The 144179-nt window shown below is 41.0% G+C and overlaps 2 protein-coding genes and 2 non-coding genes across 5 annotated transcripts; 1 reads left to right on the top strand and 3 right to left on the bottom strand.

Annotated features, from left to right (window-relative positions):
• Positions 1 to 50188: 50188 nt before the first annotated feature.
• Positions 50189 to 80936, bottom strand: LOC126284408 (40S ribosomal protein S4). The gene is made up of 6 exons (XM_049983320.1): positions 80841 to 80936; positions 80177 to 80435; positions 62623 to 62720; positions 61163 to 61334; positions 57635 to 57764; positions 50189 to 50372 (listed from the first exon to the last, which is right to left on the bottom strand). Exons 1-6 carry the CDS (start codon positions 80841 to 80843, stop codon positions 50243 to 50245), a joined length of 792 nt encoding a protein of 263 aa, XP_049839277.1. The 5' UTR covers positions 80844 to 80936; the 3' UTR covers positions 50189 to 50242.
• LOC126285662 (small nucleolar RNA SNORA16B/SNORA16A family) lies at positions 65798 to 65933 on the bottom strand. Its single transcript, XR_007551672.1, has one exon. It is a non-coding gene; the product is annotated as a small nucleolar RNA SNORA16B/SNORA16A family (small nucleolar RNA).
• LOC126285663 (small nucleolar RNA SNORA16B/SNORA16A family) lies at positions 74468 to 74602 on the bottom strand. The gene has a single exon (XR_007551673.1). It is a non-coding gene; the product is annotated as a small nucleolar RNA SNORA16B/SNORA16A family (small nucleolar RNA).
• An 83-nt stretch (positions 80937 to 81019) lies between the features above and the next one.
• Positions 81020 to 139995, top strand: LOC126284321 (uncharacterized). Of its 2 annotated transcripts, XM_049983161.1 has the most exons (10): positions 81020 to 81372; positions 81685 to 81908; positions 81991 to 82141; positions 82222 to 82353; positions 87082 to 87307; positions 88455 to 88557; positions 100376 to 101803; positions 105756 to 105899; positions 124140 to 124309; positions 139539 to 139995. In XM_049983161.1, the coding sequence occupies exons 1-10, from the start codon at positions 81134 to 81136 to the stop codon at positions 139680 to 139682; spliced, it is 2961 nt and encodes a 986-aa protein (XP_049839118.1). In that variant the 5' UTR covers positions 81020 to 81133; the 3' UTR covers positions 139683 to 139995. The 2 variants fall into 2 exon arrangements, with proteins under 2 accessions (XP_049839118.1, XP_049839119.1); XM_049983162.1 differs by lacking the exons at positions 124140 to 124309; positions 139539 to 139995 and adding an exon at positions 122927 to 122990 and having other exon boundaries at positions 81105 to 81372.
• The last annotated feature ends 4184 nt before the right edge of the window (positions 139996 to 144179 follow it).

Raw genomic sequence — 144179 nt, 5'->3', positions numbered from 1 at the left:
GGAGCTGTAGAGGGCAAAAACTGTAGAGGAAGACAAAGACTGGAATACGTCAAGCAAATAATTGAGGACGTAGGTTGCAAGTGCTACTCTGAGATTAAGAGGTCGGCACAGGAAAGGAATTCGTGGCGGGCCGCATATCAAACCAGTCAGTAGACTGATGACCCAAAAAAAGGATGCATAATCTCACAGGATGGCAACATAGTGAAAGAACTGGAAGCGAGGTGTAGCAAAGCTAATGAAGTGAGCGCTCAGCTACGATCTACTCTCTTCTGCAAGAAGGAAGTCAGTACCAAGACTAAGTTATCTATGCACCGTTCAGTCTTTCGACCAACTTTGTTGTATGGGAGCGAAAGCTGGGTGGACTCAGGTTACCTTATCAACAAGGTTGAAGTTACGGATATGGAAGTAGCTAGGATGATTGCAGGTACTAGTAGATGGGAACAATGGCAGGAGGGTGTCCACAATGACGAAATCAAAGAAAAACTGGGAATGAACTCTACAGATGTAGCAGTCAGGGCGAACAGGCTTAGATGGTAGGGTCATGTTACACGCATGGGAGAAGCAAGGTTACCCAAGAGACTCATGGGTTCAGCAGTAGAGGGTAGGGGGAGTCGAGGCAGACCAAGGAGAAGGTACCTGGATTCGGTTAAAAATGATTTTGAAGTAATAGGCTTAACATCAGAAGAGGCACCAATGTTAGCACTAAATAGGGGATCATGGAGGAGTTTTATAAGGGGGGCTATGCTCCAGACTGAACGCTGAAAGGCATAATCAGTCTTAAATGATGATGATGATGATAATGATACTTTTCTTATTATTGACAGGGTACACCGGATGGTCCATTGATAGTGACCGGGCCAAATATCTCACGAAATAAGCATCAAACGAAAAACTACAACGAACGAAACTCGTCAAGCTTAAAGGGGGAAACCAGATGGCACTATGGTTGGCCCGCTAGATGGCGCTGCCATAGGTCAAACGGATATCAACTGCGTTTTTTTAAAAATAGGAACCCCATTTTTTATTACATAGTTGTGTAGTACGTAAAGGAATTTCAATATTTTAGTTGGACGACTTTTCTGGCTTTGTGATAGATGGCGCAGTAATAGTCACAAACGTATAAGTACGTTGTATCATGTAACACCCCCCCCTCCCCCCCATGAACCGTGGACCTTGCCGTTGGTAGGGAGGCTTGCGTGCCTCAGCGATACACATGGCCGTACCGTAGGTGCAACCACAACGGAGGGGTAGCTGTTGAAGAGGCCAGACAAACGTGTGGTTCCTGAAGAGGGGCAGCAGCGTTTTCAGTAGTTGCAGGGGCAACAGTCTGGATGATTGACTGATCTCGCCTTTTAACACTAACCAAACCAAGAGATGAATACACTAAGCAAATTCAGAAGGATGTAGGCTGCAGTATGTACTGGGAGATGAAGAAGCTTGCACAGAATAGAGTAGCATCAAACCACTCTCAGGACTGAAGACCACAACAACAACAATCACGTAACATTCTGCCAGTGATACATTACCCGTCTTAAATGGATCGTTCACCAATTGCGGGCCGGCCGCGGTGGTCTCGCGGTTCTAGGCGCGCAGTCCGGAACCGTGCGACTGTTACGGTCGCAGGTTCGAATCCTGCCTCGGGCATGGATGTGTGTGATGTCCTTAGGTTAGTTAGGTTTAAGTAGTTCTAAGTTCTAGGGGACTAATGACCACAGCAGTTGAGTCCCATAGTGCTCAGAGCCATAGTCGTTGGATAAGTGCTATTCTAAGGCGATGCGGTTGGTACAGGAAAAAGCAGTTATGGCGGTCGCAACACTAATGACAAAAGTTAAAGTTAAGGGAAAAAATACTGATAAGTGCGAGTAGGACCGAAGGTTCCGTCCGAACTGAAATATTTATGTAGACAGCTTGTCCAACCCGAGAATCTTGAATTTGCCTGTCATCGATATCGATGCTGCCAAAGAACAAATCTACCCGTTTCTGACAAAAAGCGATCCTAACAGACGGATAGACAGACAGTCGGATAACAGACGAGAAAAAAAATATGTCATGTAATTACAAATTAATAACGTTTGGATTTTTTCCTTTACTTGTACTGTGAACTCTTGCTTCTTGCCAAATCGATGACTCTGCGTCAATGGGAAGTACCCTACAGAAACTTTGCGAGTGTGACATACGCTACGGTCGCAGGTTCGAATCGTGCCTCGGGCATGGATGTGTGTGATGTCCTTAGGTTAGTTAGGTTTAAGTAGTTCAAAGTTCTAGGGGACTGATGACCTCAGAAGTTAAGTCCCATAGTGCTCAGAGCCATTTGAACCATTTTTTTCTGACATAAATGGCCGTATCTCTTGATTCCGTTGACTTAGAAGCTTAAGGTTTTCACACCGTTAAGGAGCCGTAGACCTTAGTATGTGACATAAATTTCAACTAGATATGTCAACCCGCTTCTAAGAAAATGGGTCTTAAACAGTCGCACAGACAGACAGACGGAAATCAAAGACATCCTATAAAGGTTCAGTTTTTACCAATTGAGGTGCAGACCCCAGAAAGTGCTTAAACCTTGGCTACATGTTTTCCTATCATGTTTCTTGTTTTTTTTTTCGATGTTGAATTTATCCCGTTTATCTCTAACCTCATGAAATTTAAAATTGAAGTTGTTACCAATTCTCGGTTCCCACTAATTGTTATTGTCAGTATGGAATGTACAACAGGGCGTTTCATACCTATTTCGTGTGTGACATACGACTAGAGACTTTATAACTCTAATTAACTAGTGCGTAAACCATAAATTATGAAATCCTTTGAATAAAATATGGAGTAGTAAAATTTACAATCGTTTAATAACTGTGTAACATTTTCGCCCCTTAAATATTCTAGTGTTATAGCGATAGAGAAAATTTTATGTCATTTTCAAATTGTCATCTCACCCCTCAGTGTTTACTTCCTAGCGAAAATTTTATGTCATTTTCAAATTGTCATCTCACCTCTCAGTGTTTATTTCCTAAGTGTCGCCTTTCCGTGCAGCCAATAAAGTCGCAGTAAGTCATGTGCTCAGTGCATTGTAAAGTTCTGCCTAGTTATTGTCGACTGTGTATGAGAACGGTAGGTGTCAAGCCGGTAATGTCTTCTTGAATCTTCAATGAATATTTTGGATTGTGTAAAATGTGGCCACCTTTACAACAGAAATAAAGAAAATATCAATTCGATATGCGAAAAGAAGGACCCTTTAATCCATCAGAGTGGCCGAAGAATAAAATGCGATAAGGTGCTATTGATGGCCATCAGCCTGTGCTCGCTTATGAAAACAATCATGGACGTTGTCATGCCAGGAAACTGCAGAGAGAATGTTGTCAAAGTATTCCAGCACTGCCATTCTAGTATAAAAATCTGAGAGAAAGATAGGAGTCGATAATTAGCAGCGATAGTTTTCTGTGGCGTGCTTTGTGCAAATACACTGTGGAGATCGTACAAAAGATGGTTGTGCTACATTTGGCAGCATACTTAGGACCTTTGAGAGGTTGGAATCAGCTTTTAAGTTATCAAGGATAACTGGAGGAAGTTGTTCAAACCCTCTTCAGGACAAGGTGTTTTCTTTTCACGCGAAGTGGATGCTCTTCCCAGTAAACAATGATTAATTGTTTGTAGGAAATTTACCCGTTTTTTCAGGACTTCAGCCCAATACTAATATTTTTTCTTAGATCCACTGAATCCAGCTTCTTTGCATAAAACAGATAAACATTATGATGACAATACAAAGACAAAATCCTCTACGTTTAATTCCAAGACATTCTTTACAAGATGTAAGGAACCATGACTTTCCTCTCCATTGTGTCCGAATTCAGAACATAAAAGAAGAACCATCTGCCAAAAATTACGCTTCAGGAACGAAAATTAATCAGATTATTTAAATTTCGTGTTTCTTGGAAATTTTAGTTTCTTCGTTATACAGAGTGCGTTCACAAAGTTTCAAGACTGATTTTTTTTTTTTCAGAGTAGGGGAGGGCGGGCAGACAGGTTCCACCGACAGGGTGAAGTAGTGGGGAGTGGGAGGGGGGGGGGGGGGGTCAGCTGACGGGCCGCTACGCTGCCAGTTGCCCCGAGACGCTGGAGTGAGCGGATCGCTAGCGGCGTGAGTGGGCGTCAGTGAGCAGCGTCGAAAAATCGGAGAGTCGAAAATGCATCGTCATTTGGAGCAGCGTTATTCGAGAAAGTTCTATGCGAATCAGAGCAAAATCAGTACAGATACTTTTGGTAAGATTAACGAGACCTACAAATAATAAACCGTGTCACATGTAGTGGTTTTCAAGTGACACAAGAGGTTCAAAGACGGCCCCAAGGGCACTTGAAGACTTGACCGCGCTGGGAGATCTTCAACAAGCCGAACTGATGAAAATTTGGTAAAATTGCGTTTGTTCCTGCGAGACAGACCGTCACAGGTCAGTTTTACGACAGAATGCTCCGCCGTTGGAAGGATAGAGTCCGCCCAGAGATCAAAGACGATTGGGTTCTCCACCACGACAATTCTCACACATCACTCGCCGCCCACGAAATTTTGGCCCATTTCGTCGTGGCAACACTGCCGCAGCCACCCTGCAGCTACGACCTAGCTCTCAGAGACTTCCTTTTGTTCCCCCAGATTGAGACACACCTGAAAGGGAAGTGATTCGACACGATTCCAGCAGTCCAGGCAGCTTCAACGAGGTCTCTTGGAAGCCTTCGGTGCGAAGAGTTCCAGGGAGTATATGAACAACGGGAAAGAACGCTGACACCGGTGTGTTGATAAACAAGAGTCATATTTCGCTGTTTAGAAATGTTTAGTAAATTTTGTATTCTGAGACCGGTCTTGTAACTCTGTGAACGCACCCTGTACATCCCTTTCGAAACACGTGCTTCATCATTGATCCAAATATTCAGCTCATTACAGTTCTCTAGTCCTTTTCATCAGACGTCTTAGCTGTCCATGTTCTAGAACTGCAAAAAAGTAGTTGAAAATTGTGACTGTCACCCTGAATCTAGCGCTCTGGAACACAGAATTATTTCTCAGGCTTGACGAGTGTAGGCTTGTATCTACTTCTGCTTGTGTCTACTTTAAATCAAGGTCTACTTAACTATGTGTGATATTTCATATTGCCATGTATCTGAATGCCACTATTTGATCCTTGACTGCTGTTGCTGCTGCAGTCTTTGCCTGCCAAGAATGATTTCCCACTCTCTCACACCTCTCATTGTTTAGTACTTCCGAACACCTTTGCCACTCAACAAACACAATGGATCCAGTTGTTTGTAATCCGATCTTCACCCATCATGTAATCTATTTCTTAGTTTAATCATCTCTGCCTACCTCATTCTGCAACAGATCCAGTGATTCATCTCTTGTTTTTGAGAGTCTACTTCTCTTGTATCGTTACATCGATGTGTACTACACTGTGTGTAGTAAACCATACTCTCATATACCTGAATTCTTCTGTTATTATTGATATCAATACGTATCCTACCCTACTGCTTATGGCGCTATCTGTTCAGCCTTTCATACAGTGCCTTAAGTCACAATTTTCAGTTGGATTTTGTTATGACTCATCACCACTGTGTTGAAGGAACGAAGAAAGGAAGGTTGGGTTTAACTTCCCATCGGTTGGACGCCAGTTTCAACTGTCGTCCTCCCGAATGCGAGCCCAGTGTGCTAACCACTGCACCACATCGTTCGGTGCCACAAACTTATGTTAATAAACTCACCATTTATGAAGTCTATGCAGTTCTACACTATACTGCCGTCATTTCCAAGTAACTCACTGAAGAATACTTGTAAAACCCAATTGCTACTATGAGGATGAGTCAAATAAAACCTTAAATTTTTAATAACAAATTGAAATTTCGCGCCGTTATCCTGTAAGTTGGTAAGCGTGCTACAAACAGCGTGCAGAATGGCCTGTAGGTGGCAGCATAGTGCAGATGCACACATATCGTCGCAGTATCAGTATAAAGATGGCCGCCCCACTAGCGACTTGCACCAAGGAAGAAAAGCGTTCTGTTATTTGGTTTTTGCATGGTGAAGGTGTGAAACCTATTGAAATTCATCAACGAATGAATGTTCAGTGCGGTGATGCATGTTTGTCACAGCAGCAAGTCTACTAATGGAGTAGGAAGTTCGCAAATGGTGTGACTTCAGTGGAAGATGCTCCTCGTCCAGGTCAGGCACAAAGAGTTGTGACTCCACAGAACATTGCAGCAGTTGAAGCAATAGTGAAGGAAAACCGCCGAATGACACTGAATGACACTGCAGCATGTTTACAGATTAGTCACGGGTCAGCACACCACATTGTGCATGATGTACCCCAATTTCACAAAGTGTCTGCAAGATGGGTGTCACGGCAGCTGACTCCTGAAATGAGAGACGACGTGTTGATGCTTGTGAAGAACGTCTTCGGCGCTTTGGAGGAGAAGGTTATGGCTTCCTTGCAAGAATCGTTACTGGGGATAAAACCTGGGTTCACTTCCACCAACCGGAAACGAAGAGAGCGAGCAAGGAATGGTTCAGATGGTTCAAATGGTTCTGAGCACTATGGGACTTAACATCTATGGTCATCAGTCCCCTAGAACTTAGAACTACTTAAACCTAACTAACCTAAGGACATCACACACATCCATGCCCGAGGCAGGATTCGAACCTGCGACCGTAGCAGTCGCGCGGTGAGCAAGGAATGGCGCCAGTCCTCATCACCAAAACCAAAGAAGTTTCGAACAGAACCATCAGCAGGGAAGGCTATGCTGACTTTGATTTGGGACCATTACATGCCTAGAGGGACCACTGTCACCAGTGCATCAGACACAGATCTCCAAAAAAATCATCTGAGGCCTGAAATCAAATCAAAGTGACGTGGATTGCTGTCAGCAGGTGTCCTTTTGCAACACGACAATGCAAGGCCCCACACTGTCCGTACAACAGTTGCAACAATCACAGACCTGCATTTTGAGTGTCTTCCTCATCCACCATACTCACCAGACCCTGCTCCAAGTGATGTCCATATGTCTGGACCACTCAAAGATGCAATGGGAGGAAAGAAGTCCCGTTCTGATGAAGAGGTACGCCACGCCGTGCACGAGTAGTTGCGCGGACTACCAGAAGAATTTTTTGCTAAAGGAATTCATGCACTTTGTAAGCGCTAGAGGTCTTGCATTGAGCGTGGGGGAAATTATGTTGAAAAGTGATACAGCTGTGTACCACTTCTGCACAATAAATAATATTTAACAAAATATTTAAGGTTTCCATTTGACTCAATCTGAACACTAACGACTAAATTTTGGAGGTTGTTCAGGGATACTTCCAATGGTTTAGTATAATCGACCCATGATATCCTGTGGCTCATTACAGAGTAATTGCGTTTGATTTCTTATTGCTGCTCAGAAAGTTATGAACCTCTTCTTTCACCTCGTCGTCGCAGCAGAATCGCTCTCCGGCCAAATGTTCTTTTAACCTAGGAACAGGTGATAGTTCGGCTTCAAGGTGGTGAAGAAATGCGCGGGAAGCATCAAGTCGTTGCCGCATGTGGTCCTCAGTCAGCTTGCGTGGCACCCATCTTGCGCACACCTTTCGGTAGTTCAATGTTTCCCTTAAAATTCTGTAAGAGATTCTTCGATAAACCTCAGGAACCAACGTGCAGAGATCATCCAGGGTGATCCGCTGATCTTCACACATGCTTAGCTCAACCTTCAACACTGTCTCCACAGAAATTGACAGTCTCCCGCTCCTTTGCTCGTCGTGAATTTCTGTCCGACCAGCTGCAAATTCTCCACACCACTTACGAACATTTTTGACATCCACGCACGACCCACCATACACTTCTGTCAATTGGCGATGGACTTCAATCGGTGCAATACCCTTTGCGTTCAAAAACCGAATAACTGTGCGCAATTCGCACTTGGCGGTAACATCCAACGGAAACTCCATTCTTAACGGCTGCCAAGCCAAGACTGAGCGTCTCAGCGCGGCGTGCGCATATTTACACACAGCGCGTGAAGCACTCTCCATAACAGTGTGACCAACTCGCACACAAACATAATTCGGTACTTATAAAAAATAGGAGGTCTTACTTTTGGGATTACCCTCGTATACAGAAAGTTAAAATATTAACGTCGTACATGCTGGAATAGGAAAAATGGCTCTCAGCACTTTGGGACTTAACATGTGTGGTCATCAGTCCCATAGAACTTAGAACTACTTAAATCTAACTAACCTACGGACATCACACACATCCATGCCCGAGGCAGGATCGAACCTGCGACCGTAGCAGTCGCGCGGTTCCGGACTGAGCGCCTAGAACCGCTAGGCCACCGCGGCCAGATGGAATAGGATCAGCACTGTCCGACTACTTGCATAATGAACCTGACAGGTGAAAATCATTTCTTATTAATCTTAGCAATACTGTTGTTATTCTGAAACAGCAGTTAACTGAAGTATCATAACACACCTTGATGATGTTCATGAAATAATAACATCCGTGCATGAATACTGTGTATTATTATCTGTATATATTGTCTCCAGACCTACTGGTCAACTGTGAGACAAAAATCTCCACATCTCACCGCCCTAAAGTTGAAAATACATACCGTGTAATCTGGAACACAGCATTCAATAGCACTGTGTCCAAGAAACGTTTGCTTGAACGACACACCTACAGCCGAGGTTACCATATGACTGCCATATGCATAACGACGTTTAATTCAACATAATAAACTCAAAGTATTGTTTCCCACGACAAAGGTATTGTGGTTAGATGTTCCTTATATTTCAGGTTCTCATAATTAATAGCACTCTAATTTCATACCTATTACATTTGATAATGGTGACTGAGCACCAGAACCAGTCATGTAAACTTTCTGTTATTTACTGGCGACTATTGCTTGACTGCTGTACTGAAGTCAAATAAATTTGAAAATAGAATGATTTATAATTACATTATTACTCTGTAATCAGCCACCAGAGACCATGAGTTCCTTATACCAGAATACTCAGAATGTATACTCGAACAAAGCAAAGCAATTGATGGCATTTCCAGCAGTATAATAAAAGCTTGTTCCCAAGAAATAAGTAGGATTCTCAGCCACATATGTACGTAATAGCTCTCTGAAGCAGGGTATTTTCCCAGATAGACTGAAGTATGCCATTGTTAAACTACTGCATAAAAAAGCGGATACGACTGATGTCAACAACTACCTCCCAATCTCTCTTCTGACTGCCTCACCCAAAATCCTTGAAAAAGTAATGTATTGTGGAGTAGCTTCACACCTTCGTAAAAATAAAGTTTTAACAAAATGTCTGTTTGGTTTCCAGAAGGGTTTCTCAACGGAAAATGCTATATATACTTTCACTAATGAAATATTAAATGCTCTGAGTAACCTGAAGTCACGCATTGGGATTTTTTGTGATCTATCAAAGGCTTTTGATTGTGTAAATCATGGAATACTTCTAGATAAGCTGAAGTACTGGAAGAGTGCAGAAAGTTGAAATAAACAGTTTACATAATATGCAAAAAACTGGTGATTTCTCAAACTGGAGAACAATCAAGAATGCGGTGCCGCAAGGTTCGGTCTTGGGTCCTCTGCTGTTCTTAATTTATATTAATGACTTGCCATTCTATATTCACGAAGATGCAAAGCTGGTACTTTTTGCCGATGATACAAGTATAGCTATCACACCGGACAGACAACAATTAACTGGTGAAATTATAAACGATGTTTTTCAGCAAATCATTAAGTGGTTCCCTGCAAATGGGCTCTCATTAAACTTTGACAAAACACAGTATATACAGTTCCACACAGTAAATGGTATGACCCCATTAATAAGTATAGACTTCGATCAGAAATCGGTAGCTAAGGTAGAATATTCAAAATTTCTAGGTGTTGCATTGATGAAGGGTTGGATTGGAAAAAACACACTGAGGATCTGCTGAAACATTTGAGTTCAGCTACTTATGCTATTAGGGTCATTGCAAATTTTGGCGATGTACATGTGAGTAAATTAGCTTACCACGCCTATTTTCATTCTCTGCTTTCGTATGGCATCATATTCTGGGGTAACTCATCATTGAGTAAAAGAGTGTTCATTGCTCAAAAGCGTGTAATCAGAATAATTGCTGGAACTCATCCAAGATCATCTTGCAGACACTTATTTAAAGAGCTAGAAATCTTCACTGTAGCCTCACAATATATATATTCAATTACAAAATTTGTTATTAACAATCCGAACGAATTCAAAAGTAATAGCAGTGTACATGGCTACAACATTAGGAGACAGGATGATCTTCACTACTCAAGGTTAAATCTAACTTTGGCTCAGAAGGGGGTAAATTATGCTGCCACAAAAGTCTTTGGTCACTTACCTAATAGCATCAAAAGTCTGACAGATAGCCACATAGCATTTAAAAGGAAATTAAAAGAATTTCTTAATGGCAACTCCTTCTACTCATTACATGAATTTGTGGATATAGTAAGTGGGTAATTTCCTCAACCCCCACAAAAAAATTAAAAATATTAACTGTCATGTAACATTTTGTTTGATGTAATATCTTGTATAGACACCTTTTATTAACCTGACACGTTCGACATCATTGCGGAGTGTCGTATTCATGATCTATGCAACAAGCACTAATCTAATCTAACGTTTTTAACATCGTATTCCAGCAACGTTGTTCCAAAACGGCTCTATCCGTCTCACACTCTAGCACGCCACTCCTCTCGCTTCACTTGCCTGCTCGCCACATCAGGTACATAACTTGATTTTCCACAGCGAACGCGCGGTACCAGTGCGTGGAATGCGGTCTCCACTTCGAGAGCCCCAACCCGCTCAAGCTGCACCTGGCGCTGTCTTGCGGCAGCCTGCCCGCGCATGCGCTCTGGGACAGGCTGGTGGCATCTCCGGAGAAGCACATCAGTGGGGGTAAGTCGTCACCAAGTCTTACATTAAGGCACAGTCCAGTGTAGGACACGACGCACGAACTAATGAAGGAAAGTGGGTTGGTTCATGATATTGTTACGTTTTCATGAAATAGTGGAATAATCCTGTTAAGCAGCGTCGATTGTTGGCAAGAGTGATTCCAACTATCAAAGAAGATGCAACTTGTAGTTGTTTCTCGTCAGGAATTGTAATATACTGATGTCACACGTTTGCTAAAGAAATGTACTGCACAATGATAAACCATTTTTATCATAAAAAAGATACAGTCTGAGTTAAAGGAAGATCAAACTGTACTATTCAGCTCTGTTCAACACCGAACTTTTCCGCTGCTATTGCCAGTTAGAGAACACGTTGCAGCTTCAATTCCATCTCACCTGTTTTCATCTTTTCTCTTTTGTCCATCTTTTCTCTTACTGCTCCTACCTTGGAATCACCCTCATTTCAATACTTTCCTTCAGAAAACAGTTCTTTCTGATCTTATTCTCGTGTATGTTGTGTATTCCAAATTCTTTTTCAACTCCTGAGGTCCCGTTGGATGTTAATTTCTTGTTCCAGAGAAACCTGAAGATAAGTACTCTTAATTATTTACACTATTTTTCTGTCAATGCCCAAAAAATATAATTATTTTCCTTATCGTTTCTGTACGAATATCAAGGGCTCAGATGGAAAACCAATCCTAAACAAAGAAGGGAAAGGAGAAAGGTAGAAGGAGTATATAGAGGATCTATACAAAGGAGATGTACTTTTGGGAAATTTTAGGGAAATGGAAGAGGACGTAGATGAAGATTAGATGAGAGATATGACACTGCATGATGAATCTGACAGAGACTGAAAGATGTAAGTAGAAACAAGGCCCCGGGACTAGACAACATTTCGTTGGAGCTACTGATAGCCTTTGGAGAGCCAGCCATGACAAAACTCTTCTATCAGGTGAGCAAGATGTATGAGACAGGCGAAATACCCCTCAGACATCAAGAATAATTCCAGTTCCAAAGAAAGCAGACGCTGACAGGTGCGAAAATTACCGAACTATCAATTTAATAAGTAATGGTTGCAAAATACTAATTCTTTACAGAAGAATGGAAAAAGTGGAAGAAGATGGCCTCGGGGAAGATCAGTTTGGATTCCGGACAAATGTAGGAACACGCGAGGCAGTACTAAAGCTACGACTTCTCATAGAAGGTAGGTTAAGGAAAGGTAAACCTACGTTTATAGGATTTGTACACTTACAGAAATCTTTTGACAACTTTGGCTGGAATACTGTATTTGAAATTCTGAGGGTAGCAGGGGTAAAATATAGGGAGCGAAACGCTATTTACGTCTTGTACAGAAACCAGATGCCAGTTATAAAGTTCAGGGGCATGAAAGACAAGCAATGTCTGAGGAGGGAGTGATGCAGGCTATTTTTCAGATGTCATTCAGTCTGTACATTGAGCAATCAATAAATGAAACGAAAGAAAACTTTGGAGTAGGATTTAAGGTCCATGAACAAGAAATAAAAACTTCGAGCTTCGCCAATGACATCGTAATTCTATCAGAGTCAGTAAGGAACTTGGAACAGCAGTTGAACGAAATGGACAGTGTCTTGAAAGGAGCATATAAGATGAAAATCAACAAAAGCAAAACGAGAATAATGGAATGTAGTCGAATTAAATGAGTTGATGCTGAGGGAATTAGATTAGAAAATAAGAGAAAGTAGTAGATGCGTTTTGCTACTTGGGCAGCAAAATAACTGATGATGGCCGAAGTAGAGAGGGTGTGAAATGTAGTCTGGCAATGGCAAAAACAGCATTTATGAAGAAAAGAAATTTGTTAACATCGAGTATAGATGTAAGTGTCAGGAAGTTTTTTCTGAAAGTATTTGTACGGAGTGTAGCCATGTATAGAAGTGAAACATGGACGATAAATAGTTTAGACAAGAAGAGAACTGAAGCTTTTGAAATGTGTTGCTACAGAAGAATGCTGAAGATAACACGGATAGATCATATAATTAATGAGGAGGTATGAATGTGGCACAACTTGACTAGAAGAAGAGATCAGTTGGTGGGACACATTCCGAGACGTGTCCGCCTCGATAGCTGATTGGCCAGGGCGGCAGGATGCAATGCAAAGAGGCCCATGTTCGATTCTCGGCTGGGTTGGAGATTTTCTCCGCTCAAGGACTGGATGTTGTGTTGCATCAGACCAGTCTTCGGACTGAAGACCACAACGTGAACAACTCGTTTCTCTTAGTGGTTCTTTGGATGCATTTCATGGCTTCTTCTTGATTTCTTGGCTTCTGTGCATTTTATTAAATCGTAGAAGAATCCCAAGAAATGATTACAGCAAGCGCATTTTATTTGATTTCAGACTCTTCTCACAGTTCTCCTCTGTAACACTTTCAGTTTGTCTTATTCGGCGTTTCTTCATCTTTTCGATAAGTGAAAGTTGTCCACATTTATTGTGGAATACAGTTGTTTCTGTCTGAATGCAATGTTCTGTAACTGCTTCATTTGCTACAAAGATGATAGTTATTTCAAATAATATTTACATGCATTAAAAAGTTACTTTAAAATTGACCAAAATTTCTTAAAGTATCCTAAATTTAAAATAACATTATCAAGCATGACATTTAAATTAATATTTTAATAAGATGAGTGGTACTTTTAACACTCGCGGACATCGCAATATTAGGTTTTATGGAGAACATTCTCATGATGGGTTTGGCATCAAGTCTTTCGCGGTATTTATTTTTGCTCGACGTATAAGCTGAGAATCCTGTTTCAAACACATATACCGGGTGATTAAAAAGTCAGAATAAGTTTGAAAACTTAATAAACCACGGAATAAAGCAGATAGGTAAAAATTGACACACATGCTTGGAATGACATGGGGTTTTATTAGAACCAAAAAAAGTTCACAAAATGTTCGACAGATGGTGCTCGACAGAAAAACAGTGACGGGTGAGAGGTACGCTGATATGTTACAGAATCGCATCATCCCCAGCCTGGCTGATAAACTCCTGCTGAAAGATACCATCCGACGCCAATGCCCTACCATAACTCCGGACATGCTTTACAGTGCTGTTCACAACGTTATTCCTCGACTACAGCTATTGTTGAGGAATGATGGTGGACATACTGAGCATGTCCTGTAAAGAACATCGTCTTTGTTTTGTCTTACTTTGTTATGCTAATCATTGCTATTCTGATTAGATTCGGACATTTTTTGAACTTTTGTATTTTTTTGGTTCTAATAAAACCCCATGTCATTCCAAGCATGTGTGTCAATTTGTACCTCTCTATCTACATTATTCCGTGATTTATTCGGTTTTCAAATTTATACTGACTTTTTGATCACCCGGTATATAAGGGGAGTTTAATAAGGAATGTAACACATTTTTTTTCTGAAAGCATGTTTGTTTTATTCCGGATTCCAGTACACCAAGTTATTCCACAATCTTCTGGCTACAAAAGCCTGTTTTTTTACCACAATCTCCGTTCAGTGCGACGGCCTTACGCCGCCTTATTGGGAGGACGTGTATGCCCGCATGGTACCACTCTACCGGTCGATTTCAGAGCCAACGTCTTCCCGCATCAATGATCTCCCCATTATCCACTGCTTCCCGCAGAGTGCATCCTTCGTTGGACCAAATAGATGGAGGTCAGGAGGTGCGAGATCCAGGCTGTAGGGTGAATGAGGAAGAACAGCCCAATGAAGTTTCGTGAGCGCCTGTCGGATACGCAGACCTGTGTGAGTCCTTGCGTTGTCATGGTGAACGAGACGTTCGTTTGCATTTTTGTGGCGACGAACACGCTTAAGTCCAACAATGCAGGAGTGACAGTTGTGTGCGGCAGGTCGGCACGCGGGTGATCGGAGAGGTTTGCGCGACCTTGTAGCGGTGATGGCAGACGCCTCGTCCAACGACTCACCGTGCTTTTGTTTTCTACCAGGTCTCCGTAGACATTCTGCAAGCGCCTATGAATATCTGCAATGCTTTGGTTTACATCCAAAAGAAACTTAATGTCACCTCTCTGCTTGAAATTCACCACCGCAACAGACACCATTTTGAAGGCTACGCATCAGTCGGAAGTTCATGAAACTGAAACGGGAACATACCAGTATGTCCCACAATAAATTCAGCATTTTTTCAATCGAAATTGGTAGAGGAAAAAATGTGCTGCGCTACGTATTGAACGCCTCTCGTCTGTAGCAGCAAATGGTAAAAGTACATCCACAGCATTTTGCAGAAATTGTGGATCCTGTAGTCGGTGTCAGGATGGCTTGGTGTGGGCGAGTGATTCTCTACCGGAGATCGACGAGAGTGCAGCAAAATAAGGCAGCTCGTGGACACAAAAGGCCTTTATTGCTCACTATTATCATTCATTTGTTTTTGTAAAGGCTCCAGCCAGTCTGGAAAAAATTAAGAATTTTGTTTCAACCTTCGTTTGTATTGAGTCCTTCAAGTATTCTCTCATTATAACTCCACCACTGTTTGTGTGCACCGCAGCGTGCGTTTCAGTACAGGAGCAGTTCTGTTCAGTAAAGCTGCTTAATCCAAGATCACGCCACTCTCGGGCGTCTCTGCGGAGGAGTCCTCTCTCTGAGTCTAGGGACACTGAAGACGGCTGGTTTCCGGCAAGTAGAGCTGTGGTATCATGAGATAGCCTAACTGTCCAGTGGTGACTCGACAGCACAGGTGAGTGTGAATGCGGTTGTCTGGAGCTGATTACGCAGAAGAAGAAGAAGGAGAAGTTCTGTCGCATTCCTCTGTCACGCGGAAGCGCCACGATGGGCGTGTGGTGTCCGAAGGCACGGTCGTTGATTCGTACAGAAACAAGTTGAAGCACGGAACTGCCACGCAGTAGAGAGTGCTTCTGTCAGTATAAATTGTTGACTCGCGACAGCCAGCACGAAAAATACGACGTGACTGCAAGCAATAAAAAGAGTGGGGTCCATCACAAGAGTACTAAAACAATTCCATTAAATTGTGGTTACACGATCAATAACTCATGTTTAAAGGGTGTAGATTCAACTAAATACCGATGAACTACTACTAGAAGCGAATTAATGGCTCTGAGCACTATGGGACTTAACATCGGATGTCATCAGTAACCTAAAACTTGTTGTTGTTGTGGTCTTCAGTCCTGAGACTGGTTTGATGCAGCTCTCCATGCTACTCCCCTAGAACTTAGAACTACTTAAACCTAACTAACCTAAGGACATCACACACATCCATGCCCGAGGCAGGATTCGAACCTGCGACCGTAGCGATCACGCAGTTCCAGGCTGAAGCGCCTAGAAACAAATTAAATTGGAAGCATTACATAGGAAATGTTGCAGGCAAGGGGAAAATTAGAAATTTAGAAATTTGTGGTAAGTTCTTATGGGACCAAACTGCTGAGGTCATCGGTCCCTAGCCTTACACACTACATAATAGGGGGGGGGGGGGGGGGGGGGGTTCACTGACCCCACAATTTTTTTTATGTCCCTTGCTTTTGCCTAAGTAACTTTCATACTACATATTCCCTTCGAGTTATTGTTTGTTGGCTATTTTATGAAATGTTCGTGTCAATATATTTTATAGAAAATTCCTGCTTTGAAAGAAAAAAAATAAATAAATTTATTATGGGTCCAACAACCGCCCCCCCCCCCCCTCTTTAGGTTTCCATGCTACAGAAAATTTCGTTTAGTAGGATTTCGTAGTTCTCATCTCTACAACAACGCAAGTTAGTTCCTTGTTGGTTGGTATTCTTGATATTCACAACAGCTGTTATTTATCTTGTAAACTTGCAGTGAGTTAGTGCAGTTCCCTACTGTTCACACTCAGAGTTAGAAATGACTAAAAGAATACGTGACTCGTCTTTAGAAAGAGTTCTGAATGAAATTTTAGATGAAGATTCTGACTCGGGGAGTGAAATTAAATATGAGGATGGTGTTATGGAGTATGATTCAGATCGGGAAAGTGATGTGGATGTTAGAGAAGATGAAGATAGTGCTCAGGCAGTGACCATCAGGATGTTGTGGCCAAGTCTGGAAGAAGGTACGTAACCACACAGCCTAGAATTCCTCGGAGGAACTCTCCAGTCAAACAGGAAGCATATTCCAGACATAATGAAGAACACGTCAAATTGAGAGCTATATTCGTCAATGTTCTTGTTCACAGACCCATCAACAGGTAGGCCTCTAGTAACTTTGGTGTCCTTCATAGCAAAAACGAAACCAAGTAAAAACTTACTGATGTTGTCAACAATGCATCAAGATAGAGGCACTTCTGGAGGAGAGAAGAATAAATCTGAGATAAATGCATATTATAATTCATACCATTGATCAAATGGCGCGTATGTACACAGGGAAACAAAGAGATGGCCTCTATCTGTATTTTACACTCTCATCGACATTTGTGCTATCAATGCAACCACCATACTCATCCAGCAACATCCAAGATGGAATTAAAAGAAACACAACAAACGGAAACTTTATCTTCTGCAAGCTGGGATGAAACTAGTGAAATTGCAGGTAGAAGAAAGAAGTTCCAATGCAAGAGGGTTATCTAACCAAATTGTTCAATCAGTGAAGACTATTCTACAAAAGAAAATCAAAGAAGTGATAACAGAAGCACGTCAGCCTCCTGCAGGGAAAGGCCGGTGCCATATTTGTGTAAGATAAGCTAAAACAAAGAAGCAGAAGTACAACAATCTAAGTAAACCAAAACAGTATTGTGGACAGTGGCATAAACATGTGAGTAACACACATTCAGAAAAAATTGTGAAGTGTGTCTCTTGCCTTGAAGTTGAGGACTCAGAGTAGTCTATTACATATGAACACATCTGTATTTTGTATTGTAATATGTCAATTTTTTATTCACTCAATCCAATATTTATAACAATTAACAACATTTATAAACCGATGCCTTAGTTAAAATACATAAACCATTTTGAAAGTTTGTAATTTTTCGTCAGTAAACTTATTTAATATCTGTGGGCTGGCCGAACGCCCCCTCCCCCTCCCTTAGGCATCCAAGTTAGAAAAAAAGGCTTGGGTGTCCTAGGGTTAAACTAACGTACGCTAAGGACGACACACACAACCACTCCCGAGGCACGACTCGAGCCTCCGACGGGGGGAGCCGCACCGACCGTGGCAAGGCGCCATGGAGCGCGCGGCTCAGGCTAGGGGACACACAGATTGTGTTTTATTGGCAGAACACTTAGAATCTACTAAAGAGACTGCCTAGACTATGCTTCTCCACCTTCTTCTGGAGTACTGTTGTACGATTCCACATTGTAACGAAGGAGTTCGAAATGCTCGAAGAGCAGCTCGTTTTGTATTTTCGCGGAACAGCGGAGAGACCGTCAAGCTTAAAGGAGCTAGGGTGGCAGTCATTGAAACAAAAGCCTTTTTCGCTGCGGCGAGGTCTTTTCACAAAATCTCAATCCCAAACTTTCTTCTTCGAACGTGAAAATATGTTGTTAACTTCCACCTACGTACGGAGAAATGTTCGTCGCAATGAGAAAAAGAGAAATCGGAGCTCGTAGCGAAAGATTTAGGTGTTCATCCTTCTCGCTTGCTATTTGAGTGTGGAAAGGTGGAGAAATATTCTGAAATTGCTTCTATGAACCCTCTGCAAAACACTCAAGTATGAACTGCAGAGTCATGACGTAGATGTCATGTTGATGAAATACGATGGGGTAATCATCACCCTTAAAAATAAATTCTCCTCTACGTGGTTACCATCTAGATTTATACAACCCAGCGTTTCTCGGGTTTCACAATGCCTTGACTATAGAAGTCTGCGGATTTTGCCTTAAGCCACTTTTCCACTTCACTAATGGCGTCCTCTGTTTCGTTAAATTCTTCATTTCTGGAAAGAAGCAAAAGTCACTTGGTGGGAATAAGGCGCACTCTGCAATATCCCAAAGCGACATGCCCTCTTTTTGTCCACTGCGACTTGTAATGAATGGGGTAGTGTATTGCAGACCAGAAGACGAACGATAGTGGAGAACATACCCTGACGTTTCTTAATCAGAGCTTCTGTTAACTTGTCCAGAAATTTGCTGTAGTGTGATCGTTTGGCCCTTGGCAAGGTCATCTGCGGGTATGACTTCACAATAGTTCCAAATACTGAAAGCATGACCATCCCAGCTGACATATGCCTTTTTGGAAGGAGAGGGTGGGAGTCGGCATGCTTACATTGCATGAGCATGGTTTCCGTCTCTGGATCTCAGTGAGAGATTTACTATTTACCCAAGGTTACCAGACTATGAAAAAATTCACCTTCATCCTGTTCCAACAGCATCAACATCTGTCTTTAAAATGTCATGCCGTGTTTGCCTTTGGAAAGGGGTTAGCAAACGTGAAACCCACTGTGTGAACAGCGCATTTCGTAATGAATAACTTTCCAAGCACTACTACAACTAAAATGAGTTTCATTTATGATCATTTAGATGACTGCTGGTCTATCTTCCAGGCTAAATACTCAACTTTCTTCACTCTGATCACATGGTCTTTCATTGGCAGGGTACCATATCTTGGCTCGTCCACATTACAATGGTGTCGTAAGATTAGCAATCATTTCCGTAAACAGCCGATACCCCAGGCTCTTTTACCCTTCAAATGTCTTTATCACACTCCACCTTACACCTCAGTCCACGTAAAAAAAATTTAAAAAAATAAACCCCCAATTAACGGAAAGTTTCGAGGTGCGCTGAGGGGCCAATGATAAAACAGAAAATTTCATGAATGTAGTATAATACAGCTATTATAATCAATATAGCATAATGCAAATATAACCTTTAACTGTGAAAAGTGAAAATAACTTACAGAAATGTTTGATAAATCACTGAACGCAGTAACAGTCATCTTCGAAACGTATAACGGTGCGGAGCGAGCACAGTGTTGTTCATGGTCTCAAGAATCGAAATCCGATACTACAGTTCACAGACAATTCAGGACTAAATATCGCAAGCCACCACATCAAAGACAAACTGTTTTTAATTGGTACTACCATCTCACCGAATCTGGCTGTGTATCACATAGGACGATAGGTCAGAGCCAGCCAGCAGTTTCTGATGCAGCAATTGAACCAGCTCGTCAGTCTTACATTCGCAGTCCAGGTTAATCGACGAGACGTGCCAGCTTAGAATTGAATGTGCCTAGTGTTAAAAGTGCGGGTGGTATTATGGAAATACCTGTCACTTAAAACCTACAAATTGGAGCGGTTGTAAACTTTGAGAAAAAGTGACAAAGAAAACGAGCTGATTATTGTGTAGAAGTGTTTAACAAAATGCAGATCTAAGACGACTTTCTTAATAAAACGTGTCAAGTGACGAAGTCACCATCCGCACATGTGGTCATGTGAATCGGCATAACGTTCTGATATGGCGCGAGCAGAAACCGCGTCACTTAATCGAACATGTTCGAGGCTTGCTTAAAGTAAATGTGTTTTGCATTGCAAACTGTAACAAGATTTGCGGAACTTTCTTTCTTTTCCGAGGCAACTGTTAGTAGCATATCGTACCTGGACATGCTTGCATATTATCTAATGTCTCAGTTACAACAGGATATGAGCACGGAATTTATTTTGCAGCTAGATGACTAGCCACCTCATTATCGTCGTGAAGTTGCCGCTTGCCTCTGTAGGAATGTTCCGCCTTGGATTGGGCGTGGTGGAACAGTATCCTGGCGACCACGTGTGTGTGTGTGTGTGTGTGTGTGTGTGTGTGTGTGTGTGTGTGTGTGTGTGTGAAATGTTATGGGACTGAACTCCTAAGGTCATCAGTCCCTAAGCTTACACACTACTTAACCTAAATTATCCTAAGGACAAACACACACACCCATGAACGAGGATTCGAACCTCCGCCGGGATCAGATGCACAGTCCATGACTGCAGCGCTTGAGACCGCTCGGCTAATCCCACGCGGCTGGCGACCACGATCAGCTGAGTCTCCAATGGACTTCCTTGTAAGGGGTTACATTAAAAACAGGTTTGTTCCACCACTTCCGGGAAATGTCAACGATCTGTGACAATGAATAACACAAGCAGTTGCCACCATACATCAAGACTTGCCACATAGGATTTGGCACGAAACTGATTACAAATGGGACATCTGTAGTGTTAAAAAATGGTAGTCGCAGTGAACATTTGTAGCTAAAACTTGAAGATATACTGCATTAGTGCTTGATCAAACATTTCTGTAACATATGTATCCTTCCATAATTAAGGGTTACTTTTGTATAACTAATTTATAAACATCCTGTAATTTCCAGGTGATAATTACAACTTTACGATACCCCCTCATACGTTCCGGGCGATCAAAAAGTCAGTATAAATTTGAAAACTTAATAAACCACGGAATAATGTAGATAGAGAGGTAAAAATTGACACATATGCTTGGAATGACATGGGGTTTTATTAGAACAAAGAAAAGTTCACAAAATGTCAGACAGATGGCGCTGGACAGCAAAACGCCAGTTACTGAGCATGAAAATCGCGTATAAAAGGAACTGTAATGAGAGAGAGACTCAGATGCGCCAGCAGTCGCAGCATGTTGACGTTACCTGAAAAGGCGCTTTTAGTGAAGCTGTATTATCAGAATGGGGAATGTGCTAGTTCAGCGTTACGATCCTATCGCCGTAGGAAGGGGATTCGAACGGGTAAATGTCCGTAGACAAATGCAGCTGTGGCAACAATGATTTCGAAGTTCGAAGCCAAGGGCCGACCGAGCACAACGCGTAATGCTGCTGAGACAGTTCAGGAAGAAATGGAGACTGTGGCGGGTTCGTCTATGCACGGGAAGTCAGCGCTCGTGCAGTCGCTCGTCGCACCGGCATTCCATACACTACTGTTTGGTTGGCACTTAGGCGTATCCTCTGATGCTATCCGAAGAAAATCCATCGGCATCATGAACTGTTACCTGGCGGTTTAGTGAAGCGGGGGCATTTGCGGTGTGGGCGTTTCAAAAGATGGCGGAAGATGACGATTAGTTGAGTAACGTGTTGTGGACCGACGAAACTAATTTCACACTCCGAGGGTCTGTCAACGCCCACAACTGCAGAATTCGGGCTATCAAAATCCTAGAACTGACGTGGAATCTCCATTGCATGACGAGAAAGTCACGGTATGGGTTGGATTTACCACATCTACCGTTATCGGGCCTTTTTTCTTCGAGGAAATGCGTGATTCTGGTTTTGTAACTGCTACCGTGACGGGTGAGAGGTACACCGATGTGTTACAGAATCGCATCATCCCCAGCCTGGCTGATAAACACCTGCTGGAACGTACGATGTTTATGCAGGATGGCGTTCCACCCCACATTGCTAGACGCGTGAAAGATGTTTCGCGCGCGTCGTTTGGTGATGATCGTGTGCTCAGCCCCCACTTTCGTCATGCTTGGCGTCCCAGGTCCCAGACCTCAGTCCGTGCGATTATTGGCTTTGGGGTTACCTGAAGTCGCGAGTGTATCATGATCGACCGACATCTCTAGGGATGCTGAAAGACAACATTCGACGCCAATGCCTCACCATAACTCCGGACATACTTTACAGTGCTGTTCACAACACTATTCCTCGACTACAGCTATTGTTGAGGAATGATGGTGGACATATTGAGCATTTCCTGTAAAAAAAACATGATCTTTGCTTTGTCTTACTTTGTTGTGCTAATTATTGCTATTCTGATCAGATGAAGCGCCATCTGTCGGATATTTTTTGAACTTTTGTATTTTTTGGTTCTAATAAAACTCTGTCATTACAAGCATGTGTGTCAATTTGTACCTCTCTATCTACGTTATTCCGCTATTTATTCAGTTTCCAAATTTATACTGACTTTTTGATCACCCGGTATTATGCCTCTTTATCACACATCTAGGCCTATTGTGACGAAACAAATATTCGTACCACGCAAAGACTGTCTTGTAAAACTGAATGAATGTTCGCGAAACACCTTATACTAAAGCCAATGAATGCTACCAAAGAACTTGGCCCCGTAAATACGGTACGCTTGCAGGAGGTCTATTGGTAGTTCCAGAGGCAGCAGCCTCTGCTGGCGGCCGGACCTCGGCGTTCCGGCCGTACGAAAGGAGACCGTCGGCGTCTGAGTGCGGAGGCAGTGGCTCGTCGCCCGGCGGCGGCGGCGGTGGCGAAGTGGCGGAGCTGCCGGTACTCAGCGGGTTGCTGTCCTCGCAGGGGCGCCCGTCCCTGGCGGACGCAGCAGAGGAGCGGCTGCAGCAACACGTGGAGGCGGTCGCCACCAGCCTGGGACGCGCGACGGCAGCGTCGGGACACCTCTGCGTCTACTGCGGGAAGCTCTACTCGCGCAAGTACGGCCTCAAGATACACATCAGGTGAGGCGGGCGCCCCAAATGGTACCTGTAGCTTCCTGAAGCCGTCGACACACGGGAAAAGTTAGCTAGCGTTGACGTGGCGCTATACGAGTTTTCTGACGTCACTTCCTGCTACTTCTAGGAGCCATTTCATCACGTGAAACAGAACATAAGTTCTGCGATATTTCCGCGACTTCTCACGTAAGATGGAACCTGTAGGAAGCAAGAGTGCTCTATGTTGTAACTGCGAGCAGAATGGTCGCGGGGTGGCCGAGGAAGCGAGGTGGAACCAAACGGAGAGCGGCTCGCGAACAAACAAACGAACGGAGAAGACGGACACGAAACAATAAAGGACGATCGAGAAAGACCTTACGACGACAACACGCGAGAAGCAACGGGGTGACAGAGACAACCAAACGAATCCAAGACGTCCACTAGTAATGAAAACAAAGAACGGTAAAGAAGCTGTCTGTTGTTGAGGCGACATGTAAAGACACACGCAGCAACGATTAGACGCACTGGCTGAGCTTTTTTTTTTTTACTGAATTTCGGTTCCCCTCCTAAGGGGGCGGGCTAGCAGCAGCTTAGTACGCTGCTCTTCAGCCTCTGGCTGAGCTTTATTTTCTTTTTTTTTTTTTTTTTCTTTAGTGAATTTCGATTCCCCCTGAAGGGAGTGGGCTGGCAGCAGCTTAGTATGCCGCTCTTTAGCCTACAGACTTTGTTTTAAAAAAGGAGAAGATAATATATAATAAAAAACAGGCGACAAAATCGGAGACAAAGGGAAACATGGCGAAAAAAAAACCGTGGAACTTAAAACAGAGAGCAAAGGAATGATGATGCTAATAAAATACATATGAAGCAGACAAGTAAAACAATAGACAGACAATTAGAAAACACGGCGACAGTCTGGTTTCTGTTCGCAAAAGACATAAAATTCACACCCAGCGACAGCATGGTTTCTGTTCGCAGCATGGGAAAAGATGAAACAACACTGAACATTCACAGGACATGCCACAGCCGAGAGCACGTGGGGCGAAACTGGACAGATGAGGGTAAGATAAAAAAGGGGGGAATGTGAAGAAAAGCGAAAGATGGAGTGGGGAAAGGAGCCAATGGAGGATGAGGACCCATAAGAGGGGTGGGGGGTGCTGGGCAGAGGCGACAGGGAGTGGGGAAGGCAGAGGACGGGAATACAAAGGGACTCGGGGGGGGGGGGGGGAGAAAGGGAGAGGTTAGGCGGGGAGAAACACAGGATGGAAGGGGGGAAGAGGGAGCCCAGGAAAAGGATGGAGGAAAGGAGGGGGGTGAGGATTAGAGTTGAGAGGGGGGATAAATGGAGGGAGAGAGGGCATCATCTGGGAGGTGGAGTTGATGGAAGCCACCTTGGGAAAGGAGATGAAGGGTGTAGAGATGGAGGGCAGGGGGGACACAACAGTGAAGACGTGGCAGGGGGCGGGGATAGGAGAGGAGAGGAGCAACCAGGCGGTGAGGGGGATCAAGGCGGCGGGAGGTGTAGAGGATGCGGATATGTTCAAGGAACAGGTGGGGGAAACGAATGAGGTCATAGAGGATTCACGTGTGGGACGGGAGGCGTATACGGAAGGCGAGGCAGAGTGCATGATGCTCAAGGATCTGGGGGGACTTATAGAATTTGGGGGTGGGGGGGGGGGTGCAAATATCCAGGCGGGAGTGGCATAACAGAGGTTGGGACGGAGTAAGGATTTGTAGGTGTGGAGCATGGTATAGGGGTGCAACCTTCACTGGCTGAGCGAGAGGCAGGGGCTTAAATACATGATCGGGGGCGCCGCTATTGGTCGCTGGGACCACATGGTCCACTGTAGCACCCTCACATAACTTGGGCCAGGAGGCACGCGCCGCCACGGCTTACGGCGCGATGGTGCGGAGACCTCTTGGGGTCTTCCGACGTCCATGCCGCCTGGCGCGTATTCCAAATCCGCGTTGCGCGGTACCAGATATGTCACAAACAGAAACTGAAGGCCAGCAGAAAGCAAAACCCATTTCGGATTTTTCGTGCAGTAATAGACGATATGTGGTAGTTTTAATGTCATACCTTATACCCCACGGATATGTGCTCTTTCTAAGCACCATTAAATTGAATGTCTCGAGAAAGAAACGTTAATGGTAGGATTTTCTACAATAAAACGATGGGAAACGTCATATTTTGTGGTTAAAGAATTTTCTTATTAGTTATTATAGTGTTATAAGTTCTTGTTGTGAGATTCACGAAAAACGCGTCGTTTTTGTTAGGATTTGTTATAATTAAACACACTGAAGAGCCAAAGAAACTGGTACATCTGCCTAATATTGCGTAGGGCTCCCGCGAGCACGCAGCAGTGCCGCAACACGACGTGGCATGGACTCGACTAGTGACTGAAGTAGTGCTGGAGGGAACTAACGCCATGAATTCTGCAGTTCTGTCCATAAATCCGTAAGATTACGAGGGAGTGGAGATCTCTTCTGAACAGCTCGTTGCAAGGCATCCCAGATATGCTCAATAATGTTCATGTCTGGGGAGTTTGTTGGCCAGCAGAAGTGTTTAACCTCAGAAGACTGTTTAAACGCAAAGGAGTGTTCCTGGAGCCACTCTGTAGAAATTCTGGGTGTCACATTCCCAAGTCCATCGCAATGCACAATGGACATGAATGAATGCAGGTGATCAGAAAGGATGCTTACGTACGTGTCACCTGTCACAGTCGTATCTAGACGTATCAGGAGTCCCATATCACTCCAACTGTACACGCCCCACACCATTATAGATACCCCGCCAGCTTGAACAGTACCCTGCTGACATGCAGTCATTGGAATCATGAAGTTGTCTCCATACCCGTACACGTCCATCCGTTCGATGGAATTTGAAAGTAGACTCGTTCAACCAGGCAACATGTTTCCAGTCATCAACCGCCCAATGTCGTTGTTAACGGGCCCAGGCGAGGAGTAAAGCTTTGTGTCGTACAGTCATCAAGGGTAAACGAGTGGACCTTCCACTCTGAAAGCCCATATCGATTATGTTTCGTTGAATGGTTCACACGCTGTTACTTGTTGATGGCCCAGCATTGAACTCAGCAGCAGTTGCGGAAGGGATGCACTTCTGTCATCTTGAACGTTTATCTGCAGTCGTCGTTGCTCCCGTTCTTGCAGGAGCTTTTCCCGGTCGCAGCGATGCCGGAGATTTGATGTTTTACCGGATTTTTTATATTCACGGTACACTTGTGAAATGGTCGTACGGGAAAATCCCCACTTCATCGCCATGTCGGAGATGCTGTGTCCCATCGCTCGCGCGCCGGTTGTAACACCAGGTTCGAACTCACTTAAATCTTGATAACCTGCCATTATAGCAGCAGTAACCGATCTAATAACTGCGCCGGACACTTTTTGTCTTAATTAGACCTTGCGGACCGCAGCGCCTTATTCTGCCTGTTTACATATCTCTGTATTTGAATACGCATGCCTATACCATTTTCTTTCGCGCTTCAGTGTATAAATTTATAACATTTCGTGGATTAAGCCTTTTAGAAGACTATAGCATAAAACATATAGTCGCTTATGGGGAATGTTTTGTAAACTCTCGTCGCCAGTTGTGTAAAGGCCTCGTAGCTACTGCTGTGGAGGCCGAGTTGCCACTGTTGTTGCGGTAGGCCGAGTCTGAGCTTGAAACGGCTTCTGGTGCAGTACACCGCTAAGACAATTTCTCCCAGCCACTATTACACAGCTATGCTGAAGGGTCAGGTAACAGGACAGGAGAACGCAGGTTCTACAACACTCCAACAAATTAGTAACAAAGTCACATACGTGAGTTAAGAGGTTTACTCATCTTTGTGACTTGTTGAATAATGAAGTGTGCGACACTGCTTGTAATATAACACAAAAAAGGCCCTCAATGGCTAAGTGCTAATAGTCGTAGGTAAACTTCACAGTACACAGCAAATGCAATTTACAACAACTGTCTTTTCACTTGTAAGAGTTTATGAAACGAGGTTCTCTGTCTAAGTCAGCCCTGGACGATTATCTATAACCAAGTGGGCTGGAGCTGCTGTTGAAACTTCCGAGTAGGCGTCTATCCGTTTTCGTCCGGTTATTGACGCTTTGTACTCGGCCGTCAATTGGCCGAGGCGAAGTCGATATCTTCATTCTCAGCGTCGCCCGTGGGGATGGTGGAACTCGCGCAATTGGCGATTCTCTATGGCACTAGCACCTGCTCGCATTTTTACGCCTTGGTGCTTTTCCACTGGCTGTGTCTTGTTCGGACGACAAAGCAGAAGTTACGGCGAAAAATAAATAAATGAATAAGACGAAGTGAGTAGAGGCACCATGTTACAGAATAGAGCGTAAGACCGTAGTAGGTTTGAGCCCTGCTGCGGATGATGTTTTTTTTCACCTTCACATTTTATAAACGTTTTTGTTACTTTCTTACGAAATTAATAGAAATAATTTAGGTAATTATTGATGCTATGTAAATAAAATGGTATTCTGTGTCCGAAATGAGTCTATTCGATTTGGTGAATTTGTTTAAGGTCATCTCCTTCCTGACTGGAGATGTATGTTTCCTGTTTGTCTTATTACATGCTCACAGATATTGAAGTTTTTATGTATGCATCGCACAGACACAACATTATAAGTAGCGCATGAACAAGGAAGGAAATGTGCGTCTTAACGTAGCTAACACAGGAATTTTACGTGTGCCCATTTTCCATGAACAATCTGTATTGTCTGCAATCCATATACAGCCGACAACTCCCGCTGATGAGCGCGAAATCACTTTAACCCTCTGCTGAAAGCGCTCTCTCCTGTAAGGTCAGACGACCTATTCGGGTGTACCTCAACTATAGCTGCCTCGTCCCGTGTGACGATTCCTTTGCGCCCTGTACTCGTAACTCACAACCCAAAGAAATTCAGATCGTCTGTTACAGCTGCCAACGGCACCCAAGGAATTTTTAACCTGAAATTCAACTTAACTGCAACAGGTATGGATGTACTACTTAAAGCGACATACGAAAATTTGTGCCTGACTGGGACTCGAACCCGCATTTCCCGCTAAATCGTGAGCGGTCGGCTTGCCACTTAGGCTATCCGAACACGCTCCTTGGACCGACCCAACTTCCGTATGTCACACACTTATCTGTTTTTTTCCCCTCCTATATTATTAATTCATTTACCTACACTCGCACATCTCATTATTCCTGTGCAGGTTTTAGAAACAGTACAACGAGAAGACATAGACTATCGTTATTACTTTCGTCACAGGCCTGTTTTCGCCTTATACAGGGTGGTCCATTGATAGTGACCGGGCCAAATGTCTCACGAAATAAGCATCAAACTAAAAAACTACAAACAACGAAACTCGTCTAGTTTGAAGGGGGAAACCAGATGGCGCTATGGCTGGCCCGCTAGTTGGAGCTGCCAAAGATCAAACGGATATCAACTGCGTTTTTTAAAATAGGAACCCCCATTTTTATTACATATTGGTGTAGTACGTAAAGAAATATGAATGTTTTAGTTGGACCACTTTTTTCGCTTTGTCATACATTGCGCTATAATAGTCACAAACATACGGCTCACAATTTTAGACGAACAGTTGGTAACAGGTAGCTTTTTTAAATTAAAATACAGAACGTATGTACGTTTGAACATTTTATTTCGGTTGTTCGAATGTGATACATGTACCTTTGTGAACTTACCATTTCTGAGAATGCATGCTGTTACAGCGTGATTACTTGTAAAAACCACATTAATGCAATAACTGCTCAAAATGATGTCCGTCAACCTCAATGCATTTGGCAATACGTGTAACGACATTCCTCTCAACAGCGACGAGCTCGCCTTCCGCAATGTTCGCACATGCATTAACAATGCACTGACGCATGTTGTCAGGTATTGTCGGTGGATCACGATAGCAAATATCCTTCAACTTTCCCCACAGAAAGAAATCTGGGGACGTCAGATCCGGTGAACGTGCGGGCCACGGTATAGTGCTTCGACGAGCAATCCACCTGTCATGAAACGTGCTATTCAATACCGCTTCAACCGCACGCGAGCTATGTGCCGGACATCCATCATGTTGGAAGTACATAGCCATTCTGTCGTGCAGTCAAACACCTTGTAGTAACATCGGTAGAACATTACGTAGGAAATCAGCATACATTGCACCATTTAGATTAACATCGATAAAATGGGGGCCAATTATCATTCCTCCCATAATGCCGCACTATACATTAACCCGCCAAGGTCGCTCATGTTGCACTTGTCGCAGCCATTGTGGACTTTCCGTTGCCCAATTGTGCATATTATACCAGTTTACGTTCCGCTATTGGTGAACGACGCTTCGTCGCTAAATAGAACGCGCGCAAAAATCTGTCATCGTCCAGTAATTTCTCTTGTGCCCAGTGACAGGACTGTACACGACGTTCAAAGGCGTCGCCATGCAATTCTTGGGGCATAGAAATATGGTACTGGTGCAATCGAAGTTGATGTAACATTCTCAACACCGACGTTTTTGAGATTCCCGATTCTCAGGCAGTTTGTCTGCTACTGATGTGCGGATTAGCCACCACAACAGCTAAAACTCCTACCTGATCATCCTCATTTGTTGCAGGTCGTGGTTGACGTTTCACACGTGGCTGAACACTCCCTGTTTTCTTAAATACCGTAACTATCCGGGGAACGGTCCGGACACTTGGATGATGTCGTCCAGGATACCGAGCAGCATACATAGCACACGCCCGTTGGGCATTTTGATCACAATAACCATACATCAACTCGATATCGACCTTTTCCGCAATTGCTAAACGGACCATTTTAACACGGGTAATGTATCACGAAGCAAATACCGTCCGCACTGGCCACGTTTGTGACTATTACAGCGCCATCTATCACAAAGCGAAAAAAGTAGCAGCATGCACACGACAAATTTCATTACTGACACGTCATACTCACTCATCTGAAATGATGCGAATCATAAGGTGCACGCCAGTGAACGCATGTCTCAAAACGGCAGAGGTGGAGACGCATACAGTCTGCCTCGGGCATGGATGTGTGTGGTGTCCTTAGGTTAATTAGGTTTAATTAGTTCTAAGTCTAGGGGACTCATGACCTCAGATGTTACGTCTCATAGTGCTTAGAGCCATTTGCACCATTTTGAACGCATACAGTAAACAGACAAGTAACCTCAGTGAGTTCGTCAGCGTGGTTTCTATAAGAACACGAAGTATTTCCTTCCCAATCCCCATCGTCTCCTAATCTACAGTCTTTCTATTGTTCCAGGACTCACACAGGGTACAAGCCACTCAAATGCAAGGTATGCCTGCGAGCATTCGGTGATCCGAGTAACCTCAATAAGCATGTCAGACTCCACGCCGAAGGCCAGACACCATACAGGTGAGTTGTATTTGTAACTACTTTACTACACTTATTTCGCTTAATCACTCAGGCAATCTCTTAATTCCACATGAAAGCGATTTCATCAACATAATCATCGTTCCTTTTCCGGTGACTATTAGGCAAAAGACATATGCATGCGCCGAAGTGTCTTTTGTTAATGGAGCATAAAAATTGTGTTTTGTGTTTCGATTGGTTGGTTGGCGGGAACGGACCAAACAGCGACTTCATTGATCCCATCTTATTAGGGAAGGATGGCGAAGGAAGTCGGCCGTCCCCTTTCAAAGGAACCATCTCGGCAATTGCCTGAAGTGATTTAGGGAAACCGCAGAAAACCTAAATCAGGATGGCAGGACGCGGGTTTGAACCGTTGACCTCCCGAATGCGAGTCCAGTGTGCTAACCACTGCGCCACCTCGCTCGGTGTTTGATTGTTTTTATAGTTTGTCACCCAAAGTTCGAGAAGAGACTGCCTAAACAGTAATAGAAAAAAACAATGATTTACTACTATTTACTTTTTTAAAAAAAAACTAAGGGCTGATGACCTCGACCAATTTACAAAAGTCACTGTATTTAAGTTCCTTGTAGCCGCGCAGTCTAAGGCGTCTTGTTACGGTCCGCGCGGCTGCCCCCGTCGAAAGTTCGAGTCCTCCCTCAGGCTTGGAAGAGTGTGCCGTCCTTGGCGTAAGTTAGTTTAAGTTAGGTTAAATAGTGTGTAAGCTTAGGGACCGATGACCTCATCAGTTTGATCTCATAAGACCTTACCACAAATTTCCAAAAAGTGCCTTGTACGAGCGGCGTCGAGTAAGTAATGCAACACATTTTTGCCTTAGCCAATTACGATTGAAAAATGTGGAATTTTTTGCGGGACATCGTGCAATATTCCCACTCAGCCCCTACAATTTCATTAAGTTCCAAAAGGGGTGGCGCTATATGTAGCGTGCAAAATGCCGTTTGCAACGGAGGTGCGTTCCAAGCAGAGACATGCAATTAAGTTTCTTTTGGCGGAAAACCAGAGCATCGCAAATATTCATAGGCGCTTGCAGAATGTCTACGAAGACATGGCAGTAAACAAAAGCACGGTGAGGCGAGGCGTCTGTCATCCTCTCAACAAGGTCGCGCAAACCCTTCCGACCTCACGCCTACCGGCTGGCCGCACACAGCTGTCACTCCTGCAGTGTTGGAGTGGGCGGACACACTCATTCGAGGTTTACTTTATTTTAATCATACGGCGATTTATACAATATATATACGATATAAGACAAGATTAAACCTTAAAGCCCGTGTTTTTCAACCAATTACTTAAGCTGGGTGTGAGAGTCAACAAGTCGTCGGGAGTTCCAGGGTATGAATGAAGTGGACAGCGTTGGACTAGATGTTCAATTGTCAGCTGTTCTTGATTATATTCACACATAGGTGAACTGATCGCTCCCCATTTGTACCTGAAGTAGCTACAACAACCAGGTGCAGAGGTTCCCCCGTACGTTAAAAACCTTTTGGCTTCTTTGTGGGTCAAGGTGATGGGCTCTTATTCTCAATGTTTTTGTTGACCATTCATGCTTCCAGCTTTCATTTAGGTCAAAACCATCCGCGATGAGTTGCCCTGCAGTAACATCTGCTGGTCTTCTTCCTCGCAGTCGTTGCTGTTGCGGATAACAGAATTCCTGGTGCGATGGTAGAGAGGGTGATGCAGAGATTTTCTTGGCCTCCCTCAGTGGAACTTATTTCCACCTTAAGTGAGATGGAGGGATGTGACTCAACACAGGTAGACAGTGGCATGGGGTTGATTTGATACAACCAATAATGCAGCGCATTGTGTCGTTCAGTTTTGTGTCTACCTTCCTCACATGTACACTTTCCAACCAGACAGGTGCACAGTACTCAGCAGCAGAGTACACAAGACTGATGCCAGTTAAACGCAGACAGTCAACAGAGGTTCCCCAGGTGGTACCACTGACCTTATGTAGTATGTACTTCCTTGCAGCAACTTCATGAGAAAGCTTGGTGATGTGCTCTTTGTAGCTCAGGGTTCTATCTAGAGTGATTCCGAGATATTTTGGGAAAGGATTGTACCCCAACATTTGTCCATTGAGCAGAACTCTTGGTTTGTAGTTCGTAGCACGATTCGCTAGATGTAAACAAGATACTTCAATTTTTGATGTGCTTGGGATCAATCTCCAGGTCTTAAAGAAAGTTGACATCTTCTCCAGATTCTCCGGAAAAATTCGTTCACCACCTTCGAAATTACTGCTCTGTGCTACCAGTGTGCATACATGAATTTAGTTGATGTTGTGGTTGGTAAATCATTAATGTATAAATAGAATAGTGATGGGGCTAAAACAGATCCCTGTGGTAGTCCATAATTATTTCCGTTTGTGGCTTTTAGAGCTGCCTAGAAACACTTCAAATTGTCTAGCATGCTGGATATTAGATCCACAATTTCTCGACCTGGTACAACTTGCAGTAGCTTGTAGATCAGTCCCTGTCGCCAGACAGTCATACGTAGCTGTCAGGTCAATGAAGACAGCTGTTGATTTCAGATGGCCCTGAAAACCTGCTTCAATATCGGTAGTTAGAGCAAGAACTTGATTGGTGCAGCTGCGTCCTTCTCTGAAGCCAGCTTGTTCAGGAGGGGTAGCAGCCTCGACGAACGGTATTTTCTGGTTGGGATGATTCGTTCCAGAAGTTTGAATGTACAACTGAGCAGTGCTATAGGACGGTAAACTTCAGGGCTTTCTTCAGGCTTGCCAGGTTTGAGAGTGGCTATAACTTTCTATAGTTTGAATTGTCTGGAAAGTTTATTCTCTTTGAGTATGTAAGTGAAGAGCGAAGTGAGCCAGCTTATGCAGTGTGGGCCCATTTTCTTAATAAATTCATTATAGATGTTGTTATGGCCAGCAGCCGTACCGACTTTCAGTTGCTTGACAGCACTTTCCACTTCCGCTATGGAGAAGGGCCTGGAAAGGTGATCACAGATGACAATCAAACAACTCGCTGCTCAACTGGACATTCTGTTGGTAGTGCTGACACACGCGTCCACCAGTTGTGGTACTCAAGAGTGTGAGCCCACTGGGTTTCTCGTCGCCTACCAGAAGACCATAAAGAGCAACAAAGGAGCTCTATGCGGGACTGCTTTTGTGTGACGAGACTGATCTTGAGAATTTTTGGTCAAACTTCGTAACAGGTGATGAAACGTGGATTCATCACTTCAAACTGGAAACAAAACGGCAGTCCATGGAGTGGCGCCAAGTTCAAAGCTGCACCCTCAGCCAGCAAAGTCATGGGGACAATCTTCTGGGACTCTTCCTCCCTCATGTTGCAACGATCAACTCAAGTGTATTGCGCTACCCTTAGAAAATTGATTAAATGGCTTCAGTGTGTTTGTCACCAGAAAAATGCAAACAAACTTCCCCTTCTCCATGGCCATGGCCATGAAAGGCTTCAAGCATGTCTTTGCACCCAAAAGGAGCTCACAATGCTTCGTTGGACTGTTCTTGCTCATCCACCATACAGCCCGGATCTCACACCTTTCAACTTCCATTTGCTTGTCCCAAAGAAGGATGCATTCCACAGGCAGCAGTACATGGAGGTTATTTATGCTGCCAGATGTTGGCCCTGATGTCGACCAGTAAAGTAGTACCATGTTAGCATACAGGCCCTCCCAGTATGGCAGCGCAAGGCTGTGGCATTGAACAGGGATTGTGTTGAAAAATAGGGCTTTGTAGCCAAAAGTATGGGGAATAATATGGTAAATTGCAATCCTGAACAAAACCAACTTGCTTTCAGACAAAAGTGTGTTGCATTACTTACTGAACACATCTTGTAATAGTTCTGTACATCATTGGAATAGAGGGAAAATTTCCTTGTAGTATGTGTCTCCTATGGCAAGGAAGAAAAAGAAACTGTTGCAAATTAGCTCTGAATCGATCCTCTGACCCGTTACATAGAAAGCATGCAGACTGAATATTTAAGTAGAATGACAACCAAGAAAATTTCTAATAACATAAATTTTATTTTCTGAAAGGACTCATCTCCTCTTTGAATAGATCCAAAATACGGACAGAACTATTTTTGCGTAATAACAATTTCTCTTTCCCTTGTACTCAACATAATTTGGAAAAATGGCATGTTGGATTTCAGCCACATCAGTGCTGTACTTCCACTTTTTTGATCCGACAAGTGTACATGGCATCCAACATTCAATGATGTTATTGATGGTATTGGTATCACTCCCTCCCACTTGTGGCTGCTTTCATTCCTAGACATTATGCTGTGAGCTATTGCTATGTCTTGCAAACTCTACATGTACCTATGCACAGCTAGGCAAAACTAAGTATGTCCATTGTATTTTCAGATACTATCTGTCACATCCCACAGAGATTACTGTTTAAAGATTATGATACTGAAGCTCTTGCAGAGTTAATTTATTTCATTAGTAACACATCTTCTAGCATTCACACCATTTGTATTATTGTTATTAATGTAATAACCATAGTGAAATTTTATTTCAGATGCGACTTGTGTGGGAAAGTCCTAGTTAGACGCAGAGACTTGGAAAGGCATCTTAAATCTAGGCACTGTACCTGGGGCAGACATGACACCTCATGTGATGATGTAACACAAAGAACACAGTTCAGAGTAGCGGAATTATGCTGACACCACTGCAGCCTATAAATATAGTTAATTATTAGCATTGAACAGAAAGTGATGAAAAAGTAACATCACCTATAGAGTGACTGTACAATCTCCTGTGTGTATTTCTGAAGCACAGTTAAAAACATTTATTGCAATGAGTTGAGAAAAACATCCTTCAAAATAAACCTTTGTATATATTGTAAAAGAACATTAAATTGTTTCATATTTATTTATTGTAATTTTTGTGTTGCACCCTAAAAATAAAACTGACAATCAGCTATCAATAATATAAATTAATGATCTCTGTCCCATATTTAGCCATAGTTACTAAATTTAGTTTCATTTCCCAGAATGGAAACATGAAACTTATCCTTGACATACAGCAGTAGTTTCTTTATTCAGCACATATGAAACTTAAACCACTTAAAAGATCAAGTAAAACGTGTTTACTAAAAGTTGATTTGTTAAAATTCCAGTTTAAATTTTCAGAAATAGATGTAAAATTACAGGAGCTTGCATACTTTCAATACACAATGTCACATGCAGGGACCTGAAAAAACACATATTTGCAATAAATACAAATATAGATGGTAATTCCAATTCAGAAGACTTTGTAGCAAATTGTTCCCAAATGAAATATTTCACCATTAAATGTTTCAATTGCCTTTTCTCCTGCACATAAATATCAAAGAAGTAACCGACTTTTGGTTGGATGTTTGCATGAGAGACAGATACTGGCACAACCTCAATGAGCTCCAGGTTATGCTCCAGTGTAAAGTCAACTGTTGGATGGGGTTAAAAGTCTCGTACAAGATATACAACATAGAACTTGGCAGTGGCATCTGGCATTGTACAACAGAGAAATGTGCACAATTCACTTTGGTTCTTATCTTACAATTCCCTGATGTGTCTAAATACGTCCTATCAACCCAAACAATCTTTTACCCAAGTTGCACCACAAACTTGTTTTCTCACCAATTCCATTCAGTTCCTTGTCATTGGCTACCCATCTAATTTTCAGCATTCTTCTGCAGCACCACATTTCAATTGTTTTTATTCTTTTATTGTCAGAACTGCTCATCAACAATATTTCACTTCTGTACAGACCCACTCTCCAGAGAAATGCCTTCAGAAAAGATTTCCCAACTTTTAAATTTATATTCAATGTCACTAAATTTCTCTTCTTCAGAAACTCTTTCCTTACTATTTATATATTTACTCTTTATTACCAGTCTATACTTTATATCCCCCCCCCCTATGGCCATCATGTTATATTGCTATCCAAATAGCAAAACTCATATACTATATTTGTGTCTCATTCTCTAATCTAATTCCTCCAGCATCACCTTATTTAATTCGATTGCATTCCACTGCCCTTGTTCTGATTTTGTTAATGTACACATCACATTCTTTTAAGACAATGTTCATTCTGTTCAACCGCACTCCCAATTACTTTGCTGTCTCTAGCAGAATTACAATATCATTGGCAAACCTTACACTTCTTTTCTTCTCCCCAAACTTAAAATCCCTTTCCAAATTTTTCCTTGGCTTTCTTCACTGCTTGCTCGATGAACAGACTGGATAACACCGGCGACAGGATACAACCCTGTGTCGCTCCCTTCTCAACCACAGTTTCCCTTTAATGACCTTCAATTCATAATTGCAGTCTGGTTTTTGCACAAGTTGTATATCACATTTTGCTCCCTATATTTTAGCCCCAATATCTCCAGAATTTCAAATAGAGTATTCCCATTCAATGCTGTCAAAAGCTTTCTGTAAGTACACAGAAGCTATACATGTAGGTTTAACCTTTCAACCTTCCAATTTAAACCACAGGGTCAATATTGCCTCAAATGATCCAACATTTCTCCAAAACCCAAACCATCTTTCCTGAGATTGGTGTCTATTAGTTTTTCTATCCTTCTGAAAATAATTTGTCTCAGTGTTTTGCAACCACAACTTATTAAATTGACAGTTCCATACTATTCACACTTGTCAGGACAGCTTCCTTCCTTTGAAATTTTTATGTACTTTGAGTCTGAGGGTATATCCCCATTTCATATCTTGCACACTACATGGAACAGTTCTGTCATTGGCCACTCTCCAAAAGATATCAATAGTTCTGGGGAAATATCACCTACTCCAGGAACCTTGTTTCAGCTTAGGTCATTCAGTATCTAGCAAATTCTTCCCATAGTATCTTATCTCCCATCTCATCTTCCTCTTCCACTTCCACTTCTTTCTTGCCTTCATTTCCCTTGTCCAGCTCCTCTGTATATTCCTCCTAGCTTTTCCTTCTTCGCTAGATAGTGGTTTTCCATCTAACACTATTCACTGATGAGAAAATGGTGCTGGTTCTCAACAGAAACAATCATCTTCCATGGTTAAATAGTATTAAAAGAAAGCAAGACCAAGATGGATTTCAGAAAGTGTTAGCTTTTCCAAGAACTTCAAAACCTGAGAAACAACATTATGACTGTTGATTCCTGAATTATTGAACACAGATATCCATGTGTGAGAACTCAGCATTGGAAATATTTGCAAGCTTGGAAATTTGGGTTTGTCAGCAATAAGAAAAATAGGCCTCAGGTCCAGTTTGGTTAATTGTAGAACCCGAGTTTATTGGAAACCAACAATATCATGTTTACAGGCCTTCAGTAGTGAATGAAATTGCTGACTTACTTTGCAGTGATTCTTTAATTCCACAAAAGGAATTCTCCAAATAAATACACCAAACTTGCAGGTTTCTACACTCGTGAATACATTAATTTTAGGACAGGTATATCACAGTGATTCTTCTAGTGCCCCATTTTTGAAATTAGTTTCCATAAAAATGAGGACACTCATCAGTACAACACAATTTTTGTATATCCTGCCCTGCTAGTATACTAACTTTCAAATTATTTGATGGAAACTTTTCCAGGTGCACCACATTTCACCATGCATTATTTATAAAGTAACACTCACATTGTGCAAAAAAAGGCATTTTCCAGAAATACAATTGGTGCCCCAACTTGTCTATTAGAAGGGCTTCTTCTTTTTTAACAGTTTCAGTCTTGAAACATCCCCAAGGCTGTGCCTAACCCATGTCTCCAAAATATCCTTTCTTCCAGGAGGGCTAGTTCTGGAAGGTCTGCAGGAGAGCTTCTGTGGAGTTTGGAAGGTAGTTGACAAGGTACTGGCAGAATTATAGCTGTGAGAACAGGTTGTGAGCTGTGCTTGGGTAGCTCAGATGGTAGAGCACTTGCCTGCGAAAAGCAAAGGTCCAGGGTTAGAGTCTTGGTCCAGCACAAAGTTTTAATCTGCCAGGAAGTTTCATATCAGTGCACACGCCACTGCAGAGTGAAAATTTCATTCTAGGTAACAATACATTATCCCAGCCAATGCACTATGACCATCATACATATGATGCTGTGTGAGACACTGGATAGTTGTGACTAATCAAAATATACAAAATTTTACCATTACTGTTTCACCTTGCTTTACAGATTCTTGCAAATATAAAGGCTATTATACTTATAGAATTTTTAGATGTCTTGTGCAGAACTCATTCTCGCACCACTAGCTCTGAAATTCTGTAAGTAGAATTATTTGACATATTTGTCATAATCTATGGACACCGGGCATGGTAGTGTAGCAGTTAAGCTCACATCTGGAAACCAACAGATAACTAGATTGATTTTCATTCTAGAAACTGAAATTTTTCAATCTGCATTTAACCTTGCCTTCAACCCTCTAAATCTGAAGACTTAGCACCAGTGATGTGTTTGGATAACACAAACTGCAGGCTTTCGTTCTCTGGTAGGATTATTGGAGTGGATGCAGGACATTTATGCCACCGTAGTGGTAGCCAATTGACAGAGTTGCACCAAGACACTGAGCCACACACAATCACTACAGGACAATGACAGTCAGGAAAATTTTGCATTTTTACTTTATAGTGAAATTACCGGACTTAATATCTCATACACTGCAAGCAGCAAACTTAAGATCTAAAAATACAATACACTTGAAAGTACCAAAAGCTAACCAAAATACCCAAGAATTTCATTCTAAAAACCAGAAAATTATACATAGTTCAAATGTCCTCCGACGCCTTCAAAGTAGTCACCTTGGCCATGTATGCAACGTTCCTCTAATCTTTGGAAGCACTCAAGCCAGGGTGAAGGGTGTTCAGCACCTGGTGTGATTCCCCTTGCATGTCTTTGATCAAGTCAAAACATCGCCCTTTCAACACGATTTTCATCTTCCGGAACAGGTAACAAGTAACACAGGGCGAGATCTGGCGAGTAGGGAGGGTAGAGGACCTTTGCCATGGATCTGGTCAGGAATTCTTTCATAATGAGCAAGGTGTCCACAGGCGCATTGTCATGGTGCACCAACCAGTCTTTTTTCCACAACTCTGACCATTTACGCTGAACATTTTCCCCGAATTGCCTCAGAATGATGCATTACAACTGCTCATCAACAGTCTGACCAGGTGTAACAAACTCTTTATGCACTATTCCACAAAAGTTAAAAAATAAAATCAACACTGACTTCACATTGTTGTGAACCTGTAATGCATTTTTCGGCCTCTGAGAAGATGGCGTTTTCCATCATGATCACTTCTGCTTTGTTTCAAGTTCATAGCTGTAGACCCACGATTCATCACCTGTTATGACTCTGGACAAGAATTTTTGACATACTCTTTGTTGCACCTCAGTGCATATCTGAAACTCGAGGTTTCGTTGATCGATGCTGAGAAAGCGAAAGACAAACTTCGCTGCATTTCATATCGTGTTCAGTACATTAGCTACAATTTGTTGACATGTTCTGTACGAGAGCCCAAGTCTGTTACAAAAATCGTGAGTTACATGCCTTCAGTCTTCATTAATAATGCCAAGCATTTTAATGATACTTCTGGTGTTGTGTATACTGACAGTGAAAAAGAATATAATGTTCAAAACAAAGATTCCAATACTTACCAAGCGGGAAAGTGCCGGCAGACAGGCACAATGAACAAAACACACAAACACACACAGAGAATTACTAGCTTTCGCAACCGATGGTTGCTTCTTCAGGAAGGAGAGGGAAAGACGAAAGGATGTGGGTTTTAAGGGAGAGGGTAAGGAGTCATTCCAATCCCGGGAGTGGAAAGACTTCCCTTAGGGGAAAAAAAGGACAGGTGTAAACTCCCACAGGCACGCACACACACACACACACACACACACACACACACACACACAATGATTATGTTAAGCCTTTTCATGTGCCAGATTCAGAAGAGTGACAGTTATTTCCAGTTGTTGCGAAATTCTTGGATGGAGAATGACCACTTGTTCCCATTTAATATTAAATATACGTCAACAAAAAGGTGTCATATGATTCAGTAAATGTGCAAGTAACACTGATCCGTACATTGTACGTCAATACAAAAATTCAGAAGTCATCATTTGGAATCATGTGATCCATATCCTGTGTTAGTTACACATTGTCATTGGAATATGATTGACAACAATTGTCAGATTTAAATGAAGGAATAATTGTAAAGTCAATCTTTGCCAACACTGGAACTAAATGTAAGCACCAAATGGTTATAATTAAAATGCAGCTATCATATGTCCAATGTGGACTGTAATTTATGGCTGTGAAACTTCATAGATATTCTAATGTATTAATGTGAAATCTATTCAAGCTAGGAAAAAATTTGTTCCAATTTTGGCCACCAGATGCAAATCTTGCACTGAATGCAATAAAGTCCTAACTGAAATTTTTCCCCACATAATGGATTAGGAGTGGGACATGGGCAGAGTAGGTTAAACAAGTGAGACAGACAATCTTGATTTTATTATTAAGTGCCACACGCAATTTGCTCATTGTGGGCACCAGAGACATCAACGAGATGCTGTACAACACCAGATTTGCACCTGGTGGCTAACACCAGAATGAATTCTTTTCCAGTGCAAATATGTTCCCCATTAATGCATTGGCGTATCTGCCACGTTTCACTGCTATATGATAATTACAGCCCACACTCGACCTCTGCAAGTAGCTCCAGTTTAATATAAGCACCCAATATATTTTATAACTGAACAGAAAGATTTAAAGGACAATTTTTTTACCATTGCCTAGAATTAGTTGGTGGAACAGTTGGTTTGAAACTGTTCTATTTGGAGAGTTACTTCCACCATAAATCAAGTTTAAAGTTGCCAAACAGACTAATTACTGTCCTGTTAGTTTGCAACTTAAGACATGTGAACAGGATTTAAACCTATACAGGTTTTGTGAATGATCCTACCAACCAGCTATCTATCTACATGACCAGCTATCTATCTACATGCAAGTATGCAATGCCACATGTACTACACTCATGATTTGAAATGCTCTAAATTTTCAATCATGTGGATAGGTGAGTATTCTGAAGCAATAGAGAAAGCAGTGTGAGCACTATCAGACTTATTAGCATGTAGTGATGTATTTGGCAAGTTAACTAATTCTGCCAAGAGCTTGCTATACTGAAAAGGTAGGCTCCCATCTGTAAAGGAATTGTGGCATCAGCTAAGACATTTTATCCAAGGTATGTCATTGTAATGACAAAGAAACAGCACACATTGAGGAACTTGCATGTTTTCTACATGTAACACTGTATGTAGTGTCTACTTATTACTCAATCCAATAATCAAGTTTAAGCACAGCTGAAAGTAAACCAAGTTACTGTGGTAACTGTCTTGCCTCCCTTTCACACTGAACATTGAGTATTTGATAAACCTTACTTGGGTTTATTGTGCACACCAACAATGTTGAGTCTGCAAATTTTTGCCTCACTGCAATACTGTAAAGATTGGATGAGTACCTTCAAAAACGTAATGCTTAGATGTGCACAATACTATTCATTAACACACTGACTGCCTTGTGGCTAGAGCAGATCCTAACACCTAGCGCTCTAACAGCCATCACTAAGACTACAGCAATCAGGATGTTAATGTGAAAGTATGTTCCAAAAGCTAGTCCTAAATGATATTTTTGTTTCTTTCATCAAAGAAAAAAAAATGAAACTTGTTGTTAATGGAGCAATTGCCAACCACAAGATGTACCATTCAACAGTAACAGGGAGAATTCATGTCATTTTAAGTTTATATGCAAGATGCGCCAGCACACCTACCCCACATTTCCCGGGTGAAAATGCACTTTTTCCCATGTGAACACACACTTCTTCCAAGGTGGAAAATACACTTTTTTCATAAGTGACAGTATACTTTCCCCTGGAGGTGTAAAAATATCAATACTTTGAATGGTAAATGTTTTATACACCAGTGTGGAACTTCAGAGAACAGAAAACTCGCCAAAAAGTTTTGGAAACCTCTTATGTGCACCAACATTTACACTGCATATTTTCGTATTACAATACACTGCATATTTTGGTATTCGTATTACGATAGTACAGGATCAAAACAGCACTTTAGTTACCAAAGCATTGAAATAGAGATTGAAATGCGCTTTTGTAAGCCAGTCGTAACTCATGTCACGTGACCTCACCAACCAATGACAGCAGATGTTTAGAGCATAGGACACATGACAGTCAGGCAATAGTAACATCACTGTTAAGTAGAGTGAGCACACAAATAGGTTTAAATTAATGCACATAGTGTAGCTACAAGGAAAGTTAAGCTTTCACATACAATATTGGTCTTGAGGATTAACAAGCTACAAGAAAAACTAAGATTTCACACATAATATTGGTCTTTTTTGCATGTGTTATTTTGATACATCACACAAATGTGCTAGTGAAATTTTGAATGATGACAATGTATGGTCTTTTTGGTTCAAAAGTTTTAAATAAGAATCAAACACTCTTTGATTTATGAAATTCATTGCACATTCGCAGAAGTAACATAATACATCTTGCGTAAATTTACTTCACATTGAAGCAGGCCCCAATCAGATATCAATATTTCAGCGCAGTTCTCAGGATGCAAATTTTCTTGGGGTACTAGTACTGTATTATCTCATGTTTGGTTCTTTCTTTGGTGCAATTGAAATCCAGTGAACAGTTAAAATTAGCCAACAGAGCGGAATGAAACAATTTGGCCTCTGGGGAAAGACTAATAAAAGCCAAATTTATTTAGCAAACCGACAAAAATAACTTCATTGTTCTGCAAGGTAACTGACTGTCAAAAACATGGAAATAAAATCAGAAAACAAACTAATAACACATTAGCCTTTCGTAAGTATGTGAATGTATTTTAATTCGCTTGATAGCTTGCAACCACATATACCTGTTTTGTTTTCATTTGACATGAGACGTGTAAACAGAAACAGCAAAAATCACTATATGTAAACACAGCTTACATGGAGACTAACCCCCTCCCCAATACAACCCAGAGTACTACGCGCATGCGCCTATCTGACAGTTTAGGCACACCAGAAAATTTTTTCCAGATAACATATGGATGCTTGTTGCTACTGCTGAACAGCTAACAGCCACATGTAAAGTAGCCAGAACCTGGAGAAGGTACTACCCATATGCAAATCCACCGTGCATGCGCGTGAGCCCACGGGCAACATCTAAAACGAACTTAAATGTAAACAGTAGTGACGTCACACTCGTCAGCAGCAGTTAATTGTTATTAAGTATTAACTAGTCTTTGTCCTAAAGCCTTTGACATTTTGCTGTGTATCTGTTCTTACCAGTAAAATTACAAAAATTTAAAGTAAGTCAATAACAATGAATAATTCCCAGAATTCTAAAAAATTCCAAGGTTTTTCTCCTGGATGAAAAATCCCTGGGTTTTTCCTGGATTTCCCGTACCATATACACCCTGCTAAGGCACTCTGCCCAAAGTGGAACAGAAGCAATGTTGACTTGTGTACTCTCCGTTACTGGTCTGCACAACCAAGGAAAGAAGCACATGGTCTACAAGGGTGCCTTACATAGCAGAAACCCTGTGTACTGAAGTTGTGACTGCTGAGCACAGAGGCCTAAGCTGAGCACACTGAATGCAAGCTGTTTGTTTACCACTTCCTGGTGTCACACAAGGACAGCATCTACATGGATGTGTGAAGCAAAGTGCTTTGGCAGTTGGTCCCTCATTACCTTGATTCTGTTTACTGAATAAGGGCACTGGAGTCACCAGCAAGAAGTGTTAACACAGTGTATATGCAGACAAGGAAAAAAAATTCCCAGATTTCTCCTGGATTTCCCGGTTAAAAATACACTTTCTCCCGTGTGGAAACATAGTTTTTCCCTGTTAATTGACAGTATATTTTCTCTCGGAACTGTGTAACTTTTCAATCCTTTGAATGGTTACGGTTTTATACATGGGCGTAGAATTTCCCGGCACTTTAGAAAATGAAACTAGGGGGAAAGAACACCTTTTGGAAAGATGGTTGACGTGCAATAACATGTACACTGCATATTTTCGTATTACGGATTCCGCCGAACACCGCATGTTACTTTCCGAAGCAGTGAAATCGAGATTGCGATGCGTATTTGTAAGCCAGTCATACCTCATGTGACGTGATCTCGCCAGCCGATATTCAGAGCTTTAGACATGTGGTGTAGTCAGTCAATAGCAACATCTCATAAGTACCGCGAACACATGAACAAGAAAAGTTAATGGTTTTAATTAATATATATAATGTTGCTACAAGAAAAACAAAGCTTTCACATATAATATTATTCTCTAAGGCCAATACACTGCAAGAGAAGCTAAGCTTTCACATATAATGTTGGTCTTTAATGCACATTCTACATTTTAAGATATATCACACAAATGTGCCAGTAAATTTTTTAACAACATAAAAGTGTGATTATCTTGACTTTAAATTTTTCTACATGGCTCGTCATGAAAGAGTTGATTTTTAAATGAGTCCCAGATTCCCAGTGAAGTAGGAATCAAACTGATATTAAGCTTTTCAATGTGGTTTCGGGGTGTTAATTTCCTTGGGTACCATTACTTTGTCATCTCATGTCTGATTCTTTGTCATGGCATAAGGCCATATGTGCTAGAAGATGAAAACGTACACTTGAAATGCACCGGACAGTTTAAACTAGCCAATAGTTTGAAATTAAACCCTTTATTTCAAATATATTGACTGCCTCAGCAGAAAAGATTAATAAAAGAAAATTTCTTCGGCAAACCAATAAAAATAATTTCATTGTTCTGCATGGCAATTAATGCTCAACTGTCAGAAAGGTGGAAAAAAAATAAAATCTGAAACTGATAACGTATTTTAGCCTTCCGTAATTATGTGAATGTATTTTAATTCACATGATAGCTCCCAGACAAAGAAATCAATTTTGTTTTCATTTGACGTGACTGCAGTAGACAAAGAGGAAACAGCAAAATCACTAAATGTAAACACGGATCACGTGTAGACTACCCACTTCCCTATTATAACGCAGACTGCTCTGGGCATCAGACCTGTATCTACGATATTTCCAAACCGGGGCAGTAGCAGATAGTGGCATCCCTCGAGTGTTTGAGATAGGACATCAAAATTAAAAAAAAAAAAAATTTTAATCGAGTTTTCAATAATATTTTCATTTTGTAGCACAAATCTTCCTGAAGAGTCTGATACATTAAACATACGTGTCCAAGGAATTTTAATACATGTTATTTGATCTTAACCATAGGACACCTAAGAGGGGGTTCGTTGAACCAACAATTTTATTTATGTCCCCTGCTTTTGCCCAAGTAGCTTTCATACTACATATTCCCTTTGAGTTATTGTTTGTTGGCTATTTTATGAAACATTAGTGTCAATATATTTTATAGAAAATTCCTGCTTTGAAAGAAAAATAAACGAACTTATTATGGCTCCAACAGACCCCCCTTCCCCTCTTAGGCTTCCATGGTATAGAAAATTGCCCTTAGTAGGATTTCATATTTCTCATCTCTACAACAATGCAAGTTAGTTTCTCATTTGCTGGTATTCTTGGTATTCACAGCAATTGGTTTACTTTCAGAGAAAGTGATTGTTGATGTCAGCTGTTATTTATCTTGTAAACTTGTAGTGAGTTAGTGCAGTTCCCTACTGTTCACACCCAGACTTAGAAACGACTGAACGAATGTGAGACTCTTTTGGAAAGAGTTCTGAATGAAATTTTAGATGAAGATTCCGACTCGGGGAGTGAAAGTGAATATGAGGATGGCGTTATGGAGTACGATTCAGAACGGGAAAGTGATGTGGATGTTAGAGAAGATGAAGATAGGGCAGCTTCAGGCAGTGACCATCAGGATGTTACTGTGGCCAAGTCTGGATGAAGGTACGTAACCACACAGCATGGTCATCGGTCTCATTGGAGTAGGGAAGGATGGGGAAGGAAGTCTGCCGTGCCCTTTCAGATGAACCATCCTAGCTTCAATGGAACAACGTATTCAAGAAAGAGCTTTGGAGCAACACCACCTCAAAAAACTAGGCATAGCAGAGAATTTTGGAATAATAGACCACCAGATGATAGAAGACCCTAGTTCTCAGAATGAGTTGAAACTGACCAATGTGGGATACTCAATCTTTTTTCCCCCCCTAAGGTAAGTCTTTCCACTCCCGGGATTGGAATTCCTCGGAGGTCTGTTGCTAATATAGTAAGAGAGCAGGCAGGAGTAACTCCATCTGGTGTTTGCCATTCACCTGGAGAAGCCCTGAAGTTACTTCTTACACCTGACATCATGGATGTTATAGTAAAACATTCAAATAAAGAGGCAGTTAGGTGAATCGTTACTTTGACTAATGAGAAAGAATTGTATGCTTTTATAGGAATCCTGATACTTATGGAGGTAAATAAGGACAATTCTGTCAGTGTACACGATCTTTGGTCAGACCTAATGGGTCGGCCAATTTACAAGGGTATTATGGCGAGAGAACGTTTCAAGGAACTTATTGCAATCATAAGGTTTGATGACAAAAGTACCTGCCAGCTAAGAAGGGAAGCAGACAAGTTTACAGCAATGTGTAATGTTTTCAACAAAGTGAATGATAGGTTTACACTACTGTATAAACCAGGGGTCCACCTCACCATTGATGAGATGCTCAGCTTGTTTAGAGGGCGCTGCCCCTTCAAAGTATTTATGAAGGATAAACTGGGCAAGTATGGCATCCTTATACACATGATGTCCAATGCATTTGACAGATATTTCTTGGATATGGAACCCTATGCAGGTAATGTTGAGAATTTGTCGATAGAACACATTTTGCTGTTGGCAGACACTTGTATGAGCACTGTTTTGTTGCTGTATATGGTGCATTTCCTTTGCAATTTAAGTTTTATTTCATTTTTTTCTGTCGTTCATGTTTTATTGCTGCAGTGTTAGTCTGCAGTAGCAGGATATAGTAATATCCTTTGTTAGAGTATTGGTTCTTACGAGTTAAATTTTTGTAATTTTAACTGAGAACAAAAACAATGAAAAATTCCTGGAATTCAAATAAATTTCCAGTTTTTTCCCATTTTCTCACAGATGAAAAAATTACTGAGTTTTTCCCAGATCTCCCTGTTGTCCCGGGTCGTAGACACCCTGATTAAGCTGTCATGTGGAGAGGGCAAGAGCGGGACAGCATGGTGCTCAGCTGAGACTGCAAGAGGTCTATGTCAGTCATTAAGGGTCATATGCCACAGTTTTTTCCTGTATCTTATGTCATGCTGATATTGTTCTGGGTTGTGTTAAGTGTTTCCTGCCATGCATGAGTCATTGTCCTTGTTAAAAGTGAGTTTGCTGGTCTCTTGTATAAGAGAGGGGGGCCTGCTGAGCCACGATTCCTTCTCGTTACTTCCCATTTGTTAAAATTAGTGTTAAGTATGGGTTGTCATTGGTTTTTGTATGCATTTGTTAACCATGCACTTTAAGTGCTACAGGCAAGTCACACTTTACTGAGGTGTTTGGTTGTGAAGCTTCCATCTGTTCCAGTATCTTTATTACAATGGCAGTGCTGAGGTTATGTATCATAGTTTGGTACCTGCTGTTGATTCCAGGATGTCACCATTTGATTCTGTGAAGTCTAGTGCATCAGTTGTGCCGATGTATGTAAAGACTGGGATGTGTCCTCAAGTTGACTGATATAACTACAATTTATGTTCTTTTACATAAAATTTTGCATGAATATGATAAAGAATTTGTTGATCAGCTGTAAAGATCTTTCACAATTCACAGGGAAAAGATACCACCGATTCCAAAGATGCTGTTATTGAGAATTTAAATATTCATCGTAATATTTTGGGTTTAATATTAGTCATCAGCACTGTTGTCACCTTTTGTGAATTACTGTGCCTTAATGTTTGTATGTGTGCAAGTTTGTTTGCTTTTCTAATACAATGTGCATGAAAGGCTCCCATCATATATTTTGCTGCCAGGTCAAAGACTTGTTATATCACAGTCAAATACAGGCTGGGCTGTAATCAGCCAAGGTGAATTACAATACCGTATTTACTCGAATCTTAGCCGCACTCGAATCTAAGCCGCACCTGAAAAATGAGGCACCTCCAAATCCAAACAAAATTCATCGATTGTAATATGAGACAATTAGGTCGAATGAATGACTACACAGCTACAGTAGTCTGGTTCGAATCTTAAGCATAGCAGTTAAACTTTACCGTGTAGCCATTGCTATGCATCAGGCACTCCGTCCATATTTATCCAGTACCTTTCCTTTTTCACGTGCTTTGTCTGGTTTGAATTGATTGCTTATTTTTCTTTGCTCTGATAAGTGCCATTCTCTTTGTTATAGGTGTTTACGTCACTACGCTAAAAATGCAGTACTGTACTGTGTCATGCATTGTTTGTCGCATTCTGGTAATGAGTGTTTACGGCCTGTCGCCACTCGCGGCATAGCTTGCTTTTGTGCACGCTACCGCCACTTACAAATTAAAAAGAAAGAGTAATCGTCTCATTAGCGAAACAATGGCAAGAGACTGCTATTTGTTGTTACTTACAATGCTGCTTTCTTTGATAATGATCAACAAGAACCAAACAATAGACTGCATATGATAGATGTTCTGAACAAGAGTTTAGGGAAAAATTTTCTCCGTTCGAAAATCTTTGCAGACGCCTCTTTAGTACATTACATTCTGTACAGAAATTAGAGTGTCTTAGATTTAAAAATCTAGTCAATTGCTGTGCTTCATTTCTGACTATCACTATTACGCAAAAAAATAATACAAAATTAAGCATGACATGATATGTATATTCTTCCGCGTTTGTTGTTGTCTCACTAGTTTTGTAGTTTATTAGGCAGACAGGATTTAAATGATATAGCAGCAAACACGAAAGAATACATGGCAAAATGTTTATATTCATATTCTTATCGTGAAGAGAATACTGCATGTGATACACAATTCATAAAAATTCCTATTAGCAACCATCTCTTCTCACGGGTAGGAAAGAATTCAGATCATAGAGTTGGCCATATTGACGAACATCCCAAACAGTCTTGCCAGTCGGATTTTCGTAGTACATCGAAATGCTGCTACATTCTAAGATGAACAATACAGTATTTGCATTTAGTTCGTTGACTAATGTATGAGAATGCTCTGGTCAAAACTCGGGACGGAGAAAAAAGCTCGTTTTCCACTTTTTTTAATTTATTTACTAACGAAGGTTTTGGCGCCAGTATTTGTCTTTGTGTCTGCAAAGCATGCCTGTGTAGCGATACATATATTCGATGGCAGAAGTTGTTCTGGTGGCATCTACCAACATTTTTCAGAACATCCGCTTACTTTGCACTCGATTCTAAGCCATAGGCGGTTTTTTTGGATCAGAAAAAACGGAAAAAAGCAGCTTAGATTTAGCAAATACGCAAGTGAAATTCAGATTTTGGTTTCTATTAATAGATGAAATGGAATTTGTTGCAAAAACAGTTCTCTTAGAACTCATTTCACTGGAATACCTGAGGAAGTGAAATATGTGATTAATTACAAGCTACAAAAAGAGAACAACTTTTTCCTGATGGATTTTTATTAATTAAACAGCATTTTCCACAGAACTATTACATTATCCAGATGCTGCCTTTGCAGCTAGTCTCTTATCACGTTCTTCTGCAATACTCAGTTTCACTCCCTTGCCTCTAGGCAATGAGACATATGGCTTGGTTGCCTTTCCAATGATGAATACATTATTCAACCTGAAACAATTAAGTTGGCTGTTACTATGACATATTTGAAAAGATAATTATATTTACGCACCACTGTTTTTATCATTAATTCACAAAGATGAAACAGTTTTAGTTTGTTTAAGAAAAAATTAAATTACATATGTATGACTATGACATCAGAACATTAAAAGATGTCTTTCAGTTTAATAAATTTACAATTGACTGATACACCCAGCAGAATTACTAACTGCTGAAGGCCGTACCTTTTCTCAGTGATTAACACTTCTTCTAGAAATAAAAGTTGAAGTGCAACTGAATTAATAAATCTAGCTTCAATGGTTGGTTGGTTGTTTCGGGAAGGAGACCAGACAGTATGGTCATCGGTCTCATCGGAGTAGGGAAGGATGGGGAAGGAAGTCGGCCGTGCCCTTTCAGAGGAACCATCCTAGCTTCAATGGAACAACGTATTCAAGAAAGAGCTTTGGAGCAACACCACCTCAAAAAACCAGGCATAGCAGAGAATTTTGGAATAGACCACCAGATGATAGAAGACCCTAGTTCTCAGAATGAGTTGAAAACTGACCAATGTGAGACACTCAACATCATGAGCCACAATTTAAACACACGAGAAAAACAGTTTGATGAAGTCAGTGTGTGTGTGTGTGTGTGTGTGTGTGTGTGTGTGTGTGTGTGTGTGTGTGTGTGTGTGTGTGTGTGTGTGCGCGCGCGCGCGCCCGCCTCTTTTCCCCCCTAAGTTAAGTCTTTCCGCTACCGGGATTGGAATGACTCCTTACCCTCCCCCTTAAAACCCATATCCTTTCTTCTTTCCCTCTTTCCTGATGAAGCAACCGTTGGTTGCGAAAGCTTGAATTTTTGTGTGTATGTCTGTGTGTCTATCAACATGCCAGCACTTTCATTCGAAGTTACATCATCTTTGTGTGTACACACATCAGGAAAGAGGGAAGGAGTCATTCCAATCCCGGGAGTGGAAAGACTTACCTTAGGGGGAAAAAAGGACACACACACACACACACACACACACACACACACACACACACAGAGAGAGAGAGAGAGAGAGAGAGAGAGAGAGAGAGAGAGAGAGAAGCAGACACTTGTAAAAGCGAAGAGTTTGGGCAGAGACGTCAGTCGAGGCGGAAGTACAGAGGCAAAGATGTTGTTGAAAGACAGGTGAGGTATGAGTGGCAACTTGAAATTAGCGGAGTTTGAGGCCTGACGGATAACGAGAAAAGAGAATATACTAAAGGGCAAGTTCCCATCTCCGAAGTTCTGACAGGTTGGTGTTAACGGGAAGTATCCAGATAACCCGGATGGTGTAACACTGTGCCAAGATGTGCTGGCTGTGCACCAAGGCATGTTTAACCACAGGGTGATCCTCATTACCAACAAACACTGTCTGCCTGTGTCCATTCATGTGAATGGACAGTTTGTTGCTGGTCATTCCCACATAGAAAGCTTCTCAGTGTAGGCAGGTCAGTTGGTAAATCACGTGGGTGCTTTCACACGTGGCTGTGCCTTTGATTGTGTACACTCTCCGGGTTACAGGATTGGAGTAGCTAGTGGTGGGAGGGTGCATGGGGCCGGTTTTACACCAGGGGCAGTTACAAAGGTAGGAGCCAGAGGGTAGGGAAGGTGGTTTGGGGATTTCATAGGGATGAACTAAGAGGTTACGAAGGTTAGGTGGACGGCAGAAAGACTTGGTGGAGTGGGGAGGATTTCATGAAGGATGGATTTCATTTCATTTCAGGGCAGGATTTGAGGAAGTCGTATCCCTGCTGGAGAGCCACATTCAGTGTCTGATCCAGTCCCGGAAAGTATCCTGTCACAAGTGGGACACTTGTGTGGTTCTTCTGTGGGAGGTTCTGGGTTTGAAGGGATGAGAAAGTGGCTCTGGTTATTTGCTTCTGTACCAGGTCAGGAAGGTAGTTGCGGGATGCGAAAGCTGTGTTTAGGTTGTTGGGTGTAATGGTTCAGGGATTCCGGACTGGAGCAGATTCGTTTGCCACGAAGACCTAGGCTGTAGGGAAGGGACCGTTTGATGTGGAATGGGTGGCAGCTGTCATAATGGAGGTACTGTTGCTTGTTGGTGGGTTTGATGTGGACGGACATGTGAAGCTGGTCAACGTCAAGGAAAGTGGCATGGGATTTGGAGTGGGACCAGGTGAATCTGGCTGAACCAAAGGAGTTGAGGTTGGAGAGGAAATTCTAGAGTTGTTCTTCACTGCGAGTCCAAATCATGAAGATGTCATCAATAAATCTATACCAAACTTTGGGTTCAGAGGCCTGGGTAACCAAGAAGGCTTCCTCTAAGCGAGCCATGAAAAGGTTGGCGTACGAGAGGTCCATCCTGGTACCCATGGCTGTTCCCTTTAATTGTTGGTATGTCTGGTCTTCAAAAGTGAAGAAGTTGTGGGTCAGGAAGGTAATGAGGAAAGAGGTTTTAGGTAATGTGGCAGGTGATCGGCGTGAAAGGAAGTGCTCCATCGCAGCGAGGCCCTGGACGTGCGGAATATTTGTGTATAAGGAAGTGGCATCAATGGTTACAAGGATGGTTTCCGGGGGTAACAGACTGGGTAAGGATTCCAGGCGATCGAGAAAGTGGTTGGTGTCTTTGATGAAGGATGAAAGACTGCATGTAATGGGTTGAAGGTGTTGATCTACGTAGGCAGAGATACGTTCTGTGGGGGCTTGGTAACCAGCTACAATGGGGCAGCGGGGATGATTGGGTTTGTGAATTTTAGAAAGAAGGTGGGGGTGCGTGGTGTCGGTGGAAGGTTTTGTAGGGGGCCTAAGGTTCTGTCCCATGCACCCTCCCACCACCACCTACTCCAGTCCTGTAACCCGGAGAGTGTACACGATCAAAGGCACAGCCACGTGTGAAAGCATCCACGTGATTTACCTACACTGAGAAGCTTTCTATGTGGGAATTTCCAGCAACAAACTGTCCATTCACATGAATGGACACAGGCAGACAGTGTTTGTTTTTTAAAGAGGATCACCCCGTGGCTAAACATGCCTTGGTGCACAGGCCAGCACATCTTGGCACAGTGTTACACCGTCCGGGTTATCTGGATACTCCCCACTAACACAAACCTGTCAGAACTCCGGAGATGGGAACCTGCTCTTCAGTATATCCTCTCTTTTCATTATCCGCCAGGCTTCAACCTACACTAATTTTAAGTTGTCGCCGCTCATACCTCGCCTGTTTTTTTTAACAACATCTTTGCCTATGTACTTCCGCCTCGACTGACAAGTCTGCCCAAACTCTTTGCCTTTACGTGTGTGTGTGTGTGTGTGTGTGTGTGTGTGTGTGTGTGTGTGTGTGTGTGTGTGTGTGTGTGTGTGTGTGTCCTTTTCCTCCCAAGATAAGTCTTTCCACTCCCGGGATTGGAATGACTCCTTACCCTCTCCCTTAAAACCCACATCCTTTCGTCTTTCCCTCTTTCCTGATGAAGCAACCGTTGGTTGCGAAAGCTTGAATTTTTTTGTGTATGTATGTGTGTCGACCTGCCAGCGCTTTCGTTTTGTAAGTCACATCTTAAGATATTTTTACTTTTTCAGCAGTATTAGAACAACACTAAAGAAATATCATCAATACTTTTCAGTAACAGGCTTTCTTGCCACTCAAGTGATCGCACCTTTAAAACAATGCATTTCAGAGGTACTATAAAATGCCAGGAAAATTGCAGCAGGTGGCAGGAGTATTATCAGGCACCAAATCTGTAGCCTGAACTACTAGCACTGGTTTATTAGCACAGTAATAACTAGAAAGGTGCTGGAAGGACTTTATTATAGTAGAGTCCTCAAAAAAAGATGCCAAATAGCTGTAGCAGATTTCATGCGGCTGCTTCGTACACCTACCTCAACCAACTGCTTCATGCAATTTTGTATGTGCCTCTACACAACATGTTTAGTGGTGTTACAGTTCTAGCTCTTTTTCACCTGCTGCTGTCTGCATTTCATAGGTGGTAGTTGCAGCACTGTTAGCAGTTATCAGAGGTCTTTTGCACAATACTATAGTTGTGTGCATGCATACAGGGCAATTCCTCTTACCGTTCCCTCATTCCTCTCAGCAGGCATCAATGCAACCATAGTAAATACTGGTCATTTATATGCTGAACACAACTGAATACTTCAAATGCAACTCTCAGTAGCTTTGTGAGTTTACAGTGCAGGATGTGTCAATCTCATTGCAAAATTTTGGAAGTTTCACTGTATCTGATTAACTGTCAGTTATTCTGACAGTTCAGGTACAGCGATTTTCTGATCATTAGCTGTAACTACCACGAAATAATTTAGCCCCACCCTTTTAAAGGCTTCACTTACACTATTCTGTTCCACTACATTCCCTCCACATTAAATTACATGAATGAAACTCCCATTACTTGTCTTACTTTGTTTCTGATACAAACTTCACGCAGGGTCCCAATGAATAACTTGTGTAAAATTTTGCATTGTTTGTTATCAATCTTAAACCTTGTCTGAACTAAGTATCATTTAAGGTGTGGTCCCATACAATGGATGTTTTCTTTTCGATTCACCTCAGTGTTTCAAGTCCAAACTTACTGCTAATGATTTTTCAGACATACTAACTATTTTCAAACATGAAAACACAGCTAACCCTTTCACTGCTAAGCCCACACACACGCACACACACACACGTTCACTTTTTAATTCCGTATGCCACACAAGTTTTAAATCCGTTTCTTATATTGCTTTATCTTGTTAAGTACTGTTCTGCTAGGTCTGTTTACTTCGCTTCAAGCTTAAAAATTGTACTGTGTCATCCATGTTGCTTTTCCAACAGGGCATAAATAATTAGTCTACAGTTCAGCCACAACATTTGTAATACTACGATTGTGATTGGGCCTCTTGCCTGACATTTCCATCTCAGCCTTTCCCACCTGCGGAAATTCTAATTCTGAATCAGCAGATAAACATTTTCAGGTCTCTATATTATAATCCTTTTTATAATACATTCACTTGAAAACTTTTCCACCAAAGAATACATGTCACAGAAGTTACTCTTACCTGTTCTACATTTAAATAGTCAGATTTGCCTGCCTTCTGTTTATACTGTAGCACTGTTATGAGCCTCGCAGCCTTCAAAATTCAGCAACAAGGCACTTTACAGTGCATTTACCCACTCAGTAATTCTACCAACTATACAAACTACCATTGTAACTTATCCTTATATCAATCAAGAAATTTAAATAGCAACCTCCAACAAAAAAACTTCAACAAGAACAATTTAGCCAAATAGAAATAGCTAACAGGTTGAGTATTGAGTATATTAAGTTCAACTGATGAAAACATCCTTTATAGAAAAAGAAAAGCTTACTCAATAAATTGCCTACACACAAGGTAAGTAGAGAGACTGATGCTTAGATCACTACATTTAGTCGTAGTTTGATAGATGTAACTAATAAAGTGCACGCACATTGTGTGTGTGTGTGTGTGTGTGTGTGTGTGTGTGTGTGTGTGTGTGTGTGAATTTTTTTAGAACAGTAGGCATCACAAAACAACTGGAGGCAGCAAATTCTATCAAGCTGTGTAGTTGATTCCCATCTGGAAATACAGTACAACTTGCTCAAATTGTCGTGTACGATTCGGAAATCTGCCCATACCGGAGTATTTCAGTCACGGCACATTCAGTGCACTTTTATATGCAGATTTTTTTTGTATGGAGCAGAACACGCCTAATGTGGAAAATACTTAATAATTCACTGTGTAATGTGGAAAAAAGCCTGTGCGGTACTACTGTATTAAGTTAATTAGTTATTCATGACTCTACAAGGACGTTATTTCTAACCTCTTAAGTAGCACAAAACCATGGAAAGAGGTCCAGTGCAGCACAGAGCTGCTACTCGGGACCTAAAATCATGCTGCTCTGTACAACAATGGATACGTTGTCCTCAGTGTCAGCACAGTACAGCACAGGAGTATGTTCGTTCATTAGCACTCAATCGGATTTTTCGTTTTCCTCATGATTGGCGCACACCGGCACACACAGGAACTTTGCTGCAATGTGTGCAGTGAAAGAGGTGGGTGATGTTCCGTTAAACAATGGACTTACCTGGCAAGGTCATTATTTTCTGCGAGTTCCAGTTGACTAGTAGCACTTTAAGAGATACCGTTTGTTCAACATCATGTTACTGTACGTGTCGTTAACACTTAACGAAAAGATTAATGCATTCAAGGCAACTAAGAAAGACAAACTCCACAGGAATTTATGTTGCGTTTCAACTGCAGTAAAACAAATTTATGAGACTTTAAGAAACAAAGATAAGATTCGGGATGAATGGATGAAATGAGCAGACGGAAAGAATGGCGTAGAAGACCGGAAATGAAGAAATTAACAAAATACTGTGGGAGCATACTATCTGAAAGAGTGCAGACCAGCTAGTACTCAAGAGATCATAGTGGTGATTATCAGTACAAATTGGTCACACACAGCAGACAGGATCTGGAATGACTAGACAATGCATGCCTGTTCTGCTAGTTACCACTGGAGTCCTTTTCATTTATGTTAAAAATTTGTGCACACAATACTATACATACTTGTTTGACTAAGTGTAAGGAACAAGTATTTACATTATTACACAGATACACCATCTCTGTGTGTATTTACATGCTTTTGTGGTCCTATAGAGAAACTGATCTTTACTAAATGTATGTAGGTTACAAGAGTATTTTACAGTACACAATTAGTCCTGTAGTGTCATGTTCCATACCTCTACCAGGGTCCTCAGGAAACAATGACAATGTTATTGCTGCAATTTACAGCATTGCATTTAACTTTTTGTAGGAACCATGTTATACACCAATATAAAGATTATTATTTACATTCATTGTACACTGCATTTGACATTGTTAAGACAGTAATATAAACAATAAACAATGCTATCCACATTCATTGGTCACTGTATTTGGCAGTGTAACTTACTGGCTGCTATTGCAGTGTATAATAAAAATGAGTAGGCCGTACTGTGTATTAGGCTGCTGTACTAAAGATTAATGCTCCCCATCCCCAAGCATTCACTTAAATACTTAACATACAATTTGAGAACGAAGGTGTAATAAAACTGAAATGAAATGTCAATGGTATTCAGTCAACAAATCTTAACCCAATTCTTAAAATGACCCGTGCAACTACTCTAACAAGCAATATTACAATCCCCAGCATACCACTTCTTTTGCAGCTACATCAAATAAAGTGACAGTCCAAACCACATAAAATAACTATTTAACAGCAGAAGTCTGTACATACTAACCTTGTAGCGAAAGTGTGACCATTGGCGTCCTTTATATGCACAATGTCAAAGGATCCTGGATGTCGTTCCCTGTTCACAACAGTCCCAACTCGACCCAAGTTACGGCCTCCAGTGATCATGCACAGATTTCCTGTGGGGCAGAAAATACTTCTCTTAAAATAACTGCCACAAGGGTTATTTTAACATTAACTGGGCTTCACAAAGATATTATAACGGTGTGTGACACACACACACACACACACACACACACACACACACACACACACACACACACACACACACCTTTCTAATCATAAGTAAGTTTACATGAACATTGTAAGAAAAGTATTTATTTTAAGAACATGAAATAATTAATCAGAAATAATGAGGAAAAAATGTGAACAAATACAACGGGCATGACATTTCTTCTCACTGAAGGATGTAAGACATTGGGCTAAAAATGTATGCTGAAGAACGAAGTGTTGGCCAATAAAGTGTTTCAAAAAGAACATAGGTATTACAAAGCACCATGGCTTGGTTATAGTAGAAACAAATACATTCTCTATTTTATATTCATTGCCACTAGATTCTGTTTTCTTGTTTGCTCTGTTACTGTCATGTTGAAAAATGAGAACTCCACAGGAGCTTGCTCCACAAGATAGCAAAGTATAATTGCCTCATTGATGTGCAAAGATTTTCTGGGCTGAGGTAGCAAACCAATCATCCAAATAGATGGAACATTGACAATTTGTAGACACAGGAAGTGCATGTAAGGAAAAGCATCCTGGACACCCTCGTGTTTCCAACAAGTGTTATGTGAATTCAAACCATATTTCAACAAAGTCCTACAAAATCAATATGTGCCAGCTGGGAGAAAAACCCTGAGCAACAATAATTCAACTTGTTTCAAGATGTCAGCAGGTTACATGGCCATGAAAGTTAGTCGTCACAGGCTTTGCATCATAACAAATGTCAACATGTGGCGTTTCTTAGAATGCTACTGGGGTTGAGGTTGGGTTGTTTAGGGAAGACCAGACAGTGAGGCCATTGGCCTCATCGGATTAGGGAAGGAAGTCGGCACAGCCCTTTCAAAGGAACCATCCCAGCATTTTCCTGGAGCAACTTGGGGAAATCACGGAAAACCTGAATCAGGATGGCCAGACGTGGTAGTGAACTAGAATGCTACTGACTATTTTTGCACAACACATGTTCAGTGCTGAGGCGACTTTCCACCTGAAGTGGAAAGCAATTTTTAAATTTGGGACCAACAAAACCCACATGCACATTGAACACATCCAATATTCAGCCAAGTTATGTGTTCTGTGAAATATCCCATTCATCTGTTTATGGACCATTAATCTTTTATGGAAACAGCAGTATCTTTCTATGTTACACAAATGGTTTTTCCGAGGTTGAACAAAGACAACATTTAACAAAATTGAGCACCCACAACCCCTCACTGCAGTCACTAAGTGTATGAATATCTTAATGAAACTAACAAGCCGCTGCAATTGTCCAATAGCCTGCAGCTTAGCACTAATCAGCTGGCCTCCAGTCACCGGATTTGTCATCCTGTGACTTCTGCAGTATTTCATTAAGAACAATGTTTGTGCAGCAACACCACCATGGTAGCTAGAAGAGTTGAACTTGATCCGTACTGCCATAACATCAATGATGATGGACATGCTTACCTGAGTATGGTGAGGAATTCTAGTGTGTGTGCGATATTAATTGTGGCACAAGTTACTAATTTACTTTGTCGTTTTCTGACGAAGCAAATTATTAATAACCACACAGATTGTGTATCTTCATTGCTACCAAATCCTGGTCTAGTATCTAAGTTGCACTAGCAGGTCATGCCATCACAATGTTCAAAAATCTGAATTTCAGTCTTGCCAATGTGAACAATACCTCTTTCACCTACCAACTGCCTGATATTAGTGGTCTACACATGAACCATGGACTTTGCCATGGGTGGGGAGGCTTGCGTGCCTCAGCAATACAAATGGCCGTACTGTAGGTGCAACCACAGCAGAGGGGTATTTGTTGAGAGGCCAGATAAACGTGTGTTTTTCCCGAGGGCATGGAATTTTACTATATGGTTAAATGATGAGCATGGAGAGCTGAATCAAACCAGTCTCAGGACTGAAGACCCCCCCACACACACACACACACACACACACACACACACACACACACACACACACACACACACACACAGAAATATGAAAATGGTTTAGAGTGCCACTGTGGAGGCTTATGACAAAAAGTTGGGAACTGCCACATTAAAACGGCATCTTCCAAACATGTGTAATCTTTACACATGTTATTAGTTTTATGCCACACTGGTGCTGCTACTACATGGTTAAAGTTCTCTACAAGTGTCCGATAGTACACGTCCTATCCAACTGTCTTTCCTTTACATTAGTCATAACTGTCTTCAACTCCATTTTTCTGATCCATTTCAGGTCTTTCATAGAAATTACTAATATTTATCCAATTCACTAATTATTTTGTTTTCTAATAAATCATTTTATGCTTAGTTTAAAACCTGCTCTACTCACTCACACCAACTGAAGTTTAGTGTACAAATAAAAGCAAACAGTAAATTGTTAACATACAAGGAGGGTTCAGGTACATTCCATTGGCCAGTATTCCTTTCAGTTTAGGAACTATGAACACTCCTCTAGCACTAAGAAAAATTGTGGTGACTTTCCAATCATGAATTTCTCATTCGCCAGTTGAAGTCTAATGGAAGCTGTAATGAAGTAGGTATTCTTTTTAATACTGAAAGACTGAATGAACAATAGTTTCTCGAGGTTTGTTAGCACAGTCTCTAAACTGCACAACAGTTCTCAACATGTGCAAAACTCAGTCAATGTGGAATTAATAGCCGGCCAGTGTAGCCGAGCAGTTCTAGGTGCTACAGCGTGGAACCGCGCGACCGCTATGGTCACAGGTTGGAATCCTGCCTCGGGCATGGAGGTGTGTGATGTCCTTAGGTTAGTTAGGTTTAAGTAGTTCTAAGTTCTAGGGGACTGACGACCACAGATGTTAAGTCCCATAATGCTCGGAGCCATTTGAACCATTTGGAAATCATAATTTTCAATCTTTTCTTTAGTTTTGTTTGTGACCTGAAAATGAGTCACTGTGCTACTTGTGAACCCAGACTGTTCTTTTGCTATATTAAAATCCAATGTTTTGTTTCTTAGTGGGTGGTGATATCTCATGAATACTTTTACATTAAAAAGGAAGCAGACATTTTTCTCGCAAAGTAGGAAAATTTCAACATTTTTGCAGAATGAGGGGTGAATTGCACCAATGAATCTGAGGACTGAAGCTTTTGCCATATTTACTTGCACTTATTTCTTCACATACAGAAAAATTATCCGTATACTGAATCTGAGCCAAGCACTGTCATCATAGTGTATATTGAAAAACTCTAAAGACTAAACTCTGTAACAAGTCATTACCTGTCACTATTCCGACAAATATTGCTAATCACTGAAGCTACCAAACAATACTGAGTTCTATTACTATGATTCTCACCTGAGTCAAATTTTATGAAGTCCATTATTTTTCCTGAAGCAATATCCAGCTGAACTGTGTCATTAACTTTTATAACAGGGTCTGGGTACCTGATGGTACGTCCGTCATGGGTCACCAAGAATGGGATACCTTTAGGACCAGTCTGCACCCTCTTCACTTTGCACAATTTATACTGAAAATGAAAATGACACTTAGCAAAAATAATTACCGAAATATTACAAATTTAAGTTCTACTTTTTCTCAGATGAGTAAGTGCACTTTCACAAAAGTTCAAAGGGGTGCCTGTAGTATCCTCATTGATATAACAGGATGGATTAAACGAGCTCATTTTGAGTAGCAGAATCTAAACTGCATACCCATAAGCTCTATTTTTTTTTTGCATTGCAGGTAGTAAGTTTTACAACATAAAATTACACACTTTTACTTTTCCTAATTTATTGAACAGTTTATGGCATATTTTGAAGCAACTAATCACTGAGTGAACTATGTTTCATGCAATAATGATATTAAATGGCACCCACTCAACCTCAGAACAGCTCTTTAAATGGTTGAGCAGCCTCATGACAGATTTAGTCCCTTATTAACTTTGTTCACAACATCTAATGGAATACTTGTCCATCACAAGTCCATATGTGACACAAAAAATAGTAAGGTATTTAGCCATTAAAAAACTGACCACTTGCCTCGTGATGTAGAGTTCAGTATATGGAGTTCAGTTCATAGAGATTTTGTGAAATTTCAAGAATTTTCACCCTGAAGATCTCTGTACCTATAAGCCACCATTTACAATGCCAACAAAGCACACTGAGCACATTTGGTAAGCAGTGAACATGTGTACCTCTTCCCCTGTCAAATTTTTATATGACTGGATTAGTCACATGCATAACTTGTTGAAATGATTGGATAGCAAGGACAATAACTTTCTTCAAAACACAATTAATACAATGTTTACTCCTGTCACGCTATATACTACTGCACAGAACATTTAATACTGGTTTCTTCCTATCTCTTCTCATGCCAGCATTTTTAATCAGGCAATGAACCTGTCAACATCTTTTCTTGTTCAAACATTTTTTGAACTATGTGCCTAGAATGAATGGCCAGTCTTAATGGTGCCCACCTATCACCCATCTCTCAAATGAGAGGTTAAACGAAGAAAAGTGGTGTATATCATTACAGTGATATCAGAAATACAAAATTAGTCTTAAGAATCACATTTAAAATTCTGATTGAGTGTTTCTTTCAACCTCTTACTTCAATGCACCACTGCACTTCAAGCCTGCACAGAATGTATTAAATATTCTTTTATCCTGGGATAAAATCTTTAATGTGCTGGAGGATAAAGTGACACTGTGTTACACTACTTGGTAATTTTCAATGGTAGTTCATTAGGGTAACAGAATCTTAAAATATACTGTAGAAAATGGCCAAAAAACAACTCAATTCTGTTAATAACGTACCTTTGCCTCCTCAGGTGTTATTCGATGAATTGTGAAACGGCCCTTTACATCATAAATTAGACGGAAAAACTCTCCAGTCTTTTCGATTGTCACCACATCTGAAAACATTTGAAATCAATGTAAATGTAAGTTTATTCAACAATTCTTAGCAGTTAAAGCATTATCTCCAGTCAATAATACTGTCGAAGTTGCTACATTATTACTGTCTTTTTTTATAGCTCTGGTGGTAAAGCTAATCAACAATATTAAGGTAATTCTTAAATACAGAGTGAGCCCTGATTATAACAATTTATTACAGAATAACCATTTGACATAATTTACATTTGCTGTGAATGACGCTGCACCAAACATTCACTTTTTGCTGTCTCGCTGTAATTGTACAGTAGCCGTGGAGACTGAACCCTATATACGGACATTACACCTATATACCATTCCACTGACACGAAAGGTGTTAATACCATCAATCCTGTTGAGAATCTCAGTCGCAAATTCAGCACGTGTTAGCAAATCATTCAGCTGCAAGCCCTGCACGATTTGCACTTTGTAAGCACACAACGTAAGCCTTTCATGAAGAATCCTCACCACACCTGCTTGCAGTATTTGAAGTTCTTGTGATGCTTGACGAGTTGATTTAGACTGACTCCATTGCAATGATTACCGAACAAGATCAACAGTTGCATCACTCACACGAGGCCTGCCACTTCGAGGGTGACAAATCCATGTCATCGTCTTCGCTGTCTAACGTAGACTAATCTGACTACGCAAGATTTATGATAAATGGTTCCATAATCAAGTCCCTGCCAATTTCCCTGTTGTATCCTACATATTGCAGCTTTTTTGTGTGTCTTAAGAAAGCTGCCCATGCAGATGTTGAGATGTTCTCTATTGCATCATGTACAAGTCTCTCACATCTGCAATTTTGTATTTATTGTTCTTTTCCGCAATATATGCTTTCAACCGAGCCCATACCAACTCAACTGGGTTGTAATAGCAATGGTATGGGGGTAATCAATTGATACAGTGTCCATACCACTTTGCAATTTTATCTACCTCATAAACTATGTCTGCAGGCTTGTGTTGTTAAGAACCAGAAATTCTGCTCTGGCATGCGACAAGTTACAAAGTATTCCATTAGATGACAACCATGCAATAATGTCTGTCTTTTTGGAGTGCATATTTGGAGCTTTGTTCACTTGCACCAAGTGGTTGCTCGCATTGTCCACAACTATAACTGGAGACACTGGACTATGCGGCAGCAATTGTTGAGTAAACCACCTTTTGAAGACACTGTACGGCATTTCAGAGTGGTAATCCTCAGAAGTCATAGCCTTTAAGACCTTAACAATCAGCTTACCCTGGGGAATAAAGCCAGTATCTGCCGATCCGACATGAAGCACTATAATTCTATTACCCTTACCATCACTCATTTTCCAGCACATAGTCCTGGTGTGGTTCTGATTAACGAAAGTTTATCCAAGTAACAAATTTGTTATTTCCCACCTTCTCTGATCTGCATTGTTCTCAAAAACACAGTCCTTGCAGCAACAATATCACTGTTTCATTAATAATTTCCTACCATCGTTTTTCTGATACCTGAACCCGAAAGTCTTTCAGTATCCTCAACATGGTCCATTTGCTTTTGTTAAAATTTTCAGCTTCTTTCGTATGCGGAACTAGCTTCTCTGCTGCTGGATACTCTTCTTAGCATACACGGAGAACACTATGTAGCACAAAACATTTTTCGCAAAATTGTCTAGCTCACCCACTTCCTTTTCTGCAGTTGTGCTGCTTCCCTGGTGATTTGAAAACAGCTGAGACGCAGGCATGCATAGACGTCTCAGCTTCGCTGGATATTCCCTGAACATTCCTCAAACCAACACCACGTGTCTCAGCTGTCTGCTCCTGGCATTTGACAATGGTGCGACCTAGCCCTGCGCCAGTGTGGATTCAGTGGAAGACTGTCTCAAAGTATCGCTACACAGGGAACACTATTTTTCTTGCCTGTTTGTTCAGCACTTGGCACGATTGCTTACCATCACTCGTAATGAACAATATGAAGGCAGTCACCACTCAGCACGCAACACTGTCAGCAATGAACAGAACTTACGAGCACAGCATGACCCACATGCAACAAAGACAAGAATGTCAGTGGCACACTTACAACTGTTTTTGCACATCTGACCCTGACCTGCCTCTGTAGGTGCTCTCCGCTCTAAATCTCATGGAATGTGCTTTGCATCGTGATTTGCATAATTAACTATATGAAAAAGTCTCTACTGAGCTTAAAGTTATTTTAGGTAAAGCCATTTTGTGCTTCACCCCATAAATGTAAATGAACACACTTTAATAAGAACAATGTAAAATTAAAATATTACTCCAGGAAAGCAGGAAATACTCCCATGTGATTGCACCTACGAGATTTTTTCCACAGTGAAATTTGGAATGGGTTCATATTTACACTTTGTCAATTTTAGGCAGGACGCAGTTTTTAATTTTAAGAAATCTGCTACATACTACATAATTGTAGTCTTTCTGGCATTCTCATTGAAATTTATGATTTACAAGTTTCTGCATTTGCAGTGAGATCACTTCAATAACTTCCCAAGCTGTATTGTCAGGCACACTCATTTCTTGCTGTTAAGACTAACCAACACTGATCACCGTGACTTCTCCCTCAATATTTTTCCTGGTGTTGCCCAACAATAAAAGCTTGCAGAAATTCAAATGCATTATTGTTCAACAGCACTGGAAAACTTTAGTGACAAAGAATTTACAGTTCTCTATTTGATTGGAGACTGAATAGTGAGCAAGGATATTTGCACTTGACATTTGATCAGCATAACTAGGGAAGTTGTTGAAATTATGTACAGAGAAAGTGACAACTTGTGATATGCCTGAAAACCACAACCATACCACAATGAACACAATTACAATATATACAATGAATCTCCTCACAGTCACAAATTTGTTGCCAAGTGATTTTGGAACAGGAAAGATTATCACATACACTCCTTCCAACATAGCGTGTTACATATGAAGAACTATCAAACAGTCACAGGAAACCAATAAATCTTTACCTTTGTATTCATAAATGATTAAAAAATCACTGAAAATTCAAGTGCAAAAGACACTGACGTTTCCTCAAACTATGAAGGAAACTGCTTGACAAATTAATTTTTGTTTTCATCCCTGGGTAATACTGACATGATACAATCACCAAATCAGTGACCAATGGGAGAAATTTTTATATTGGCCATGTTTTGACTGCCATCTGACATTAAAATTCAAATGCAGCTTCGACCAGGCCTATTGCAACACTTTTTTGCTAACTTGTAACAAAGACATTTCAACACAGCATACCACACTAAGAAGGCCAGGGGATCTCGAATTGCCAACCAATGGAGTCCATTTTTGACTTCAAAGAAGGCCCAATCTTTGGGCATTTCTGAGAAAACATCAGCTGAAGTTCATCATACCCAATTAAATAAGAACGTTTACTCCTAAAATTAAGCCCCATTCGAGGAAAGTACTAACAGCCAATGCCTGGGAAGCTGAAAACATGTGCGATTACAACATGCATTCTGTAGGTTTCTTCATATGCTGCCAGAAATAAATTTAGTAATGTATGGCTAAACATTTATGAAAGTGCAAGTTTGTTATATTTTCAGTACTTACAGTGCACTGCCTAGTGGTATATGCATCAAATCTGTTCCTATAACGTAAATTATCTAGCAGATAAATTGCTAAAGAATTCTTTCCAAAATATAAACACACACACACACACACACACACACACACACACACACACACACACACACACACAATACAATTAAACTGAGAACTGCTGTTTTGATTTTATCAAAGTACAACAGACAGCTGTTGAAGGCTTTGTAACAGCAACTTGCTTTTGGAAAGCAACAGGAATTGTGTAACCAAGTTGACAATTACAGTCCACAGCATAAGTCAAAACTTTTAGCACCCATTTTTTCGGCAGCTTATGAAGGGTAGGCATCAAAATTAATTCCAAAAAGAAATTTTAAAATTTAAAGAACTAGTTGCTTAAGAACTGCATTCATTGCATCTTCTTAGTGCCGTACATTTATTTTCTCCTGATATTTACACGCTAAGTACTATTAATCCAGATGTTCAAACGAATGTGAAGCTATGTTAACAGTGATACAGGGAAGCCACCAGGATTAAAATAGTCAATAATTACAGATGTTTAGAACTTTACCTACCTCCTTGTGATTCTTATAAATAATTTACGAGTCATGGAGACATGTCATCAAATACCACGTGCAAAAGGAAGAATGAAAACTTTGCTAGCTTTCAAAATCAATTGTGTCCCATTGGCTGCGCGTGCACATGCATGTGCTCTAACACTGATTTCTTCAGAAAGCTAGCAAAGCTCATTCTTTTTGTGTGCCCGTCAAAACTACTGTTCATTGTGTGGCCTCATTTACTCCTAAATTATTCACATTCAGCCAGAACTTCCATTACTTTACTTGTTATTCTTCCATATTGAAATCTCTCCTCCTCCTGGCTCCTACAGTGGAAACACTTTCGCCATCAAACCTATCAGTCAGACTCAACCAAAGACCAATGTTGCACCCCGCGTAACACTGTTCACTTCTCCACCCAACTGTGATCTACCCCCACTGCCCCCAAACCACACACTTAACTTTCCAGAATTTCTTAACGACGAACCTTGCCTCACCATCATTCCCCATGTCCATCAACATGCAAACCAACAAGAATCACAGTCCATCTAAAAACTGATCCCCAACCTTATAATCCTACCTGAAGACAAAGGCTCCACCACTTGTTTTGAACCACAAGGATTACCTGGAAGGAGGACTCCACCAGTTGTCAGATACATCCACCTACGAACTTTGCCACAGTAACCCCTTTCCCGAAATTCAACAATCTCCAGTCACTGCTGAAATCCTTGGGCCCATACCAAAACCTCTCCCCAGAGTCCATCTCTCTACTCACCCCTAACACTCACCACAGTCTTACCTTCTACATGCTTCTGAAAGTCCATAAACCTTATCACTCAGAATGCTCCCTTGTGGTCAGTGTGACCCTACTGAGAGAACCTCTACTCTCACAGGTCAACGCCTTCAACCTATTACCCGGAACATACCCTCTTATATAAAAGATACCAACCATTTCCTCCACTGACTCTCCACAGTTCCTGTCCATTTACCACACGATGCCCTGCTCGTCACTATTGAACTCTGCCCCCAGTAGCTGATTGGTCAACACAACAGCCTGTAAATCCTAATGGCCCGGGTTCGATTCCCAGCTGGGTCGGAGATTTTCTCCGCTCACGGACTGGGTGTTGTGTTGTCCTAATCATTTCATCCCCATCGGCATGCAAGTCGCCGAAGTGGCGTCAAATCTGAAGACTTTCACCAGGCGAGCGGTCACCCGACGGGAGGCCCTCGTCACACGACATTATTATTATTATTATTATTATTATTATTATTATTATTATTATTATAATACCGCTATTGAACACAACCTATCCCAATGCCCGATGGATTCCAAACTAACAACCTCCTTTCTAGTGGCCATGACCAACTATATCCTCAACCACAATTTCTTCTCCTTTGAATGTATTACCTACTAACAAACCTGGGATACAGCTACAGGCACCATCCTATGCTAACCTATACATGAGCCATCGAGAGGAATCCTTCCCATACACATCGAATCTAAACCACTCACCTGGTTCAGATTCATTGATGACATCTTTGCAATCTGGATTAAGGGTTAGAACACCCATTTACTGCACCTGGTTCTTCTCAACCCAACAAGCCACCTTCCTGGATGTTTACCACCTCAAAGATAACTACATCAGTACCACCATCCATATCAAATCTACTAACCACCAGCAATATCTTCACTTCGATGGCTGCCACCCGCTCCATACCAAGAAGTTCCGTCCATACAGCCTAGCCACCCGTGGTTGTCACCTCTGAAGTGACGAGCAGTCTCTCTCTAAATATACCAAGGGTCTTACTGAGGTCTTCACAGACTAATTATCCTCCTATCGTGAGTTTACAATAAGTTGCAATCTTTGACAGTTCAGCACAATGCAAGTGGAGAGAAGCCTAGTTGCTAGTGTGTCCTGGACACATCAGCAAGTGACCACAGTATAATGCCACGCCTTGCTAGATGTGGGACCTGTCAGGCTCCTACGACAGAGTGAACAGAAAGCCGCACAAGCTGATAAATCTGCAATATTTCTCAAACTTTTTACAGAAAGTATTTGGTAATAAACTGATTCTCACACATCTTACAGTTTAATTTGCCAGCTTCATGATGAACCAGCTATCATTTCGTTAATTGTCAAAACTACTGCAAGAACTTTTTAGTTAGCAGCGAAAAATAGGTATTGCTATGAATGTGTGTTTGGTGTGGGATAAGTTATATGTTGCTGCATATTAAGTGTAGCTGATATGTTGCATTATTATTTAAACTTTTAAGTAATCACTGTTTTCAGTTTCAAGAAAAATTAATGTATTCAAAGCACTCTGTGACAAACTCCTGAGCCAGGGAAAAAACTAGAATAAAATATTCATTACTCCCTCATATCTCATAAATAGTCCGAGATATCCAAACAAGATTTTGTCAAATGATAGTACACAAAGATGAGTGTTTCGCCATATCATTAATATGATAGACCTCCATATCTACCGCAATAGAAGACTACAGATCTTTTGAATGAAGTAATGTAATTATTGCAAGCCGTTGCTAGCTGGTGAAATGAGAAATGCAATTGGTTTTGTGACAATATATGTTAAGAAATTACTTTTTTATTTCTATACTAAGAATGGGCTGTTCCATAAGCTACTGACCAGACTAGCACTCAGTTGTTAGTGTAATAATACACCATATCATGATTATGTTGCAATTTCAAATGTACTGTAGTGTTAATGAGATGAATGTTTCTTAACTCCGTTGCATTTTGACAAAAGAAGCAGATTTTAACGTGGCAAGAAGAGAAGTTACGTATTCGTCAAAACTCATCAGTCCTTCATGAATCAATGTCTCCTGAACTGTAGACTCGGTATGACTGACATATCAAGACCAGTCCTACTGTGCAAGATTTACAGTGGCTTCTTTGGTCAGCATTTCAACCTCACTGAGCGTAAACTACTGCTTGTTTTCTGCCGCATTACTTTTCACATAGGCCCATATACTCTGCTGGATTTTAATGAACATGATACAGAGGAAGCCTGATTCACTGTCCTTCAATGCATTGTTGGAGCTTTAAGCATCACAACAGAGTGGAAACGCATTTTATCCATTACTACAGTAGAATTCCAAGGAATATTTTGCAGCAGAACTTTATCTTCCCAGCCTACGAGCCTGTTCTCGGACAATACTCTTATTGAAAACCTCATTCAGATGTACTGCACTGTTATTAATGTAACGCCAACACACATTACATCGGCAGCTGACGAACATTGATGCATCTAACGCATGCCGTTTATTCATGGTCTGGCAAAAGGGGCTCGTTACCAGCCGACCCGCTGGCGACGTGGTAGGGAAATCTGGCTCGCCATTGGTATCTGGGCAACAGGGTCATGTCCCTATCCAGTCAGCCAAACATCAGAAGTCGCAACGATTTTAAATGTACTATAACCATGTAGAAAAACCAATATCTCACACCTTGTCTTTCATATCTACCACCACCTCCCTAAGCCCCACCGTCCAGCCACAGAGGAGCATTTCTCTTTTAACTCTGTACCATCCAAGATTGGAGCAGCTGAATTACATTCTCCGCCAAGGTTTTGACTACCTCTCATTGTACCCTGAAATGAGAGATGTCCTGCCCTCCCACAATGGTATTCCGCTGTCCCCCAAACCTACACAATATATTCGCCCATCTCTACACAATGCCTGCTCCCAACCCCTGACCTCATGGTTCATACCCTGTAATAGACCTAGATGCAAGACCTGTCTCATACATCCTCCCACCACCACCTACACCAGTCTGGTCAGGAACATCACCTATCCCATCAAGGCCAGAGCTACCTGCGAAACCAGTCATGTGATCTACAAGTTAAGCTGCAACCACTGTGGTGCATTCTATGTGGGTGTGACAACCAACAAGCTGTCTACATGAATAGCCCCCAACAAACAGGCCAAGAAACTAGTGGACCACCCGGTTGCTGAGCATGCTGCCAACATGACATTTTACCGACTGTTTCACAGCCTGAACCATATGGATCTTACCCTATAACATATCCTACATTCCTGTAGCCCTCCTGGTCTCAATCTTCATTGGTCATCGTCTCCACCCATCCAACATCCCTGCTCCCATTCCAGCAGTATATAGCCCTCATCCCACTATCACACCCAGTCTATTTCTCTCCTTTTTCCACTGCCCCCCCCCCCAACCCTATGTCTAACCTGCCAATTGGACATAACTGCACTATCCTCTCCACCGCATCCTTGCACGTCCTAGCAGCACTACATAGCCTGCCACCCCTACACCCTACTATCCCTCCCCTCCACACCCGAGCCAGTTCCTTACCCCCACTCCAATCACACACTGTTGCTGCTGCTCGTAGTGTGGCTGGTTGGTAGGTTGGTTTAAAGGAGGGGGGAAGGGAACGAACTATAAGAGGTCATCGATCCCTTGTTCCTAATAAAACAATGCCACTAGTGTGAGAATAAAACTGACGAAACGTAACACAAAACGGAATGAAAGGAAAAACCACAACAATGAAGGGAAGGCAACGAACACTAAAAGGAACAAATAAGGACAAGAAAACAGAAAACATAAAAGAGTAAAACATGAAAGCAGATTATTGTGGCTGGTCAACCACGAGAATAAAAAGAGAAAGCCAGTCACTCTGCAACATATTAAAACTTCCACCCCATAAGCACTAGGGTGGAGGACACGGACAAAGGACATGTGCTAAAACCTACACGGAAGTATAAAACCATCTCTCACGGATAAAAAGTAAAACTAAAGCTGCTGTGGAAACATTGTCGCCCAACACTGAAGGCAGGGTGCTGGGAAAGTTAAGAAGTCTGCCGCAGAGTGGCTAAAAGTGGGCAGTCCAGCTAGAGGTGGACGACTGTCATTTGGGAGCCACAGCAACACCAAGGTGGGTCATCGCAACTTAGGAGATAACCACTAGTGAGCCACAGATGGCCAAAGCGGAGCAGACAAAGGACAACTGATTCCCCAGAAGAAGCCCACAGGGAAGACTTGCACACATTCGCAGTCTCCTTAATGACGTGCAGTTTAGTTTACATACTGTTATGCCATTCCTTGCTGTGTAAGAAAGAACGCAGGTCAATTTCAGACATGCTCATCTCCAGGAGCAGTTTCCACGTAGCCTGTTTGGCCAGCCTGCCAGCAGCAAGTTCATTGCCTGGGATTCCGACGTGGGGTCCACACAAACGCCATTGTATGACAGGACTGTTCCAGGGCAGAGATGGACTCCTGGGTGTTCGCTACCAAAGGACGGCGACGGTAGCACTGGTCGATAGCTTGTAAGCTGATCAGGGAGTCTGAACAGAAGAAACGACTCACCAGAACAGCAACTGATACACTGAAGTGCACGAGATATGGCCACAAACTCTGCAGTGAATACACTGCAGGAATGCTGTTCAATACAGCCTCTGGACATAGGCGATACCAACATTACCATCAAGCCATCAGTCCAAACAACTTCTGAGCCCCGGAAAACGTCACGAATCGACAAAGTGACAGCGAAGAGCGGCAGGGTTAACCGAGTCCATAGGGCCATGTGAAAGAACCAAACAAAGCTTTGACTGAGGTATTTGAATGGACCTCAAGTAGAGGTGGTGAAGGGAAGGACTTCAGTTCCGAAAGAAGGGATCACACACAAACCGCAATCGTGAGCCCCGACCTGGGCTGCCGATGCGGGAGATGAACTGCCGTTGAGTGGGAAAAGGAGACGGTAATTCGGATGCTTCCAAGAACTATGACTGTGTGCGCAACGTAACTGGCGAGCAGTAGTGCAAGTCTGATCTGCAATGAAGGGACTGTGGCCTCCCCCACGACTCTGGTCACCAGACTCATTCTAAGAACTCCAGTCACTAGTCAAATATCAGTCGTGCACTGAGTCGAGTAAATGCAACACTGACAGCGCCGCTGAACCATAAACCAGACCCCCTAGTCAAGGCAGGATTAAACAAGGGCTCTGTAGAGCTGCAGCAATGTAGAGCAATCTGCAGCCCAGTTTGTAATGCACAACCAGCAGAGAGCATTGAGGTGCTGCCAGCACATCCGCTTAAGCTGACGAAGGTGAGGTAGTGAACTCAACCGGGCGTCGAAAACCAGTCCTAAGAATCGATATGTCTCCATTACAGTGAGTTGATTGTCATTAGAATAAAGTTCAGGTTCCAGATGAACTGTACGACACCGACAGAAGTGCATGGCTCCCTTTAGGCACTGCTTAGCAACACCAGTACTGGAGGAGCAGTACGAATGGCAGAAGTCATCCGCATACAGATAAGGGGAGACTGACGGCCCTACAGCTGCTGCTAGGCCGTTAATGGCCACTAAAATTAGAGATGCACTAGATACAGAGCCCTGCAGAATGCCATTCTCCTGAATAGAGGAACTACGGGTGGCACCAACTTGGACACAGAAAGTACACAGTGACAGTAAGTTTTGGATAAAAATCGGGAGCAGGCCCTGGAACCCCGATCATAAGATGTGGCAAGGATGTCGCCAGGTCATGCCGTATGCTTTACACAAGAAGGACTGCAATCAGGTGTTGCATGTCTGGAAAAGGATGTTCGGATGGCAGACTCCAGGGACACAAGATTATCAACGGTAGGGCAACCCTGGCTGAGGTCACCCTGACATGGAGCCAGTAGGCCATGTGACTCCACGACCCAACCCATCCGAGACCAGAAATTCCAGCAGCTTACAGAGAACGTCAATGAGGTTAATGGGCCGATAGGTATCCACATCAAGAGGATTTTTATCAGGTTTTGACACCGGAATGGTGGTGCTCTCCCACCACCGCAGTGGAATGACACCATCGCACCAGATCCAGTTGAAGATGACAGAGATATCACTTGTAGTCAGACGAAAGATGTTTAATCATCTGACTGGATCGGAACTATTTGGAACAGTTTTTATTGTACCTATCTGCGACTCTGCATCTCCACTATTGGTGAGTAGCAACTTTCCTTTTTATAATATTGTTACATTCCATCCTCGATTTTGCATTGATTTTATTATTTATTCACCACAATCTTCTTATTGGAAAAATCATATAAAAATACCAAAACACATGCACAAATGCAGCAGTCCTACCTTCTCTGGCAAGTTGACTGTTGCTCAGCCAGCAGTTTTCTGTAATGGCTTTAATCTGACATGTACACAAGTGGCAGTCTTTTTTTCTATTTCTCAGGAAAATAAGCATATATGGACCCCATGACTATCAGCCCCATCAAATAAACATTAACTTTAGGGACAGTTTTCACAAAAATTGGATAGGGTGTACGGAGGTTAGTTATCTTAATATTAGATTTTAGGTGGTGTGCCAAATTTGAACGTAACTGGTTGGCCATGTTTGAGATGCTCCCCTTGTACGAGTGTTCAAATGTTAGTGCAGAAAACTACTTAACCTACAAGTTCATAAAAGGTATTGCTTAGAACCATGTTTTTTTCTAATAAGCTAAACAACAGTTTCACAGGAAACCAACATTAGATTATCAGTAATTTTGAAATTTGTGCACAAACTCACAAGTACTCAAAAACTTGTCAGAAGCAACTATGGAAGTCACTGAAGTTACTATCATGAAAGAAATATGGTATTCTGTAATGAAATCAACATTTTGTCTTCATCCCTGGGTAATACTGATATGATACAATCACCAAATCAGTGACCAATGAGAGAACTTTAATATTGGCCATGTTTTGACTGCAGTTAAACATTAACAGTGGAACGCAGCTTCGACCAGGCCTTTTTTTTTAACCTGCTCAGTAATAATTTCTACTGATTATCTGCAATACAGAAGTAACTTGCACAATTTGTAGTGGAACTACGTACTAAGGTTATAACATTAGAAGCCAGCAAGTTTCTGGATATAAATGTCCTTCCAGCAAAAAGGAGCCTAACTATACATTTAGTAAATATTAGTTGCAGTAAGTACCTTTATAGCCAATTGTGGAAAAAAAGTTTAGCACCTTCTGTCTCCAGACTGCAGTCAACAGTACATCACAGCCAACTTATACATTCACACATAAATGGTGGAATATAGGCTAAATAATGGAAGGAGTAAAGTTTGTAACTCTGTAAATGAGGTGTTTGATCACTGATAGACACATGAATAAGACTAAGTATTCCTAAGCTACCAGACAACCTTAAGTTTTCGTATGATTGCCCTTCAAATCTGAACAGCTGATATCAGGCCTGAGCCCCCTGCTATTTAAAAGCAAGTGGAACTGCTTGAGATTTTTAGTTAGTACATTTCTTTAAAATTATTAGAAGAATGCAAACAAACAATGCCACAGCCAAAGTCCAGGTATGGTGTCAGTGGGTCTTGCACTGCACGCTGATGATAGGAATTTGTCTAGTCTGTAAGTATACAATAGCCAACTGAATAATGATTCCTTTTGAGACAAGATACAAGTTGGAAAAAGCTGTTTCCAGTATGACCTGGTTACGATTTTTTTAAAAGTTTGTTATTAATTTTCATATTTATTCGGCAAATGGAAAAGATTAGGTGCACTGACAGACCTGTAATATGGCATGAAGCCTAGATTAGATTGCATTTCAACAATTAGTTTGCAAGTTGGCGATTTCAATGAATCTATGCAAAAAAATATGATTGCACGAATAGACTAACACATAGTATAGCCTAAGAACTACATTAATCACTGCACTAAGCCACTTTTATACTTTATTTTTCCCAATTTTGCCCAAATGTGACAATGCGATTGCACTTTAATCTATTAAAACAGCAAACCTCTAAGAACCATAGAAAATTATGGAACATCATTCTGATTAACTACCAACAACCCATTGCAGATCACATTTCTGAGCTCCATTAGTTAATCGTATGAATTGTTATCAACGATGGCACATTATGCTATAGCCACTAAGTGTTACTTAACCAAATATCACAGAGCATTTCTGAGATACATTCAGGGCCAAATGTAGATTGATTCTGACCTTATATTATCAAAAATGACCTCATATCAAGGTTAACTTTGAAATCTTGTCTAAACAGCAATACCAGAGTACATCATGAAGTAGGATATTATTTGACAGGCAAAAATTTGCAGATCAAAGACAAGTTCAACTGTAATTGTCAGTTTACGAAGTGATGAGATTCTTAAACAATGCTTTTGTTTTAATCAAGTACAAATTAGGATTCTAAAGAACATTTTTATGAATAAAAAAATTACTAAAATTTGTGACTCACCACTCCCACACTGCTGAAGCTATTTTTTCGATCTATACGATTACTTCTTGTTGGCAACTCAATTTATGTAATTCGTTCAAAGGCTTTTTACGGACACTCAGCAGAAAAGTAAGCTAGTAAAATCAGCATCAGAATACACTCGTCAACATATGAGTGGCACACAGATGTTCCTCGGTTTGCACTTGAGACAACCAACAAGACTGTCTGTACGAAGGGTCACACGCTGCTGGTGAAGGTCTTTTACAATAACAGTGACTGTCTAGCTCTGAAGAAGTTCCAGACATGTTATGAAAAAGAGCATGGGCCTGATATCAGAAAATTCAAGAAGAACGGTTCTTTTTGAGAGCAATGTGGCAGAGGGAGGAAAGCAGTCGATTCCATATCAGTCAAAGGTGTGGCCACAGCATTGCAGGAGGGGTGGAGTGGCAGTTCGCACACATGCACTGTGCAGCGAATTGCAAGAATGTTAGTAATTCCTGCAAGAATGGTGCATAAAAATCTACAAACTGTCCAGCAGTGCTGTCTATACATAATCACCTGTGTTCAGGTGTTTCTTCCTGTTGACCCGCCAATGAAACAAATGTTCACTCTGCAATTTCTTGCTCATATGGAAGTGGACAATGAATGGCCAAGGAAAATTCTCTGGACAATTCCCATTTCTATATCATGGGATATGTCAATACACATAATTTCAAAATATGGGCAAAAGAAAATCCACACATCCATCAAGCAGTACTACATTCTGTAAAGGTGGCCGTGCGGTGCAGGTTGATGCCACTGTGTTGTATGACCAGAAGATTTTAAAAGGATGAGTCCTGCACTTCCTGTTGCATATACAGTCAATGTTAAGCACTATGAGAGTCTTTTGCACACCCAAGTCTTTCCAACCTTTTCACAGCGTGGATGTGTAGGTACGAGCATTTTTATGCAGGGCTGAATTACTTCGCACATTGCACAGCCAATGAAACAGCTACAGCAGTCATTTTGGAAATTCCAGCATTATTTACCATCATTTCCCTACAGCCTGGCTTTCCATATCACATCTTAATCCACGTGACTTCTGGCTGTTGGGTGATCTGAAAGGTGTATTCAACCCCTGAATTACCAACACAGCTGAAATGAAGTCACACACTGTGCAACATTCTAAACATGACCCCTCAAGAAACTTCAATCTGTCATGTGAGATGCTGTTTCTCAATTTCAACTTGCAGTAGTAAAGTATGAAGTGCATACTAAACAGGTCTTGCACCAGTCTCTCGATAATTAGAAACCGATGTTTTGTTTTTTATGTGGTTTATGGCCCATGACAATTAGAAACCAACGTCATTCTTTTTACACAGTTTTTGGCCTTAGGACAATTAAAAACCACTTCTTCCCATCCAACATGATACGACCTTGGTGGAAAGGCTTACGTAACAGTACCACTACTGTTGACGATCGAACTTTTACACACGCACGCACACGCACACACACACTAGTAGGAAGGTGTAAAGTGCAATTCCAACTATAGTCACCACCTGTCATTTGTAACCGACCCCCATATACATTAAAGACACTTACAGCACAATCAATTGATAAAATTTTATTGAATTTATTTTAGTTCCATGAAGTTTCCCCAGCATCAGTAATGACATTCAAATTTGACTTTCTGATCAGTGGTTCAATTTCTAGTGTTTTGAAACTAACTATGGACACATTGCATATGGCTTTTAACAGCAACCAATAATGATTGTACATCCCTCATAAATGTTCTCTTGGCTCATAACTATAAAATCTGTATCAAATTTTTAACCACCAAACACATGCTTTAGAGATCTAGACATGTGTTTATCAATAAAATATAAGCAAGCATTAATATATCATTTAGCAAAGTGATATTCATCAGAGTGATTATACAATGGTAACGGTTGGTAGGTTCAGGGAGAGGAACAGAGAGGTCATCGGTCTATCAGATCAGGAAAGGATGGGGAAGGAAGTAAGCCATGCTCTTACAGTAACTGTCCCAGGAAACAATTGAGGGAAATCATGGAAAACCTAAATCAGGATGGCTGGATGCAGGTTTGAACCGTTGTCCTCCCGAATGCTCCCTTGTGGTAACCACTGCACCGCATCGCTCGATAATTGTACCAGTAGCTCAGTTGCATTCTCGAATGAAAAACAGGGGACCTCAGATTTGAAAAACGTCAGTTCTCAGGATTTTTCCAATTGATACTACTTTATGTTATCAGTCATGAAAATACTTACAACAATACATACTTCCCATTCTCCAAATCATCTGGGTCACTGCAGTGGACAACATTTGTGAGCAAACACCTACACGATGTGATGTACTGTTTCCTTTGTTTTTGAGGAAATCTATGTCAACTGAGGACGACAATCCTAAAGAACTCCCCACACAATCTGTGAAAGGTGAACCACTTCTTCAAATAAAATGATAAATCATTCAAGCTAAGGTTTCACTTGGGTACAAATACTGTGCAGCAGTTGAGGTTGAGAATGAATCTGCTGAAATCAACCAGCCACTAAATCCAACATGCATGTTAAAAGTAACATGCCAATTTTGTGCTAAACGACATTTTTCAGGTGGTGGTTGTTTAACGCAGATATAGCAACAGCTTTAACAGATTTGTCCATAAGATATCAGCATGCTTTGCGTCATTGAAGAAAGATTGATCAAAATGTCTATGGAAGAAAATGAAGCAAGAAATAGCACAACTTTTTATCAAGTAGTGCATTTACATGGTGGTTCAGGTACTACAGACTATACCCATATACCCACCAAATCATCTTGTGCGAAAAGTGCAACGATTTAGGAGTCATCACTGGTGGTTTTCGTTAAACAAGACATTTCAGATGCTGAGCGGGGACATTTAAATATGGCATAATTAGGATCTGCCCACCACAGCAACATTTTCAGAAATTCATGTACAAGACAAGTTGGAAATGGAGAGATTGCGAAAGGTGTGTGTCTAGAAGACAGCGGCTATCAGTATTGGAGGTATCATGGCACTGCTATTCGCCTGAGAAACAGCAGCTTAGCAAACCTACAATAGGGTCCGTAAGTAAGCCAGATCAGCAGTCTTAAGAATGTTGAGTTCGCAAAAATAATTTCCCTGTTTGAAGTTAAAGGCCAAACTGTGAGGTACTTAGTTGCAAAATTTGTCTTTCACAATTTAACTGCCAACCCATCTGTGTGGAGAAGAGTATGAAGAAATTCCAGTAGCTGTAATATAATTTCTAGCAACAAATTATCATATAGAGAGTAGTTTGAAGGTCACTACTTTTTCCTCCCTTATGACATGACACCTATGATAAATACTGTGTATCCAAGATGTACAGCAGAACTTCATCCAGTTGATTCAAGTCTTGATATGCTTGAGTGTGTCAAATTTGACCTTCAATCCATGTTTATAAACAATCTGCCTTCAACAAGTACTACATGAGATATGAAGGATGTAACTATTGTCGAACAATATAAATGTAAATAACCCAAATCATTTACATCACCTACGTACAGTTCATTTACTAAACTAATTCAGTGTTTTTCAGACCTGATACCCCTATCTATATACACTGTTTCAATTAAGGATACACTGCATACCTAGAAATAAGTAATCAAACGCAGACTAATGGAGGGAAAAGAAAAAAAGCAATTATATGTGTGTGTGAACAGTTCTGTACACTACCTGCTGTTCTACATATGGGCTCAACCTAGTCGAAACCCAATCATAAAATTTAGAAAAATTCTAACCATTACTTCGCTCTCACCCAGTGAGAAGTACCTAACGATATGTAACAATATCCAGAAATTTTTTATTAACTGACTGGCTTCAGAAGCCATTATAGTTGACATTAACAGCAAACACTCTACTACAACGAAAATCAAGCCACTTTATGAAGGATACAATTAAGATTTTCAAGATTGTGTTTACCAAAGAAGTCTCTAAACATATATCAGAATTTGGCCATCCCACTAACACACTGAAAATACAAGTTGGAACAGGAAACATACAGTTACAGTACGATAATGGACACCACCTGAAGATTCAGCTGTTCTAACAGATCCCATACCGATAGTACATAGTAATGAAGAATTACACTTTAAGGGACTCACCCATGAATCCTGCTGGGTAGTTCGGATCTGTACGGACTTTTCCATCGACTTTTATAAGCCGCTGCATAACTATCTTCGTCACTTCACTGTTTGTCAGCGCATACTTGAGTCTGTTTCGAAGGAAGATGACCAAAGGCAGTGACTCTCTAAGCTTGTGAGGGCCAGTGCTGGGCCTTGGCGCATAGACACCACCAAGTTTGTCCAACATCCATGCCTTCGGCGCATTTAGACGCTTCAAATGTTTCTTGGGCCCGCGAGCCTGAAAATAAAGGGTGCATTATTATCAATTCACAAATATTTCTACTATGAAATAACATACCATCTGTGCCGCCAACCATAACCTCAAGTGTTTTTCAGGCGTCCTCTTATAGGAATAAGCAGTAACGGTACCAAATTACAACAGTCAGGTAATTATATTTCTTCCCAATTCTGAAATCTTTAGTTTTCTAGCTTCGCAGTGAGGCGGAAAAAGAAAAATCACAAAACGGAGTCCTAAACCATCTCACATGTTAAATAAACTACGATACACAAATTTCGTAAGATTTCGAATCGCAATAACTTCCAAACATTCGAGGAGTTGAAAAATTAAAAATATCAAAAGGCAAGCAAATCTTAAAACTACGATGATTGTTGATATGTCGCAGTTTAGTAATTCCACACTCACCATTGCTGCTACTGTACCGGAAAAGGATGGCCACTACCAAGGATTGTATAATTGGCTGGGTTACAAAGATTCTTATATCGTCGTGCTGCTGATGTCAACAATCTCTGACTTGATCAAACAAAAACCTAATACCAAAATGCTCTACCTTTAAACATATGATTCAGTTCATAAGTTTTACCAACACCTATTTATCATTTTTACCCCAATATGTACTTGTTCGTAATTCGCGAGTTGCAATATTCATCTGAAGTTAATTACATTATCGATAGCAAAGGGGGGAGTGTCAGTTAAACATGGCTACATGGGCAGACGACAGGTTTGGAATGGATGATGCAGACAAATCCGATACATCGCTGGATAACATATTATTGTCCGATGACATACAGGAGTGTATTAATGATTTTGACATCCCAGTCATGGGCAAAGTATTTGAACAACTGCCAGTATATACGACTTCAAAACTGTCAGATGAAAATACTCCGGAGTCCTCTACTTACCTCGGCCAGTTACACTCAAACGATGAAAACGCTGGGTATGAAGGGTTGTTTGTTTTTGTTCACGTGTTCCTGCGTGGTGTTTACAGTGATATGGTTCATCTGAATTTACACGTATCATTTTATTCTTTAGTTACATTTGCTGCTGGGACTTGACAATTATTATTCGCGCGAGAATTAACAATTCAAATGAGAGATAATCTGTCTAATTCCTTCTGGATGTACGACACAATCTGTTCATAGACAATGACTAACAACACTGCGTAGTACTAACAACGATTATGTTCGTTAATGTTTGACCAACAACAAAAGTCGGGAACATTGTTAATAGTTTGAAACAATTTATGCAGGTATATTCATCATACCATCAGCTCTGATCAAATATACATGCATATCAACCCAGGAAATTCCGGAAAAATGCCAGAGCATCCATCTCATGCTACTATAACAATAGAATCCACAGATCCTGCCACAAACAGGAGAGAAATTAAAAGGTATCATTGCGAATATGACGGATGTAGCCGTACATATAGTACTGTTGGCAACCTCCGTACTCATATGAAAACTCACAAAGGTAACCTGTGCTGTTTGACTTGTTAATACGTTAGAACCATAGTGTTGTGTATTGGCACAGATTGACAATGTCTCATTTTTAGGGGAGTACAGATTCAAATGTTCAGAGCCTAGTTGTGGAAAGGCTTTCCTTACATCCTATAGTTTGAAGATACATATTCGTGTACACACAAAGATAAAACCATTTGAATGTAATCATGATGGCTGTGAAAAAGCTTTCAATACTCTATACAGGTAAGCACACTTGAAGAAGAAAACGTTTTATTTATCCATAGCTTGCCAGATTTTGAATATTTGTTTCATATTGTATGTAGACTGAAAGCACACCAAAGACTCCACAGTGGAAATACCTTTAATTGTGGCAGTGAAGGTTGCCTAAAATTCTTCACCACCTTAAGCGACCTTAAGAAACATGTACGGACTCATACACAGGAGCGGCCATACAAGTAAGTAGTACATAATTCAGGCAATAGCAGTGTGAGTATTTGATGTGAGTGTCAGCTGTCTGAAGTCTCATGATGTCAAGAATTGAATGATAAAATATGGATGTGGTTGACAGTAACGATTATCTGGGATTCGAAATTCTCTCTATGCACTAGGTCATTCAACTTTTGTTTTTCCTATTGTATGGCTGTTTGAATGTGTGCTGCAGAAAAAAACTGTTGTTGGGTTTTCAGTGGCTTCTGTTCTTGAAATCTAAAAGTGGAAAAAACAAAGAAAGCATTGTATGGTTTTCTCTGTGAACTCGACGGTAGACACTTTTATGATATTTGAAAACTATCAACCTAAAGCAGCTTAGGTCACTAACTTTTACTCATTTTTGTTTTTTCTCCTGAAAGCATAATCGTACATTTCAGTCATTTTTGTTTACTAATGCCATATAGAATAATAAAACAATGGTAACCTGCCTCACAGAAATATTGTAAAATTTCATGACAGCAATCATTAGCAGCCTTAATTAATGTAATGAAATCATTCTGAAAAAAAAAAAAATGTTTTAACACACAACCTCTTAATTCCATTGATGAGCCAATAGAAAAATTGAGTTTTTTTGCTATAGTTTTTCATTAAATTTCAGAGATAATTTTCAGTGCACAAAGCAAGTGTGATATGAATATTGTGTAATGTTCATTTGGGATTGTTTTCTTGGAACTTCTTCATGTGGCAGTTGACAAAAAAAAACTTTCACTGAAAATGACTATATTTTACACAACTGCATTAGATGCAAGCATATTCTTGATGTGCAGCTGATTTTTGGTGTCAAACGGGCAGTGTTTCTGTTAGCAATGCTAACACCAGCATCAAATGTGCTGACAAAGTGACCAACACAACTTACATTACCTCCCACCTTCCGTCTGTCCTATATCTCTAGAATAAAATTCTGTCATGTCTACATGCATATCTGCCAAATCACTGGTAGTGTTTGTTGCAGAGGTAGTATCACTGGCATAGCTGTTAACAATCCACCTGTCTTGTGAAAGAAGCTGTCCAAATATGAACCAAGGATCTACTGTTAAATCATGAGTGCACCTAGTCAGTTAGCTAGCTAGCTAATTAGTACATTCTCAACAAGGTCAGGGAACATGTTCTCTGTATGACTTAAGACAAGAATGTGGTATTCAGCAACCACAATGGGCGTGGAGCACAACAGTTGTAGTCTGTAAACTCAAGAGCAAGCAGCGCTCGTGGTGGGGAAAGTGACCCTTCCTTTAAAAATGCTGCCACTGTCCTACAGGAGCACCCAAAATCAGTTGTCCATTACCTGTCTAGCGGTATAGATCAGCATGTAGTGATAAACGTTGTTTCTGTTAGTGGAATCTTAGTTGCCCGTGTCAGTCAGTTAACATTGTATACTCACTGATATACTTCGGTATCCAGAAGTGATGGATAATCACCCTGCATTGTAAGAAAATGTGCGGAATACGAAGAAGAGGAGGTATTTCTGGAGTAACAAACATTTGATCGTCTCTAATGTTAAGGAGGCCACACAAAAGAACTGTCTGCTAATATTACCAGTCCCAATCAAAGGGCTGTGATTTATGCAAATGTCAGCCTCGCCACAATAGGACACATAATGAAGGATGTGAAAATAAGCTGCATAGTGTATTGGAGTCGCCATGAAGGAAAACTGATAATTTTGGGAGGAATCCCATCATTATAAACAGTTCACAAAATCAGTCATTCGACAAACAATGGAGAACTGTTACATAAACCAAAAAAATAGCGCCAATATTATGGAAATTACTTACTGCCGTGAAACAAAAAATACATTTTCCTTGGCAGTATGTCACCACAGATTTAAAGTGCATGCTGCGGCGAGGATGGCACTACCTTCTGAAACAGCTTATAGTAGTGCCTTGTGACGTAGCTGTGTAGGCAGAGTGGAGACTCTCTCACTCTTCAGTTTACCGACAGACTATATGCTCCTGTTACTGCCTGTACAGCCACTGTGGCAAACATGAACACTGACTTGGCCAGTGCTAACCCTTCAGGCATGGAAGGTGTGCAGAATGCTGACCTAGAAACAAGGAGGGTATATAAGCCATTTGCGTCCACTGTCGCCCCCCCCCCCCCCCTAATCCTCCCATTAGGATGTCGTTTTATCAGCTTGATGAAGGTGACAGGTTTGCTCACTTAAATATCTTGCCCATTGAACATGGAGAACTGACTGTACACAAGTGGACTCCTCTCTCAACAATTAGGCTTAAAAAAGTTGAAGTTAGATTTACAATGGTTTCTTCTGTACCATAAAAACATTTCAATATATATACTTTTTTATATTGTACATATATATTATTTTATATTTGTAGCATACACAAAAAAAAAAATGCTGCTGTTATTAAAATAAAACATTTTTCGCTATTGTGTGTTTGTAGGTGTAAACCATGTGCCCATTTCTAGAAATGAATTGTGTTAAACTTCATTCCATATAAGTTGAGATCTGTCATGTGATCAATCTGTGGAATATTCAACTCTCAAACTATCAAAAAGTAGTAATTCGCACCCCGCCTAATCCCACACTTTATTGCCAGTCAAGTTTCAAAAGACCATTCATGATTGAAACTGTGAAAAGCCTACCTTCTGTATTAAAATAGTGATATGATTTGGAGAATTATTAAACAGGGAGTCATCAGTCAAACCTAACACAAATTAAATTCACCAGTTTGGCACTATGTGTAAGACATATGAATATTGAATGAAATCATTGAGCAACATATTCAGTAGCTGCTTCATAATTGCAGAAGTCATTGGTCTAAAAATTAAATATGCTTAAGCTTACTCTGATAGGTATGCCTATGGCAAAATAGGTTATAGTTTCAAGGGACATGTTCATTCATTCACACATAGCATTCCAGAAAATCCTATCTTGAAGATCCTTCATGCATGTCAAATGAGTCAAGTTATAATAACAGGCAGAAGCAGCCACTGCTGGCTACTCCTCTAAAATATGCTAATAACAAATTATGACTAGTGTCTGTGCATTGGCACTGATAATTATGAGTTTCTTCATATCACACAGACACCTTACAAGTTACAGACATCATTAGATTACTGGTATTTAGTAGTTCTTGTTTCTAAGACAATGGGCTGGCTTTCAAGATGGATCTTAAACCCCAGTAAGCCTTATTGACACAATCTTCTCTGTTAGTCCACCGCACCTGATCGATTTTCTGTATCTAGTCTCTCCTGATCCACTACTTTGATTAACTTTCCTATCTGCTCAGGAATTGAGCGCCATGCCCTTTCAAATCCTGTTTCCTGGGCACTGATGACCGCACAGTTGAGCGCCCCACAAACCAATTGTCATCATCAAATCCTGTTTGCTGTTCTGCTACTGATTGCATTTTTAAAATGTGTGTACACAATCAGAGGTTGAACTGCAGTCAAGACGAATACTCAGTATGCATTGTTGGCTTTGACCAGTGACATAATGTTTGCCTGCTGTCACGTCGTGTGTGTGTGTGTGTGTGTGTGTGTGTGTGTGTGTGTGTGTGTGTGTGTGTGTGTGTGTGTGTCGTTTGAAAAAATTGTGACTGATACGTGTTATAGTCACCATGTTGTTTAAAACATTTATTAGTTTCTCACATTTCCTATGCCACTGGTGAAACTCAATGACTCATTATGTAGAATATACATTTTTTCTGTTGAACTGTATATTTAAATTTATATATTTGTCAGTCTCATTACATTGTTTGTATTCTGGTAGATGGTAATTGGGTGTGCCATTTCTGCTATCATAAGTGGTTTAGACTCATGTAGCATGAATCCTGATTTAGAAGTAGCTCATTTCTTCTTAATTTTTGTTGATTTACATGTTTTACATTCAAAACTGTGGAAATTGTTTCTTGTAACTCTGCAAAGTTATTCAGTATATTTTCTTAGATACCACAGTACAGATGCACAGCTCTCAAAAAGACCTTCATTAGTCACTGTCCTCTCTATCCAGCCTCTTCCCTGTTCCCATTCCAGCACTACACAGCCATCATTCCACCACTACATCCAGTCTTTTTATTTCTCTCCTTTTACGCTACACCCCCCTCCCCCCGCCTCCCTGCCCTCAGTCTAACCTGCAGCACTTCGCTGTCTGCCACTCCCACCATACTATCCCTTCCCCTGCCCGTTCAGCCTCTTCCTTACCCCCACCCAGTCGCAACTTCCATCTACTCGCAATGTGGTTTCAGTTGCCTGAGACTGCAGTCGTGTGTGTGTGTGTGTGTGTGTGTGTGTGTGTGTGTGTGTGTGTGTGTGTGTGTGTGTGTATTGTTGACAAAGGCCTTAATGGCTGAAAGCTATAATTGTGAGAGTCCTTTTGTTGTGCCTATCTGCGACTCGGCATCTCCGCTATATGGTGGATAGCCACTTTCCTTCTCATAATATTGTAACAAAAGAGCTGTGGAGCTCCACAGATTTGAACCACAACTTTAGATTGTTACAAAATATATTTTGTGTTCTCATGTGAATAACTCAGTTTATTTATAGACCTGCATTTTCTTCCATATAAGATGATACAAATATAACGTGTTTTAAAATTATGTACATTTCTAGAGTGCCTCTACATTGATGAGATGAATGAAGATTGCTTATTCATTGCTTGTAAGAGTTTATACCTTGACATTTTGGTTGCAGGTGTGTAAATTTTATTTATGTACGGGTAAATCATTCATTTGTTACAGGTGCCCTGAGGATGGATGCGGAAAGGCGTTCACAGCAAGTCATCACCTTAAAACTCACAGTCGCACCCACAGTGGGGAACGTCCATATGCGTGTGAACAGTGGGATTGTGGTCGTGCATTCTCCACTCCGCATAGCCTGAAGTCACATTCTAGGACTCATGTGCAGCAACGATGGGAAATTGACACTGGTGAAGGGAATAGGAACAAAGACTGTAACAACAACCAGGTCAGTGTATACAGGTGTGGTATTTTGGTGTGAGACAAGGAATAGTTGCGCACATGCTTATTAGTTGAATTAACAAATATCAGTTGTGCCCCATAACATAATGTTCTGGTATGTAACACCACATGTGGGCAAACAGAGGGAGAACAGAGCACCTTTGATAATTGTTTTGTTTCATTTCTGTATTATTTTCTTAAATGCTGATTTGATGATAGACTTACCTGTAGCTTAGCTCAACATATAGGCTAGGTTGGAAAGTGACAGTTTTACTGTGAGATGACTTTTATTTACTTACATATTTATTTCATTTTCCATAGATCTTGTTTGCAAGCCAATTGAAAGGATATATAATGTGTCAGATTGTACATAGTTTAGATGTAATATGCATAAATAAAATAAGACACAATGTAAATAAAATATACACAGTTAACAGAAAGTTTTGGTACACTGAGTAAGGATCAATAATACAGACAGTAAGCAAAGTTAAGCCAAGCATTACAACCAGTAAATAAAAATGTGAATATTGAATACCAAAATTTTGAATGCCTATAACAGTGCTCAAAATAAGTATTTGTAAAACAGTAGTGGTGGTATTCATTTTCTCTAAAAAATTCATCAACTACATTAAAAGATTTCTATATTAGTTAGTCTTTCAGAATTTGAATGTTGGCAGTTCTTTAAGAAGGGATTTGATGTGTGGTGGGAATGCTTAATGCTGTAGTAATCAATTCCTTTTTGAACCAGATGTAGACTTTTCATGTCAGTGTGCAAACGGTTTTTGGTACTAGTCTTGTAGCCACATTATCTGCTGTTGTCATTGTAGAGAGAAAAGTTATTACAGACAAAGGTCAACAGGAAAAAAAAAATACTGTTAGGGGATGGTAAGGATACCCATCTTTCAAAACAAGTATCTAGAAGAGTGTCTGTGATGGACACAATTCTATATTCTGATAGCTTTTTCAGGCAGTGAATGTATTTTGCGGTAGGTTGTTTCCTCCACAATATAACAGCATATAATAGCCAACGAATGTGATGTGAAGCGAATATGCGTAATTCTTGTTATGTTGCATATCTTGCCTATAATCTAATTGCATCAATATTTCTTTTGTTTGTTAATTTGGTAGCTGAATAACTTGTGTAAATATTGCAGGCTACAAGCAATGAAAGAAGTAGTGATCTGATGGGAGAAATGTCTACCACAGACGAGAGTAATCAGAATGCAATCTCTGTGGCCAATGAGGCAGAAAGTGATAGTAAGTAAAAAAAGAAAAAAAGAAATATAAAAAACTGTTATGGTTCTTAGCATTATTTGTATTTCCTTAAAGGTCCTGTAAATTCTGATTTTGTACATAGTTTGCACATACGGTGTAGTAACAAGTCAGTGTTAAGATAGTAAATACAATTCATACATGCACTGAATTTGAAATAATTAGCCAAGTGTACACATGTTGCATATTAGTAACTTACGTCTGAAAAGTCCGTGCAAAAATGAAACCTACTTATATGTTTGGGGTAAACCTTTCTTATTTTTCGACATAGTCTTCTTTTAGACTTGTACACTTTGACCAATGCTGTTCTAATTTGTTGGTCCCTTCCGAATAATAGGAATTGTCCAAGTCTGCAAAATAGCTATTAGTTGCTGCAATCACCCTGAATAAAATCTTTGTCCCGCCAGCCATTTCTTCAAATTGGGGAACCAAGTCTGGAGAATAGGGGGGATGTGAAAAGCCGATTTTCTACGAAATAATTTCTCCAAAAACACTCGTACTGGTAACATAGGAAAATATTGTTTTGTAAGTGTCCAAAAATTCTCCGAAATAACCTGGTTCTCAGGTAATTATATAGTGTAATTAGAGAATGACTGTTCTGAACAACAATGGGCCTACTGTTCTCAATAATTTTAAAAGAGCGCAACTACATTTAAGCCATGGGAATGGGATCAGTAATCAGAATATAGAAAACTTAATTCCCATATATGTTGTAGTTTGTACATACTTACACCTGACATTGTGTCCGTACAGAATGAAGTATAACAAAGAAATGACTAAAATAAAGTTAAGATGGAGGCTCGACAGAGCACTTAGCGAGTTCACAGATATTAAGTATAAACTATCGACGCCACAAAGCGCCCCCTTTTCCCCACAGTACGGAGTACTACAGATGTCCAAGGGTGAGGGTGCGCGGGCATCGACGTCTGTGAAAATCGTGCGCGTAGGCATATGTACCACAGGTACTTCCATCTCGAACGAGGTGGGTTGTGCAGGCGGAGTGGCGAGAGGCGGGTCCACTTAGTAGTCAATCAGCCACCGTGGGCGGATGAGGCGGTGGCCGGCCTGGGTGTAAGGGGGCGGGGCGGTCGACAGTGTGGTGGAGGCATATGTGGCCCTTAAGTGGATTGAGCCGTCCGTAGAAATGAAACCACATAGAGATGCTCGATCACACTTGTGCGGGTGTGTGAGGTTGTGTGCAGTGTTGACGTGTAAGGGACCGTCCGATGGCGGGACCTCGGTATCTGACAAAAGAATGAGCACTCAATTATTGAACGTCACTATAGAAACGTCGTTCACTTGGTGTGGTGGCACGCTGCAGGACAAACTGATAGTAGGTGTGTGTGTGTGTCTGCGGCGTTGGAGGTGAGGGTGCGAAACCTATGCAGGGTGAAACGGAGTGAGGTTGAGAAACCAGTGAACAGTCTTTGGCGGAGGAGTTGTGCGGTGAGGTTGATGGTAGCACGTCTCCATTCTCGATCAAGGATGGATTGTCTGCAGAGTCCAACTGCGGCGGTGTGAGACAATCAGGGTCAATGAGAGCCAGTTTCAGGCGATGCAGAGAAACTGTCTGTGTGCAGTCTTTAATCATGATATCACAAGTCATGTCCCACTGCCGCAGGACCTTGTAAGGCCCAAGATAAGGAGGTTGAAGAGGCTGCCTAACCGCATCATCACGTAGCATGACGTGGGAGCAGTCAGAGAGAGCAGTGGGAACATAAGCCTCAGGCGATGAGTGACTGATGGACGGGCGCAAACGATTTTGTTGAAAATGCTTGTGCATCCGGCTAATGAAATCTGGCAAGGGGTGAAGATCCTTGCTAACCTGGGGAAGAATAAGTTCCACCGGTAGGAACAGATTCTCGCCGAAAACAAATTCGGATATAATCCCTTGTAGGTCAGGTTAATAGGTTGAGCGTAGACTGAGTATCACCCACAGAAGAGCCTCCGACCAGAGATGAAAGGTGAAAAGAGAGGATTCGAACTGTCAAACCTGATCAGTGGTGATAGTGATCAGGCACTCGAAATGAGTGATCCACTAGCCAATGAAAGCCTTGGCTACCGTCTCGGCTGTAATGTTAGGGAGAGGGACAGCCTCAACCCAGCGAGACAAACGGTCGATAGTTGATAAGATATATCTATGGTCCGCCGAAGGAGGAAGATGCCCGATCAGATCAATATGTACGTAGCGAAATCGTCCTGCGGGAATGTCGAACTTGCCCAGAGGCGAGAGATGCAGCTGCGTGCCCAGGTTTGACAGTCCCGCTTGATATTCTTCCAAACAAAACATTCTGATATGAGACGTGTGGTGGCTCGAACGCCTGGGTTATGCAGGGTGTCGAAAACCTTTCAGCACAGCCCGGGTGGGACTAAAGGGCATAGGGTGCCGGTCGAAGAATCACACCACACCTCAGTGGAAATGCCAGGAAATTTAGCCTTTTTGAAAACAAATGACGTTTATGGGTATCTTAGGAGAGCCCAAAACTTCGTCAGAAGCTTGGAGGGAGGCCAGATCAGAAAGATCAACAATGCGGGAAACAGCACTGATCCGCGAGAAGAAATCTGCAGTGACTTTATCTGCACTCTTGATGTAACGGATGTCCGTTGTGAATTGAAAAACCAGGTCAAAGTGGTGGTAAGGTCGAAGTGGTGGGTCCTCAGGTGGTTTGCAGAATGCTTCTGCCAGTGGTTTGTGATCGGTGAGGATGAAAAATGAACGTCCCTCATCATCGGGGTAGAAATGTTTGATTACCTCGTAAACAGCAAGGAGCTCTCTATCAAATGCAGAATATCTTCTCTGAGCCATAGATAGTTTCTTGGAGAAGAAATGAAGGGAAGTAAACGTGTCACCCTTGCATTGTTGCAACACTGCCCCACCGCGATGTTGCTGATGTCCATAGTGATAAATAACTCGGCCAAGGGGTCCGGATGAGCAAGGATCACAGCGTGAGCTAAAGAAGTCTTCAGAGCCTTGAAGGCCTCTAGCATCAGAGCACTCCAAGAGACGGGTTTGATACCGGACATTTGTTTGCCTGATAGCGCATCCGTCAGGGTGCCTGAACAGCAGCAACAGAAGGCAGTTTGTGACAATAGTAATTGATGGTGCCTAGGAAGTGGCGTAGCTCTTAGTAAGTAGCTGGGGGCGGCAGAGTCGTGATAGCCTGCACACAAGATTTGGGAGGCTATATTCCGTCAGTGGAGACGGTGTAACCTAGGAAGGAGAGTGACACTTGGCACAACTAAAACTTGGCTTTGTTGACCTCAACACCGTTGGAGTTCAAGGTATGGAGGACCATAGACAGATGATTTTCATGTTCCTCTGCTCCCCCTGTGGGTTCGGGGGTAAGAATAGGCCCACGGTATTCCTGCCTGTCGTAAGAGACGACTAAAAGGAGTCTCAAACGTTTTGGCCTTGTGAGATGGTCCCCTAACGGGTTTGACCTCCATCCTTCTAAATTTTCCGAAGAGCGAGCCGATTGGGGAAGGGCGCCTTACAAGGAGCGATGTGTCCATCATGCATTACCATCTCTAGCCAGGTTTGTCATCATCGCTTAGCAGTCCCGCTCACCTACCATCTCTTGGGCGTGGATTTGTTCTTGGGTGCAGTTTATTGCAGTCTGCTATGCTGTGTCACTTTATGCGCCAATGACGATATTGGACTACATCACCTGAAATCCAGCACGGTAGCCAGTCCGTTGTGGTGGGGCCGCCATGTACCCTGTTGGTTGTAGCCCCCGGCCTACACAGGGATCGCTCTGCTGATGCCAGCGCCGTTAACTCCCCATGTATGCCAAGGAGTAGATGCCTATCTCCTTGGGGCATTGGGACTCCCGGCAATGGCCATCCTGCCAGGTGGTCGTTGCTGAGGCTGGGTGGCGCCCCTGGGGAGGGCCCTTGGTCGGAGTAGGTGGCATCAGGGCGGATGACCCGCAATGAAGCGTGGTACATCATCTCTTGCTGGCGGCCAGCCGCCAGCAGTCTCTAAGCGTTCCAGGGCTCAATACAACGCAACTACATATGACCCCAAATTGTTCCCCTCCCTGGCTACACCATGGGAGGAACGAAAGACTAAGGATGCCAGCGAAACATACCCGCCCCGCTACCTGGTGTGTACGAGAGCTGATGGTGAATCCTTTACATCCATGAAGCCTCAGTTCTTCGTCGAGCACTTAGAGGACAAGTTCGGGGAGGTGGAGGGCTTGTCCAAAATGCGCTCAGGCTCGGTTTTGATCAAATCGGCGTCTTCCGCCCAGTCCCGCCGGTTACTCGATTGTAACAAGCTGGGGGATGTTCCGGTTACAATCACGTCCCATAAGAGTCTTAATATGGTCCAGGGCATAATATTCCATCGGGACCTTCTATTGCAGTCCGATGTCGAGCTTCGCGCCAATTTAGAGCGGCGAGGTGTTCACTTCGTCCGGCGCGTACATCGTGGTCCAAGGGATAAGCAGGTTGCCACCGGTGCCTTCATCTTGGCCTTCGAGGGTGATACTTCACCTGAGAAGGTCAAGGTGATGGTCTATCGTTGTGACGTCAAGCCATATATCCCTCCCCCGATGCGGTGCTTTAAGTGCTGGAAGTTCGGGCATATGTCTTCCCGCTGTACTTCCAGCCTCACATGTCGAGATTGTGGACGCACATCACATCCCAATACTCCATGTGCTCCGCCTCCCATCTGTGTAAACTGCGGAGAGCACCACTCGCCTTGCTCGCCGGACTGCAGGATCTTCCAGAAAGAGCGCAAAATCATGGAGTATAAGACCCTGGACCGCCTGACATACACTGAGGCCAGGCAGAAGTTCGAACGCCTCCATCCTGTTCGAATGACTGCCTCTTACGCCGCGGCTACTACTGTTATGGCCCCATTAGCTCTCCCTCAGACTGCCACCTCTCAGAGCCGGAATGCTACACCTGCCCCCTTGATGGTGGGGGGCACTTCACTCCCTGCTGCTCCTGCACTACCTGCCTCAGGAGCAGCAACCCCCCCAACCATCGGGGACATCAGTCCCCACTTCTAAGCTGGGGAAGCCTCAAACTTCCCCGGCTCGAATAGCACGGAAAGGGTCCCTTGGGTCCCTTCCTTCCCAGGTTTCCGCCTCTGGGAAGGGTGACGTCAGCCAATGGAAGAAAAGCAGACCAGCGGCTGGTCGCAGGGCTTTCCGCTCCTCCTCCGTCCCGGAGACTGACTCGCTGGAGCCCTCCCAGCCAATGAAACCCAAGGACCAGAGAGACAAGACGAAGAAGAAGACCTCTAAGGCCAAGGCACACGCGGTGGCATCCACCCCACTGCTCCCTACAGGCCCTGCGTCCGAGGATAAGGTGGAGATCCGGGCGTCCGCTGAGGACCTGGATCTCGCCGGACCCTCAGACACCATGGAAGCAGATTGTACTGGTCCTCCATCGGTGGCAGCAGGTGACCCAGTGGCGTGATCTGCCTCTTCGGTCCCTTCACGCCTTTTTCGGACATGGACAAAGCGATACTCCAGTGGAACTGCAGCGCTTTTTTCCCACCACCTTACTGAGCTTCGCCAACTCATCAGCAGTCACCCTTTCCTCTGCATTGCCCTACAGGAAACTTGGTTTCCGGCAATGCGGACCCCTGCCCTACGTGGGTATCGTGGTTATTACAAGAACCGGGCAGCTTATGAGAGGGTATCTGGTGGAGTCTGCGTCTACCTCCTTAACTCTGTCTACAGCGAATGTGTACCTCTTCACACACCTTTAGAGGCTGTCGCTGTAAGGATGTGGACGCCTCAGCCTATTACTGTGTGCAGTTTGTATCTTCTGCCAGATGGTGATGTCTCGCGTCATGTGTTGGCTGCATTGATAGCACAACTGCCTCCTCCTTTTGTGTTACTGTGCGACTTTAACGCCCATAACCCCCTGTGGGGTAGCGCCGCGATTACTGGCCGGGGTAGAGGTGTCGAGACTCTTCTCTCGCAGCTTGACCTCTGCCTCTTAAACACGGGAGAGCCGTCACATTTTAGCGTAGTCCATGGCACATTTTCGGCCATCAACCTTTCTATCTGCAGCCCCGGACTTTCACCATCCATCCACTGGAGTGTCCATGACGACTTATGTGGTAGTGACCATTTCCCCATCTTTCTGTCACTACCACAGCGTCACTCTTCTGAACGCCCCTCCAGATGGGCTCTAAATAAGGCTGATTGGGGCTTGTTCTCCTCTCTCACCACTATCGCACCTCCTTCCCATGACACCATCGATGCGGTGGTTCAGTCGGTCACCACTGGCATCGTTTCTGCGGCGGCATCTGCGATTCCCTGTTCATCCAGGTCCCCTTGGCGGAGGACTGTGCCTTGCTGGGCGCCCGAGATCGCAGAGGTGATTAGAGATCGCCAGCGGGCTCTTCAACGCCATAAGCGGCACCCGTCCTTGGAGAACCTCATCGTTTTTAAACAGCTCCGTGCCCGTGCCCGACGCCGTATTCGCCAACGGAAGCAGGAGTGCTGGGAACGGTATGTTTCAACCATTGGCGTCCGTACCTCTGCATCGCAGGTTTGGGCTAAGATTAGGCGACTCCATGGCTATCGGCCACCTGTCTCTGTCCCTGGGCTTTCGCTGAATGGAGTGGTGTGTCCTGACTCCGACACGATTGCAGACCGGTTAGCAGCGCATTTTGCTCAGTGTTCCGCATCTACGAATTACCCACTGGCCTTCTGCTCCCGGAAAGAGCGGTTGGAAAGTTGGAGGCTTTCCTTTCACACGCGCCACGCGGAGTCGTACAATGCTCCTTTCAGCGACTGGGAATTCCAGAGTGCACTATCTGCTTGACCTGATACGGCTCCTGGGCCAGACCGCATCCACAGCCAGATGCTGAAACACCTCTCTGTGAATTGCCAGCGACGCCTCCTAGATGTTTTCAACCGCATCTGGGTTGAGGGTGTGTTCCCGTCTCAATGGCGAGAAAGCATCGTCCTCCCCGTGTTGAAACCTGGCAGAACCCGCTGGAGGTGGACAGCTACTGCCCCATAAGCCTCACCAACATTCTTTGCAAGTTGCTAGAATGTATGGTGAGCCGGAGGTTGAGTTGGCTCCTCGAGTCTCGAGGCCTTCTGGCTCCGTATCAGGGTGGGTTCCGTAAAGGCCGCTCTGCCGTCGATAATCTGGTCTCCCTAGAGTCTGCCGTCCGTACAGCTTTTGCACGCCGCCAACATCTGGTTGCCGTCTTCTTCGACATGCGGAAGGCGTACGATACGACTTGGTGATATCACATCCTGGCCACACTTCATGGGTGGGGTCTTAGGGGCCCGCTCCCGATTTTTATTCAGAATTTTCTGTCGCATCGTTCCTTCCGCGTGCAAGTTGCTGCGTCCCATAGTTCCTCCTGGGTCCAGGAGAACGGGGTCCCACAGGGGTCTGTCCTCAGTGTCTCCCTGTTTTTAATTGTGATCAATGGGCTCGCTGAGGCGGTGGGATCGTCGGTCGCAACTTCGTTGTATGCAGACGACTTCTGCCTCTGCTACAGCTCCGCTGGCATTGCAGTTGCTGAGCGCCAGCTGCAGGGCGCTATCCGCAAGGCGCAGTTGTGGGCTGTAGCGCACGGCTTCCAGTTTTCTGCCGCTAAGATCTGCGTTATGCATTTCTGCCGGCGTCGCACGGTTCACCCTGAGCCACGCCTTTACCTTGACGGTGAACCTCTTGCTGTGGTAGAGATGCATCGGTTCTTGGGACTGGTATTTGATGCCCGGTTGACTTGGCTGCCTCATATTAGGCAGCTTAAACAAACATGCTGGCGGCATTTAAACGCTCTCCGTTCCCTTAGCCACACCAGATGGCGTGCCGATCGGTCCACCCTTCTCCGGCTGTATCAAGCGCTGATCCAGTCCCGCCTTGATTATGGGTGTGTGGCTTATGGTTCGGCATCGCCATCGGCATTGCAATTGCTGGATCCCATCCATCACTGCGGGATCCGACTCACCACAGGAGCATTTCGGACAAGCCCTGTTGACAGCTTACTTGTGGAGGCTGGTGTTCCTCCATTGCGGATCCGGCGCGACCGACTTCTGGCCGCTTATGCTGCCCACGTTTGTAGTTTGCCAGGGCATCCCAACTACCGTCTCCTGTTCCCGCACTCGATCGTCCATCTTCCAGACAGGCGGCCCCGGTCAGGGTGTACAATCGCGGTTCGCATCCGGGCTCTACTGTGTGGGATTGAGTTTTTTCCTCTCCCGCCTGTTTTCCGGGCCAATCTCCGTCTGCCCCCTTGGTGTGTGCGCCGACCATGCATTCGGCTGGATTTGGCACAGGGTCCGAAAGACTCGGTCCCTCCTCCGGCCCTCCGCCGCCGCTTTGTTTCTCTCCTTGCCGAGTTTCCCGGATCTGCCATGGCCTATACCGATGGTTCGATGGTCTCTGGTCGCACTGGTTACGCTCTTACTCTAGAGGATCATTGTGAGCAACGGTCGCTGGCACCCGGGAACAGTGTATACACTGCCGAGTTGGTTGCCATCTATCGCGCCCTAGAGTATATCCGCTCCCGCTCAGGTGAGTCCTTTGTCATCTGTAGTGACTCCCTGAGTGGTTTACGAGCTCTTGACCAGTGCTTTCCTCGTTCCCGTCTGGTAATGGCCATCCAAGAGTCGCTCCATGCTCTTGCCCGTTGTGGCCGCTCCGTGGTCTTTGTTTGGACCCCAGGTCATGTCGGCATCCCGGGCAATGAGCGGGTTGACACGCTGGCTAAACAGGCAGTGAGTTCACCGGCTCTGGAACTCAGCCTTATGGAGTGTGATCTCCTGTCGCTTTTGTGCCAGAAAGTGCTTGGTGCCTGGGGTGACGAGTGGCGCACCCTGCCCACGCCCAACAAACTTCGGGCGGTGAAGGAGACGACCGGTGTGTGGCGCTCCTCCATGCGGGCCTCTCGGAAGGACTCTGTCGTCCTCTGCCGGCTGCGCGTTGGCCACACGTGGATGACGCACGGCCATTTGTTGCGCCGGGAGGACCCACCGCTATGTCGCTGCGGGGCAGCTCTGACGGTGGTCCACATTTTGGTGGACTGCCCGCTTTTAACAGGACTCAGGCAGACGTTTGCGCTGCCTGATACCCTCCCTGCCCTTTTATGTGATGACGTTGCTATGGCGGACCTCGTGTTGAGTTTTATTCGGGCAGGGGGTTTTTATTGTATGATTTGAGTGTTTGTCCTTTTATTTCCTGTATTGACTTGGGCCTTTGGCCTGTGGTTTTAAACTGTGGGTTTTAATGTCATTTGGTGGTTGGCTTTTCCTTATTTTCATGGTCAGCCAACCACCTTCACACTCAGTGTGATTTTAGTTCCGTTTGTCTGGTCTTTGTCTCTCTTTCTTGTATTGTGTCGTCCCTTGTCTCAGTTCTCCGTTTTTAACGACTGACAGCTTTTATTTCGTGTGATTTTATCGTGGAACAAGGGACCGATGACCTTAGCAGTCTGGTCCCTTCAATCCCACACCCAACCAACCAACCATGTTCCTCTTCTGAAAACTAGAATGTCGTCCAGATAAGCAAAGGAAAACTTGAACTGTCGCAAGATAAAGTCAATGAAACGCTGCCACATTTGCGCCACGTTCTTTAGGCCGAATGGCGTGAAGTGGTATTGGAATAAACCGAGAGGCGTGGTAATAGCCATTTTAGGAATGTATTCCGGCGCCATGGGAATTTGGTGGTAAGTGCGTTTACAGTCAATAGCACTGAAAACTGTGGCGCCAGAAAACATATGAGTGAAGTCATTGATGTTAGGCACTGGGTAATTGTCCATGACGGTACGAGCGTTTAAGTGTCTGTAATCGCTGCACATTGGAAAAGATCTGTCATGTTTGAGGATGAGGTAGATTGGTAAAGACCAGTTGCTATCTGAAGGTTGCAGAATACCTACCACCAAAAGTTGATTAATCTGCTGCCAGGCTGCGCTCAACTTGATAAGTTGAGGCGTCGGACCTTATGCCTAATAGTAAGGCCGGCAGTGGTAACTATCTTGAGTGTCGCTCCATCAGTGACGGAAGAAACTGAGAACTGCACATGAGATTGGTTAACATCCTGGCACTGAGTCCTCAGACGAGTAGGGCGCAACAAGGCATAGCCGTTACCACAAGTGGAGAAAGATAGCACGAAAGTCACATGTCTCTTATGGGAGGGCGGCAGGCACTTGTGTGGAAGGAGTCGGTGCGCGCACGGTGCCAAGTGAAGGGGAATAGGTGGTGACTGTCTTCTGTTCACCTTGCACACGTGTTGCCACAATGGCTGCTGTGTCATGTGGTTGGTGAGTGAGAGAGGGGGAATGTTTATCAACACGCGTGGTAGCTGTCAGAGAGGTGGGCATGGTCGCAACACGTGTGCGACTGTCACTAGCAGCACCGTTTGAAACAGATAGCACTAGATGAGGCGAGCGCGATGTGGGGGGGGGGGGGGGGGGGCTGGAACTTCACATGCAAGTAAAGTTTGTAGGCTAACCTGATGTGAGTTCGAGCTAGGCTCGGCCGAGCAATCTTGTTTAGGTGGCGGCACTGTGGACTGCAGTTGCAGAAGATAGGTACAAGCCATGACGAGCATGCTGTAAGTGGATGCAATGCATTGTTTCAGATTGTCGTTGTCCTGGCAGAGTTGCGTCACCAATTCGTATTCTGACAGTAGGTTGGTAATGCAGGTCACAATGTTGCCCTTGAAGGCAGAAAACTCGTGTATAATATCATATGTTGCGGTGGAAACATAGTGTTGGACATACGTGCGGGTGCACGGTATGTGAGTATTCGTAGGATGGTGGAGCACTGAACCCTGTACGACGTTCAGAGATAGTTCGTAATGAGCAAAAAAATCCGTACCGAGGATCGGTTCATCAATGTCGGAAATGTGAAACATCCACGGAAAACGTAGAAGAGGAGGCGGGGTCACCGTAACCCCTACTGAGCCTGAGGTAGGTAACATCGACACCTTGACAGCTCGTAGGAGTGGCATCGTCAGAAGAAGCAGGTGGAACCATCAAAGTAGGTATGGTCAATACGTCAGCACCAGTGTCGACTAGAAAAGCTAGACCTGATGTAATGTCAGTCACATAGACATGACCACTCGGCCGGGCAGATAAGTGAACAGAGTGTAATGTAAGAGGATGCCTGTTACGTTCCTCACATGACTCGGCGTCTCTTAGTTCCTGCGATCAGTGTTTGGGAGGAGTGGAGACTGCGACAGTGGGGGTGCTTGTCCTCGCAGATTTGTTCTGGTAAATAGACCGGTACATAAGGTGCATGGGTGGTCCTGGAGTGCTCAGGCAGCAGAGAGTAAGCAGATGCTGCCAGGAGAAGTAGACGAGTTGATTGTGATGGAAACAACCCACTTCACCCTCCGCCACACACCGTCAGGTGGCTTGCGGAGTATGGATGTAGATGAAGCCCTGCCTCTGCCGGCCGAAGGTCGGTATGCAGGGGCTGCTGTTCCGACGAGAGTTTTTAATTGGTAATGTTATATACTGTCAAGTATTGTCAGTTTGACTACTAGAGCTTAGAATACCACCATGATTTTAACTGTTGTGTTGCAATGTAGTGACATGAACCAAAAAACTGTTCCATACCCTCTTAAAAAGGAGGAGGAGGAGGAGGAAGTGTTAAAACCTTTGCTGCCATCTCCATTGTTCACTGACATTTATTCACAACCTTCTTTGTTCTGTTCATTCTGCTTTTTTAGTGCTTACAATTCAAGTTGCAGTAGGAAATCCCTAACTTCCTCCTATCTCTCTTGATACCACAAATTGTGCCTCATATTCACTAGCTGTTTTACATTTTCATCACACATTGTTTGAAAACTTAATGACATTTCTGTACAGGACTACTCAAGTTCCACCATACTGGCAGTGAGCGAATGGAAATTCAACCTTCTCAGGAATGCAGTAGTAGTACCAGTTCACTAAAAGTACCAGGTGTAATTCACAGTGAAGATCAGACCATACCTGCAATCATAAGTGTGTCATCTACCGGCCATCTAGAAGGAATACAGCTTACTGGTTGGAGCACAAGTTCTGAACATTTGCGCGAAATGGAGCGTACACAGCAACTGAATGTGTTTCCATTTACCGCATCACAAAATGAAGTGACAGTACTTGATAGTGAAAATGGTGTACCACTAGCAACATTTGAGCCCTGTGCTACAGTTGACAACATTGGCAAACCAGATTCTGCAATAGTCCCTGCAGACACTCTTGAATGCACAGATAACACACCAGCAGTTTCAACATCTTCTCAAAATGACACTCAGTGTCAGAATGTTTCTGACTTAAACTCCTCTAGGGATAAAGACAATCCCCAAACATGGATAGATATTATGGAGTGCTCATCTCTCGTTTCGTCTGTAACAAATAATCCTACAGAAACTGAACAATTTTCAGAAAATTTCTCACGGCCTGTCTGGTCCACAAATGTTGTAACAGAAGCAGACTCATCTGTTAACATGATTGACGTGAATCATAGTACAAATTTTTCTTCAGATGTTGAGAAATCAACAGGTGGTACAGCCAGAAATATACTGAAAGACATTGCTGCGGGGGCTGATATTTGCAAATGCAACCCCTGTAGGTGTGACCCATCTGTACAGGAATGTCAGAACTGTGCATCTGAAGCTGACAGTTCCAGTTTGAATCCTTGTTGTGATACTGATAAGGAAAATTGGCTTACTGGCGACCTAGAAAACAACCATTCTGCTGACATTAATCTCACCCCATTTGTCAATAGAACTTCAGATGACAATAGAGTTACATCCGATGTGCCAAATGAGCAAATTACTACTGATGGGAACGAAATATTTCAAGACCCATCCCGAGGTGATTTTGCAAACTTTTTGGAAGGAGCTTCAGAGAATTGTGAAAATGACACTGAAGACAACTGCACACACACAGATGATCATATTGAAAATTCTGAAATTGAGCAATCAGTGTCTGTCAGTGCAGCAGCAACAGACACCTCAGTCTTAAATAGCAGTAGTGTTTCTTCAAACTTTGACATAGAGAACATCATCTCTGAAGCCACATCAACAGGAGTTGAAGACTGGCAGACTACGGTGATGCCAGAAAGTCATCCAGCAGTTCTCAGTATTGATGACCTTGTGCCAGACAGTGGGGTCACACATACTCTAGAAAATCAGTGGCAGCATGGACCTGAACAAACAGCCACTTGTAGTGCTGAAGCAAGCAGATTACTGCCAGCCACCAGTAATGAGAAAGATAAAACTCAGCTTGAGAATGACCCTGCTCACTATAATGGTAAGTGTGCTTTACTTGAACTGTTATTTAAGTGTTTACCAACAATGAAATTTGATTTTAATAATAATAAATGTATTTATATTCATCTCCTGCTCCTACCTTAACTTTGTTTCAACTGTTTCTACTCAGTGTCCATAGTTGATAAGTAGATGCTTTAAATAATGTCTTATTCATGTACAACAAATTACTAGTGATCTGAATGATGAAAATGTGAGGGGCTTTTGTTAAATAAAACCAGTCTTCACTTCGAAAGTAAAATGTGCTTAAATATCATTCTAATGACATTGATTCAGAAAACAAGGTGTATCATCTGTTTAAAATAACTTAGTGACTGAGAACTATAGGCATAGAGGGAGAAGAATTGTCAGTCATTGTGTAGTATGCTACCATCTACATATTCTCATTGTTGTGTATAGGTAATGAAAAAACAAGTACATGGAAAAACAATTGACAAGCATGTGAACTGGATTGAAGATCCCCCAGTAGATGTTGACTAGTCTTCATTACTTGACTCATTGAACTATCACAGGATCATTATAACTGAACTATAAGATGCTAGACTAGTATCTCAGAAAAAATATGTATGAATCGCTGTTGTTTCAACCTGATCTAAGATTTCTGTAACGTACTTTCTGAAAGTGTCAGAATGGTTTTATTACTGGCTTTAACCATGTGTAATTGAATTAATTCTAATTACCTAAATATCAGTGAGAGAGTAAACACTAACAAATATTATGGATGTGGCATATCAAATAATATCATATCATGAAAATTATTTTGAAGTATTGTCATACACATTTCGGCTGTATGAGCTCTTGCATTGCTTTGCATTCAATAACTCAATGTTTTTTGTTAGTTGCTAGTGGTCTGAAAGAAAAGTTGCAGGATATTATTCAACTACCTACCAGAAGTTATAGTTTTGTGGAAAAACACCAGTCCAGTTACTCAAGTCACACTGATTATACTATACACTCCTGTTTTCACATCATGCATAGGTGCTTGATGTAACTAATGAGGATTTTCAGAACTCCAGCATTTGTTGTTTTAATAGTTCATGTTCCCTGATAAATTGCAACCACACCTCACCGTAAAATAAGGGCAGTTGCAGTATTGATGAGGAACAACAGTATCTGAATTGGTCAGTGTACTGCCATTACTGTGCAAAGTTTCAGAATGAGGATGTGCAAAGCTCGTCGGCAGATGCTGCTGACACTCCAGTCAGAAGTGCTAAATTTTCTCAGCCTTATTTCCAATGCTGCTCCCAGCTCATGTAATTTATTGTGGGATAAAACTGTGTGCCATACTGCAGGAACAACAGTCTGAACTGCCATATGGTAAATGGGAGCTTTCTGCTGGGGTACTAGTTCCCAATCAATGCCAGAGGCAGCACTTCAATAATATGCGAAACACTGTATAATTAATATATTAAAATAACATAGTACACAATTAAATTTCTAGGAGAAATCATTCATTTCTCTGGATTAAATTGCGAGGCAAACAAAAAGAGACTCATAAAAATATAAAAAGCTTTGTCAGGCAAACAAAAAGAGAATCATTAAATTATAAAAAGCTTATAGAATAACTTGAAATAGGTACAGTGAAAATTAATATCTCATGACATTGCATCAGAGCAGTCAGACCTAAAGCATTGTATGTATCACAGACTTTAATGTTTATCAGTATACCAGTAACTAAAGACTTAGCAACAGAAGAAAAAAGTATTAGATTGATGTGCAAGTTTATAGTGTTTTCCATAAGTTTAATAAACACAACTGAAACATAAGTCATCAATAGTATATTCTCCTTCACTATTTACAGCAGTCTGCCAGTGCTGGGGTAACATTTTGATTCCATGACTGTAGAAATAATGTGGTTTTGAGTTGATGAACTCGTCCAGCCATGTTTGGAGCTCATCTCGATATGGAAAGAGAGTTCCATGAAGGTTGTTCGATAGAGAGTGGAAAAGGTGAAAACTGAGGGCACGAGATCACACGAATAAGGTGAATATGGTACTACTCCCCAACCCAACTCCTGTATAATGTTTTTGTCAATCTAGTAGAATGCAGGTGGGTGTTGTTGTGGAGTAGCATCACTTCACACAGTCTTTATGATCATTTTTCATGGATTATGTCTGCTAGACGTTTCAGCTGTTGACAGTAAATGTTCGCAATGATAGTTACACCTCAGAGGAGCAATTCGTAGTCTGCCACACCACCACCATTTCACTAGATGCATAGCGTTATCTTTTGTGGATGTGCACAGTTCTGTATATGGGGAGTTGTGGCTCTGCTTAGGCACAACCTTTCCTTTCTTTTCCCTATGTCAGCATAAAGATATCATTTCTCATCACCAGTAAAGACGCCGGATAAGAATGGTCGTTGTTGTTTGCAAGATAACAAGTAAACAGAGATCGCCACCTGCAGATTTTTTTTTGAGCATGCGGTACTCATACACCTAATTTTTGAACTGTCCCTATTGCACTCAAATGTCTCACAATGATGGAATGATCACAGTTCATCATGTTTGCGAGTACACTTAGATCATTAGGGGTTAATGCATTTAAACAATCTTCTTCATACCTCAAAGGTCTTCCAGAATGTCGAGAGTCACTAATGTCAAAATGATGGTCTTCAAAATGAGAAAACAATTTTCTTGCAGTGGTCTGCCCGTTGGAATTATCCCCATACATGGTGCAAATGTTTCTGACTGCTTCCATTACTGTCACGTCTCAATTGAACTCGAACAGAAGACTATGTCAGAAATGTTCTGATTTCTCCACTTTGCGCTCCATTTTCTAGCATCCACAGCTCCACTCACTATTTGCAAATGACAAAATGTAAATGTGTAAATTCAGATCGTAAAAGCAAATACAGATAAAAAAGGATAAATGTTAAATAAACCCATTCTGGTTGCTATACCAAAATATCAACAAGCGAAATGAAAATTCTGTGAACTTGTGCACCAACCTAACACAAAGGAACGTTTTTGGTCTGGTCTGGTTTGATTGGAATCTGGCCACATTCTCAGAGTGAACAATGCTAGACCAACCAAAAGGATTTCCTACTGTGCTCTCTCAACAAAAATTAAAAACAGTTGGATACTTGATATTGAAACGGATCTTCAGGAAATAAGAGTTACTAATAAAATTCTGCAGGACAGAGTTGTATTCAAAACTTTAACTGACAAGCATCAGTTTAAAGCTAAACCAAGTTTTAAAGTCTTACATATAAAAGAACATGGACAGAATAACGTGAGAAAAGCCACAGTGAGGAAATGAAGAGATTTTGGGTAAAGCAGAAGAAAGCAACCTAATCAGTGAAATAAGTTCAGTGGTGCTCCACTGCTGAGCGTAATGATTTAAAAAATGTACAGATTATCAATGAAGATGTATAAACCATTGATGAGCTTAAAGATGTAGGGCAGTTGAAGACAACTGGCTGGACAGGAAAAGAGTTAAGCAGAAGAATAAAAATGGCATAGACTGCTTTTGGCTAAGTAAACAGAGTTTTCTATACTTCTGAAACAGGAATTTTATAATCAGTTTATGTTGGCAGTTCTGCCTCGTGAAAATGACACATGGACTTTAATGGAGAAAAATGTTTCAAAAGCTGGTTAACTGTAAGAGGTTCAAGAAGAACAAACAATTGCATTAGGTAATGGCCTGAAGTGGAAGATGTGATTATGATTGCAATAAATGGAGAGGCCATGCAACCAGGCAAATGGCTGTTATGTAGGCGAAGAAAGTTGCTTTTGGATTTTGTGAGATAATAAAAAGCTAAGATGATGCTCTAAGGGAAGGTGAGTAAATAATATGTAAGAAAAGTTCAGGTGCATGTAACTAACTGGTGTGTGTGTGTGTGTGTGTGTGTGTGTGTGTGTGTGTGTGTGTGTGTGTGTGTGTGTTTTGTCATGTCAATAAATGTTCTGATTTGTTCTTTCCTTCTTCTCAAAGACAATGCAATATTGGTCAGCAGTGACGGGCTGGAAGAATTGAATTTTCTCTTGGAGCATGCTGGTCATAATTTGGGTCTTGATGATGCACATCATCACGTATCATCAACAGCTGAACAATGCAATGCAGAAACAGTTCAAACAGGTACCAAAACCATTGAGAATTTTACAGTAAGTTAAAATTTTGAGTTGATGTGTACAATGGCTCTGAAAATGTTTCTATCAGTCCAGATCTGGATTAGGATGAGGAGTTGGTGAAAGGAAATGTGAATATTGTTCTGTTGTTGTTGTTTTATTGGTTACGTGTAGTTAAGACTACATGAAGGAGCTTATGTCCTCTTTCTTTTCTCCTTTCATTATTTCCAGCAGTTTTCCACTCTTTCCTGACGTTTTCTCTTCTTCCTTTTGTCCATATTACACCTTTCTTTTCCTTTGTTTTCAGTTTCTCTCAAAAAAGTTCTTTTTGTTGTTCTATTTTCGCCTAACTCTTTTAGATGTGTACAGAATACAAATCTTCTGTTCCTCATTGACTGATATTGATTCATTTTTTCATAAACTTCTTTATTGCATCTTAATTTCCACTTCCAGTTCTCATATTTTGATCGCAATACTTTCCTGACTAATTTTCTTCCCTCCTTTTCTCTTTCACCTTATTGTTTAGCTGTATTCAATGAAAGGAATTCTGAGGGTTAAAGGTATTCTGGTTTAATACACTGTTGTGCTTGAGCTTTCCATTTATGGAAGTAAGTTTCCTGTTATACAGGGTTTTTGTTAGTTGGTAGAAGCTACCTCCATTTTCCTTGTCCATGCTAAGTTAGCTTCTTTGTCCAAATCATTTGGTTGTATTATTTCATCTAGATATTTAAATTCTGTAGTCTGTTTTTATTCATCAGTAAACAATTTCCATGTATTTTGGTGCATCCTGTGCATCTCTCATACACTCTTGTTTTTTTTTTTTTTTTTTTTTTTTTTTTTTTTTTTTTTTTTTTTTTTTTTTTTCTCTCCAAAAGGTATACATAGGCCTGCTTTTTAAGCTGTCTCTTGTAGGACATTTATCTGCACTACTGCATCGTCTATACATTCAGCTAAGATGGCAGGATTGTCTGCAAAAGCCACAGTGAAAACTTAGATAATCCCCTTTCTCCCAGTTGTGATTCTTTAAATTCCCTGTCATCTTCTTTTCCTCGATTTCTCTTATTACCTTTTCTAGCACATAATTGAACAGCAGTGGGGACAATTCATCTCATTAACTTATCCAAATTTTGATCTCAAAAACCTTGGAGGTATCACCAAAAACTTTAATTTTGGATCTTGTATGTGTTAGTGTGTCATATACAATAGCCACTGGTGTATCGTCAGCTCCAAACTCTCTTAAGGTTTTGAATAGTATTTTCTTGTCAATTGGATCACATGCTTTTTTGAAATCTACAAATGCCTTATAAATGCTTTTGGATCTCACTCTTCAGTACCTGTAAATTGTAGATTTAAAATTTATTCCACACAGTATCATCCTTTTCCAAACTCCCATTCATACTGTCCTAACTAGCGATCTAGTTGTCTTTCCAGTCTGTTTTGTAGCACTTTCGAAAGAATTTTGTAAGTTATTGGGGCAAATTTTATCTCCTCCTTTGTGGACTGGATGAATTAATGTTGTCATTGTTATTGTCATTATTATGAAGAGGATAGTTGCTACTCACCATATAGAGGAGGTGCTGAGTCGCAGATAGACACAACAAAAAGACTGTCAAACAAAATTAGACAAAAACCACACACACACACACACACACACACACACACACACACACACACACACACACACACACACACAAACCAACTCAACTCAACTCACACACAACCACAGTCTCTGGCTTCTGCAGCCAGAGACTGTGGTCATTGTGTGTGTGTGTGTGTGTGTGTGTGTGTGTCAGTCAGTCTTTTTCTTGCGCCTATCTGTGACTCAGCACGTTCACTATGTGATGAGTAGCAACTGCCCTTTTCATAATATTGCCATGATTCCATCCTGGATTTTCTGTTGTTTTATTATTATTACTGTTATTATTATTAGTAGTAGTAGTAGTAGCAGTATTTAAAGTAATGTAGAAAAATAGACTATCCACAGAAACATTACTGGAGTCGTAAAAGTCAGATATAGACACAACTAAGAGTACAGCAAAGGTACTATGTGAAAATAATATATAAAAATAGAATGTTGCAAATACTTTTTAGAAATTGCAACCATCCTTGAAATGTGAAGACTTTTTATGGATGTTGTGATTGTTGTTTTTCTTCTCCACAATCCCTTTTTGAAATATTATAGTAGTGATTTGTGGATAATTGATTAATAAAAAAGATAATTAGAAAGTGATTAATATCAGAGATGTTTCACTGCTCCTTTGTCTACAGTGCTATTTTTCTATCATTGTAATAGATACATCAGTGAAGAGAGTATATTATAACTAGCTTTTTGTTCTTTGTTGCTAGCTCTGGTCATTTGTTTTTAACTGCTCCATTGGTTTAGGTTATTTGAGTGGCACATTTTTGGAATTCTTCCTTTTCATGGTCCAGAGCTAGTTTTAATTATGAATTATTCACATATTCTCCTTTTATAAAGTAGAAGTCATGGTTTATGTTTATGTTCACACTTCACCGGCTTCCAAATAGTGTATTGGAAATGGTAATTTACATAAATACTATTTGTGTCCCTACCCGATCTATTTATAGAAGTTGTGGTTCAGTAAGTATTCATGTTAGGAATGAAGAAGTGTTTTATAGAAAAAAATTGAAACATAATTTCCTTAGGGATATGTGTTTTATACGTGTTTGCCAATGACGACATGATTTGAGCAGAAATGTTTACCTATGAACTATGATTTCATCTTTGGGAACAAGAAAAAGTAGCTGAGTTAGGGGCAAGAGGTTGGGGGGTGGGGGTAGCAAATCATAATACATGCCATGCAGTTTACACTTTTGTGGATACATTACCAAACGAATGTGTTGACACATTGCTCCAAAGAAATGGCACAGATGGCATTTCGGGATACACATGTTTGTATGCAACTGGTACCGCCATTTAATAAAATATAAAACTCGCTTAAATTTCTCTAAAAACAGCTTTAAAGTTGAAAGTTACACCCAGCTGTTGTATACCATCAGCAATTGTGGCACTCAGTAGACCATAATTTATCTTATCAAGAACTTATCATTTAAAATAATAATTGCCTTTCCCGTTGATGCACCTATGGGCTCTACTACTTCACACACTTTTGGGCAGCAATCGGTGATAATCATTTTATGGACTCATTCATTAATTTCTTCAGTAACATTGTCTGCCAGGCGTCCTGAGCAGTCCACATCATAATTGGATGTTTGCACATGTTTAAATTCATCAAAATTGTTTCTGTTGTCATTGGCAGTAAAGGGTCAAAGTAAATGGCAGCATTTATCATTTCACATGTTTTTACATCCAAAAGCAGAAAGTGACCTAGTGAATGGTAATGCTCTTTCCCCATGTCATGGGAATCACATAGCATAACTTATTGAAATGGCTACAAAGTTATGAATCAGAGTCATTTTTGTTTCATCATTGTCTAGCAAATTGTGGCAAATTATGGTTAACACTAGCTTTTGTTAGTAATGAAATTTGTCTTCAGACTTGAGTTCTCATTGGACTGATAGATTTTGTGCACAAAGAATGACTTTGTTCATATCTACATCTGTACTGCATAAGCCACCTTATGGTACAGGGCTGAGGATACCTTTTTTACCACTATCAATTCCTCCTTTCCCTGTTCCAGTCGCAGATGGTTAACAGGGAGAATGATTACCTGTAAGCCTCCATGTGAGCTTGAATCTCTCTAATTTTATCTTTATGTTCTGAATGAGAGTTTAGCGAAAATGTTTCTCCGTTGGAAAATCTTTGCAGACACCTCTTTAGTACATTACATTCTGCATAGAAATCAGTCATCTTAGATTTAAAAATCTAGTCAGTTGGCGTGCTTCATTTCTGACTGTATCACTATTAGATATAAGAATAACACGAATATAAACATGACGTTATATGTATATTCTTCCGTGTTTGCTGTTGTCTCACTCTAGTTTCGTAGTTTATTAGGCAGACAGGATTTAAATGAGATAGCAGCAAACATGAAAGAATACATGGCAAAATGTTTATATTCATATTAGCCTATTCTCATGGCGAAGAGAATACTGCATGTGATTCACAATTCATAAAACTTCCTATTAGCAACCATCTCTTCTCACAGGTAGGAAAAAATTCAGAACATAGAGTTGGCCATATTGACAAACATCCCAAATAGTCTTGCCAGTCGGATTTTCGTAGTACATTGAAATGCTGCTACATTTGAAGATGAACAATTCAGAATTTGTATTTTCTTCGTGGGATAATGTATGAAAATGCAGTGGTCAAAACTCGAGGTGGAGAAAAAAGCTCATCTTCTTCTTCTTTTTTCCGAAGAGGTTTTGGTGCCAGTATTTACAGTATTTATCGTTGTGCCTGCAAAGCATGCCTGTGTAGCACTACATATGTTCTACGGCAGAAGTTTGTTGTGACAGCACCTATCAACATTTTTCAGAACTTCCGCTTACTTTGCTCTCGATTCTAAGCCACAGGTGGTTTTTTGGATTACAAAAACCAGAAGAAAGTGTGGCTTAGATTCGGGTAAATATGGTAAGGCAATGCTGTAGGGTCCAGAGGTGCCAAAGCAATTGTCTCATGTGCCTCAACACCTCTGCAATGCAGAGCAGCAGCTTGATACCCATCAATTGTGGCCAACACAGCCTCCAGTTGTTTACAGACAGTAGCCAGTTCTTCCTGCATCCATACACAACAGCACAGTCTCTGTCCACCTTTAATCCCCTCCCACCCACCCTGTACTGCAGATGGTGTAACACTATCCCAAGAAGTTGAACTCACTCAATACGAATGATCAAAAAATACACAAGCTGCCTCTTATAATAAAATCTCTACTGTCTCTCATTTCATATGTAGAATATGTTCCAAAAGAACTCCGTTGGAATTCGATTACTCGATAAATAGTACAATTCTCAAGGCTGTAAATTCAACTAAGTACCTGGGTGTTAAAATTACGAACAACTTCAGTTGGAAGGACCACATAGATAATATTGTCGGGAAGGCGAGCCAAAGGTTGCGTTTCATTGGCAGGACACTTAGAAGATGCAACAAGTCCACTAAAGAGACAGCTTACACTACACTCATTCGTCCTCTGTTAGAATATTGCTGCGCGGTGTGCCTTACCAGGTGGGATTGACGGAGGACATCGAGAGGGTGCAAAGAAGGGCAGCTCGTTTTGTATTATCGCGTTATAGAGGAGAGAGTGTGGCAGATATGATACACGAGTTGGGATGGAAGTCATTACAGCATAGACGTTTTTCGTCGCGGCGAGAGCTTTTTACGAAATTTCAGTCACCAACTTTCTCTTCCGAATGCGAAAATATTTTGTTGAGCCCAACCTACATAGGTAGGAATGATCATCAAAATAAAATAAGAGAAATCAGAGCTCGAACAGAAAGGTTTAGGTGTTCGTTTTTCCCGCTCACTGTTCGGGAGTGGAATAGTAGAGAGATAGTATGATTGTGGTTCGATGAACCCTCTGCCAAGCACTTAAATGTGAATTGCAGAGTAGTCATGTAGATGTAGATGTAGATGTAGATGTAGATGTAGATGTAGATGTGTAAGAAGTACAGGGAGAGTTCATATTTTAAGAGCAGTATTTCAAATGCTGGATGACTACTTTTTAGTAAGAACTTGAATTTGTGTGCTTAGTTTTATGCACTGATACCTCCCAAACACCCCTTTTGCTTAGCTGTTTCTTTGAAATTTATTTTTTCTACTGACTGGACACAATTCATATCCCAGACTAACAAATATCCGTGGGGTACCTTCCTTAATGGTGATCTTTTTCCATTATCCAATCTGTATTTGTACTGTGAAAGAGGTGATTGACAGTACTCATGTTGAAAACCACATACCTTACAAATACAGCTTCAGAAATCTAGAAATCTTTACACTCAGTTCCTAGCACATTTACTTCTCAGCTGAATATGGTATCAGCTATAAAAATCTATTTCAGATGAACTAGAATATACAATACCAAAACAATAAGAGTGTACTTTCTTGTCTGGAGTCAGAGTGACACTCTGTATTCTGTTGCAGAATTTTGTAACAGTCTTTCCAAAACAGTAAGGAAATAATGTGGAATCCTTCACAAATTAGCAAAAAGTAATGCCTCCACCTTCATAACTCTTCAGCAGTTGGCAGCATTGGTATGCGACAGGTACTGGCTTGTCCTGTAGTCCCTTCTCTACAGCTCCAGTTGGCAGGAAGGCTCAGCATTGAACGGTTGTGTTGTTACAGTGTAAAGTATGGAACCCTGCATAGCCAGTCGGTCAGTGCGATTTAAGCAATGTGCAGTCCTTGAATTCTTGACAGCAGAAGGTGTCACCCCAAAGGAGATTCATCACAGAATGAAAGCAGCTTATGGTGATTGTGTTGATGTGAGTACTGTGTGTCGGCAGGTGAATATGTTTAAAGATGTTGAGGCGGGAACATCTGACCTGCTTTACAAGCAAAGAGTTGGACAGCCTGTGACAGCAACCACCGAGTTTCACAAGCAAAATGTTGACAGATTGATTCAAAACGATCGTCGTATCACTCAGAGAGAAATTGCAAGCACAATTGGCATTTCATAAGAATGTATGGGTCACATTATTGCTTTGCTCGGCAAACCATATACTTCACATGCCACCACAGCAAAACTTCAGAGACTGGATCTCACCACCATATGGCATCCTCCACACAGTCCAGATTTAGCACCATCTGACTTCCATCTGTTCCCAGTAACGAAAGGCGATCTGTGGGGACATCATTATGCTTCTGATGAAGTTGTTGAGAGAATTGAGCGACTGTGGTTGTGGAAACAGTATCGACTTCTTCCGTGATGGCTTCAGAAAACTTGTTCATCGTTGACAAAAATGTATCCAATTGGTTGGTGATTATGTGGGCAAGTGAATATTGGTAATTAAACATCACATTCTAAGTATTATTTCTGCATTTGATTTATTAAAATATTTTCATCCAAAGCCAATTAATAAAGGTGGAAGCATTACTTTTCATTCAACCCTCTTACATTGATAGTTAACCATGGTCTAGGGCTAACATCTCGACCATAAAACAGTGAAATCGTGGCTCAATCGTTGAAAATCTAGGTAGTGATGATTCCAAGCTCGGATGCAAAGAGGCCTAGGAATTGTTCTGCGATATTCAAAAGTTTTATAGATGTGTTTCATAAACCATTCTTGAAGATTAATCTTTTGCAAGTTAGCACAATAGTGATGTAAAAAAGTAATCAGCACTCCGAATTTAAGTAACACTTCTTTTTTATTACTTTTGTTGCAACATCACTTAACAATATAAAACATACTTAAAAATATCTTCCTCACTGATAAAGTTCACATTTCATAAACTGACTACAATTTGCGTCTTTTCAACTTGACAACCAAGACTTGACACTCTAATAATCGCTTAAGCACCCAAAAATCAGAGTTACAAGTACATCAAAGATCATAGTAAAAAAAAATAAAATAAATAAAATAAAAAAAAAAGAACACACAAGAATAATATCATTGCAATATAAACATATCGATGTACCTCTACATTAATGAAATCAAATCTGAATGTTGTCACAGAAATATGTTAACTATTTTACAGAAACACAGTAGAATATTGCTGGTATCGAGATGTTGAGGTGAGGTTCCGTAATGGTTATGTAATTCAAGTACCATTACAATCCCAAGACTGATCTTATCTGCTGCTTGAATTTTGAATACAAGTAATCATCAGGGATGGCCCAAGACTAATTTTCTGACAATAATCTTGCCTGAGACAGCAGAGGAGCAGACACAGGTTCAAGGCAATATCATGAAATTGGGAACCTGTCCTTAAAGGCAAAAGAATCAGCATTAAACATGGCATGAGGATGCAGAAGGTACACAGAACTCCCACGATAAATAATTAAAAATTATTTCCATTTAGTAGTGGTCCCACTATTATTTATAGGGATAAACAGTGGCCATGTCCCTTGGCCCTAGTATTATGCAGTCAAACATCTCTCACATACATGTCATTCACTCAGCCAACAATGCACCAGACTGTTCAGGCTCTGTAAGGGGCACACTAATACTTACTTCATACATTTATCTACAGCCCACCAGTACATCTGTACTCGGCAAACCATTTTAGTGCATGGCAGAGGGTAATCCCATTGTACGACTTCTTCGGATGTCTTCCCATTCCATTCACTTAGAGTGTAGGAAAAATTAATGTTCAAATGCCTCTGTGTTTGTGCAGTTATTAATCTAATCTTGCCCTCACAAACCCTTGCAATAATTAGGGGGTTATAGTGTATTCCTAGAGTCATCATTGTCCTTGAAACTTTGAAACTAGACTTTCTCTGAATAATATTTCACTGAAAAAATATACGGCAACCAGCCACTTTTTAATGCGTTTTTTATTTACGCCAATATGCATTTCGGGTTTGCACCCATCTTCAGCTGGCAAATTACATGGATCTTCAGTTATTACAGTAGTACCATCTCGACAGCAGTTTGGGTGCTGCAGCAAGCCTGTGCAAAGCAACGACTCCAATCAGTTACTTCAATTTCGCGAGTTTAAAGTCACACACTATCAGCTGTTCATTTTACTTACAAATGAACAGCTGATAGTGTGTGACTTTAAACTCGCGAAATTGAAGTAACTGATTGGAGTCGTTGCTTTGCACAGGCTTACTGCAGCATCCAAACTGCTGTCGAGATTGTACTACTGTAAGAACTGAAGATCCATGTAATTTGCCAGCTGAAGATGGGTGCAAACCCAAAATGCATATTGGCGTAAATAAAAAACGCATTAAAAAGTGGCTGGTTGCCGTATATTTTTTCAGTGAAATATCATTATCCACGGCCACGGAGCTCAACAGTCCAAATAAAATGGACAAATTGTAATTTTTTTCTGAATAGTTTAGTTCTATCTTCAAGAGCCTTCCAGTTCTGTGATGCTCTCCCACAGGCCACACAAACCTGTGACCATTCGTGCTACCCTTCTCTGTATAGGTGGATATGCTCAATGTCCACTGGTTAGTCCTATTTGGTACAGGTCCCACTTCCCTGAGCAATATTCCAGAATGGGTCGCACAAGTGATTGTTAGCTGTCTCCTTTGTAGACTGATTGCATTTTCCCAGTATTCTAGCAATAAATCAAAGTGTACCTCCTGCTTTATCTGTGACTGAGCCTATGTGATGATTCCATTTCATATCTCTACCCAGGTATTTGTAGTAGTTGGCCGATTGCAACTAGGACTCATTTTACATTTCTGAACACATTTAAACCAAGTTGCCAATCTTTAAAATCGTATCAAGAATGACTGAATATTTATGCAGCTTCTTTCAGACAGTACTTCACTATAGGTGAGTCCATCATCTGCAGAAAGTCTGATATTACTATTAACATTGTCTACAATGTCATTAATATACATCATGAACAGTAAATGTGCCAACACACTCTTGGGACATACTGGAAGCCACTTCTACATGTAGCAATGATCTGAGATAACATGCTATGTTCCCTCTATCAAAAAATCCTCAATCCAGTCACAAATTTTGCTGGTAACTCACATAATCATCCTGTTGACAATAAGCATAGATGTGGTACTTTGCCAAATATTGTTTTTGAGATAAAGAAATACTGCATCTACCTGACTGCCTTGATCCAAAGCTTTCAGTATGTTGTGCGATAAAAGTGCAAGTTGGGTTTCACGTGATCAGTGATTTCAGAATCCTTGCTGGTTGGCATGGAAGAGGTCTTTCTGTTTGAAATACCTTATTACGTGTGAGCACTGAATATGTTGTAAGATTCTGCAACACATGCTAGTCAAGGGTTTGAACAGTAGTGTTGTGAATTACTTCTTCCTCTCTTCTAGTGAATGGTTGTCATCTGTGCTTTCTTTCAGATCTATGATAGATTATAGTTAGGAGAGGGGCTAAGTCAACTGCAAATTCAGTATAGAATCTGATAGGGATTTCATCAGGTGCTGGAGCTTTGTTCAGATTTAACAATTTCAGTTGTTTATCAACACCATTGACAGTAAAACTTATTTCACTCATCTCTTCAGTTATACAAAGATTAAATTGTGGCAGTTCTAATGGGTTTCTATTGTAAAGCTACATATGGAAACAGTGTTAAGAATTTCAGCTTTCGCTTTGGTGCCCTCACTTTCATTTCCTGTCTCATTTGCAAGCCACTGGAAACTAGCTTCGGTGCCACTAACAGCCATTACATATGACCACATTTTCTTTGGGTTTTTGAAAGGTCATTTGACAATATTCTGCTACGGTAGTCATTGCTATCTTTACAGTCAAATGTATTTCATTCAGCATCTCTTTATCTACAGCCTCCCCCCCCCCCCCCCCCCCCCCCACACACACACACACACACACACACACACACACACACACACACACACACTCCTGTCGTGCACTGAAAGTTTCAAGTTTCTCATTGAAATATGTACGCCACTGCTTTTTTTTATCTGGTTTACTGAATATGTTTATCTTTCTACTTGTGTTGTTTGTACTTTGGTAATAATTGTAGGTACAACCATGTCATGGTCACTGACAATAGTTTCAGTGTGAAAATTGTCAAAGAAGCCGGGTCTATTTGTTATACATATCAAAAGTAGCTGTTGATGAATACATCTGTTAGTCATACTAGTGCACAGAGGAAGAACATCCTGTACTGTAAAAAAAAAAAAAAAAAGTTAGATTTCAGCTTGCATATTACTATAACAACAATCCTTATCTACAAATGTTTGAATAGAGTTTCAGATGAAATGAAACATTAATTGTGCATTAAAATATTGATTCTGGCATAAAATAATTTTGTAATTAAATTATTAAAAGTAAATTACATTTTTCTTTCCTGACAATTCTGTTTGTTAAAATACTTTTCAAGTCTATCTCTTAAGTTAATCCAAAATATTCATAAAATACAAAAGTTCATTCAGCATCATCCTACAACACTAGTTGCTCCTAGAAGTTCTTAGCTTCATGTGAATATTTCAGTGTGTCCACTGTTAGCTTTTCAGACTCTAGATCTGAATCTGCATGACGTATTCGTTGTCTTTGTACCAGAGCTGCACTCGGTTGGAAAATATCTGTCATCTGATGTCATTTCAGAGTTCAAAGATCTTGCTGAGCCTCACATTAGAAACAATTAACAGAAAATACCTTAGGACTTTTATTTCATCTCCAAGCATACATTCTATACTCATTTCCGGATAAAAATGAAAGAGAATGAAAATTTTTAACAGTAGTTATTACATACGTCATGGCAAAGTATAACCTAACAAAGGTAATGGAAATCACAGTATTAAAGACATATAATGTGTGCCCATAGGAAAATGGTCTGTATTGAAAAAGTGTTATCATGATCTATCCCTTGGCAAAAAATTCAAGATTAGTCCCCCATTCAGATCTCAGGAAGAGACTGGCAGGGGGAAGCTGTGTATGAAACAAATCTGTGAGAAATCTGAATGTGGTAGGGAAGCTATAAAATCTGAAAAGATAAATGCAAAGCCTCAGTCTAAATATAGTAGGAGTCAGTGAAGTAAAATGGAAAGAAGATAAAGATTTGTGAGCAAACACACATAAGTTAATCCCAACAGCAGCAGAAAATGGTGTAATGTGAGCAAAATGACCTAGTTTATTGATAAATTAAGGCTTACTGTCATGTATAGATATGGGTGTAGAGGCAGCTATAAGCTAATAAGGTACAACACTGCTATATTTTTTTACCATGAAATATTTTGTTATATGAAACATAATGCACAAATATAAATAAAATAGAAAGAAACTTCCACATGGGAAAAATATATTAAAAACAAAGATTCCAAGACTTACGAAGCGGGAAAGCGCCGGTAGATAGGCACAATAAATAAAACATACAAACACACACACAGAATTTTAGCTTTCGCAACCGACGGTTGCTTCTTCAGGAAAGAGGGAAGGAGAGGGAAAGACGAAAGGATGTGGGTTTTAAGATTAGATTAGATTAGATTAGATTAATACTTGTTCCATAGATCATGAATACGACACTTCGTAATGATGTGGAACGTGTCAGGTTAATAAAAGATGTCTGTACAAGAAATTACATTACACAAAATATTGCATGACACTAATGATTAAGGTTTATATATATATATATATATATATATATATATATATATATATATACTTACTTTATATCTAAAAATTCAGCCAATGAGTAGAAGGAGTTGTCATCTAGAAATTCTTTTAATTTATTTTTAAATGTTAGTTGGCTATCTGTCAGGCTTTTGATGCTGTTTGGTAGGTGCCCAAAGACTTTTGTGGCAGCATAATTTACCCCTTTCTGTGCCAAAGTCAGATTTAACCCTGCATAGTGAAGATCATCCTTTCTGCTGGTGTTATAGGTATGCTCACTGCTATTACTTTTGAATTGGGTTGGATTATTATCAACAAATTTCATAAGGGAATATATATACTGTGAGGTTACTGTGAGGATCCCTAGATCCTTAAATAGATGTCTGCAGGATGACCGTGGGTGGGCTCCAGCAATTATTCTGATTACACGTTTTTGTGCAATGAATACTTTTCTACTCAACGATGAATTACCCCAGAATATGATGCCATACGAAAGCAGTGAATGAAAGTAGGCATAGTAAGCTAATTTACTGAGATTCTTATCACCAAAATTTGCAATAACCCTAATAGCATACGTAGCTGAACTCAGACGTTTCAGCAGACCATCAATGTGTTGCTTCCAGTTTAACCTCTCATCAATGGACACACCTAAAAATTTTGAAAATTCTACCTTAGCTACAGACTTCTGTTCAAATTCTATATTTATTACTGGAGTTGTGCCATTTACTGTACGGAACTGTATATACTGTGTTTTATCAAAATTTAAAGAGAGTCCGTTTGCTGAGAACCACTTAATAATTTTGTGAAAAACATCATTTACAATTACATCACCTAGTTCTTGGTTTTTGGATGTTATTACTATACTTGTATCATCAGCAAAAAGAACTAACTTTGCATCTTCATCAATGTGGAATGGTAAGTCATTAATGTATATCAAGAACAGTAAAGGACCTAAGACCGAACCCTGTGGGACCCCGTGCTTGATAGCACCCCAGTTTGAGGAATCAGCTGTTTTAACATTACACGAACCACTTATTTCAACTTTCTGCATTCTTCCAGTTAAGTATGAATTAAACCATTTGTGCACTGCCCCACTCAAACCATAATGATTTAGCTTATCTAAAAGAATTCCATGATTTACACAATCAAAGGCCTTTGAGAGATCACAAAAAATACCAATGGGTGATGTCCGGTTATTCAGAGCATTTAATATTTGATCAGTGAAAGCATATATAGCATTTTCTGTTGAAAAGCCTTTCTGAAAACCAAACTGACATTTTGTTAGTACTTTATTTTTACAAATATGGGAGGCTACTCTTGAATACATTACTTTCTCAAAAATTTTTGATAGAGCTGTCAGAAGAGAGATTGGGCGGTAGTTGTTGACATCCGACATATCCCCCTTTTTATGCAATGGTTTTACAATGGCATATTTCAGTCTATCAGGGAAAACACCCTGCTCCAAAGAGCTATTACATACGTGGCTGAGAATTCTACTTATCTGTGGGGAACAAGCTTTAAGTACTTTGCTGGAAATGCCATCAATTCCGTAAGAGCTTTTACTTTTCAGTGAGTTTATTATTTTACTGATTTCAGAGGGAGAGGTTGGTAGAATTACAGCTGTTTCAAACTGTGCAGGTATGGCCTCTTCTAGTGAAGATCTAGATCCTATTTTCTCCACAACATTTAAAAAATGATTATTCAAAATATTTTCAATTTCTGATTGTTTGTTAGTGCACTTGTCGTTCAATTTTATTGCACTAAAGTCTTCCTGTGCTCTTGGTTGCCCTGTTTCCCTTTCAATAATATTCCAAATTGCTTTAATTTTATTATCAGAGTTACTGATCTCAGACATGATACACATGCTTCTGGACTTTTTAATAACTTTTCTTAGTACCGCACAATAGTTTTTATAATATTGAACAATTTCGGGGTCAGTACTCCATCTTGCTGTTAGATACAGTTCTCTTTTGCGGTTGCAAGATATTCTTATTCCTTTAGTTAGCCAAGGTTTTTTATATGTTTTCTTGGAATTATGTTTAACTATTTTCTTGGGAAAACAATTTTCAAATACCCTTAAAAATGTATTGTGAAATAAGTTATATTTCAAGTTTGCATCGGGTTCCTTATACACTTCATCCCAGTCTAGCTGCTGTAGGCTTTCCCTAAAGTTTGCAATATTTATATTGTTAATTGAACGCACTGCTTTGAAAGTCTGATTTATTGTACTGCATGGAGCTATGTCATGTACTGTAACAAGCTGTGCACTATGATCTGAAAGACCATTCTCAACAGGATAAGCATTTATGTCCCTAAACTTATCTTGGTCTATAAAAAAGTTATCTATCAATGTACTGCTGTTCTTTGTTATCCGAGTAGGAAAATCAATGACGGAGCTCAAATTGAAAGAACTGAGTAATACTAAAAGGTCATTCTTCCTATTACACTCTTTCAGGGAATCAACATTGAAATCCCCACAAATGATAATTTGCTTCCCCCTGTCTGACAGATAGCACAACAAAGCATCCAAGTTTTCCAGAAATAGCTGGAAATTCCCTGAGGGGGACCTATACACTGTTACAATTATGAAAGTGCCATCCTTTAGTTTAAGTTCAGTGGCACATGCTTCCATATGTTGCTCTACACAAAATTTTTTAGTTTCTAAATTTTTTGCACTGTGGAAGCTTTTGACATATATTGCAACTCCTCCTCTCATCATATTATCTCTACTTACATGTGCAGCTAATTTGTACCCATTGATGCTAACCTTTTGCATATCAGTGACAATGTGATGCTCAGACAGGCATAGTATATCTATTACATTCTTGGTTTCTATATCTTCTAAACAAAGCAGAAGCTCATCAATTTTATTCTTCAAGCCCCCAATATTTTGATGAAATATACTAACAGTATTTTTCACTTTACTTTTGTGAGTATCTTGAACTTTTTTAACATCTTTAGTACTTTTATTCTTCAATCCCCCAATATTTTGATGAAATATACTAACATTATTTTTCACTTTACTTTTGTGAGTATCTTGAACTTTTTTAACATCTTTAGTACTTGCCTGGCTGAGTTTCCCACTGGACACTGATCTTACACTAAAAAAGAGTTTCCACCATGAGATGTAGTTCCTCCCCCCTTTAAATTTCCTGCTATCAGCCCAGCCAGTTTACCCTTCCCTTTCCTGTTGAGGTGTAGGCCATGTCTAGTATAGTCCCACCTACAGAGTGAATCAACAGGAACCACACCAATGTGTGACCCTGCACCAGATCCAAGTAGCCGTTCCAACTCCAAATTAACTCTCCTGACAGAAGAGGTCAAATGAGGTCGGTCGTGGCGCTCCAGAACCGACACAAACCCAACACTGGTATGATTCGATGCCGATGCAATCTTTGCCAGGTCACACTTTATGCTGTACCCCGGATCTCTGTCAATACTGTTGCCCGGCCCACCCACAATAACCACAGTGTCTTCCTTAGTAAAGCCTCTACATAGTGAACCTAAATCCTCTGTAACCTGCCCAAGTTCAGCACTAGGTTTGAAAAAACTTGTGACCTGGTAATCCAACCCTAATTCATCCTGCAGAAGTTGGCCCACACCCCTAGCATGCGAACTACCTAGCAACAAGACTTTCTTTCTCTTTGCAGACTTCCCTACATTCTTAATCAATTTGCTGCTGAAAGCTTGTTGAGCCCTGTGTACATCTACTTCTGTGAGAGGCTCATCAGTTTCTGACTGAGGCAACAGGTCAAACCTATTTTGTACATTAATAACAAAGCGGTCAGAAGAATTTCTTGGCCTGTTCCTCATGCCTGTTGCCACTTCCCACCCCTGTTTACCCTTCTCCCCCCTTAACCTGCCCAGTTCTCGCCTAGCCTCATCTAACTCAGCCTGAAGGGCAGCAATTTCCCCCTCCTGTTCCACAATCTTCCTATCTCTACTGCATAGCCTACAGAACCACTGATGAGTCTCGCTCATTTTCCCAATTCCCACGCCACTACAGTCGCCCCAATGAAAAAAGTTACTACATCCATCACACCAGACCCCGGAGCTAACGATCCTACGGCACGTCAGGCACTTTACACTCATTAAGGGAGAGGGTAAGGAGTCATTCCAATCCCGGGAGCGGAAAGACTTCCCTTAGGGGAGAAAAAGGACAGGTGTACACTCGCGCGCACACACACACACACATATCCATCCGCACATATACAGACACAAGCAGACATTCTGTATGTGCGGATGGATATGTGTGTGTTTGCGAGTGTACACCTGTCCTTTTTTCCCCTTAAGGAAAGTCTTTCCGCTCCCGGGATTGGAATGACTCCTTACCCTCTCCCTTAAAACCCACATCCTTTCGTCTTTCCCTCTCCTTCCCTCTTTCCTGAAGAAGCAACCGTCGGTTGTGAAAGCTAAAATTCTGTGTGTGTGTGTGTGTGTGTGTGTGTGTGTGTGTGTGTGTGTGTGTGTGTGTTTGTGTGTGTGTGTGTGTGTGTGTGTTTTATTTATTGTGCCTATCTACCGGCGCTTTCCCGCTTCGTAAGTCTTGGAATCTTTGTTTTTAATATATAATGTACAAATAGCTATACTTCTTCTGACGACATCAATTGCATGTTAATGCTGATAAATTAAGGCTTACTGTTATGTGTAGATATGGGTAGATATGGGTATAGAGGCAGTTATAAGCTAATTGGATACAACATTGCTGTGTTTTTACTATGTAATATTTTGTTATGTAAAACATAATGTACAAACAGCTGTAATTCTTCTGACAACATTGATTGCATGTTAATGCTGAAAGATAGATTTAAAAAAATAAAAAATAAAAAGTAAAGGTCCATTATGAGCAGTAGGATTATAGGGTGTACTCAGTAACAGATATATTCTCAGATGATGTTTTAGTAAGGATGAAGAGTTGACTGAAGTTTAAGAGAATTGCCAAGAAGAATAAATATGGAAAAAAGTGGAATGCTGAAGTTTTGAGAAATGGTGACTGTGCTTGAAGTTCCCTGGAGTTGAAGATACTGCAGTGATGAATGTCACCATGGGAAGTGCTGTTGAAGAGGAATGGGCATCTCGAGAAAAAGGCAATCACTGAAGTTGGACAGACAAATAGAGGTGTAAGGTAGGTAACTTAGAGAACTTTGGATAACAGAAGAAATACTTCAATTGAAGTTAGACAAAAGAAGAAAGTACTAAAATGCTCTTGAAAAGCAGGAATACAGCAATATAACTTACCGAAGAATGAAATAAATATGAAGTAAAGGGAAGCTAAGTTGAAATGGTTGCCAGGAGGACTGCTTCAGCATATAGAAAAGTCAAAACAGTCTTCAATGGAACTAAAAGTAAAGGTAACAACATTAAGAGTGAGAGAGGAATTTCACTGTTAAACATAGAGGATAGAATGGATAGGTAGAAAGGGTACATTGGGTTTCCACATGAGGGAGAGGTACTGTCTGCTGATATGAATGTAGAAGAAAAGGGTATCAGATTGGAAGACAATGAGGATCCACTATTAATCAGAGTTTAACAGACCTTTGGAAGAATTACTGGTGAATAAGGTAGAAGGCATAGGCAACATTCCTTTGGAATTTCTGAAATTACTGTACGTAGTGGAAAACAAATGATTTTTCAGTTTAGTGTGTAGAATCATTGAGACTGGAACATATAATCAAGATTTCTGAAGATTATGAACCACAGAATCCTGAAGATACCGTAGATAAATAAATGCGAGAAGTAGTGTGCAAGCTTAACAGCTCATTCATCAAAGCTGTTGACAAGAATAATGTATATCACAGTGGAGAAGAAGATTTAGAATATCATGCTAGATGATGGCCAGAGTGGCTTTAGGATAGGTAAAGACATCAGAATGGCACAGCTGATGTATTTAATAATTGAGACAAGACTTAAGAAAAATCAAGATACTGTCATAAGGTTTGTCAACCCAGACTCGTTATAAGATTATAGTGTAGTTTCATAATTGAAGTAGGGGGGGAGGGGGGATCCTTCCACAAAGTGCTAAGCATGAAGATAAATGCTAACCAGTTTTTGCATTCATTTTCCAGTTTGTGTTCCATAATTCCATGGTTCTTTATTGTTTTTGTTCTCATTTCAGGTATGAATGCCATTGCTGGTGCAATTAGTGACAACACCGTTAGTTGTACCTGCTGCAGATCTAGTAAGGATAACTCAAATGAAAATGAAAATCATTCAACACCAGACATCAGTCACAAAGGCTCCTGTTGTGTAATGTTATGTTTAAAAACATTTCATGAGTTTCAAAAGGTAAATATGCAGTTACTCAAAATAAAAGCTATTACCTCTGTTTTCTTTAAATTCACAATATGAAGGAGAATCACAAGTGACATTAAACTGCTTTTGTAGACAACAATAACTTTTGTGTAGCAATAGTGCTAGTCTTCTTGTGTGATGTTAAACACGGGAATTGCTTTACTCAATTTAACAATGAAAAAAGCTCAGAATGAAAATCTACACCAATAAGAGCATTTTGACATGAATTTTGATATAATAATTACATTTCCAAAAACTTACTCATGCCTTATCGTGAAATGTTGCCCTTCAGCATGCAATGTGTGTGTTTCCTGTGTTAACTAAAGTCCTTCACATTGGTAAGTTGTAAGACTTTGATTGTAGAGTTGTGATGTAATGGTTAATGAAGCACACTACTTCATCACTTTATTTATAAAACTGATATTTATGACCCATGATCACTGAACTAGAAGTGTACATATGTACTCACACACTAAGCAAAACAAGAAACCACATTTATTGTCAGGACACTGACTGGTCTGTTCATGTTGACGTACACACTGCATATCTTAGTTTCTAGTCCTTTACAAAGCTTTTGTGCAGAAATATGCTGTGTCATGGAGACTCCATGATCAGTCTTCAGCATGACAGATTATGTGTTCACTACCAGTATCACAGAAGTACCACAATACCATGCCATACAAGATGATCAGTGAATAGACATACCACTGTTCTAGTGGAAGGAATGATGCGAATTGTCGATTTTTCATTGAAACTATGGCAGAGAGTTACCGATGGAGAGGTGTCACAAACATTTGTGGTTCAAGGAGAGCTGTCTTTTCACTTTGTTACTTTAGACATTGCTTTATCCCATATTGGTACTGCAAGCAGCAGAAATCTGGAGGAAACTATGACCATTATATTTCTCAAGAATATGCAGCTTTACACTATGGTTTAATGACAATAGCACTCTTGGTGAAGTATTCCAAAGATAAAAATAGTCCCCCATTCAGATCTCCGGAGAGGACCACATATGGAGATTTCATCAGAAAAACAAACATGGCACTCTGCATATTGGAGGGTGAAATGTGAGAACCCTTAAGGGAACAGGTAGGTTAGACAATTTAAAAGGGAACTAAGTAAGTTGAAGTTAGATATAGTCAGTTTTTGGTTAAGTGAGTACATCTACATACATACTACATGGCTACTGCATGATATGTGGTGAGGGTACCTCATACCGCTACTCGTCATTTCCTTTCCACTTGCAGTTGCAGGCCTTATGTGAAATATAATTGGCCGCAGTTCTCCAAATTTTCTGAGTTGTGTTCCTTGGAAAGAGTGTCGTCTTCCCTCCAGGGATTCCCATTTGAATTGTTGAAGCATCTCCACAATACTTGTGTGTTGTTCGAACCTACCAGTAACAAATCTAGCATCCTGCTTCTGAATTGCTCCAATGCCTTCATTCAATCCCATATGGTGGAGATTACACACAATCTAGGAGTATTCAAGAATGCAGCACAGTAGTGTTCAGTAGAAGGTCATCTTTTGTAGATGAGTTACACTTTCCTGACATTCTTCCAATAAATTGAAGTCAACTATTCACCTTCCCTATACAGTTCTTACATGGTCATTCCATTTCATATCACTTTGCAGTGTTATGCCTAGATATTGAAATGATATGACCATGCCAAGCAGCACACTCCTGATGCTGAATTTGAACATTCCGGGATTGTTTTTCCTGCTCACGTGCATTAACTGACATTTTTCTACATTTAGAGCTAGCTGTTATTCATCACACCAACTAGAAATTTTGGCTAAGGCATCTTGTATCATTCTACAGTCACTTGACGCCTTCCTGTACACCACAGCATCATCAGCAAACAGCAGCAGATTGCTGCTCACCCTGTTCATTAGATCATTTGTGTATATTTAAGAACATAGGTGATGTAACTTACCAAACAAAAGTGTTGGTATGTTGATAGAGACACTAACAAACACAAACACACACACAATATTCAAGCTTTCGCAACCCACGGTTACTTCATCAGGAAAGAAGGAAGGAGAGGGAAAGACGAAAGGATGTGGGTTTTAAGAGAGAGGGTAAGGAGTCATCATGAATTGCAGTCACTGTTTCATCAGTGGCAATGGTTACAGGCCTTCCACTCCTTGGCACGTCTTCCACACTCATTCTTCCATGTTTGAAGTTGGACACCCAGTTTTCTACTGTTGCACAAGATGGAGTACTGTCCTTAAGTGTATTCCACATGTCCTCCACAATTTCCTTGGACGTCATTCCCTTCAAATGAAGATATTCAATCACAGCGCTGTTCTTGATTCTTTCGATATTTGCCATTTTGCTCACACTATGGTATATAAAGCATTCTAGCGGTAAAACTAACTAAGCTGGAGCCACAAAATTTGACTTGCATGTCCACAAAGGGTCACCATAAAAGTAAATGGTGGTGTTTGTGTGAGACATTGCGGTAACTATCTCAGGCTAGAAACTTTTCAACCACCCCTTGTACATAAACAATTTACTGACAAAATTTTGACCATCAAAGTGTCTGTACTCTTATCACTGTCTGATTTTGCTGTCAGCAAGTCAACTGGTGAATGTTCATCAGAATTCCTCAAAGTACCCTCGTAGCCTAAAAGGAAAAGAAAGAAGAAAAAAAAACATGTGTATTCCACAAATACTCATTACCTGAGTAACTGCCTCCTTAGTGCAGTGTATCCCTGACCTATCAAGAGGAGTCCTACAACTTTCCACCCTATAATGCCAGGCCCAGAAATCTGCAGCCAAGACTGTCATAGAGTTTACAGAGGCTTTGGGTGAGAACCTCCACTCGGCTCCAAACCAGAGGACCTTATCAACTCTGGGAACAATGCTCCAATTGCAAATTCTGCTTGCATCATACACAAGAGGCCAACAACCTTCTCGACTTCCACCAGCTACCCATAAGAACTGAAGATAGCCTCAGAATCCAGGCAACAGGCATCATAGGTACCAATGTGAGTCTCAACTTGCAGACAACTGCACCCTGCATGCTCGATACCTACAGGCAAGGCCTCATCCACACAGGATTATGCACACAAAACCTGTATGGGTAACACAAGAGTGGGAAAATACTAGATAAGAAACTAAGAATACAGGGGAACCATTAAAAACAGTACAGTGAATATACATTATAGCCAATATTTATATACAAGAACAAAACTCACCAAATAGTATAAATATATGTGCCTGTATGCTCTGTAGATAGCAGAGAGATTGCGGAAATATATGACAATATAAAGAAAATTATCTAATATATTACTGCAGATGGAAATTTGTGATGAACTGCAATTTAATAGTAGGAAAAGGAAGAGAATGAAAAATAGTAGCAGAACGTGAACTGAGAGGAAGAAATGAAAGAGGAGGCGTTCTGGTAGAATTTTACACAAAGCTTAATTTAATCTTTGCTAATACTTCAAGAATCATGGACAAAGGTTGTATACGTGGAAGACACCTGGAGGTACTGTACAGTTTCAGGTAGATTACAGAATGATAAGAGAGTGATTTTAAAACCGTATTTTAAACTGCAAAACACATCAAGAGCAGATGCGGACTCTGTGCATAATTTATTATTTATGATCTGTAAAAATTGCAGAAAGGCAGAAATTTGAGACCAGGATAAGAAAGGGGGGGGAGGGGGGCGGGGGAGTGTTGAAAGGTTCAGGTCAACTGAAATGGTGAAAGATAACACAGTAGAAGAAAACAATTCAAAACCCACGAATAACACTTAAGAGTTTGAATTTAAAACAGAAGTGATATCTGGCATTCTCCGCAGAAGCATTATAGGCCCTCTACTGTTTCTAATCTAGATAATGATTTAGGAGTCAATCTGAGCAGCCTTCTTATATTATTTATAGATGATGTCATTTATCATCCAGTAAAATCACTGGAAGATCAAAACCAATTTCAAGTTGGTTTAGACATGATATCTGCATGACGTGAAAAGTGGTGATTGTGCCACAGCAAACCAGTACTACGCAAAGAAGGAAAGGCTGAAGCATGTAAGGTATATGCAGAACAGCTGTATAAAAGAAACAGTCATTAAGACAATGTTATGGTAAGGGAAGAGGAAGCAGATAAAGAGGAGAAGGGAGATGAGATATCTTGAGAAAAATTTGACGGAACACTGAAAGACCTAAGCAAAACAAGGCAACTGGAGTAGTTAACATTTCTTCAGAATTATTAATATCGTTGGGAGAACCAACCATGACAGTACTATTCCACTTGGTATGGAAAAGGTGAAGTATGCCTCAAGAAAAATGAATATTCCTAACTGAAAGTAGCAGGTGGTCTCGTGTGTATTTACTGAACAATGAGTTTAATAATACATGGTTGCAAATTATTTACAGACCAATTGAAAGACTGGTAGAAACTAACGTTGAGGAAGATCACTTTGGATTCTGGAGAAATGTAGGGATACTTCAAACAATATTGACCCTATGACTAACCTTAGAATATAGGTTGAAGGAATGCAAACCTGCATTCATACCATTTGTAGATCTAGGAAAAGCTTGTAACAATTTTCACACTCTTTCAAATTCTGAAGGTAATAGTGATAAAATACCGGGAGCAAAACATTATGTGCTACTTGTACCAGAACCAGACTGCAGTTATACGACTTCAAGAACATGAAAGAGAAGCAAAAAGGCACTTCTTTGGATTCAAATGTTGGCATGCAGTCTGAACACACTACAGCATGGTGTCAAATGGTTTAACACTGAACTCATAGAGTCCATAAGGAGTTATGAAGACAGTCTTTTTCCAGTCAGCTTTGTCATCCTCAATTTGCCAATAGCCTGACTACATGTACCTACTTGAGAAATACTTCGCTATTCTCAAGCAGTCTAGGGTGTCATCAATGCGCAGTAGTGGGTAGATAGCTGTTTTCATTACTTCTTTCAGATTATCAGTAGTGAACACAAAAATGTCATGTGCCATCCTTCTTCTTCACGAAGATTATAAGAGAGGACAAAGGACTCTCTGAGTGCCCAGTGATGTCATCATGCAGCATCTTTTCTGCTTCCTCCCAGATTATCCATCATTCAGCCAGCAACACCCTATATGAACACTGGCCAATTGATGGATGATCCTCAGTTTTGATACAGTGTTTTACCATGGGCTGCTTGGTCTGTCTCTTCTTACCTCTGGATTTCAAACCATCCAAAGATAAGCGCAGAAAGGCAACACACGCCACCATTGTTCCTCGGTCAGGCTGGATCCTATTGGCATTTAGATAATAGCATTGTTCAGCTGATCATCTAGATTGATGACTGGAACTTGTCTCGTTGTTGACAGCAGGATAACAACGTCTTTAATGGCAAATAACTGCTCAGAGCAATCATTGTTACGTGTGCTTATGGTGTACCTTAGTCAAACTGGAGCTCCAATGTGCCATAGTATGATGTCTTCAAGAAGTCCCATCCGAGAATAAAATTATGACTACATTCTGCTAAAACGACAAATTCAAAGGGCTGTGTTCTCTCATTGATAGCTGTTCTCCCAATACATAGTCCTGTCAGCTGGCTGTCTTTCCCATCTGCAACTGTCAGCACAATCACTTCTAGTTCATGGAACATAGTCTTATTTTTTGGCAATGATACACATTCTACTTTACAGAAAAGGAAACCTCTCAGGTTGGCCATTGATGGTGATGTCAGTGAGATTTCCTGACATGCTGGCGACTGTTGTGCATGGAGGAGTTTCTTCTTTTGTGGTCTCACCTTCATAAATGATTGCCTCACTTAGTTTTCCTGAACTTGACATCTAGGTGAGTAGCTGGTACCTCTCACAGAGACAGGAACAGCTACAGTATGTTGGAAAGTGGCCTTGACCAGGGCACAGTGATAGGCTTCTTCTCAGATGTCAAATTTGTGCAGTTGACTGGCATGAGTAGAACTGTTGTGATAGTTGATGTCTGGCAGTGTAGTAGTCATCAAGAATTCCTCTTCTTTTTCTACAGTACCATATAATATGTCCATAGGATCCACAGTGGAAACCACCAGTGTGTTGTCCACTGCCCCTCCAAATGTCTGTTCTGTGGCTCGTTATATGTGGTGGAGGGATTGGTTGTATCTGCATTGGTAAGCAGCTAGGTTGTCATTTGATGGTTGCAGCATAAGTCAGAGTCGGCTATGCCCATCCTTCCTGGTGTGTTACTGGAGCTTGAGATTTGTGCTCAAGATTGATACACTTCTTCTTTAACATTCTCTGTCCCTCCTGGTGTGTGAACTCCACATTCATAGCTGCTATCTCTTGCTTATTTAGTTCAGCAGTTCTGGCTACCATAAAATACTGTATCTCTTCTCCTAAAAACTGTTGTATGAGAGAGGCAAGATCATGGTAGGCTTCCACAACTGCCATAGGGACCTTATTCAGAAGCTGTTCATACCTCTTTTGTCTGACTCTTTGCTGTTGCATTTTGTCAGTGTGTTGGTACCATGGGATGAATTCTGCTGTTGTTGTGATGTGATGTACCATCACAACTTGATACATGTCTTCTATTTCTCCTTAGGTGTGAGATTTTGTCATCTTCCGACTTATTTGAATCACTAAGTGGCATAGGACCAAAACTTTCCGTATGCGTGACTGTGTTGTTTCCCTGTGTTCTTCAGTTTTCTTCCATTAAGGTCACCTGCTCTGTTGATTTCCAATAAACATTTTTTTTCCTCTCTCTCTCAAATATGTGGCAGTTATTGAGCATCTTTACATTGTTCTCTTACCATTGCTGGATTGTGCCGTCCATGTAAAAGTTCACTCATGTCAGGCACATTATGTCTCCCATTTGTTGTATCTGACTACCCAGTTGAATACTTTCAGCTACTTTGCCATTCCTGGCCAGCATCTCCTGAAAACACTGATGAATGCCCGATGTGTAGCTGGTTTATTGCTGGTTTGGAGTCCTTTGTCTCTTGAATATACCAAAAGGCAAAGGTCCCAGGTTCAAGTCCCAGTCCATCATGTAGTTTTAATCTGCCTGGAAGTTTCAAATGAGTGCACACTCTTCTGCAGAATGAAAATTCATTCTGGATGTACTGCTTGTGTTCAGATTGCTAACCATATATGTGATGGCTTCTACATTGCCTAATTGGAGCCACAGTGATGTTGATTTTCAAGTACATGGGATCTCCGCCAAACAGAACCATGGTGTAACCAGAATCAAATCCAAATCTGAAAGCAGAGTTCTCAATGAAGAACAACACTTAGTATTGAAAGCACATTTATTACAAATGCCAGTGTACAGCCAAAACAGAACTGCCTTCTGGATAGAGAGTGCTGTTATTCATACAAACATCACAAACTTATGAAATTTTGAGAACCCTTTAGGAATGGTAGTTTTTAAACCATGCTGTACAGCTTTTATCATGACAAGTGTGTGCTTTTATACTGATTTTTGTAGGATCACTTCATTTCTTTACAGGTACTTCTCCCATGTAAATAACGTTTTCTTTGTGGCATTTTTGGTTTTGAATGATATCATTATTGTTCATAGTTAGCCTTTACAAGTTGGTCATAGATTATTATTTATCAAGGGAGACTGCTGAAAAGCAGGGAAGGGGCATAAGTAAAATAAAGTAAAGCCAACCACACATCTATAGCTGACTGATCTTTGACACATAGAAACAAACAACAGAAACAGTATTTACAATAGCTTTTGAGCTCTTGCTCTTTCTCTAGTGAAAGTACACAAATTCATACACACAGGCACCCAAATGCACACTCTCACAGTGAGACTGCGGTTGATTATCGAAAGCAGTTGTCTGTGCAGATGGAAGTTGGGATGGGGGTTGGGGTAGGAAAGGATGCACGAGGTGAGGAGGGATAGCAGGATAGTGTGAGGTAGTCTGTCTTCAGGTGACTTAGTGGCTGCACAAGAAGTTGAAAGGAGTTCAGAGTATAGAGCATGTAAGAGATGGGGTGGCGGTGGTGGGGTGGGAAGGAATTGGGAAGCATGGAAAGGAGAGGAAGGTGGAGATGAAGAGGGAGGATCTTCCTCTCCCCATCTTCATCTCTATCTGCCTCCCCTTTCCTCCTCTCCCTCCCCCGCCACCTTCCTCTCTCTGCCTCTTATATGCTGTACCCTCAGAACTCCTTTTGTCTTTCTGTGCAGCTGCTGTGTTATCTGTCAAAAGACCAGCATGACATTATCTTGCTATCCCCTCCTCATCATAAGCATCTTTCTCTATCCCATCCCCACTTCCAGTGCACAGGCAACTGCTGTTTATTCAGCAGTCAGTCTCACCATGGCTGCGGATGTGTACTTTTCAGTGCATGTGTGGTTGGGTGTGTAAATGTATGTACTTTCACCAGAGAAAGAGAAGAGTTATGGTAGTAAAGTTAGAAGATGTGAATGTCTGAAGAATGTGGCTAAGGACTTAACTAATTAGCTTCATTGTGCAAAATATTAACAGTTCATATATACATCAAAATCTATGCCAGATAGTAAAGCTCTATGTAGCTGAGAGAGAGAGAGAGAGAGAGAGAGAGAGAGAGAGAGAGAGAGATTGGTGCCAGCACACAAGAATGTGAAGAACAAGACAAGCTACCACTGCCTAACAAAAGAAGTAGTCACATGTGGCTAAGTATAAATGACAGCAGGCATTCTATAGTATATGTGATTTTTTCCCAAACATGTATGTAAAAAGCACGCCAAAGTTATCTGTATGTCCTATAAAGAGGACAACAAAGAATGAACATGTTATGCCATGAGATGTGTAAAATATTATGCCTGTCTTTAGAAGGTTACCTAAACTTAAAGTTCAAAAATCAGATACTTGGGAATAAAAGACAATCAAAATAACACTGAAATCATTTTTATCCATTTAGAAGGAAAGAAAAAGTATGTTTTAAAAAATTATCTTATGGAGTGATGAATTACATATTGTGTTCGTTGTTTTCGTGTATTAAAATATCGTGTCAATACTTGATGCTTAAGGGAGGTTTAAGACATTGTGTCACAATAAGTAAATGAATTTGATATATACAAATATAACCACAATAAAATTTAACAAATTTCCACATGTATATGTCTTCTCTACAACGACTTAATTACAGAAGCTGCAGAATTCTGCAGTTTTTATCTACCTATGCAAATTTAAAAAAAAATATTTGCAGTTTTAATCAAAATTTATTTCAATCATAACCTCTGACTCAGTCAGCTCTACCCTGATGCTGTTTCTGTGTTTAGTCCATTTATTGTCCATAAGAGAGAAAGCTCTTTCTGTGAGAGCATGTTATCCTGCGGCTATTGGTACAAAGCCTCTCATTTTACTACACTGTAGCACATCAATTTCTTTTTGTTTTAAAATTTTAATCCTACTTTCTTCTGTACCTGTTTTCACCATATTCACGGAACTCACCGTAGCTGCTGATCGGTATGAGGAGAGCCCTTCCAAGATTTGCCAATGCTGGACAAGAAACAAATGACATTCCTATTCTCATGACCCCTCAAAACGCGTAGAGATGTCATTCTTTCTCCACTTCTCACATTCCATTGAGCCAGACAACTTCTTTCTCCAAAAACACGAACAGAAAAAAGGCTATATGTAGACAATAATATCAATTATTACTGTAAAACTTTTCAAGATCTGTCAGTCGGGCAATTTGAACTATCGATAGTACTTCATGGGATTAATCTTTATAACAGTGATCACTGACAAAATATATGAGAGAAACAGTTAGCCAATAAGCGAGTCGGCAGGTTTTTTCTTTTCTTTTTTTTAAAAAAAAAAAAAGCTGTAATACAGGAGATCCCGGGAAATACAGGAGAGTTGATCACCCTACTAAAACCAGGCTAAATGTATATAGTACATCTGTAATGTTCATTTCCAATATAAGATGACAGATGTGACTTAAAAAGAGAGTATGAACTGAAATTTTTAATTTGAGCTCTGCAAAGGTTCATGGCAGATAATTACCTTTATTATACAATATTGTAGTTTGACATGTTAAAAACATGGCAAGTTTAGCTGTTTATGGGCATTATCATCTTTCCTTATTGGCATGTTGATGAATACAAATACAGTCATTAACTGATCTGCCCCATGCTAAATATCAGACGGACATTTTAAAAAGTAAAATATAGAGACTTCACTGTGTGAATAAAGTTGGAAAATAATTCGGGGTTGCCACAAGTTCTGGAAATCAGGGAACTTCAAATGTGTCAGACGAATTTGGGAACAAAAGGAAAAAAAATCTCGTTTTTGTCTCAGGAGATGAAATAGTTTGTTTACTGAGATGTCATGCATTCTTGATGGCTGGGTGCAGGTGAGTATGTCTGCTGCTTCCCTACTCCCTCATTCTTACTACTTCTCCCCTTTCTACCACTCACCTCAGCTTGCATGCAGTGCTGCCACCACTTTTTCCACCTAGCTGAGCGGCTGCTGATGAGAGGCAGGGAGTCATAAGCAGTGGGTTGTTTCGATCTGATTCTCAGACAGTTGAGAGCAGTGGCTGGAGACGGCAGTGTCTGAGTATTTGTGTAAATGTGTGTGTGCTCCCATTTTCTGGCAACCTCTTTGCCTTTACACATGTCTGCCTGTATCTGTATATGTGTGGATGTGTGTGTGTGTGTGTGTGTGTGTGTGTGTGTGTGTGTGTGTGTGTGTGGGCGCGCGCGCGCATAGCTGTCCTTTTTTCCTCCTAAGGTAAGTCTTTCCGCTCCCGGTATTGGAATGAGACTCCTTACCCTCTCCCTTAAAACCCACATCCTTTCATCTTTCCCTCTCCTTCCCTCTTTCCTGATGAAGCAACCTTGGGTTGTGAAAGCTTGAAATTTGTGTGTGTGTTTTTTATTATGTCTATCTACCAGCACTGTCTCGTTTGGTAAGTCACAGCATCTTTGTTTTTTATATATATTTTTCCCACGTGGAATTTTTCCCTCTATTATAGAAAGAAACTTCCACATGGGAAAAATATATTAAAAACAAAGATTCCAAGACTTACCAAGCGGGAAAGCGCCGGCAGACAGGCACAATGAACAAAACACACAAACACACACACACAGAATTACTAGCTTTCGCAACCGATGGTTGCTTCTTCAGGAAAGAGGGAAGGAAAGGGAAAGACGAAAGGATGTGGGTTTTAAGGGAGAGGGTAAGGAGTCATTCCAATCCCGGTAGCGGAAAGACTTCCCTTAGGGGGGAAAAAAGGACAGGTGTACACTAGCACACACACACTTATCCATCCGCACATACATAGTGGGTATGTAAATGATTAGTTGCAATTCTCTGACAGGTACAATGGCCACAAGAGTGCATTAGTGCTGTTCATGTTTAGTGTTGGTATCAGGTGTGCTAAAGCGCATGAGGAGGATGAACAATGTAATATTCATGGTTTTTGTTTTTAGATTAGGTTCCTCCCCAAGGGGAAACAAACTGTGGGCCTGAAAAATTACCAGTTCATGTCACTGATGTGGTTGTGCCAACTGTAAAAATTGTTAGTTCGCCTAAACAGATCATTCCAAAGGATTTAAATATGCTTAATCTCATGTTAGTAAATTGTCGAAGTGTCTGTAGCAAGATCCCGGAGTTATTCTCCAAAATAAACAGTAGCAGTGCCAACGTTGTATTAGGTACCGAAAGCTGGTTGAAACCAGACATAAAAAGCAGTGAAATTTTAAACTCTGATTGGACAAGGTTTAGGAAGGGTAGGACTGATGCTATGGGAGGTGGTGTGTTCATTGCAGTTAAAAGCTGTTTAAACACAGTTGAGATCGATACTGGGTCGGACTGTGAAATAGTCTGGATAAAGCTGCCAATCGGACAAGGAGTGACCATTGTATTAGGCTGTTTTTATAGACTGCCAGCATCCACAACAAATGTCACAGAACATTTCAGGGAAAGTCTTGAGTACATAGGAAATAAATATCCAAATTATCCATTAGTTACAGGTGGAGACTTTAACTGGCATCCGTCGACTGGGAAAATTACACGTTTATCACAGGGGGCAGAAGCAAAGATTTGTGTGAGGTTATTCTAGGAGCACTCTCAACATACAACCTTGAGCAATGGGATAGAAAACCAACTTGAGACAGAAACATATTAGATATCTTGGCAACAAACAGACCTGATCTTTTTGAGGAAGTTGATCTAGAAGGAGGTATTAGCAACCATAATAATGTCATTGTGGTTTCTATGTCAGTGGAAGTTGCAAAAAAACCAAAGAAACAGCGTTAAGTGTCATTAATGAATATCTCCATAGTCAGCTCCAAGCATTCACCGCGGGAACAAAGACATTGAGCATCTTTGGTCAGAGTTTAAAGGTATTGTCCATCATGTGCTAGAGAAGTATGTGCCTAGCGTGCTAGAGAAGTATGTGCGAGGGGGGGGGGGGGGGGGGGAGGATCCACCTTGGTACAACAAACATATTAGGAAGTTGCTGAGAAAGCAGAGAATTTTGCACAGTCATTTTAAACGTAGTCATTGCCCCGCTGACAAACAAAAATTATGCGAAATGAAAGCAGCTGTCAGAAGGACAATGAGAGATTCTTTTAACAAATTTGAAAGCAATATTTTATCTGCAGATTCTAAAAATTAACCGCAAAAAATTTTGGTCGTACGTAAAATCTATGAATGCTGCAAATAATTCAATACCTTCTAATGTTGACAGTATGGGTAATGTAACTGATGATAAACAGAAGGCCGAAATTCGAAACCTAGCTTTCAAAAACTTGTTTACGGTAGAGGACTGCAGCACCATTCCCCCTTTCAATTCTCAAACAAACGCAAGGATGCCTGACATAGTGTTTAGTGTATCTGCGATTGTAAAACATTTAAGATCCTTAGACATCAGGAAGGCATCTGGGCCAGACGGTATTCCCGTAAGATTATATGTTGACTATGCTACAAATATAGCACCATTCTTATCCATCATCTATCAGAGACCATTGGAACAGCAGAAAGTTCCATGGACTGGAAGGAGGCCCAGGTCATAGCAATCTATAAAAAGGATAGAAAATGGGATGCACAAAATTACCGGCCAATTTCACTGACATCAATTTGTTGTAGAATCATGGAACATATTTTCAGACATAATGACCTTTCTAAACTCTGAGAAGCTCATCTGCAGAAACCAGCACAGTTTTAGGAAACAGCTTTCATGCGAGACACAGCTGGCCCTCTTTGTGCATGATATACAACAGGCTCAAGATACCGGCTCCTAGGTTTATGCCATATTTCTTGAGACTTTCGAAAGATTTTTGACTCAGTTGTGCACCGTCGCTTGCTCCAAAAAGTGCACTCTTATGGTCTATCCAATGACATGCGGCTGGATAGGAAGTTTTCTAACAATCCTGAACGGGGTGACTTCAACAGAAACAAGCAGTCAGTGTGGTCCTTATATCTCTTCTCTCTCCAGTTAGTCATTCTGTCTGTCATCTGTGCCCATCATCTCTCTCCCGCTGACACATTGCTCTGTCCTAGATTCACAAGCTAGAAACTGTGCTCGTGGCACCTCTGCTGTTGCTCTGCCTGTCCTCGAAGTCAGTTCATTGTGAGGTATCTCTTGCTTCTTCTTAATCAGACTTACTGCGGGTTCTCAGGACTAAGGACAAAGCTGCTATCATGATTGATCAGCGGTTACCTTAATTGAATTGTGATAGATTCTTTAATAATGTAGTTCCAGAAGTTACTAATGCATTCTGAGTAATTCCGATAGGCATTGTTAGGGTCTTGCAATCTGATGTGTTGTTGGTTTTCTCAGCAACAATCTTCAACAATAAGCACCATCTGACCTATATAAATCTTGCCACATTGGCAGGGTATGCTATACACCCCATATTTACATAGTTTGAAGTTGTCTTTGACACTACTAAGCACTGTTTGTGTTTTAGCTGGTGGACAGAAGACCATCTTCACTTGGTGTTTCAGGAGAGTATGTCCTATCTTTCCAGGTATGCACTACAAAAAGAATAAATGCATTGGCCACACCCTCCATATGAAAGAGACAAGTTTAATGATACCTCATACATCTCAGTTTCATACACAAGAACATCAATTTTAGCACAGAAGTCAAAGTGGATGGAGTGCTCTGCTTTCCGAATGCAACCTATATGTACTTGGGGACAGCTGCCATCACCCATTGCAGAGGAATGATATGCTCAAAACATTGGTATGTAGGGCTTGCACCCTCTCTGACAGTGAAAGTCTCCATCAAGAACTTAAACATCAGAGAATGGTGTTTCAGCAGAACGGCTACAAGGAGTGACAAATTCAGAGTGTCTACGTCCTACACCCACTATACAGCAGGCAGAAACAGAAGAGGACCCTTGGAAGGAGATGTCCATTGCATTTATTCCTTTTTGTGGGCATTAATTGCAAATATAATATGAGTTCTCTGAGAACATTAAGTGAAGACAGTCTTCTGCCCACCAGTTAAAACACAGACACTACTTGGTTATGTCAAAAAAGGTCTAGGACTACAGTCATACTCAAATTCTGACAGTGATCTAACTTATGGGATTGTGTCATTAAAGAATCTACTGGAATCTGATTAAGAGAAGTGCTGGTCAATTGTAATAGCAGCTACATCCTTAGTAAGGCCTGGAACCCAAAATTAGTGTGGTTATAAAAAGGAAGGAAATATTCCAAAATAAACTGATTTCTGGGACAGGTGGAGGAATAGCAGTGGTGCCAGCATCATATTTACATTGGCGTGGATGTAGGATACAACAGTGTATATTGGTGGGAGGAATGGTGCAGAAGATTCTCGGCAGGGACAGGAGATAGAACAGCAGATCTGAGTAAAGGGGCTGGTCCCAAGTGGTCAGATCATCAGCACACCTGATGATGGCAATGTAGTCCTTGCCAAAATATTGTACCTGTTGGACACTGACAGCTGATCTTTCAGCCGTGAACTATTTCATCATGAATGGTGCCAGGATAAGCCGAAGAGACAGCTGCTAGATTTTTTTTACAGTTTGGGTGTAACTAAATAAGCCCACCTGTGTATCTGCATGGGCTATTGTCATACACATGAATTTACCATGGTTTTTTTATGTCAGTGTTTTTTACATATTCATAATGTAATTACAATTAGCGCCTGCAGTACAAACGTGACTGTTGCACCTACTGAGAGATTTAGTTTTCAGTTAATGAAATACACAAAGCTTTTGTAGCAGAGTGGACTGAAACTGCAAATGTAAAAAAAAGAGAGAGGTAGCACCATGTGTTGCATTTTGGTGTTTTGTTATAGGTTCTGCAAAGTGGGTGTACAGGTGCAAGAAACTCCTTACGTGCTGCACTCTCTCTGCACTTGGATGCTGCTGGTGATGGTGATAGTAATTCCAGTGGTAATGGAAACAGCTGCTGTTCAACACAGAAAACCAAGTTTCAGTGAATGATGTTGGTACTGTTAATTAGTCATACGACTCTGTGTCCAGCACAAGTAGATGACCATCTTGTAACTGTGTCAAGCTGGATTCGAAAGATTTTTTATATGTGGAGAGAGAAAAGAAATATCAGTGAGATGCCATATTATTAGAGATTAAGATATGAGAAAGAACTCGATTTAACTCGCAGCAGAATTTTTGTTATTTATGTCTCACATCCAGTATGTTCATAGCTTCAGTGTTGATCTTTCTGTTGATGCAATTGTGATCTCAGTACTAGCACACAGGTGACAAAGGTACAAACAGTGCTGCTGCCGATTTAAGCCAGAAGCTAAGACAGTACCCTAATAGTATTTCACACAATGATGACCATGAGTTTAGTGTCTTAATGTATATATTTCTGGCACATTTCTCATTTCACATGACCAGGTTATTGTTTCATAAATTACTTATACAGTATATATACTTCACAAACTAATTTATTCTTCATTTGCAGAATATGTTTCGTGACCATACTGCATAAGAGAAACCTATAATGGTGGTAAAAAAGGAAATAATAGAGGCTTACATCAAGAATAAAAAAGTTTTAGGGTTTTTTCATAAAGAAAAGTGTAATAATCACAACAGTGCTGTTTGACTTCTTTTCTGGTAAACTTTTCGCACATTCATGTTTCTTCATGTTTTTAACAGAACAGAAGGGAGACAGCATTTTAATGAATATTTTTATCAATTGCATTTCATGAAACATATTACAGCATCATGTATATTACAACTCTACATCGTTATTTTTTCCTCTGCATTATTTGTAGTTTACCAGAACCATGTTATTTGTGTAGTTATTATTTTATTGGTATCTTCAACATTTCTCTGGCAAAAATGATTGAATTCAGCATATTTGCATGTATTACATCCTATTCCTTTTCACTTTCCTACTACTTGTTCCCCTTGTTTACCTTTTTCCACATCTTCTGCAAGTGAGCAGATAAAAAAAAAAGAAGAAGAAGAAATGTAATGTAATCTTCAGTGCAAGAACTGTTATTTGATAAACACATACCACAGCACCAAGGCTGTGATAAACTGTCTATATTTAGCAATTTATTTTTGGGCAATTTGGGTGGATGATACACTTACAGGCAGATAATTAATGCTATTGTAGCATTGTTCAAGAAGAGAATATTTGTTTTTTTGGATAGATCTGTGCCTCTTAGTTACTGTGCAAACTTTTGAAAGACATTTCTGTTGCCACAGATTTTAATTGAGCTTTATATAACTGATTAAGATTGAACTAGTCATTGTGCCAAATTTAAATCAGAATTCTAGTCTTGAGAATGTCTCAGTTAAATGTGGCAATATCAATTTATCTATCATTATTTGATTCCTTTTTCTGAACCAGTTTCTTTGTAGTATCATTCACCTTAGACTACATTTTGGAAACTAAGAGAGATTTTAAATTACTAGCAAAGGACTAATTCATTTATTCTGTGTGAAGTAAACAAATGTTAAGACATTGGAGTTTCACCCCAGAGGAAGGCAGTTGAAATCCCCATTTGCTCTTCTATATTTAGGTTTCCTGGGGATTTTCCTAAATTGCATAAGGCAAATTCAAGAATGTTCCCTCAAAAAGGGAAGGCCAGTCTCTTCTCCCATTCAAGCTTGTACTCCATCTGTGCTTGCAACAGGATACTAAGCCCTAGTTTTGCTTCCTTCCTCATTGTATTACTTGGTGACTCTTTTCTTCATTGTAGGTCAGATATTAAAATTCTTTTTCGTGGGTGGTTAAGCAGACTAAATTACTTCAGTTCACTCACAATGTCATGAATTCAAAGGGCAATAGTGTCTTATAAGATCAATGAAGAGATTATGCTGTGATAATATAGATCTACATCTCACCACCAAAGGGCAAAAGTCAGCTGATGAGCATTGAGCAAGCATTGTCAAGAAACCCAAATCCAACCTTCTACTTGACTTATTCTATTCCTTTGTGATTCCATATATTTACATCCCAGATATTATTCCCATATTTGAAGCATTAGTAAAATGTTTGCACATTTTCTGATTTTATCATTTGGTGTTCCAGATGATCATAACTACTTAACAACCATTGTTGTCAATTACTGTAATCAGAAATAAAAAGAACGAACTTGTACTCCTGTAGAGCTACACAGTTAAAAAGAGTATACCTTTTCTATCATCACTAAAATCATACAGATAAATGTTGTATACAGTGCATTCAACATTTTACTGTTTAATTGGGGAGAGAATGTAGTACTATTTCTGTGCATTTGGTACATATATGGAGCAAAGGAGAATATTTAATTCATCTTTTTTACAGAAATGCCATTGAAAACCATGTGAGTGAGTCACCACTTCATAATAGCTATTCAGATTTTAGAGAGAACGTCAGAAATACATTGCATATAGGATAGTAAACAATGGAAAGAATGGTTGCTAACGCTGTTTACTGTCCTCCTACATGTGTGATACTTTTGACACCAGTTGTCATAGAAATGGGTGCTTGTTAAAGTATCATAACTTTCGCCTTTTGATTTGCAATTAGGAAACTGACATATTTTCTCTTTATTCTGCTTACTATTGTTTTTTTCCATAACATGGAGTTGATAAACTCCTTGTTTCCATCTTATACTCCATAAAATTAACTATCATAGCTAACATTTCAGGTAATCAGTGTGATGCTACTCTGTTGAAGGTATGCAGTCTTTTTCAATAAATATTAGACAGTGGTACCCTTCATGAAGAAGATGATTCAACTCTGTTTCAAATATTAATTGATTGGTACTACTTACAATAATTCAGTTAGTGTGCAATGAATTATGTCTCCATAACTGTTCTTTATTGCTTGTTACAGCTTCAGGTTAGCTCACACTAAGGTCTCAGTGATTGTAATGGAAGAAAACTCTTCCCAATACCACATTTTTGCTTTACTCTGAAATGCCGGAAAGTTGTGTACTACTTGTGTACAGCTTGTGAAAGTTGTGTTCCATATGTTTCAAAATTTTCACTTGTGTTTAAGTGCTTGAAGGAGAAGTGTAAACCAACATGGAATTTGTTGATGTGTGTGAAAAAGCACTCAAAATATACTAAAAATCTTTGTATTGTGCCGCAGTAGTGGCAACTAATGTAAGAAGAAATTCACAGTTGTATTCACATCTATACTTTAAAGGAGAGTGCTTAATACATCCACTGACAGACATACTTTCCTAATTTTTTTGTTCTTGTTTTATAGTGTGTTGGCATACTTTTTTCATATTATAGTTTTAAGACTCTTATAGAACATAGTTATCAGATTTACAGGAAATATCAGAACAACTATTTTAAAGACAGTATCATGATAGGGACAGCGTGCTACTCACCATATAGACGAGACATGCACAACAAAAAGACAAACTTCCTAGCAGATTAAAACTGTGTGCCTTTCGCAGGCAAGTGCTCAGTAGAAGGCAAAGCTCCCGAGTTCAAGTCTCAGTCTGGCTCACAGTTTTAATCTGCCAGAAAGTTTCATATCAGTGTGCACTCTGCTGTAGAGTGAAGATTTCATTCTGGAAACATCCCCCAGGCAGATGAGGTACTTGCAGAATTAAAGCTGTGGGGACAGGGCGTGAGTCGTGCCTGCGTAGCTCTGTCGGTATGTTTGAGGGGAGAGGTTGGGGTGGGGAAGGAGAGAAGTGGAGGAGGGGGAAAGGACTAGTGGGTGTGTTGGAGGAATAGAAAGAAGGTCGTTTAGTGTTGGAGTGGAAGCAAAGGAGGGGATAGGTGAGTGAAGGACAGTGACTAGTGTTGTGCAGCATGTTCAGCAGTTGGGTGGTCCAGCTGCCACCTGGCCCTAGTTTGTCGGTGGCCATTAGTGCGCACAGACAGCTTGTTGGTTGTCATGCCCATGTGAAAAGCAATGCAGTGATTGCAGCTTAGTTTGTAGGTTACATGACTGCTGTCATAGGTAACGCTGCCTTTGATGTGATAGATGATGCCTGTGACCAGCCAGGAGGAGGTGATGATAGGAGGGTGTATGGGACAGATATTGCATCTAGATTTGTTGCAGGGATATGAGCCATGAAACAAGGAGTTGGGAGCAGGGATGGAGCAGATATCGACAAGGATATTGGGTACATTCGGTGGACAGTTGTTTTGTTCTTGTGTGGGAGGAGTGGAGATGATAGTGGGTTGGGTATTCCTCATTTCAGGGCACGGCGAGAAGTAGTCAAAACATGGTGGAGAATATCATTCAGTTGCCCCAGTCCTGGGTGGTACTGAGTCATGAGGAGAGTGTTGCTTTGTAGCTAGACAGTGAGAATGTGGTAGGTGGTAAGGGATTGGAGACACAAGGCATGGGAGATCTGTATCTGTACAAAGTTGAGAGGGTAATTTCTGTTTGTGAAGGCCTCAGTGAGATCTTTAGTGTATTTGGTGAGGGGCTGTTTATCATTACAGATGCAATGGCCATTGGTCGCTAGGATATATGGCTGGGAGTTCTTAGTATAGAATGGGTG

Source organism: Schistocerca gregaria, chromosome 8 (assembly GCF_023897955.1).
Source record: "Schistocerca gregaria isolate iqSchGreg1 chromosome 8, iqSchGreg1.2, whole genome shotgun sequence".
NCBI classification, from domain to species: Eukaryota; Metazoa; Arthropoda; class Insecta; order Orthoptera; family Acrididae; genus Schistocerca; species Schistocerca gregaria.
The sequence above is the reverse complement of the archived record's forward strand: the minus strand, read 5'-3'. Positions and strand labels throughout refer to the sequence as shown.

Coding starts and splice junctions, on each gene's coding strand:
- LOC126284408 (XM_049983320.1), bottom strand. Junction 62,721..80,176: donor CTACCCAGCAGGATTCATGG/GTGAGTCCCTTA, acceptor AAATGTTTTCAG/ATGTGGTGACAATCGAAAAG. Junction 57,765..61,162: donor CTTCATAAAATTTGACTCAG/GTGAGAATCATA, acceptor TCTGCCCCACAG/GAAATCTGTGCATGATCACT.
- LOC126284321 (XM_049983161.1), top strand. CDS start 81,134: ATGGCTACATGGGCAGACGACAGGTTTGGAATGGATGATGCAGACAAA. Junction 88,558..100,375: donor CAATGAGGCAGAAAGTGATA/GTAAGTAAAAAA, acceptor ATTTCTGTACAG/GACTACTCAAGTTCCACCAT. Junction 105,900..124,139: donor TGCAGAAACAGTTCAAACAG/GTACCAAAACCA, acceptor TTCTCATTTCAG/GTATGAATGCCATTGCTGGT.